A 119,168-nucleotide genomic window follows, 5' to 3' on the forward strand; every position below is an offset into this window, starting at 1 on the left:
CCCATTTTCTGCAGGGGGAGCTGCAATGATGCAATCCCCCGGCCCCGCGTCCCCGCCGCGCGCCCGCTCCCTGCCTTTTCTTCGCGGCCCTTTGAGGCGCGTCGACGTTTCGCGCCCAACACGCACCCATTTATTTTTGCATTTTGCGCCTTCCGATAACTGCCCCCTGTATGTCCCCACGCGAGACGGGCCTGGGACGCGGACGGCCGCACGGGGACTTGGGTGTCGGTGCAAACGCTGCACTTTCGCTTCTGCAGGGTCTGCCTGAGGCTCACCCCACCCCACCCCACCGCACCCCCACGCGAGCCGAGATCCGGGAGGCGCTCTCCCCTCACCCCCAGGGTGGGGGCGGCGGGGGTCTCGCAGGACCGTGGGCGCTCCTTCCCTGCCCCCTCCCCAGTGCGTGTGCAGGATTTTACCTTCCTGTTGGCGGGGAGGGAGGGAGGGGAGCGGGCGCAGGGTGTGGCTCAGGTGAAAGAACTGGCACATTTAAAAAAGAAATGCACGCTCTGGGAAACACTGACGATCCCAGATGTGCTTTTAGGACACCTTTTCGGTCCGAGGGAAGCTTGCGGACAGCAAGTGCGTACGCTCGCAAGGATGAAGATGAAATGGCGAAGGCAGCGTTGCGCGGCCGCGGAGGAAGGTCGCTCGGCGCGGCGGGGCGGTGGGCGCGCCCCTGTCCTGTGGATCCGCGGTCCCTTCCGTCCTCCAGTCACAGCCCCAGCCCCACGTTTGCCCATTTCTTCCCTGCCCCGGTGCCCCGCGCTCGACAGCGGGGATGCGATGGGGGGGGGGGGGGACTCCGCCGGGCGGCTCTAAGGTTGGAAGGGACCCCGCGGGCGGCGGTGGCGCTCGGCCCCTCCTGCGCGCCGCCGCGGTCCTCCCCGGCCGCCGGCGAGCCGGGCAGCCTTTCGAAATGCGCGGGGCTGCGGATCATTGGAGCCCAGGGTGGGGGTGGGAGCGGGAGCGGGCGGCTGCCCGGGAGGGCCCACGGACTCGGGAAGGTTCTCCCGTTCGCTCAGCTCCCCGGCCCGCCACCGCCCGAGAACTGGCAAGGTGCTGGTGTGCAGGGAATGCCTGTGGAAAGGAGCGGGGGCTTCCGCTTCTTCTGACCCCAGAGGAGAGGTGATGAGGGGGGACAGTTTGTGAGAAACCGCCCCGCGCCGCTGCGCGGGCCCGGGCGCAGCCGCCCTGCACGGCCTGCGGGCGCCCCGGGCGCGGGAACTGCGCGCACCGACCCCGCCGGCGCGGGCGCTGCCAGTGGCGGGCGGAGAGGCGAGACTCGAGGGGCTCCCGGTCCCGGGGGCGCCAGCCTGCCCGACCCCCGCAGCGGCCCGGGCGGGCGGGTGCGGGGCTTCGGGGCAGTTTGCGGAGCCGGCGGCGCACTGCCCCGGGCAGCGGGGTGGGGGCTGGGGCTGGGGCCGGGGCCGGGGCCGGCGGCCGCATCCCCGCCTAGGGACGCCCGCAGCCAGCCCCGCCGTCCGGGGCCGGGGAGAGGACGCTCGGGACTCGAGGACGCCCTTGGAGAGTTGACACCGACGTGTAAAGGATCGACCCGGTGACTCCGGGGGCTGCGTCCCTGTGAACGTGCCTGGCGCGGCGAGCATCCACTTCTTCGCCCAGCGCTCCTAACACGCAGTCTCTAAAAATTCACATCGAAGATGCCTCTTGAGGAAAGGAAAATGGGGTGCAGGCAGCAATTAAGAGGATTTTTTCCCCTCTGTTAGAAACACTTCTAGAAGTCCTCTTTGGTTCAGAGAAACTAATTTTATTTCATTATTTCCTGATCCTCATTCCTTCCCCCCCCCCCCATTTTGTTTTTCTTGCTTTTTCAGTATCTTCCTGAAAAACACCCCGTCTGCGTGTTTTGAATAGAATCACAAAAACACCTTTAGCCTTTAATTAAAATAATACCTACTTGGAAGATGTAGCCCCGTCACCAAATGATCTTCCTTTCCCTTCCCCGCAGCCGAAGAGTCACTTTTTTTTTTTTTTTTTTTGAAAGTAACTTCAGATCAAAATAAGCTGAAACTATCTTGTTTAGAGCCCCCTTTGGGGTGCAATAATGTAAATTCAGGTATTTGACGGAAACTGCTTAACCCAAATTCAGATTTTCGTGATTTAACCATCTGCAGATTCCTAGAAAAAAACAATTTACTTTTTACACCTCAGCTACATTTGTAAGAGTGTGAAGTAACTAATTGTTTTTTGGGGTTTTTTGTTTTTTTTTTTTTTAAGAAAATTTGACTTGAAAATGCCTTGTTTAAATTTTTCTTAAGTAAAAAATATCTCTGCCATGTGGATGTGGGGCCCCAAACACTCAGATTTGGTTATTGACATTAACCAGTTTTAGGTGGTGTAGATTATAACCAGGAAATTTCGGAATTGAGTGATTTGTCATGACCAGTTTAATTTGGAGAATACCTGTTCTATCTAAATTAGTGTGTAATGCATGCAAATTTCTAAAGGACCTGTATATAAATATTTTGGACAAAGGTGTAGATTAGATGGTCTGAACAATTGCTCTAATTTCTCACAACACTTGCAGTGTGTAAATACAGAATTTAGAGAAGTCACCATGTTACTTTCATTTTCAATCCTGCAAATGTGTGATCAGCCTACACTTATGTAAAAATTTTTGGTTCTGATATATACCCTATAAGACCTAAATATTTGAACTATTGGAGATTTGACAAACTTTTATGAAAATGTGGCTTTTCCACTTTACACGTCTAAAGTTTTGTCCACTCAAAAGTAGCACTTTCCTAAGTGGAAAACAGTGACTACTATATTCAGAGCCACATAAACATCATCTCAGACGTGGGCCTAAATTATCAAGATATTTGCTACTTTGTGTTATATTTGTGCAAGTATGACTAGTATGCCAGGTCAAATACCCCAAGCTTAATAAAGCACATTACAGTTCAACTCAATGAATAGCTATGGAAGTTTTCTTTATTGATTGCTTGATGTGTAACAATAATTGGCATCTTTTTCACACATTACAAAAAATTATACTTGGCTCAGTATGCAACCTTTTAAGCATAGCCATATTATTTAACAGAAGAAAGGAAAAAAACTATTCTACCCAATACAGCATTTACAAATGCACAAAACATGCCACTTTGGCTTGTATATGGTCTAGATTAAAAAAAAAAAAAAAAATCTCTTTTTAACATAAATAAGTTAGTATAATTTCTCAGTGTCTTTACAGAGTTATGTACACAGGTACACTTCAACCGGTTTTGTTTCATACATACACAGGCAATGTAAAAATACTGTTTAAAGATGTAGTATCCATTTCAGTAATTCCACGTGTGCTTTATACACACTTTCTTTTAAAAACATTTCCTTTGGGCAAATTAACCAACAGAACGAGAAGCTTTAAATTAAAAATTATTTCATTATTTTTTTATGTGAAGTTACAGATCTTTAAAATTTTTCCCAAGATTTAAAATTATTTTGACTGTGTCTACATAGCCCAAAGTCCAAAGAAAATTTCTCAATAAACCTGATAAAAATTTGATGGTTGATTCTGAGCATTCAGAATTACCATCACCCCCCCACACACACACACACACACACACACACACATATACCCCAGAATTTTGCCCAGAATTACCTGGAATGATTACCTAACTGCTGAGTAATTAACTGGTAAATTCCGATTTTATGAAAAACCGGGGGGGGGGGGGGGGGGGGGGGGGTACTGAAGATAGTTTTTGCTGTTAAAGAAAAAAAGCCATTTATTACTATATAACGGAATCTTTGAGCTCCCAATAAGAAAAAGCTTCATGTAAAAATAATTAAAAATAATTAGCAATTATTTGCAACCAGTGTTCAAATTCGGATGATTTTTTAAAATGAATTATCAGTTTTCACTGAAAGAGACATTACATCTTTAAAGAAAACAATTCAAACCCTTCCCCAAAACTGCTTCTCTCCATGCAAGTCATATACTTTTCTCCTTGCTCTAAATGGAAGCAAGCTCTTCATAGCCCCCCATGCCAATTCCTCAGCCCCACCCTCCCCTCCCTTCCCCCAAAGTTTATGTGCTACATAAAAGGTAAAAACTATATACACAGGTAGTACAATGAAGCAAATAAGGAAAAACCTAATTGCACAATGCTACATCCAATGCTTTTAGAGGCAGATCATTTAAGAGTGCCTAAAATTTTAGTGTTACTGTGTTGGTTGTTTTTCAGTGCTTATTTAGGATGTCCATTCCATGGAGTCAGCGATATGTATTTAAAATTTTTAATTTATATCTTCCTTGCTTCATCGAGCAGTGATGTATCTGATAAACAAGGAAACATGCTCTTAATTCTGCAGAAGAAAAAAGAAGAAGGAATTAGGAGAAAAGCACCAGAATAACATTATCAATAAAGTACAGGAATTCTTTTGTTACTCTCTTAGTTGTGAAATACCTGAGCAATGGAAAAGAAAGTGTGTACTAAAAGTTGATGACTACAGTCTTCTCCATCCAATGTTTCCTTCACTGGATTTTTACTCTCCTCTGTGTGTGTGTATTCTTGTTGAGAGCAGTGGGTCTCAATAGTGGGCAGTTTTGTCCCCCAGGGGACATTTGGCAATGTTTGGAGACATTTTTGGTTGTCACACTGGGGGTGAGGAGGGTGCTACTGGCATCTAGTGGGTAGAGGCCAGGGATGCTGCCAAACATTCTACTAATGCACAGGATGGCGTCCCACACAAAGAATTATTCAGCCCAAAATGTCAATAGTGCAGAGGTTGAGAAACCCTCGTCTAGAGAATCGGGGTCAAAGATACTAAGAAAGAGAGGAGAATTAAGAAACTGTAATACTCAAGAGCATCTGAGTCTTCTAAATCTGAAAACTAATCGGAACTCTAACTCATAAATGTTCTCTAAAGAAAATTCTATTAATACTTCTTCAAAACATTCTAGTTTCTTAGTCATATGCAAAATATACAAATGAATGCTTCTTAATAGGTTCTTAACTACTATTTCTAGAATTCTCTGAACTGGCCATATTTACTAACAAATGCCTCTCTATGTCAGAATGGGGTCAGATCAAAATCCAGTAGGTGTGATTCACAGTGGCTCATCTGATGAGCTAAGCTACAGGTCAAAAACCACAAGTCCCAAGCAGCAGGTTGCTTCAGAAATTTTTTTTCATACACTTTTCCCATTTCATATACAACTGTAATATAGACATTCTACAGAGTGATGTTTTGTATAAGCTTTGAAAACCGTCAGATGTGGGTGAAGAAGTTCATATATATGTTACTATGGTCTAAAAACACAGCAAACTGGAATCTCGCCTTAAACTCTATGTTCTTTATTCTTACCTTTTTATAAATGAGGATTTTGAAAATTAGTATCAACATCTACTAAAATCTCTACATGCGAAGCTGTGAGTGTGTTTTCTGGGGGAAAAAAGAGGTCATGGTCCTTGTTGGTAAGTTTTCAAACTATTAACATATGCACTTTGATCACTATGGCTAGCCAATCTATGAAAAGTTGAGTGCTGAATTATTCAAATTAGCTGTTCATACTGATCAGATTTTAGTAGATGGAAAAAAATCTCCACTTCTCCAGTGTGGGGTAGACCTACCCTCGCCAGCCCGTGTATCTATTATACATTTCCCTACTAATATACAAATGATCCTTTTGTAGCACAATTAGCATACACATGGTGACGTGTTCCTGGACTGCTTACTCCAGCAGAGTTAATTTAACTTCTGCTTTGCAACTTCAGTGTTACCAGAAATTCTGTAGGAACCTTAGTATTTTTCCATACTATAGCTTTCCTTTAAAAAAAAAAAAAAAATACACAGGGTTCCTTTCCTGTTCCCCAAATTTGTAAGCAAACAGGGAAAGTGACAATTTAAGAAAATGATAAAGATCATGTGACGTACCTCACTATTCACACTACTAACCATAGGATCAACCAAATATGAGCCATCTGCACCCTTTCCCTCAAATTTTAACTTTTATCATTTATTTGCCTTCTTCCCATGTATGGCTCAAAATCTGTTACTGACTCAACTTGAAACCTCTGGGAAAAGAATTCTTATGAAGTGGGACTGAAGCATATCCCAGTTCTTGCTCAGATGGGGGGAAAGAACCTATTGTTCCCAACGGTTTTGGTGGGATTCACAGGGAATTGACCTTCCCACTCATCATCCAGCCTCGGTCACAAGTACTTTGGCTAGGACACTTGCTCTGGTTATTCCGTGTTTTCAAGGAAAAATGACCTCAGGACGTAGACAGTGTGAAAAAAATTACAGGATCCCCACCAGCGATTCCCAGCCTTCCCCATTCCTACTTTTCCACCTCACAAAATAGAAACAAAAACCCACAAGCTCCATTCTGCCAGCAACCACCAAGATTGGGTATCTCGGGGTGTGAAAGCCCATTTCGGAGTGTCAGTTTCTTGCTCCTAGTCATCAACCCACCGAGCAGTTTACGTTTGACGTCTTCTGAGGCCCGGCTTCTTGGGCGTCTGCTCCACTGAACCCGCGTTCGGGGAACCGTCTGAGACGTTTTCTTCTGTTCTGTTGGCTCTTTTGTTTTGAGGAGAGGAATCTAAGGGCAGGAGGGAATTTTAAAAAGAACACACACAATCTTTATTAGAAAAACAATGGCTGACACAAGTTGGCACAATAGCCAGGGGATGAAAAACCCACACCTCCACCCACCATCCTGGATCCGTCATTCCCGGTGGCCTTTAAGGGCACAGAATGAGGTTGTTTTCACATAACAGAAAGTGTATTCTATGCCCCTAGAGCTGTCTCGCTGTCTCTCTCTCTCTCTCTCTCTCTCTCTCCCCACTGCAAAGAGGGAGGCCGTTGATAAACATCCCAACGTAGTCACAGACCCAGCGCTGGCCAGCCGGGAGGAACTGCGATGTTTTCGGTTGGAGCAATGATCAGATAACAGCATCTCACTGACTTAAAAACAGGCTCCTGACTTAAAAATCATAAGCAGCCAGGCAGCCAGGCGGACAAGCATTTAAAACCCAAGAGGAGGGCAGTTCGCTCCCCCCACCCACCTCCACTACATCGGAATACTCTGGAAAAGCAAGCTGCGGTTAGGGTCCTGGGCACCCAGACCTTCTCTGCTTGGGGAGGGGTCGTTACCGTCGGTCGCGGGTCGCTTCCTGATCCCAGTGCACTGCTCCGCTAGCCCCGTCTGGCTGTCGGGCGCATCAGTCTTTTGGTCCACCAAGTGTGTGTCCTCTGAGTTGGCCTGAGACCCCAGTAAAGGCCCCGCCTGGCGGGTCCCGCTGACGTCCTGGCTCTCCTGCGCCGGCACCTTGCAGGCGCCTTTGGGTGGCCGCGGGGGTCTGTAGTAGAACTCGGGCAAGCTGCCCTTCTCCACCTCCTGCCACTCGTATTTGCCCTCCAGGGGCTTGTGATTCTGGAAATCAAAATTCCACTTGCGCTGGCTCGCCTCTTCCATGTCTCTGCAGTGCTTCTCCAAGTCCCGGGTCAACTCTTCGTGGTTGACCGGGCCGAAGAGGTTCCTGCAGGCGGAGGGCTTGGGGTACTCGGCCTGTCTGGCGTCCATCCGCTCGAGGCTCGGGCTCCCGTTAGACACTCGCACGTTTGACATCCTCCTCCCCGGTCTTCACGACCGCCGCGAGCGCGCGCGCTCTCTCCCTCTCTCGGAAAACAAAACTGAACAAAACAAAACGCCCCGACCCAGCCCGAACCGCCCCCTAGAAAGCCCTGCGATCGCGCTCGGAGCCAAGAGAAACAAACACGCGCAAGTAACTGCCCGAGCGTCAGGGGCGCGCTGGCTCGGGGGAGGCGGGAGGCGGGAGGGGCAGGGGTGAGGGGTGAGGGGAAGCCCCGGCCCGGCAGCCGAGAGCCGCCGCCGCTCTAGCGGACCGGCGAGCGGGAGGGCGGGGCGGGGAGGGGAGAGGAGAGCAGAGCAGAGCAGAGGCGAGCAGAGGCGAGCAGAGGAGCGCAGGGGAGGGGAGGGGAGGGGCGGCAGAGCCAGTCCAAGCCCGGGCTGCCGCGAGCCCGCGGGTCCCGCCAACCGAGCGGCTCTCCAAACCTTGCGGACGTCGGCGTCGCGGAGCGGCGAGGCAGCGGGGACAGGGGAAGGGGAGAAAAACACCCCGAAAGGACGAGCCCCCTTTTTTTTAGTTGCCCAATATGGCGGTGGAAGGGAGGCTGACGAAGAAGAAAATGATTGACACCGCAAGTCTATTTAAACAGAGGAGGAGATCCATTGGTTGCGGCGCCGGGAGCCGCCCCGCCGAGGCTGGCGAGCGCGGCCTTAAGGTGGCCCCGGCGGCCGCGACGCCTCCCGCTCGCCCCGCCCCGCCCCGCCCCGCCCCGCCCCGCCCCGCCCCGCCTCCCCGGGCGCGCGCCCGCCTCCGACTGCGCCGCCCGGAGCCTGGCTGGTCGCGTGACTCCGGAGGTGCGCGGCTGCCAGCAAACCTGCTCCGGCTGGCCTCGGAGAAATTAAAAACGAGACAAACAAACTAGCCAACCGGCCGGGAAGCCGGGGAGGGCGGGGGCGGGGGCGGCGGGGCCGCGGGTTCAGGTCCCCGCGCTGCGCTGCCTGGCGCGCCCGCTCCGCGCGCGGGGAGACGGAGGGGGCAGGATCAGATGACCTCCTAGGTGGCCCGGTGGCGAGCTCGTCTTCCCCGCGCTCGCCGAGCCGGGGGTGCGGGCCGCGGGGGGCGGAGGCTGGCCGTGGGAGCTCTGCGCCCCCAGCTGCGCTCTCCCCGCCCCCCCCCCCCCCGGCTCCGGCGCTGCGGGGAGGCTGGGCGGCCTTTGGCGCTCGCGGAGGGGCCGGGAGCCGCGCCCCCGCCCCCGCCCCCGCCCCCACCCCGACCTGGGTGCCTCTGCTAGCGGGGAGCAGTGGTTAGCTCCCTCTGAACCTAGGAGGCTCTGCTGTTCTGGGGGAGGCGGGAGCTCTGGGAAGACGCCAAGGCGAACGTAGGCGCAGCACTTCTCATGTATTCTGAACCCAAGCTCTCCCCGCAATAAAAATAAGAATTTCAAGATCAAAAACTCCACTGGCCTCCCAAGTCCCTAATAAACTTTTGTAGCTGCCTCAGACACACTTGGGTTTCAAAAGCGAGGTTACACCCTGACCCGGGTTCTTGCTTCCCGAGCACAGCGAAAGCCATTGACCTGGGCTGCGTGTGGGAACCCGTCCCCTCTTTATAGTTTTCAATTCTTTCCCGGGTTGTAGCAGTTTCCTCTACCTGAGTCCTGCCGCCAAATACAACAGCTCCTTCCTTCCTCCACCTTTCTCTCCCACCAGATTCACTGCTCCAACCCTCCCACAACAAAATTTAGATGCAAGGGAATGCCTTTAGAGGGCTACAAGTCTCTGAAGGGTGAAAGTAATCGGAAAGTCCAGATTATGAAATGATTCATAAACCCACCACGACCGTGTCCTCACGTCTGATATTCTTACTTGGGCGTTTCTGTACTCCACTTTGCAACTTGAAAGGACCTACCGATTTGATCCTGAGCAGGATGATAGATAGGACTTAACACGGTAGGGGGAGGGGGGAGGGCTGTCCTATCCGAGACACAGCTCAAAGGGTCTTGTACTGTCTCCCCACACCACCCCATCCCACCCCCATTCATATAATCTTGGTCTGGGCCAAAGTTAATACATTTTACTGGAAACTGCTCTCCTTCTGTTCTAATAGTGCACAGCACAGCAATGTTTTCTTATGCATCTGTGCTACAGATGACTTTGATTCTTAACCTGTTTTCTTAACCGCGTATTGTGTGTTCCATTCTGTGTGCGTGCCTCACCTCAGCACTCCAGAATGTAAGAGCTGGCATGGCCCTTCTGAACCCTGTGGCTCAACCCTCTCTTTTTACCACTGAGGAAATTGAGAGCAGGAGAGGTTTCCTGTCCAGGGACACACATCCAGTGGATAGCAGAGCCAGGGCTAGAGGCGGGTCTCCTTAACTCTCAGGCAGGTTCTTTTTCTCTTTCTTTCTTTCCTAATGGTTCAGGTTTTGTCTGGATTGGCCTGTGCTGCAGTCTGGCTGGTCCTCCTCTCTTACAAGGGATTCAAAATGGCCCCTGCTCATTCCCTGGGCTGCCTGCAGATGTTTCCTTGATGTGGCCTGTGGTCACTGATATTTATATGCAGCTGTCACTGGCCTTTTGTATCACTATGCACTAGGTTCAACTAAAATGCAGATTCCAAACGGACAAGGGTGATACCCAGAGAGCAGAGAGAGAGAGAGGCAGTGTCCAAAACTTGTTTCTAAGTCAGGACTTCCTACGTAATTGACAAAGATATTTCACCTGTGATCCAAGTAACACCTCTCATCTTTTTCTAACAGGGAACATGCTATTTAACTTATTGGACTGGAGGAGGGGGGAGAAGGACAGGAAAATGAGGGTAGGCCTCCATACCATGATTTATACTCTATTTCTGAAATTAGATTCCTGTTGACATTTTTACACAACTGCTAGACTACACAGGAATTCTATGTTATATATAAGAATAAATTCAGATGTCTAAATGCAGAGACCATTTACATATTATGTAAATGGAGATATTCTAGAGTATCACAACATACAACAAACCTTTTATTCGTGGAATTAATATCTCAAGTAATAATAGGAAATTAATATTTCTGTCCCCTACACACCTTGAATCTTTCTGCAAGTAACATGTAGGAACACCATTTTGTTGCTTTGTTAATCTTGCAAAGTAAACGAGTCACAGTCACGCCACCTTAAGACGACTGGCTGCCAGCAGAAAGGCTGTGCTTACATCGACCTTGCTATGATCTAAAGTGTTTTGTTTACAGTCCGGGCACCGGAGATCGGAGATCGGTAGGGCAAATAATGAGAAGGCAGGCGTCTGCAGCGGTAGCGTCGAAGCGTGAAAAAAAAAAAAAAAAAAAATGCTATGGAGCCCCCAAGGGAAGAGGGAATGTGCAGATCGGAGCGCCATCCCCCTGCGGAAAGTGGGCCGCTGCCGAAGAGTAATAAGCCAGGGAGAACATTTTCAGAAAAACAGTGTGAAGGCGGAGCTTGGGTCGCAAAGGCAGAAAGTTCCACTCCCGCTGCTCTAAAATGGGCTCTGCTTCCCCAAACCCCAGTATCGAGTCCGGAGCGGTGTTTTTGTTGTCGTTTACACTCGGGCTAGTTTCCTACCTAGAACTGAGAGGTGTCACGAAAGCCAATCAAGGTTTCCGTGTCCTTCGCAAACCGAAAGAGGCAGACCCTAAAATAACTTCAAACACCTGTGTGATCGACTAGCGTCCAAATGGGGAGGTAGGGCGAGCTGGCCTCCCAGATGCAGTCCCCGGGGGGTGGGGGGAGGAGTTATGCACCCCCCAGCGTTTCTGCGAAGGTACTGGATTCCCGGCCCAGTTGCCGCTCCCACAAGTACCCAATTTTAATCCTTCCTGGAGGTTGTTTATAATGACAGCTTTCGCTCAATTTCACTGTTTTCCTCAACCCACATACTTTCAGAATTTGATGATTTCACAGTCAAGTGTTTGTGACGTTTTCATTCAATTTAAGAAATATTTATTGGGCACCTCTATTAACTTGCTTATTCCCCCCCCCTTCCCCCCCCCCCCCCCCCCCCCCCCCCCCCGCTTTCAACAAATGTTTACTGACAGCCTTCAGTATATCAGGCATTATCTCTCTGGAGCTAAGGAAGTAAACCAACAGATTTAAACTAGGATGACAGAAAATAAGCACAAAAATAGACGAATGAAAGATATACTGTGTAAGGAAGTGATAGCAGGGCCAAGGAAAAGAGAAGGCTGTGAGGTCCCAAGTGACCAGAGTGGCCCAGAAATGTCTCACTGAGGGGAACCCTGGGTGGCGCAGCAGTTTAGCGCCTGCCTTTGGCCCAGGGCGCGATCCTGGAGACCTGGGATCGAATCCCACGTCGGGCTCCCAGTGCATGGAGCCTGCTTCTCCCTCTGCCTATGTCTCTACCCCTCTCTCTCTCTCTCTCTCTCTCTCTCTCTCTGTGTGTGACTATCATAAATAAATAAAAATTAAAAAAAAAAAAAAAAAAAAGAAATGTCTCACTGAGAAAGTGGCCTTGGAGAGAAGCCCTGAGGACTGTAGAAAGCAAGTCATGCTAAGAGCTGGGGAAAAGGTATCCCAATAAAGGGAACAGTCAATGTAGTACCTTTGAAGTGAAATCTTGTGTGATGTGTTCCAGGAACAGTAAGGAGCAAAAAGAGTGGTAGCAAGAACTCCCATCATCAAAGACCAATTAGGCCTATGTGGAGTTTTTATCACGGACCCAGTGGTATGGGAAGCCACTGGGACATTAGGAGGTTTTAAGCAGCAGAATGATGTGATCTTACCACGTGTGAGATACTCCCCACAGCATTGTTCTCAGTGGCGTGGTGCTTAAAAGGATGACTTAAATCACAGTCCCTGCCTTTAGGGAGTATACATCAGGTGTGAGGGAAGCCACCATGTACATAAAAAACTACAGGGGTAAGGGACATCTGAGTGGCTGAGTGGTTGAGTGTCTGCCTTCAGCTCAGGTTGTGATCCTGGGGTCCTGGGATGGAGTCCTGCATTCAGGCTCCCCACAGGGAGCCTGCTTCTCCCTCTGCCTATGTCTCTGCCTCTCTCCCTGTGTCTCTCATGAATAAATAAATGAAATCTTAAAAAAAAAAAAACACTAGAGAGGTAGAAAGCAATACATGGAAGAACAGGGCATGAAGATGAACTACAAAAGAGGGAGAAAGAAGAAGCCTTCAAGGAAGTGATATATATGTCAGATCTTGAAGAATGAAAAAAATGGCAAGATTATCAGGCTGCATTGGTAGGGGTGGTAATTGGGGAATGGGATCTGACAGTTGGCAGGCCATGGATGGTAGGCTGAAAAAAAATTTTTTTTTCCTTCAGAAAACAGTGGGAACTGATAGAGCTTTTGATAAGTAAATAACATGATCACTGTCCAGGTTTGTCTCTTGAAGAAGAGCAAGCCTGGGCCCTGAGAGACAGTGGCAAATGGAAAGAACAAAATGGAAAGCTAGGTAGACAGTCCCATTACTGTGTTAATCCAAAGGAAGCTGGTTGTTAGATGAAGTATGGATGTGAGGCAAGAGAGTAGAAGCATGGGTCACGAGACCAGGATGAGAGGATTTGGAACAGAGGGTAAGAGGCGATCTGGCATGACCACCTGAGCTACAAAGTAGCTGCAGATGTTTTGTATGTGGTGATTGCGGCCTTGATGGTAGGTGGAGAGGTAACTGGTAAGGGGTCTAGATTGTCTTGGAAAACTGGATCTTTGTATTAGGAAGTGGCATCTGGGGATGCCTAAGTGGCTCAGCTGTTAAGCGTCTGCCTTCAGCTCAGGGCATGATCCCCTGCATGGGGCTCCCTTTGAAGAGTGCTTCTCCCTCCGTCTATGTCTCTGCCATTCTCTCTGTCTCTCATGAATAAATAAATAAATAAATAAATAAATCTTTTTTTTTTTTTTTTTTTTTTTAATGGAAGTAACATCTAACAACAGAGTAAAAGATGGGTGATAAGCCTAGAGAGGCTGACTCAGGGAGGTAATTTTGGTTATTTTGGAGGTTGGTTGCAGTTATTCAAGCAAGGGATACAACAGCATTAAGCAGTGCTGTGGAGGAGGGAATGAAAAGCACAGAACAAATGTAGGATTGCTTAGGTAGTTAGAAGAGCTAAGGAGGGGGTGCCTGGGTGTCTCAGTTGGTTAAGCATCCACCTTCCACTCAGGTCATGATCTCAGGGTCCCCGCTCAGCAGGGAATCTGCTTCTCCCTCTCCTTCTGCCCCTCTCCCTCACTTGTGTGCTCTCTCTCTCTCTCTCTCTCCCTCCCACCTCCCTCCCTCAAACAAAGTCTTTAACAACAATAACAACAAAAAGAGCTAACGGGATTGAGGAAAAATGGAGAAATGGAGGAGGACTTTAAGGACTCACACTTGGATATTTCAGAGAGTAATGCCGTTAAGGAAGAGCAGTAACACAGAGGCAGGATGTTACAGAGACTGCTAGCTGTCCCCCCAAATCCATTCTTGGTTTCTCCCTTAGGCTCATAATTATAACTGGGTTTACAGCTGCCCAGCCACACTAAATTTCCCAGCCCCTGCAGATAGATGTGACCTTGTGATTAGGTATTTTCCAACAGAATATAAGGAAAAGTGATATGTGTCTTCCAGGTCCAGTGCATATAACCTGTCACATCAGCCTCCTGCTTCTGCCTCTCTTTCCCCTTTCCCATGGGCTATAAGGGTGAATACTATTGCAACTTTGGAAGCCACATATTTTTCATTTTGTTTCTGTTTTAAGCTCTACACCCAACGTAGGGCTTGCAGTCATGACCCCAAGATCAAGAGTCCCATGCTCTACAAAACAGAGCCAGCCAGGTGCCCTTGGAAGCCACATGTTAAAGGTGATAGAACGACGTCAACCAGAGATCCCTGGGTGGCTCAGCGGTTTGGTGTCTGCCTTCGGCTCAGGTCATGATCCTGGAGTCCTGGGATCAGGTCCCGTGTCGGGCTCCCTGTGTGGAGCCTGCTTCTCCCTCTGCCTGTGTCTCTGCCTCTCTCTCTCTCTGTGTGCCTCTCATGAGTAAATAAATAAAATCTTTAAAAAGAAAAAGAAAGAAAGAAAGAAAGAAAGAAAGAAAGAAAGAAAGAAAGAAAGAAAGAAAGACGTCAACCTGGGTCCCTGACCTGACTTGAGAGAAAAAACACATTTCTATTTCATTGAACCATTATGTTTAGGTCTATTTGCTATAGCATTTTACAGTCAATTGTAATTAATATAGAGGGGGAAATTGAGGAGATAAAGAACAGGGAAGATCAAGAATTTGATACAGTCAGTATACACATTGAGACTGGATCCAAGAAAAGAAAGAGAGTCAATGTTCGTTAAGAGGGCAAAAGACATAGTATTAGAAACATGAATCTGAACCATTATGTGAAGGGACGTCACGGTTAGTGGGGCTCTGTGAGGCCTGTCCGTATTTATAAATGTGCCATTAATCATACAGCCACATCAGATACTTAGTAAAGTTTACAAAGGCATGGAAATAAGGATGTACATAGTGTTTTCAATCCTTTTATGTTTATGTTGTGTGCTCTAGGTATGCAAATTCATTGTTTCTTCACCATCCCATGCTCTCTTCTCAGAGAGTCTGTTCCCTTAACCTCTTTTGCTGAGGGACAGTAGAGTAGATGACACTGTTCCCATTCTGTTCCTGAAGTTGACCAGATTAGGGAAGAAGGGTATCCTCTCTGACCTAAATTTGGCCAACCAAATTCTCTCTCCTGAAAATTTGGAACCAGGTTTCAGAGTCCTTCAGTTCATAAATTGGAAGTTAAAGATTAATAAGGTAATGCAGATTTGGAATTGAAAGAGCTGTTTTAAGAAAGGTCTCTTTGGCCCATATGTGTTGGATTTGCAGATAAAGATTGCAAAACTTTATCTGTAGAGTGTCAGCAGAAAGAAATGGACATGCAAAGAAGGGCAGAGAAGAGAAACTATGGGTTTTAGAAAGACAGACAACACTTAGCAACCAAAGACTCCCCAGTTTCTGGATCCTGCACCTCAACTCCCTGGACTTAAGTTTTTTTGGGACAGCACTGTGTTTATAAAACAGTCTCCCCTGCTTTTTTCCCAGCTAGTTTCTTATGGGTTTCTGTTAGCTGAATCCAAGATGTTCCTGATGAACACAATAGTTTACATATTTGAAAGCAGCTTTTCTGATGTCATCACATTTGGCCCTCATAAGACCACAATTATGAGATGAATGCTATTATGTACTCCTGCAGATGAAGCCCTGAGACAGAAGGCTGAGTGTTCCAAAGCCACGGAGGAAAGCGGAAAAGGCATGAAGACTAGTGTGCCTGCGCTTGTGAAGCACAGTCCAGAGTCCATGGTGAGGACACTTGAAGAAGATGCAATGATGTAGTGGATTTGTAAATTTTATGATTGAGGCATCATTGCCTTAATTTATGTACAATGCACTCTTCATAAAAAGTTTCGTTGGTGGGATGGGGCAACGCCTGGGTGTCTAGGTCAGTTGAGCCTCTGACTCTTGGTTTGGGCTCAGGTCATGATCTCGTGGGTCTGGGATCCAGCCCAGAGCCGAGCTCGGTGCTCAGTGGGAAGTCTGCTTGAAATTTTTCCCTCTGCCCCTCCCCCCACACCCTCAAGTGCTAGCTCTCTCTCTCTCTCTCCTTCTCTTTCAAATTAATTAATTAATTAAAGAAGAAGAGGAAGAAGAAGAAGAAGAAGAAGAAGAAGAAGAAGAAGAAGAAGAAGGAGGAGGAGGAGGAGGAGGAGGAGGGGGGAGGAGGAGGAGGAGGAGACTTTTTGTGGGGGGGTATCGAGAAATGAGATTTAAATTCCTGGGAAGAAAATTAGTATCTTTGAAAGAAACTGAATTTAAGGGTTTCAAATTGATAAGTGGGGTCATGCTTTAAAGAAAAAAAAATCCCTCAAGCATTTCTACTAAGAGAAAAATCATCATTTTCAAGTAAATATAGTAAGCAAATGCAGATTTACTAGTATTGCTGGTTTCATAAGAATGGGAAATAAACAGAAAAACCTGGATTCATAACCACATGCTTGATTTATGTGATTTATTTACCCAATTTATTCAATTTCCAAGATTGAAATGTAAGTGGACAAACTTGGTGACTAGAATGTGGAATTTGGGACAATAAACATGTTCACTACCAATTCACTGTTTTCCACGACATTCTATTCTTTAAATTGAGAAAACATGAAGGAGAAAACCTCCCTTGATTAGGATCTCAGTCTTCAGTTTATGCAAACTTACACCTAAAAGACAGAGAGAGAGAGAGAGAGAGAGAGAGGGAAAGTGCTCATTTTCTACTCCTGACCACTCTCTGAATAACTGTTCACATGAATATTTGTTCATTCCTTTATTCATTAAATTTTTAATGAGCCCTTACCAGATGCCAGCCTTTCTGGGGACACAGTAGAAAACAAAGATAGCCAAAGTCCTGCTTTCATGGAATGGAGCTTACACTCAAGTGTGGAAGGCAGACAATACACAAACAAATAAGCATAGTATGTCATGTTGTTACAAGTACTAAAAAGAAAAATAAACTACTTCAGGGTACCGAGAGTAATGATGGCAGATGCTATATTAACAGGAAAGGATTCGTTGATAAAGTGACATTTGAATAGAGACCTCAATGAAATGAGGGCATTGACTATGTAATTTTGTATGTTCCAGGCAGAGGAAATAGCAAATCCCAGGGCCCTGAGGTAGGAATGTGCCTGGAATGGCTGAAGAATAGTAAGGGAACTAGAAAGCCAGAAATAAAGTAGGGGCTGGGAGGTAGGAAATGAAATCAGACAAGTAGGGGCCCAGATTATGTATCCTTTATAGGTCATGCTAAAGACTTTGGATTTTATTCCAGTTGAGATAAGCTGTCTTTGAGCAGAGAGTTTTGAATGAACTTTGGCTAACTTTGATCACTTTACTGAGTGGGAAGTACTTCAAAGAAGCAAGAGAGAAGCAGAAAGACCAGTTAGCAGGTCACTGAAGTAATCCAAAAGGAGATCATGTCGGCTCAGACCAGGATGGTAGCAAAGTAAGCAGAAAAAGGATAGAATTGATAGATGTGTTTTTAAAGACATAGCCAATGGGATTTGCTGAAGGATTGGAAATGTGTGCATGAGAGGGAGGAGTCCATAATGACTCCAAAGCTTTTTGGCCTAAGCAATTGAAGAAAAGTTTGGCCATTTACAGAGATGGGGTTGGCTGGGAGATGGACAAATTTTGCTTTGACTGTGTTAAGCTTGAGATATCCATAGACATCCAAATGGAGATGTTGAGAAAGCAGATGGATATATGAGTCTGGAATTCAGGGGAGAGAGATTTGCACTGCAGACACAAATTTGGAGATTGTCAGCATTTAGGTGATGGGACTAGAAGCTATGGGACCAGATAAGTTCACTAAGGAAGTAAGTTTAGACAGAGAAGAAAAGAGGCCTGCGAACCCTCTTGCACTGTTGGCCAGAATGCAAGCTGGTGCAGCCACTCTGGAAAACCGTATGGAGGTTGCTCAAGAAGTTAAAAATAGAGCTACCCAATGACCCAAAAATTCCACTACTGGGTATTTACCCCAAAGATACAGATGTAGTGAAACGATGGGACACCTGGATCCCAATGTTCATAGCAACAATGTCCACAATAGCCAAACTGTGAAAGGAGCCATAATGTCCTTTGACCGATGAACGGATAAAGAAGATGTGGTCTAGGGATCCCTGGGTGGCGCAGCGGTTTGGCGCCTGCCTTTGGCCCAGGGCGCAATCCTGGAGACCTGGGATCGAATCCCACGTCAGGCTCCCGGTGCATGGAGCCTGCTTCTCCCTCTGCCTATGTCTCTGCCTCTCTCTCTCTCTCTCTGTGTGACTATCGTAAATAAAAAAATAAAAAAAATAATAAAAAAAGAAGATGTGGTCTATATATACAATAGAATAATACTCAGCCATCAGAAAAGATGAATACCGGGGATCCCTGGGTGGCGCAGCGGTTTGGCGCCTGCCTTTGGCCCAGGGCGCGATCCTGGAGACCCGGGATCGAATCCCACGTCGGGCTCTCGGTGCATGGAGCCTGCTTCTCCCTCTGCCTGTGTCTCTGACTCTCTCTCTCTCTCTCTCTCTCTCTGTGACTATCATAAATAAATAAAAATTTAAAAAAAAGGAAAGGATGAATACCTACCATTTACATCTACGTGGATGAAACTGGATGGTATTACGTTGAGTGAAATAAGTCATTTGGAGAAAGACAATTATATGGTTTCACTCATATGTGGAACCTGAGGGAAACTGAGTGGGGAAAAATTAGAGAGGAAGACAAACCATGAGAGACTCCTAACTCTGAGAAACAAAGGGTTGCAGAAGGGGAGGAGGATGGGAGGATGGGATAACTGGGTGATGGGCACTAAGGAGGGCACATGATGAGATGAGCACTGGTGTTAAACTATATATTGGCAAATTGAATTTAAATAAAATTGATTAAATAAAATATTTTTTGAAAAAAAAAAAAGAAAAGAGGCCTATGCAGTAAGCCAACTTTTTTTTGCATTACAACTTTTAGAAATCAAGAACATGGGAAGGATCTAGGAAAAAGAGACTGGAAAGGAGCCATTGATTGGATTGGAATAGAGCCTAGAGAGAGATGACCAAGAGACCAAGCTAAAGAGTTTCAAGGAGAGAAAAATCAAATGGTTCAAGTGCTGCTGATAAGAAATATGAAGACTGAAGACCTACCATTGGATTCTATCACGGAGGTCACTGGTATCTTGATAAGAATAGTTTTGGTAGACTGGAAGATATGAAAACCTGACTGCTATGTACCCACATGAATAAAATATGCACACATGTACCTATTGTAAGCAGAGGGTGGGAAGGTTCTAATATCAGGCAACCAGTCTGGAAGCAGGCCAGGGTTAAGGTCTGAGCATTGGCAGATGGGGAGTAAACACATTAAAAAGGTGCCTCCCACTGATTACCTTCTCTACTTGTTTCTTTGTATGGTTTCACAATGCTTCTTTCAATATCTTTTCTGAACTTTCCTAAAAATTGTCATGTCAACAAACTTCCTTAAACCTCTTTGAAAGGAATCGCTTTTGGAGAATGTGCTAAGAGAATTAGCACAGAATTAGCTTTCCTTGTGAGTCTCATATTTCAACTAGCTAATGTTCTACTTAGAAATTCATTGTAGAACAGCATCTTCTGTTCCCACCATAACAGTCTGATTTACCAAATAAACAGTGTAAGGCTCTATTATAAATTCTTAGTGTATTAAAAGGGCAATTAGTTGCATTTTTATTTATTCTTGATAAAAAGCCTTTCCTTACTCTGTCAGGATGGTATTCTTCTACAAACCTCAAAAGTCTGTTTAGGATCTTCCTATGACAGTGGAACAGTTAGATCTCCAGCATCAAATGCAATTTGTAGCCTTTTTCCTTAACGCGGGATTAGATTTTCTGACCTAGAATGTTTCAGAGTAGTTTTCCATCTCTTCCTTTACTAAAGAAACAGGAACATCCAGAAAAGTTAGGCCCTCTGTGGCCACATGAGGACAGAAGAGGGTTAGTAATAAGATAGAATTCCCCGCCAGAGCATTCATCAGGCAGGAATGTATCTGACCTGCTGAGTTGTTTAAACAGCACAGGAGGGCAGCACGAGGCCAGAACAGTCCACCCTAATCCCGCAACTAAGTCAAACCACAACCATATTTGTAACCTACTTTTTAAAATGCATACATAAGAGTTTTAATCCCCTCCAAATGTATATGAACTCTAAATTTGCATAGATTCTACCTATTAAACATTTCCAGATTGTCTTATACATTAATGTACATTAGTACATTACTCATATACTAATCTGAATTTAAAATTCATTTGATCATAGCAGAGTGTTTTAATAACTGTGCATTCAAGGTATTATTATAACCCTTAACAAGTAAGGAAGTAGAAATACAGATAAAAAGTGATTTGTCCATAGTCACACACAATTAGGTGTAAAGTCAAGGTAACAACTTCAACCTGATTCTTTTCTTCTTTTGTTTTTTTTTAAAGATTTATTTATTTATTTATTCAGATAGACAGAGAGAGAGAGAGAGAGGCAGAGACACAGGCAGAGGGAGAAACAGGCTCCATGCTGGGAGCCCGACAAGGGACACGATCCAATCGATCGCGCCCTGGGCCAAAGTCAGGTGCTAAACCACTGAGCCACCCAGGGATCCCCAACCTGATTCTTTTCTACTAAACTTTTTTTCTACTATCTTTCAGAAAGATAACCCCTCACCCACACAAACACATATACTGCCTCCGTGACATATTCACCTTGACTTCAGATATAAATCTACTACAGTCTTTAGTGTTTTTTGTATCTCCAATGAGGCCAATTCCAACCCTCTAAACAAAATAAATGCAAAGTATGTAGCACCCAATAGATATTAGCGGCCAATATATATAGTTACGGAATAGCTAAGAGATAATTCCCATTGCATTCTATTATGGGGTCTTAGATATGGCAGTCAGAGAACCCATCAAGTCTACAGCCCCTTTCAAGACAAAGTGCTTTACCTACAGGCTATGGCATTGGCTCCTGTCCAAGAGCTGTGGTTTATGATGAGGTCTGATACAGAGGGCCCTGTACAAAAGCAAGATGGTTATTAGCTAATTCAATCTTATATACTGACTCAAGATTTAGAACAGGGAAGTATAGTAAGAATCAGAAGGTCATTGTGAAAAGAGAACAGACAGATACAGAGAGAAGACATGCAGGCACCCTACAGTCATTATGTGCTAGAATGACAGGCCATGGACTTCCATGGCAAAAGTGTCTGGAACTCCCAACATCCCAAATGAATGTTTGATTCCTGTTTACCTGGGACTCTTTCAAGGCTCTATCATTTGGCTTTCTATTTTATTTCTTTCTTTTTTTTTTTTTTAAGATATTATTTATTTATTCATGAGAGACACAGAAAGAGAGAGGCAGACATAGGCAGAGGGAGAAACAGGCTCCCACGCAGGGAGCCTGTTATAGAACTCGATCCTGGGACTCCAGGATCATGCCCTGGGCCGAAGGCAGGCACTCAACCGCTGAGCCACCCAGGCTTTCTATTTTCTAAGGACTTGGCAGTATGGCTAAGATTCCTATAACACATGTGAGCATACATGCACACATATTCCACACATTACTCAAAGTAACAAATGAGATTGTTCCTTACAATCATCACCCACAGATATGTTCCGTAACCAGAATAAACACACAATTCATCCCAACCAAACTCACATAGAGCCATATGCTTATATGATCAAAGCTGTACTTCATTTACTCAGTATCTATTAGTTACTCATCACGTCAGGCATTATATGAATGCTAGCTAGAGTCAGAGAAACAAATAAGCAACAGAGGCAAATAAGACAAGATCTCTGTACTTGGGGGGCTCTCTCAACTCAGTGGGAAAGGCATAGGAACATTATATAAGAAACAAATTATAGAAAATTTAGAAAAACTTTATACTGATTGCCTAAATGGTATTCTCTTTTGCTTGTACGTCATTCTGATAGAGCTTGTGTCTCCAAGTCCAGTTTATCAGTTGACATGAGATTTGTGTCAGCATACTGTATAACCAAGTGAAAAGATGAGAGCAGAATTAAATCATCATCCTTTAGTATCTTGATCACTCAGGTATAAAATGGTGTAATTAGATGAACAGGGTTAATAATTACTAATTTCATCATGACCATTATTTAATATGAATGCTAGCTTCTCAGGATTTTAAATATGGTAAAGATGTTTTAGATTTAAGAGTTAGAAAACCCTTGCTGATTTCTTATTTTGAGTGATTGTCAGATTAGAGAAGTAAAGAAAACATAAGGAGTTTAAAGACAAGGAAGGGTAAAGGGCATTGAGGAAAGGGAGATCAGAAAACTAGAATCTTCTAAAACATGAGTCATCACTATATGGATGAATTCAGATTTATCATATCATTTATATTTGCTGTGGTTTAATCACCTAAAATAATTTTTAAAAATTCATTAGTACATACTCTAATATGTTTCGTTTGATTTTCTTAAAAAAAAATAAAAGCTTAAAATAATGATGTAAGCAAAGTGTCATGGAATTTTTTTTTTTAAGATTTTATTTATTTATTCATGAAAGACAGAGAGAGAGACACAGGCAGAGGGAGAAGCAGGCTCCATGCAGGGAGCCCAGCAGGGAGCCCTCCAGGATCACTACCTGAGCCCAAGGTAGGCGCTAAACCACTGAGCCACCCAGGCTGCCCTGTAATGGAGTTTTTAGAGGGGAGTTTGAAGGCTTCAGAGGTTGATTTTGAAATGGGTCTTTTTTTTTTGGAAGATTTTGTTTGTTTATTTGAGAGAGAGAGTGGGCACAGGCTCCAGCGCTGGAGCATGGGGGCGGGGAGGAGGGGAGGAGGCGAAAGAGGAGAGGGAAGGGGAGGAGGAGTGGGAGAAGCAGACTCCTCAATGGGCAGGAAGCCCAATGTGGGGCTCCATCTGTGGACCCCAAGATCATGACCTCAGCCGAAAGCAGATGCTTAACCAACTGAGCCACCCAGGTGCCCCTTGAAATGGATCTTAAAAACTCAGTGGATTTTAACTGGGGGAGGGTGGTAATTCAGTTAATCAAATGGGACAACTTACTAAATTTTAACTTGGTAATCAGAAGTCATCGTATTCCCCTGTTATTGTTCACTAGCACTGTCCAAGAATAGCCCATAATCATAAATCAATCCTTTAAAAATATAGGATCAAAATTCTCTGTCCCTTTTGCCTACTGGCAGTTCCATCTCCTACCATAAAAGCTTTATGTGCCAGATATAGTCACTATTAGCACATACGCAGTTAGTAAATGGGGGAAATAATGTCAATATAATTCAGAAATTACATTGGTTCGTTCATTTTTTCTCCTGGTGTACTTATATTTTGAAATGAACGGGGCAAGACTTCTTTTTCATTAAGTAGAAAACCTTAGCAATATAAAGATTTTAAGAAAAAAAGCAGTTCCTCAGGAATGCCTCTTTGTGCAAATGGAGGCTTGTTTGATAGCTTCAAGAACCTTTAACCTTTCACAAAAATAACTTATATGGTGAAGTTGCACAGTGTAAATGAAAGTTTCTCCTATGTGTGTGTGTGTGGGGGGGAGGATACTGATTGAGAAGGGTAATTCTTGGGTCATGTTTTTTATTTTGATGAAACTGCTTTTAATTGGAGACAAATGCCCTCCAGGACCTATATGTACAAGAAGGAAGCATGTGTCCTACGGTTAAAGGTTCTAAAGCAGTACCATCCAATGGAAATATGAGACACGATTGCAATTTTATGTTTTCTAATAGCCACATTTGAAAAAAGTAGCATAAAAAGGAACAAGTGAAATATTTCAACACATGATTGATATAAAAACTATTAATGAGCTATTTTACATTTTTTCTAAGTTTTTGAAATTTGTTATTTTATGTTTAGAGCACACTCCAATTTGTTGTTTTTTTTTTTTTTTTTAAGATTTTATTTACTTATTCATAGAGACACAGAGAGAGAGAGAGAGGCAGAGACACAGGCAGAGGGAGAAGCAGGTTCCACGCAAGGAGCCGGATGTGGGAGTCGATCCCAGGTCCCCAGGATCACACCCCAGGCTGCAGGCGGCACCAAACTGCTGTGCCACTAGGGCTGCCCTAGCACACTCCAAATGGAATGAGCATATTTAAATGCCCCAGAGCTACACATGGTTAATGGATACCATCTTGGGCAGCATAGCTCTAAAGGATGACTGAAGTTGAACAAGAATACCAGTGGAGATTTAATTGGCATTATTTTTTATTAGCATAGTAAACTTTATTGTCCTCAAGTAACAAAGTTGCATAGGTTTTGATGGACTGCTCCTAAGCCTGTATTTTCTGTAAGTCCTGTTATTTTTAGTGCACCATTCTAAAGAACACTTGTTTTTCCTGTACATACTTTCTTAGCCTTCCTCTCAGCCATGGGTAGTCAGTCATATGATATAGTTCTGAGCAATGTAAAGGGAAGTCTGTGAAGTCATATGGGGAAATTTTTCACCCTGATAAGAAGGCCACAAGGAGTTAGCTTACCCCCACCCCACACTCCTGCCTTTCTGTTGATATAAGAACAAGATGTCTGAAGCTATTGCAGCCATCTCATGACTATGATAGAAGACTCTTTAATATGTTGAGGATGGCAGAACAGAAAGGCATCTTGGCTTATCAGAGATGAAAACGCAATGAAGCAGCTAGACATGCAAATATGGCTCAGTCCCCTGAGGGATGGGAGGGAGACTGGGGCAGAATTCGCTAGGAGAAGGAAGGGTGCTTCCGTGGAGATGTCCTCAATGGGTTTTGCTTAATAGTCAACTGAAGCTCACCCTTTTTTCTCCTCTCTTTCTCCCCCTTGCTAACTGAGGAGAATATTTTCTTTAGGTATGACAAGAGTGCTAGAATTACTCCCAACACATAAAAGAGTTCAGAGTTAGAAGCAGCAGTAAAATTTCCTTTAAGTCCCTTATCAGGTTTCATGCATAAACGCTGCACTTTGGCTGTATATATGTGTTTAATACATTTTTTAAAAAAGATTTTATTTATTCATGAGAGACACACAGACAGAGACAGAGACATAGGCATTGTGAGGCAGGGAGCCTGATGTGGGACTTGATCCCAGGACCCTGGGATCACAACCTAAGCCAAAGGCAGATGCTCAACCACTGAACCACCCAGGTGCCCCTGTGTTTAATACTTTTAAAAGATGTTTAAAGTTATCTATCTTGAAAAAAATTTCCATAACGCAGTTAATAAGATCACTGATTCAACCAATTTTGAGTAATTGGTAATGTGTATCAGATTCATTGCTCAATAGTTTCTTGTCTCAGGGTCACAATAATTCAAGAACCCAGATTCACATAAATATGTGGATTAAAATGGCAACCAGGGCAGCCTAAATGGCTCAGCGGTTTAGCGCCGCCTGCAGCCGGGGGGTGTGATCCTGGAGACTCAGGATCGAGTCCGCATCGGGCTCCCTGCAGGGAGCCTGCTTCTCCCTCTACCTGTGTCTTTGCCTCTCTCTATCTCATGAATAAATAAATAAAATCTTTAAAAATAAATAAATAAAATGGCAACAGTTTTTTTTTTTTCTCACTGCTTTATAGTGTCAGGGTAAATCAGAGGACAGTGTGCCCAGAATGCTGCTAAAAAAATGGTCTCGGTAATTTTTTCAGCTACTAATTGTGGAAACTTTGGAAGTATATTTCCTGCTGAGTCATATGACAGACTGAATGGGTAACCATTGCACTTGTGAATTTCTTTTACTCATCAAAGGATTTTTTTTTTTCAGTGAACAAAGATGAAGTTTTGTTTGACCACTTATCAGTCTTATACTAACATTTTTATCACATGTAAATGAACCAGGCGTCTCAAAGGATTCACAGTTCTTTATCAACTTTCATCCAATTCCCATACTTAATTTTCAGTAGAGTCATCTCATCCAGTGCAATAAAAGTACTGTTTGTTTTACAGTTGTTGATTGCCTTAACAAAGTAAGCCAGCCGTCTTTATGAGTCAGTCTTAATCATTAAGGTGAACAAAGAATCAATTCACCTTATCTACATTTCTTTTCCTTTATGAAGAAAATGTCAATTCAATCCTGGCTTAGAAAACAGGTTATCACTTTCCTCAACCAAATGAATGTACTTCTAGATAACAGAGCAGGATTTTAAAGTCGCTTCTGACTTTGGTGCAAATATGCCTTGAAAAGTAAGCATCCACACTACCAGATTTACTAAATTTTACTATCATATTGAACATAAGAAAATTCCAGAGGCTAATTTTTAAATTTATTTATTTGAGAGCAAGAGAGTGCAAGCACCCATGTGAGCAGGGGAGGGGGTTGGAACAGAGGGAGAAGGAGAGAGGGAATCCCTAGCAGACTCAGGTACCCAATATGGGATGCTACCTTGCCAAACCCCAAGATCACCACCCCTGCCAGGCTCAACTGGTTGAGCCACCCAGGCACCCCCAGAAGGTAATTTTTTAAGGTGAAGGCTCTATGTGAACCATGCTGGAAATGTCCAAAGCCTTCAAAATCTGGCCTCACCGGCACACATATACATGCATTTTTCTCTATGTAATTTCATGCTACCTAAAAATCTCACCTTATTTTGTAGAAGTTTTCTTCTACCCCAAATCCAAGTCTTCATCATTTAAAACTTTATAATAGAGTGCAAGAAAATTGCCAAATTGCTAACATCTATGCTTTTGTCCAATTCTAAGGTAAAGATTCAGATCCAGCTGAATTTACCCGTTATGTGTTTCCTTCTAAGCACATCAAAATGCATCACTAGAAAAATCTTCCGTAAAGATACTTATAAATCAGCTTGTCCGCCTTTTTTGGGTCTTCAGCTTGTCCTAAATCTGTAGCACTGGGTGCTACAAGATCTTCTCATTTTCTAAGTATCACAGACTTCTAACCCATGGGAAACGGATTCCTAAGGGAACTTACAACCACCTCTTAAAATCTGCTGGTTGGTTTGTGCTTTTAGCGGCTATTGCTTCTAGAGTCCCCTCGCTTTTTAGTTTCAAAATTTGCATGGCCGCCTCTTTGACTTTGTTCGAGTCTGTGTTAATCAAGCAGGTACTGCCTGCGGGTGGGAGGAGGGTGTCTGCTGGAGCAAGATGGCTTTTGAGCTAGGCTAATTTGCATCCTGTCCGTCACAGACTGCCTATGCTCAAAGGGTACCTAAATACTACCTGCGCTCCGGGGTTCGCCGCTGCCCGCTCACCGCTCCTTAGCCACGGCTGGGAGGCGCTCTCACCCCGGTCACGCTCACCATCCGGCTCATCCCACCGCAGCTCTGACACGGCGGCGATTTCTGGACGTTCAGGGTTTCCATTACCGTTCGTATTTTCACTAAACTAGTGACACTTCCAGCGTCCCGTTCTTGGCTTCCAGTCTGTGTTCCTGGCTGAGCGCGCGGCTTTCGTGACGAATCACACGCGAAGGCAGAGAACGCGGGCGCCCGGGAAGCGGGACCGAGCGCCGCGCAGGCGCAGTCCCAGGAGGAGGGCAAACCGGGTCGGGGGGGGGGGGGCGCGGGGGGAGGATTTTTTCGCCAAGTGGAAAAGTGGAAAAGCAAAAACAAAACACCGCTTCTGGAGGTGCTAAACTGCCTGGCTGTTTCTGTTTTTATTTCTGGCTTTTGTTCCTGAGGAACAGGCGCGGCCTTCGGGGCCTTGCGAAGGCTGCAGAATTCCTCCTCCCCGGGACCTGCCGCCAGCCAGCGCGGCGGCGAGTTCTATCGGCCTCGTTTGTTCTCGCCGCGGAGTTCGGATCTCCCGTATTTGTTGACAGCACGAATCCACCCCGATTGGGAGGGATGGAGCTTAGAGGGAGCGGGGGGAGGAAGGCACCACCACGCCAGAATTAAAAAAAAAAAAAAAAAAAAAAAAAACACTCCTCTCTTCTCGCGGCCGCCGCAAACATCGCGAGATCTGCCCGAGCGCCGAGCGGGACCTCCGAGGGCACGTCTGCGCATGCGCCTGACGAATTCCTTTTTAGCGCGAAAAAGTTTCGAAGCTTTCTGAGGCTTGGCCGTAAGCCGAATCTGCCCCTCCGCAGGGTCCGAGGGATTCAAACACACAACACTACCTTCTTCCGAGACTTTGCAGCCACGGCTCTGCATGATTGCATGGGCGTCCCTTCTCCCCGTTTAATAGCCATTGGCCGTGAATTCTGTGTGAGACGAATTTTCAGCGAATCCACTACTCAAGCAGTTGGGGTGGGAGAGCCCATCAGGGTTTCAAAATGAGGGTGATGACTTTTCTGTATTTGGGAAGATGACTCGGGGACTTAGAGGAGTAAATCTGAGAGGGCCAAGATTTTTAATTTTTTTTTTTTTTTAGAGGAGTCAATCTGAGAGGGCCAAGATTTAAATTTTTTACTTTATTTTTTTTTAGTGGAGACTAAGGGAGATTGTTGAACTAAGGTAATGCAGTGGGAAGATGGGAAAATTTGAGAATTTGAGAGGTAAATGAAGGCAGGAACTATACCCCCCACGAGGGAAAGGTGAGACTAGAAAGACCACTGTTGGCAGTGGAAAAAAGTTCCTTGAGATAGTGTGAACCTATGCTTGTTTGTAAAGGTAGAAATGATTAGGCCGTGATTTGTAATGTGAAAATTGGGAAGTCCCTCCCTGAGTGGGACAAGGAGGATTCGAAAAGCCGGAGTCCTGAACAAGGGCTGAGGTTAGGGTTAGAAGGAACCGTTTAAGGTAACAGGGGTCAGGTATTTGGGAACTGGCTTGAGAGAACTGACTAATCTTACCTCTTTTGCAGGATACATGGGACACTTGCACAAGCTTTGGATTTTGTCCTGCAGCATCTGACTGGTACCATCCAGACACCCGAAGCGCTGCCTGCCAGTAAGTCCCCTGGTTCCTCCCACCTCCCACCCACCCTGTCTATACCTCAGCCAGAATGAAGTGTGGATTTCATGGAGTGAAGCGGTGGAATTTAGTTACCAAGTCCGTTAGACATACCACTGGTGCATGACAAAAATACATACTTCTAGCTCTGGCTTCCCAGTTCTCTAGGTATTAGAGTCCCTCTTGATACTGGCAGCAATTTTATGCAGCTTAGCCACTATATTTTGAATGTATGTGTACTGCCCGGAGTACAAGGGACAGGAGGGATGGAGTACAAAATTTTACTAGACCACCAAAGCAGTGGTTTGTAGGTAGGTAATATAACTTCATCTGTAAGAAAATCTAAATATAGAAAGCCGCAGGATTTAAGTTAAGCAGTGATGGACAAAGGATCCAGGTATTATATAATTATATATAATGAAATTACTTCAATAAAGACCTAGATATGGCAGTCCCCTATCAAGAAGTTCTCCCTTGGAGCACTTCATACTGAATTTTAGCAGCCTAAAATGCAGCCTAGTAGCTGGGCTCCATGTGTGCCATTTATGGGAAAATGTTCCCCCCAAAATTCATGGATCCAATAGAATTGGATTTCTGGGAGAAAGCCTGGGTGTCTTGTTTTAGGGAGTGGGATCATCCAGCTGTACGAGGGATGACATCTCAATATGGTGTCACAGAAAGTGTGTGGAATTGGGAATCAGACCTGCGGTTTGCCTCAGTTGGTTATGACAGTTATTCTGTGTGACTTCCCTGAGCCTCAGTTTCCCTCTTTGTAGAATAAGGATGACAGTTCCTACCTCATAGGATGATTATAAAGATGAAATGAGGTAGTTTAGAAGGCTGCCTGAGTTACTACACAGAGCTTGATAATATAATTTATAATCAACAAATGAAAGTTTCTTCGTTGAGTATCCCACATTTATGCATGCCATCTGCCCCTCAAATATGGAAGCTCAATGTAGCATAGAGCCATCTCTATTTCAGAGAGGTTGTTTACCTTGCCTTCACATTAGAATAACCTGAGGAGGAACGTCTGCATGGCTCAGCGATTTAGCGTCTGCCTTCAGCCCAGGGTGTAATCCTGGAGTCCTGGGATCAAGTCCCACATTGGGCTCCCTGCATGGAGCCTGCTTCTCTTTCTCTGTGTCTCTCATGAATAAATAAATAAAATCTTAAAAAAAAAAAAAAAAAAAAAAGAATAACCTAGGGAGGTTTAAAAAAAGGCCCAGGCTTCACCTTACATCAATTAAACCAGAATCTCTGGAAGTGGAGCCTGGGCATCAATGTTTTTTAAAGCTCTTCATTTTGCTGCTGAAGCTAGAACTACTGCTTTAAGAATTCCCTCTAGAAGGAGAAAGAAATTAGACCTGTGGTTTGAGATGATCAATCTGTATACCTATGTATTCGAAAATTTTTTAGAGGAATAAAGGCTAGTGCTTGAGATGGGCAGATGAATAGGGCATAGTGAACTATATTCAGGAAAAGAGACCACTATAATAAGAATGTGGTAAGCATCCTGATTTGGGAAAGGCAAGTGATGAGGTTGTTAATACAGTCCCCCGGAGTATATGGGCCTTGCTGTAGAGATGGAGGACTTTGAGCCTCCCAAGGTCATCCTTTGAGCTAGCACAGGCAATACCAATGATGATGTCTTTATTGCTTTACCTTGTGTGAATCTCTCTCTTTTTTTTTTAAGATTTTATTTATTTATTCATGAGAGACATAGTCAGAGACACAGGCAGAGGGAGAAGCAGGCTCCCTGCACGGAGCCCAATGTGGGACTCCATCCTGAGACTCCAGGATCATGCCCTGAGCCGAAGGCAGATGCTTAAGCGCTGAGCCACCCAGGTGTCCCTATCATGTGGTGAATCTTGAGCTGAAGTCCATAGTGGGGTGGAGGAAACTTTTACAACTGGCTCTGCTCCATTGGTTGGGGAGGGGCATCATGGTATCACTGAAGCGTATGTATATGGGTGTTCTTCTCTGGTGAGAAGGTGCTTGTGGGAAAGCATGTGCAGCAGGACATTGACACCGAAACCTATGAGAGTTGTTGTGGCTGCTCTGACTACACAAGTGGTTTTGTTGGTGCTAACACATAAGAAAAGTGAGATGCAAGCTTGTTTTTGTAACCTTTCAGTGAATGTGGAGAGTGACTTGAACAGAAGCAATGGTATGTCTGGGTCAGGCATTTGAGCTTCTAAGAGACAAGTGCCTTTCTAGTAGGACAACTCTAGTTTTTAGGGATATAAGTGATTCAGATGTTGAAACCACCATACTACCTCAGTCTTTGGATGCCTAGATCCAAATGTAGCAGTAATGGCCAGGGCTATCTTCTGCCACATAGGATAGCCTGTCCTTAATTGGGTCCCTTTTCTTGAGAAGCACATTAGTTTGTCTAGTCCCTTGAAAGAACATTGGGGAAATGACTACAAATTACTGGGTAGGGGGAAGACAAGGGAGACTGCAAAGATTATGAAGTGGGATATAGTAGAACATACATAAGTGAGTAGTGGAATCTGGAGATAGGAGGATAGGAGACTTGGGGTAAGGAGGGAAGTGTGTTGAAAGTTAGAAAAATCCCGGGGCGCCTGCGTGGCTGTTGGTTAACTGTCTGCCTTCGGCTCAGGTCATGATAGCAGACTTCTGGGATCAAGCCCCACATAGGGCTCTCTGCTCAGCAGGGAGCCTCCTTTTCCCTCTCCCTACTGCTCCCTCTGCTTGTACTTCTCTCTCTGTCAAATAAATAAATAAAACATTTAAAGAAATAGAAAAATCCCAAGTAGTGACAGTTTAGTTCAGCTGTTATAAAAATATGTTAAAATAGAAGTGCTGCCTGAGATTCTATGACAAGAAGTACCACAGACAGACCACTCTGTAGGACTTACACAATTTATAGGAAGGTAAGGTAAGAACTGATTAGGCTACTCTTGAACTCTCATATCAAGGGCATAAAAAGTCAAAATGAAGACTAGTAAAGGAGTTTCAAAGATTTTTTTTTTTAAAGATTTTGTTAATTCATGAGAGACAGAGAGAGAGAGAGAGAGAGAGGCAGAGACACAAGCAGAGGGAAACCATCCTCCATCATGCAGGGAGCCTGACGTGGGTCTCGATTCCGGGTCTCCGGTATCTTCAGCCCTGGGCTGAAGGCGGTGCTAAACCGCTGAGTCACCTGGGCTGCCCCAAAGAAGATATTTGAATGGAGTTATTGGAGTGCTGTTAGACAAGTCAGGGAGAGAGAAGTGGCCACACTCTTTTCCTAAATGTAGGAGGCACAAACTGGAAGGAGGGGGAAAGCATTGACTTTAAGTCAGGTGGCAAATTGTGACTATTATGCAGGACTGGGTATTTTATTTTATTTTTAAAAGATTTTATTTATTTATTCATGAGAGAGATAGAGAGAGTCAGACACAGGCAGAGGGAGAGGCAGGCTCCCCACAGGGAGTCTGATACAGGACTCAGGACTCCATCCTGAACCCCGGGATCATACCCTGAGCCGAAGGCAGCCGCTCAACTACTGAGCCACCCAGGCGTCCCAAGACTGGGTAACTAACTAACTTACTTACTTTTAGTTACTAACTTTTCTTAACTAAAGGTGACCAGAAAAAGGAATGGGACTACCCAAGTTTATATTCAGGATGGGAAAAGAACCAACCCCTACAGAGTGTTTTCACTGTGACAGTGGAAAATAAAAATTAAATTGCCTTAAGTTAGTCCCCAAAGTCAAGTTTGTTCAATGTGCTGGAACATTATTATTGAGCATCTACTTTGTTTTTTTTAATCTTAGAGGTGTAAGGATGAACTGGATGACATTCTTCCCTATAAGAATTTGAGTACAATGCAACGTAATATATACAACAGAAGTTATATGTGTGAGAATTAAAGAAGTACTGTAGTAAAAAGGAAGATATAAGTAACTAATTTCAGAGAGGGTGGGAGTAAAAGGACATAGAACCGCATGCAAGATGAAATCCAGCAGGGTTTGAGAGAGGAATAGATGTTCCCCAGGTGGGCAGGGCAGAGGATACCATGTGTCCTGGAAACAGCATAGTGTATGTGTGGGAGAGCCGTGAGCAGAGTGAAGGGTGTGCATAACCAGGTGTGTGATTAAAATAGAGGTGCACTGGAGGCCACAGGTATTATGAGTTTAGAGTAGGAATGTTGATGGGTTCGCCCATGGAGAGTTAATGGAATTGTAAAAACACATGCATACATACTGAGATGCCAGTCATTTCCTCTAACAATCATTTCCTCCCTCTTCTCGCCCTGCCCTTTCATAAAATTTGCCAACTAGAGAGTGCTGAGAGGGCAGTATGGGAACGCCTCTCCATCCTACTACTTACAACTGATTGGATCCAGCTGTATACCTGACTTAGGCTGAGTCAGACTGCCTCCTAAGAATACAGACCACAACATTGAGAGACAGGGGTCATGTATTTGACCCCAACTTTACTGAAATATGATTGACCAATAAAAATTTTATATATTTAAGGAATACAGTGTGGTGTTTTGATACGCATATACATTGTGAGATTATTACCATCATTAAGCTAATTAGTATATCCATATCACATAGTTAATATTTGTGTGCATGTGTGGTAAGAACATCTGAAATCTATCTTAGCAAATTTCAAATATACAATACATTATTGTTAACTAAAGTCACCATGCTGTATATTAGGTCTTCAGAACTTTGTTACCTTGTAACTCAAAGTCTGTACCCTTTGACCAGAATCTCCCTATTTTCCCCAACCTCCAGCCCCAGTAACTACTGTTTTAGTCACTTACTATGAACGTGACTTGTCTAGATACCACATATAAGTGAGATCATGCAGTATTTGTCTGTCTGGCTTATTTCCCTTAGTATAATATCTTCCAGGTTCATCCATGTTGTCACAAACGGCAGGATTTCCTTCTTTTTAAAGGCTGAATAATATTTCTCTCTGTGTATCCTATTTCATTTATCGATTCATCTGTTGACGCTTAGACTCCGTATCTTGGCTACTGTGAATGATGCTTCAGTGGACATGGAATGCAGATATCTCTTCAAGATATGGTTTTATTTCCTTTAGAGATATTCTCAGAAATGGGATTGCTGCATCATACGGTAGTTCTGTTTTTAAGTGAGATTGACTTCTGGGACTCCTGGATGGCTCAGTGGTTGAGCACCTGCCTTTGGCTCAGGGTGTGATTTTGGATTGTAGGATCAAGTCCTACCTCGGGCTCCCCTTGTGGAGCCTGCTTCTCCCTCTGCCTATATCTCTGCCTCTCTCTCTATGTCTCTCATGAATACATAAATAAAATCTTAAAAAAAGAGAGATTGGCTTACTTTGATAGGAGCATTGAACTTGTAAGGTCAGGTATGTTTCAAAGCCAACTTGGCCTGTTGGGACCAGCTTTTGGGGGCCAGTAATGCAGTGTCAAGTTGGATGAGCTGATATCAAAAGAGAAGCAGGTGAATGTAGCTGATGAAGAGGGAATAGGCGACAATAGGCATTGTAGCCTTGTAGATAAAGAGGGAGAGTCAGTGGCTGCCTTGGCTCTGACAGCTTTCCGGTCCCTTATTTCAGTCCCATCTTAGGTCCGTATTCCTGTTCTTAAGTTTTGTACAGTTCTGAGTCTTTATAATCTTCTTCCACCTATTTACTGTCCCCAGCCTCCCAGACAGCACTGTAAGTGGCTAGTTGTGTTCTCCCCTTCCTTTTTTTTTTTTTTTGAAGATTTTATTTATTTATTCATGAGAATACACAGGGAGGAGAGAGAGATAGAGAGAGAGAGAGAGAGAGGCAGACACAGGCAGAGGGAGAAGCAGGCTCCATGCAGAGAGCCCGACGTGGGACTCAATCCCAGGACTCCAGGATCACGCCCTGGGCTGTAGGCAGCGCTAAACCGCTGAACCACCGGGGCTGCCCTGTTCTCCCCTTCCTAATGTCTTGGCCTCATGAAACCATTATGACATACCTTCCACATAAAGAACACACACACATAAGAGGGACATTTATTTAACTTATTATAACTCTGCTATGCCAAGAAAGAGTAAGTATCTTTTTTTTCCTGGAGTTTTCATCTATGTATTAGTTATCTACTGCTACATAACAAGGTTCTCTCATACTGGGACTCCTGGGTGGGGTGGCTCAGTCAGTTGAGTGTCTGCCTTCAGCTTGGGTCAGGATCCTGGGACCGAGCTCTGATCCCTGCATTGGGCTCTCTGCTCAGCAGGGAATCCGCTGCTCCCTCTCCCACTGCCCCTCCTCTCCCTCCTGTGTGTGAGCCCTCTCTCTCTCTCAAATAAAAAAGTAAAATCTTAAAAAAGCACACACAAAATACCCTAAAACTTACTAACTTAAAACAACAATAAACATTATTTCATAATTTCTGTGGATCAGGAATTTGGGAGGAGCTTAGCTGGACAATTCTGGCTTGGGGTCTGGCACATAGTTGCAGTCCCAATGTTAACAAGGACTGCAGTCACCTGACTAGGGCTAGAGGATCTGCTGCCATGGCGACTCAGCTGGTTGCTCCTTGGTGCTGGTTGGTAAGAGGCCTGTTTTCCATATGTGAGCCCCTTCATGAGATGGGTTGAATGTCCTTCTGACGTGGTGGCTGGCTTCCGCCAGAATGAGTAATCCAAGATGTTAGAGAGTCAGGCAGAAACTATCCTTATTATGATCTGGCTTCAGAAGTTACAATAGAATCCTTTCTGCCACATTCTCATCACTGGAAATAGGCTACTAAATGAGCCCCACCTACCAGGAGGGTGGTATTAGATATCACCCTTTGAAGGGAGGCATATCAAAGAATTTGTGGATATATTTTAAAACCACCACCACCACCACACACACGTACAACCTATCACAATTGTTAGGTTACAGGAAAAAAAAAAAAACCCAAAGTGTCTAATTCAGTTTCAAATATAGTTCAATTTCATTATTTAAACAATCCTTTAAAAAAATAATTCTTTTAAGTTGCATAAGTGTCCTTTGGATAAAAATGTTGCATGTTTCATAATACCTCCTAAGGAGGTCCTGCGTCTTCTCCAAAGATAACATCCATTTGTATGGAGGGTGGAGAGGGATAATGTACACATCCGTGCAGAATTGGTGAGAGAGATCGTATCACCTGGTTTCATTCTGGACCTAGAGTATATACTGGCAGTTTTCTGGCAAGATACCCTTTATGGGCCTGATCTCTGGGGAACTTGCTGGCCTGCAGTTGATGAATTCATGGCCCATTTTTGGCTTTAGGCAAATCTCCCAGGGAGTATTGGGTACTTCCTCTTGTGGACTCAGCTTCCCCTTGGCCACTGCTATGGAATCACCTCAGCCGGCCATGGCAGCCCCCCAGCCATGATGGTTAGTTCAGCATCCATGCTTCAAAGGAACAGAAACAGCTTAGGATAGTTGACTGCTCTCTCTCTGTCTGACTACACTGTTAGAGACTTGCCATTGGCCCAAACAGCCATGGAAAGTGCAGAGAGTGAGACATGAGGGGCCTGGGCTTTCTCTCTCTCTCTCTCTCCTCCCTGTGTATTCTCATTCCAAAAGAGTACCAAAGGTAGAGATCCTCCCAACATGGAAGTAGCTCATTGGTATGCAGAATAAGGGCCCCTTAGTGATGTCCATGTCCCAATCCCTGAAACCTGTGAATATGTTACCTTATAAAAATAAAAGGAACTTTGTATATATGATTAAGTTAAGGACCTCGAGAGGGGAGATAACCTGATTTTCTGGGTGGGCCCATTCTAATGACATGGGTCCTTGAAAGAATCTTTCCAGTCTGAGGCCAGAGTCCAAGGCAGATGTGACTGTGGAATAATGGTTAGAGAGATACAAAGTTGTTGGTTTTATTTTATTTTATTTTATTTTATTTTATTTTATTTTATTTTATTTTATTTTATTCATTCATTCATTCATGATAGAGGGAGAGACAGAGACACAGGAGGAGGGAGAAGCAGGCTCCATGCCAGGAGCCCAACGTGAGACTCGATCCCGGGACTCCAGGATCACGCCCTGGGCCAAAGGCAGGCGCCAAACCGCTGAGCCACCCAGGGATCCCCAAAGTTGTTGATTTTACAGATGGAGTAAGGGGGCTGCGAGCCAAGGAATGTGAGTGGCTGGAAAAGGCAAGGAAAGGTTCTCTCTGTAGCTTCCAGAAAGAAATGCAGCCCTACCATCACCATGATTTTAGCCCAGTCAGATTTTTAACCTACAGAACTGTAAGATGATACATCTGTTTGTTTTAAACCACTAAGCTTATGGTAATTTGTTACAGCCACAGTAGAAAATGAATACACTCCAATCCAACTTTAGCTTTGAAAGAGGTCGAGCCTACTTTCCTGACAGCTTTAGTCTCCTTTATCTTTCTTTCTCACTACACTGTGCTGGAAAGCGACAGACTCCATGTGGCGTGTCCCTTGTTCTACTGTAGAGCAGTATTTATTACTTTTTCATTCAGCTGACAAAATTTAAAGATGAGTACAATAAACAATCATATGCTCTTCACCTATATTCACCAATTGTTAATGTTTTGCCATATTTACTTGTCCTTTCTGTATATGTACATACATCAGTTTTCTTGTTTTGAACCGTTTGAGGGTAACTTGCATTTGTCTTGACACTTTATCCTGAATACATCAGCATTTCCTAACAATAAGAAAATTCTCCCATAAACCACAATTCCTTTCTCACACGTAATATAAATAACAATTCTGTGATATCATCTAATATCCATTTCACAATACACATTTCCCCAGTTGTCCCAACAATGTTTTATATCTGCATTATATCCATTCTTCCTCCCTCCCCAGTCAGCATCTCAGTAAATCCTATGTTGTGGTCTTTAGTCTCTTTGAATCTGTAACAGCATGCCCTGCAAATATCATACCTTTGTAATTTTTATTTCATGACATTGACTTATTATTTAATTATTATTATTTTTTTAGACAGAGTATGCAAGTGGTGGGGTGGGGGATAGAGGGGAGAGGGAGAGACAATATAAGCATGGAGCCTGACACAAGGCTTGATCTCACGACCCTGAGATCATCACCTAAGCCAAAATCAGGAGTCAGACACTTAACTGACTGAGCCACTCAGATGGCCCACGACATTGACTTTTTGATAAATCCACACAAGTCCCCTTGTAGAATATTCTATAGTCTCAGTTTGGCTGATTATTTCCTCATAATGTCTTATAACTTGTTTTCTAACTCCTGCCCTTTTTATAAAACTGGACATTATGAATAGAGGTTTAATTACACTCAGGTTAAACATTTTTAGGAAGAATACTTGATTATTAATGTTGGGTAGGTCACATTACTTCATGTTAGGCACATAATTTGAGGTTGTCTCACTTTTAGTGATGCTAAATTTGGTCACCTAATTAAGATGGTGACTCCTCCCTTCCAGTCTCACCTTGGAAAAGGATACATTTCCTTTTGCAGTTTGTAAATAATCTACAAACAACCTGTTTTCAACAGCTTTTCATTTGATAGTTTGAATATCCATTTTAGTCCTTGCCTAAGTAGGTTATTTCATTGGGGGCTGCAGAAATGGTGCTCTGGCTATTATACTCTGCATTCATTAGCTGACATTCTTCTGTAAAAAGAGCTTTCTTTTAAGAAAACTATTTTAATGAATCTCTTGGTAGATAATTGGATAGTGGTTTGCTTTCAATTCTGTTTAAAGCAATCAGAAAACTCATGATTTTAAAAGGATTTGTTGCTCAATTATTGGGGCTAGCCACTAATATCTCAAGAGCATCTCCAATAATTCCAGTTGTTCCTTCCATTCCCAGGAGCTTTTTAAATTCAGGTAGGTTACCACTGTAGGATTTGAGGTAAAGGTGGAAGAGAGTTCATCATTCTATGGTAAAATGGAAGGAAAACTAGTAGGTGGGAACCAAGAATCAGTATGACATCTTGACTGCACAGGTTTTCAGGAAGATCAGCTTTAGAAAGTGTACTTGTGGAAGTTGAGGATCCAGAAATTGTTCCAATAAAACTAACTGCATGCTCTGGGACCCCTTGAAAAGTTTTTTGTCTGCCCCAGCCTGAAGACCTCTCTAGAGTACCAAACACTCTAAGCAAATTCTCCTATGTTTGGTTGATGACAAGTAAAGGCATAAATAAAGGAATTTCAAGAATGACTTTCAAAAGAACAGCCTGGATTTCCAGGCTTTTGTCTTGCTGCACACTCCTGTTTTGAATTTCAGAAGCTGAATATATTAATTCCTTCTTTCTTTCCATTTCCATTGTAACTTGAAACAGTGCCACACTCCCTGTTTCCAAGGCAAATAGATTCCCAGGCAAAGGAGAAAAAAATCCTATAAATCATTTTCAAAATATTACCCCTAAAAAAAATATATTACCCCAATTACAAGTACTGTGGAGTTTTAGGAGTTCGGGTGGAAGACACTGTCCTTTTATTTTCTTCCAGATGACCAGGAATAAGTTTGGTGATTACAAATTTAAGATTTTTAGGCAGAATTATATTACACCACATGTTTTATAAACATCCTTAATAATATTCTGGATTATGATTCCTTGAAAAATTATGATTATTTTATCATTCAGCTATGATGTACACATACAGTCATCCTAAAAGGAATGAATAATTTGGTCTTTTTTTTTTTTTTATCTCAAGTAATTTGAAGCAACTTTTTTTATTTCTCCTGTCAGAGGCTCTTCATAGTGAATCACATTACATTACATCAACAAGTTATTTTAGTCCAATCCATTATTCACGAAGCAGAATAGCATAGTATAGTGTGCCCGCTCTGGAGTCAGATTAAATAGTTCCAAAGCCTTATTCCCACACTAAGTAGCTGTAGCTGTGTAGTTCGGAGCATATTCCTGTCCTCTGGAAGCCTCAGTCTCATCTATAAAACAGGAGAGTTCATACTAGTACCTCTGGTTTGATAGGAAGACTAAATGACATGTGCTGAACACCTAGGACATGTTACATACTGGCTGTTTGTGTTGTTGTTATTATTACTGGCTAAGAAAGGGGAGATGATATCGAAGTCACCATCCTGCTGGCTCTCTAAGGATTTCTTCAAACACCTATCCTGCTTTCCTGATAAATGAACTTTCTGAAAGGAGCAAGTGTCAGAATTAGCAGAGTTGAAATTCTCTGAATCTTAATAGAAAAACTGGAATTAACCTGACTCTTCTCCTAAAGTAAAAGAAATAAATATGTCCTCAGCTGTGAATGTTGAGACAGGAAGGAACTTCGATTTCTTGAAATCATACTCCAGCTCCCTTGTGCACCTCTTTTTTTTTTTTTAAAGATTTTATTTATTTATTCATGAGAGATACTGAGAGAGAGAGGCAGAGACACAGGCAGAGAGAGAAGCAGGCTCCATGCAGGAAGCCCGATGTGGGACTTAATCCTGGGACCCCAGGATCAAGCCCTGGGCCAAAGGCAGGCGCTAAACTGCCAAGTCACCCAAGGATCCCCCTCTTTTTTTTTTTTATAACAGAGTTTGCATTCCTGCACATTGAAAGTATATCTGCCCCCCCCCCCCCCCAAATAAATATTTAGAATTGCCATGGTAAGGACTCTGAATTAGAAACAATCAATTCCGGATGCCTGAGTGGCTCATTTGGTTAAGCATCTGCCTTGGGCTCAGGTAATGAGTGGCGGGATGGAACCTCACATCCCCCATATCGTCCTCCCTGCTCAGTGGAGAATCTGCTTCTCTCTCTGCCCCTCACCCCACCCCACTTGTGTTCTCTTCCTCAATCTCTGTCTCTCTCAAATAAATAAATAAAATCTTTTAAAAAATCAATTTTATGCCAGCCTAATTACACAAACATTACAAACATTACACATCCTCATTTGAGGCAGTCCAAATTTTATCCAAAGGACGGATCTTAAACTAATCAAATTTATTTTTATTTAAAATAATTGGGATCCCTGGGTGGCTCACCTGCCTTCAGCCTAGGGCGTGATCCTGGAGTTCTGGGATCTAGTCCCACTTCAGGCACCCTGCTTAGAACCTGGTTCTCCTTCTGCTGTGTCTCTGTCTCTGTCTCTCTCTCTCTCTGTCTCTCATGGATAAATAAAATCTTTAAAAAAATAAATAATTCAGCAACTCACGTTAAAAAATATTGGTCCTTTCTCCCATAACATTGTAAAGTATTCGCAAACTGTTCCTTGCATCAACAGCCAGGTGTGGTTCTGAAGTATCTCCCAATTAAGACTGTTGGGACTTGGATGAATGACTTCATAAAAATCAGAAGCCCCAACATAAGGAGAAGTAGATTCCTGTGTCCTTCCACTCTACTTTGGGATAGCACTCCACAGTCATTCTGTGAAGCTGGCATTTTCATTTAGTTGCGCCTAAATAGATTTTTAGGGAAAGGAGCAGTGGAATATGGAGGGAGTAACCATCACAGTGTCCATACTAATTGCCAGAATCCTTTTAAGATTTAGGGTCAGCAACAATTCAGTAAGGAAAGGGCCCATTAGGTAAATTTGGCTCTGAAAATGCTAATTGAAAGTCCTCCTCAGCAATTCAATCCTCTTCCCCTCTCCTTTTCTTTAGTAAGCAGGGTCCCATGGTGACCGTTTCTGAAAGAAATCATCCCCTTTTGCAGTTACCTAGCACCATGGCAACAGGGACGTCAGCAAAGCCGGATAGACCCTGCACAAAACAGCCTCTACCAGGCTCCCTCCCTGCCTCTCTAATTCAGCCCTGCCCGAGGCCTAGGAATGAGGCTAAGGACCTCTTGACATACACACTCAAAAAATCCTGTGTGTTTCTATATTTTGTTTTGATTTGTTTTGTCTATAAGCATAGATATATGGACATATAGTAAATTATCTTACAAGCATTTCTCCCCCCCCAAAAAAAACATGGAGCATATCTAAGGGGTGGGTGGGTAGTAGGATAAGCATAGGATGGTCTTTGGGTTTAATAAAATGTAAAAGTTATATTTAAAAGGAAGCAATAAGTTGATAGTAGGGGAAGTCCGAGCCCTAAATATGTGGACTGACTTATATTTAGACACAAGACATCAGAGAAATATTTTAAAAATATTTTTATTTACCTGAGAGTGAAATAGACAAAAGTCTTTAATGAAGACGGAAGGGGTTGTAATGCTGTCCTTGGTGCTGAACACTCTTGTCTCCGACGTGCTAAGGGGGCTCCAGAGGGAAGTAGGGGAACACCTTGTCATGTTAGGGTATTGATAAGAAAGAAAGAAAGAAAGGCTGGGCAGAAAGTATCATTTCCCTCCCTACCAAGCAACTCTGAATGTCCAGAATAAAATGTTCAGATGAAAAATAAAACAAAAAAGAAAGTGGAGAAGGCTGAAGGTTTGGGTTGAATTTTCTCCTTTTCATATGGAGATTTTTGGTCAGAGCCAATCAGGTCACAGATTTCTGCTGCTTTGCTCCTGAAAGGAAAAGTGGGGGAAGGGAGGTAGAAGATGGCCCCATTCTCCCCTTGAGCCACATGATCCATTTCCCATGTGACACATTCCAGAGCCTTGGAAAGGAGAAGGGAGGGGCACCAAGAGAGTGGGGCTGGGGGCGGGAAGATGGTTTAACAGTCAACCCAGCACAGCGTCATCTTGTCTTCCTACCAGGAAGCAGGCTATGAGCCAAGGGGAAGGCAGAGGACAGAAATGAACGTGCTCCCAAGCTTTCCTGGTGATGTTTGGTATTCTCCAAACTCCTATGCGAGGGCTATTCCTGACCGAGAAGACCCAAGGAGACCATCTCTGAAATCAAGTCCAGATGAAGGTATGTGCTAGGGATCCCGTGGTATCGCGGCTGAAATTTGGCTTATAGGACATAATACCTTCTTTTTTTTCCAGGCAGTTTGTGGAGATTTTGTCCTGGCTTAGATTTGGTTGGGGGGTTTTAGATTTGTTACAGGTCTAGAAAAGATGCCTAGATAGTTCTGTAAAATGAGATTCATCAAAGTAAGTGCCTGTTGAAGAAAATTTGATGGAAAATTGTGTATAGTGATAATTAATAAAATAAAGCACTAATTGATGAAAATGATTTTTTACTTTAAGTCCTGGAAAGAGGAAAAAATAATATTACTGAAATCAACTACGTTTTGTTGTTCACTGCAATAAAATCTTGTTTCTTCCCTTTCCAGTTGCTTATTCTCTGCCCATATTCCCAGAGGTTATTGGCAATGGTTTAGAGAGCCTGAGTGGGCAGGCGTGCTGTTTCTTTGTGCTGTGCAATTGTCTCCTTCTGATGTTCCTGATACCAGGAGAGCTTATCATTATTTCCAGCTCTGGTTTGGGATAGTAGAGTGCCATTGACTTCCAAATCTTTCAGAATAGCTATCAAGAAGTCTCCCAGGAAGTTCTCAAAGGAATCTTCCAAAGTTACAGGCTAAAATAATCTTCCCTGTACTCAGATCTTGGTACCTTTGACCATTTCTACTCAGCACAAAGAGGGGAGTTAGCAAATTTAAATATTATTTCATCTTTAACAAATGCTTACGAAGTTCTTGCTGTGTGCAAGAAGACATCATTATAAAGCACAAATAATCAGTCATTTAATCCTTATAATAGCCCAGTGGGGGAGACATTAGTGCCCACATTTTGGTAATGAAGAAACTAAAGGCCAGAGAAGTTAGGGAACATTCCCAGCATCACACAGCTAGCAAATAGTAGAAACAGGATTTGAACCAAGAAATTTGACCCCAGAGTCCATGATTTTAACTACTAACCTATGCTTCTTTTCTGCTTGTGTTATTTCAAATGATGTCAGCAGTTGATTTCGTTACACATTTTGTTCAGTCGACGTTACTAGAAGATCAAATCAGCTTGCCTGGCTAAAACAGATCTCCAAAAAAAAAAAAAAAAAAAAGATCTCCAGTGGAATCTATATTTAATCTTAAGTTATCTCAGTAATCACCTTCCCGATACCATTACCACCATCACCCCGTACCCCCCGCAAATAACCCAGTAAATAATTGCCTGTTCTTCTCTTCCCTTTGTGCTGTATAGATATCTGGTAGTAAAATACTGTGTTACTATGGTGACCAAATGATGTCCAAAGGCAAAAAAGAAATCTAGAATTACATCATGGTTGATTTTTTTAAATCAAACTTAACATTCTTTCATCTTCTGAATCTAGTAATAAGACTAGCCTAAACATTCTACCTTTAAAAAAATCCTTACTTGATTTTCAAAATACAATAGATTAAAAACTTCTAAAAATGATGAATATAAACTATGGTATCAGATGTACTAGATTTATTGCTTTAAAATAATGTTACCATACTTCAAGGGAATAGATTACTCTCTTTGCAAATTATTTTAGATTTTTAAGGGCAAAAGAGGAGGAAATTTTTTTTTCTTAACTTCTAGAGATTTCTGAAATATAAAGATTCCTTCTTTTTGGTCTGTGTAGTTTCCCTTCTGGTTCTTGACAAAATGATGACCGATCTCATTCTTATATGCTGTGGGAAAACTAAGGGGAGTTACTAGGTCAGAGATACAAGGAGGAAGAAAAGGGATAGAAATCTAAAATTTGTGAAATTCTTTATTAATATTTCCCTTCAGGGTTTCACTCAAGAATATTTTGAAAGTGATTGTGTCCCCTACAATACTGAACTTCATATTAAAACCTTGTCCCTGTTGAAATCTATGTTTCCCTGGGACAAGTACCACTTTTATGCTACTATAGTCATCTGAAGTGAGCTGCTTGAGCAAAGGGACCATATCTTCCATTGTTGGGTTTCTAGATTTATTTTTTTTTTAAGATTTTATTTATTTATTCATGAGAGACACACAGAGAGAGAGAGAGAGGCAAAGACACAGGCAGAGGGAGAAGAAGCAGGCTCCATGCAGGGAGCCTGACGTGGGACTTGATCCTGGGTCTCCAGGATCACGCCCTGGGCTGAAGGCAGTGCTAAACCGCTGAGCCACCCAGGCTGCCCATTGTTGGGTTTCTAGCACTTAGCACAAGGCCTGGTTTATGATAAGCTCACAATATCCATTTGTGAAAGCTCTGAAAGCGTTCTGCTGGAGCCAGTTTAGGGACCCATACCTAAATTGTTCTGCATGTGCTCATAGGGAAGACAGGGAGGACAGTGAAGAGGTAAATGTGTAATGGGAGAGACCTTGGCAACAGCCAAAATTATGTCTGAAATTTGTATATGCTAGTCAGACTGACCCTGGAGCAGAAGCACACTAGAGTTCAAGAAGTATCTATAAATTCTTTCCTGGGGATTACAGATCCATCCCCCTGACTTTTTATTTATCTTTAGAATGAAGTTCTTCTGGTATTTTTGTTTATATCTAGATATACAGGCACCTTCAGAGTCTCATTTTCCTCTGGTGTTTGCCTGGCAACATCTCCCAACACTGAAATAGTTCACCTTGGGTGAGACTGAATGTGATGAGAAGGTCAGTTCCTGCCCCTGGCAGGCCTCTCCTAATCAGCTGTGGTTCGCAGTCCTCAGAATACTGAACTGAGAGCTCACCAGACTATAGGACTCCTCCCCAGAAAACCCTGGGATCGTTAGTGTCAGAGTAGACTGGAACCAGGCTGCCTTTCCCAGACCATGGCAGTTAGGACTTGAGTGCAAAAGATTGTCTCAAGATATCTTGAAAGGTTACTTAGAATTTGAATTCAAGTTAGCAGGCTAATTAGGATAAAAATAGTCATCTTTATGGGAGCTCCTGATAGAAGGCATGGGGGTCATGAGTTCAAGCCCCATGTTGGGTGTAGAGTTTATGTTAAAAAATGATAATATTCACAAACATAGCCTATTTCTTTTGCTCACATCTAATTAGATCATTAAGGAGAGAAGGAATAGGGTTTGTAGATAAGGTGTAGGTCCTTGAGTCCTATTCACTCATCCTCCTTACCTTCACTTACCTGCTGAGTGAGTTGTGCAAAAGAAACAGCCCTTCGGGAAGCCCAGTACACCCAGGCATGTGCTGCCTGCCTACCACACTGCCTTTCAGTTATAGTAACTTGCCTGCTGTTGGTAAACACTGCTGAACGAGTTAGGCCCTGCCAGCCCAACGACTGGATCATTTCCTAGCATATATGTATGTAGGGAAGGGGAAGGAATAGACAGGAGAACCAGAGTGTGGACACAATTTCTGCTTTTTTTTTTTTTTTTTTTTTAAGATTTTATTTATTTATTCATGAGAGACACAGAGAAAGAGAGAGGCAGAGACACAGGCAGAGGGAGAAGCAGGCTCCATGCAGGGAGCCTGATGTGGGACTTGATACCAGATCTCCAGGATCACACCATGGACCAAAGGCAGGCGCTAAACCGCTGAGCCACCCAGGGATTCCCCAGAACTTCTGCTCTATGAACCAAGGCAAAAAATGGCATGAGCTGAGATGTGGTCTTTCCAAGAGGACAGTTTCAAAAGTAAAAGAGGGGTACCATAATGAATATATTTTTCTGTCTATGAAATCATTTTACCTTAGCTAAACTTTTAAAGCAATCATCTTATGGAGCCTCTCATTCAGCATACTTTCCTAGGCACTGGATTTCGTTGTGGGTAATCCTGATAGAGACTCTGTCATATAGGTTTCTTAGCCCCAGTTTTTGATCAGGAAACAAGCTCAGAGAAGTGAACAACCTGCCCAAAGTCCCCAGTAGCAGATAGAGCCAGGATCTGAATTCTTTGCTCTTTCAGCTATATCACAAGTAAAGTTCTTTCCTCTGCATTCTTTAAATATATGTTTTTAGATAGTAGGTTAATATAAATACAGCTCTAGAAAATTTGGGAAATACAGAAGGGTAATGATAATGAAAATCCATGTTAAAACTTTGTTATATTTCTTTCTCAGTCTTTCTCAGTACATACAGTGATAACGAAAGTAAACATTTGTTGGGCACTGGCATTGTTTCAGACATAGTTCTTAGCTCCTTTTTTTGTTATCTGTTTTATTCTCACAACAAATCAGTGGGGTGGGTAACATTATTATCCTGCTTTTATTGCCAAAGACAAAGGACAAAAATGTTCAGTAACTTGGTAGAGGCTACACAGATATTAGGTGAGCTGAAACCCAGGCAGGTTGCTTTACAGCAGGGTTTCTCCCCCTCAGCACTGTTGGTATTTGGGGCCAGCTAAATCTGTGTTTTCGGGGGGCTGGCGCATAGTACTGTAGAATGGTTAGCAGCATCCCTGGCCTCTACCGACCGGATGTCAGTAACACCCTCGTCCCCCAGTTGTGACATCAAAAATGTCTTCAGACATTGCCAAATGTCCCCTGGGAGGCAGAATTACCTGTGAACCATAGCTCTAAGAGCCCATGCTCCCAATCACTACATTATATAGCCTCTTCATATTTAAATATGCAAAGTGTTATTTTCTTCCACATATAAAGAGGGAAACACACTTTCAAGTTTGAGTGCAGTCTACGAAACCTGGAATATCAATGCCTTTATAGATCATAGGTAGGAGGTTAGTTACTTCCAGAAAAAGTGCTCATTAGTAGACTTTTAATAATAGTTTTGTAGTATCCCACTGTTATCCAGTTGGAAAAATAGCCATGTGTCCCTCTTTTACAGTTTTTTCCCCATTTCTCTGTGACAGGCATCCTTAGCCTTCAAGAATTCAGAATTTAGGGGTGCCTGGGTAGCTCAGTTGGTTAAGCATCTGACTCTTGATTTTGGCGCAGGTCATAATCTCAGGGTCGTGAGATCTGAGCTGGAGCCCACTTTGGGCTCTGTGTTCAACAGGAAGTCTGCTTGAGATTATCTCTCTCTCTGCCTCTCCCTACCACTCATGTGCACGCATGCGTGCGCACTCGTTCTCTCTCTCTCAAATCTTAAAAAAATAATTCAGATTTCAGGTGTATACTTACAGTATAGCAGGGCAATGCTTCTCAACTATGGTATCAAAATATGTCCCAAACAAAGGATGTCTGTTGCAAATAATTGCTTGCTAATAAATCAGATACCAAGATTTGCTAGTGATTTAATTTTTTAATTAATTAGAATCAATTTAAGGATATTTACATAATCTTCCCATATGATTTCTTAAGTTGAAGACTCAGTGTTGGAGTTACAGGTCAAGCTCCTAGAGCTGCACATAATTCTGGATATATCTGTAGGAGTGTGTCATATGACAAATGAGAACACATTTGTCACATCTGTGTCTGAGGAAGAAAGGCTAAAAATGGCTGGTGGAGGTGATTTGGGTCAACTGTGGCTGATGTGCAGAGGGGATTGAAGTAAGACGCTCTGGGGGATGATAGCAGTATCATTTTGACTTGCATCTAAGTTAATGTACAATACTAAAATGCATATTAACCATGGGAAACATGCAAATACACATTCAACATATTTTGCAATGACAGCTGACTATGTCCAATTGCATAATTTGTCCATGAAAAATGCACATGACTGCAAATTCAAATATAATTTCTCCATGAACCTAAAGGTTTGCTTTCTTGGAAAACCCTGATTGAGGAAGGTGGTGCAAATCAAAATTTACCGAGTGGTGCCGTGAATTTGATGTGAGACAGAACAGAAATGCTTCTGAAAACCAGAGTTCTTAGTAACTCTCTGCTCAGTGTTTGTGCTCCATGCTTCACAAAAACTTCACCTTCTTTTCAAATTGCTATAAAATTGCATCTGCTGTGTAGTTCTTTGCTTTGAGTGTGATGTATCTGGTTTTTGCCTCCTCACTTATTTCCTATGTAAATTATAGAACTAGAGATGTTGATACTGAAATCTGAGCTTGAAAATCAAACTTAGTGCTTACCTCCAAAACAATTGTTTGCTGCTACTTTAGACTCAACAAGTATAGTACACAGAAGCTATTAAAAAAATGTCTGTGGTAATGAATTAAGTTGAACTTGGGGAGGTGCAGATCCCTTGGCCAAATTGTTTTCTTCAGATTTTGAAAGATTATGTACTGGGAAGAGACTTGTGGGAAATTGGTAGAGGACAGCCAGGGGTTCTAGTAAGTGTTTCTCCCCTCTGAGAAGCTTGGTAGTAGATAGAAAGGAAGACAAACAGATGGCAAGTCCTCTTTGACCAGACCACTTCTTGCAGGGAATCTTCAGTAAGATTGTTGGTACTTCCGGGATAATTGGCGGGGGTGAAGGGTGGCGGGGTGGGGCGGGGGATGGTTTGCTTAGCTGATCTCTAGGGAACATTCATCTCTTCTTTGGAGACCCATACTGGTGATCTTGGATATCAGAAGCTCACAGAAGCCCTAGCACCTCTAACCAGCTTCCTTTTCCTCCCATCAAAGTGCACTCACTCTTAGAGTGAGTTCTCTTCCAGGTGAAGGTAGTGAATTATAAATTAAATGAATGTGTCGCTCATTACAATGTCTACCTATCAGTTTTAGTTCATAATGCTAAAAGGACCTCAGAAATCATCTAGACTAGCTCATTTATATTATAGACATGGAGATTCAGAGAAGTTGATTGACTTAAGGTCCTTACCATGATATAAAAATGAGACCTGTGTCTCTTGTCTTGCTCCTCAGTGCTTTTTTTTTTTTTAAGTTTTTTTTTTTGGGGGGATCCCTGGGTGGCGCAGCGGTTTAGCGCCTGCCTTTGGCCCAGGGCGCGATCCTGGAGACCCGGGATCGAATCCCACATCGGGCTCCCGGTGCATGGAGCCTGCTTCTCCCTCTGCCTGTGTCGCTGCCTCTCTCTCTCTCTCTCTGTGACTATCATGAATAAATAAATAAAATCTTAAAAAAAAAAAAAAAAGTTAATTTTTATTTATTTATGATAGTCACACAGAGAGAGAGAGAGAGGCAGAGACACAGGCAGAGGGAGAAGCAGGCTCCATGCACCGGGAGCCTGACGTGGGATTCGATCCTGGGTCTCCAGGATCACGCCCTGGGCCAAAGGCAGGCGCCAAACCGCTGCGCCACCCAGGGATCCCTCCTCAGTGCTTATTATATTCAGGATCAGATTTAAGGTAAACCAGAAAGCACTACACTGTTCAAACTTCTCAAGGTTTCTGATAGTCTAGATGCTGGTGGGGTAGTAGAAAGTGATAGAATGGCTGGTATGAATTTTAGTGTTCATACTGAATTATCTAAGAAATGTTTTATATTGAATTAGTTTCCATTACTGCAGAATAAAGTAGCAAAAATTCAGGGGCTTAAGATAACACCTATTTCTTAGGTCACAATTCTATAGGTCGGCAGTCTGGGTGGGTTAACTGGCTTCTCTGCTTAGAATCTCACAAGGCTGAAATCAAGGTGTTGGTAGGACTGTGTTCCTTTTTATTTATTTTTAAAGGTTTTATTTATTTATTCACGAGACACACACACACACACAAATGCAGAGACACAGGCTGAGGGAGAAGCAGACTCCCTGCAGGGAGCCCAATGTGGGACTCGATCCCGGGTCTCCAGGCTCACACCCTGGACCAAAGGCGGCGCTAAACTGCTGAGCCACCCTGGCTACCCTCTGTTCTTTTTAAAAGGATGATTTCCCTTCCAAGCTCTTTGCAATGGTTGGCAGAATCCAGTGCCTTGTGGTTGTAGGAACAAGGTCACATTTTCTTGATGACCGTCAGTTGTAGGCCATCCGTAACTCCTAGTGGCCTCTCCCTGGTTCTTACACGTGAGCCCCTGGTATCTCAGAGCCTGTCAGCTCCTTTTCATGTTTGGAATCATTCTCTGACTTCTTTTGCCTCCTCTCTCGTCTTTTAAACAAAACTCTGTGTTTTTAAGGGCTCATTAGTTTGTGCCCACCTAGGTAATCAAGCATAATCTTCCCATTTTAAGTTTCATAACCTTAATTATATATGCAGAATCCCTTTTGCTGTGTGGCATGGACATCTTGGGGGGGCGGCATTCTGCCTACTACACACATTATTTCCTTTAAATAACAGCAAGGCTCCATCTTACCAGGCTAATGGGAAAGTCAGTGATGAACATTGCTGGGACTCTCTTCCTGTTTCCTAGGTCCTGGGGATAGTAAAGACAGCAAAATGTATGGAGTGGTTCCTCTAGCCTTGGATCCCCTCTGATTTTTTAATTTTTAATTTTTTTTTTCATTTTAAAGATTTTATTTATTTATTCATGAGAGAGAGAGAGAGAGAGAGAGAGAGAGAGAGTCAGAGACACAGGCAGAGGGAGAAGCAGGCTCCATGCAGGGAGCCCGATGTGGGACTCGATCCCAGGTCTCCAGGATCACGCCCTGGGCTGAAGGCAGCGCTAAACCACTGAGCCACCCAGGGATCCCCCCTCTGATTTTTAAAATTAAATTAAATTAGCCAACATATAGTACATTATTAGTTTCAGATGTAGTTTTCAATAATTCATCAGTTGTGTATAACACCCAGTGTCCCCTCTGATTATAGCAGAGATGTAATTATGGTCTGAGCTGGTGTGTGCCCTTGAAGGCCAGTAGATCTTCTGCTTTGGTACCACCCCTGGGGCAGTGGACTCTACTCCCTGCTAGGAACTCTGTGCCTTGGATCCACCCTAGCTGTACTCTTCCATTACCTGGAGGGCAGTGAGGAAGTGAGGCAAGGGTCCCAGGCCTACTTTTTTTTTAACAGCTTTATTCATGTAGCATAACATTCACTCATATTAAGTGCACAAGACAGTGATTTTTTTTTTTTAATTTAAATTTGGTTTGCCAACATATAGTATAACACTGCTCATCACATCTCGTGCTCTCCTTAATGTCTATCACTCAGTTACCCCACTTCCCCTTCTACAACCCTTTGTTTCCCAGGGTCAAGAGTCTCATGGTTTGTCTTCCTCCAATTTTTCCCCACTCAGTTTCCCCTCCTTCCCTTATGATATCTTTCACTATTTCTTATACTCCACATATGAGTGAAACCAAATGATAATTGTCTTTCTCTGACTTATTTCACTCAGCATGATACCCTCCAGTTCCATCCACGTCAATATAAATGGTAAGTATGCTGCTTCTTTATCCATTCATCCATAAAAGGACATCTCAGCTCCTTCCACATTTTGGCAACTGGACATTGCTGCTATGAACATTGGGGTGCAGGTGTCCCATCATTTCACTACATCCATATCTTTGGGGTTTAAATACCCAGTCGTGCAATTGCTGAATTTTAGGGTAGCTAATTTTAATTTCTTGAGGAACCTCTACACTGTTTTCCACAGTGGCTGCACCAGCTTGCATTCTCACCAACAGTGTAAGAGGGTTTCCCTTTCCCACATCCTTGCCAACATTTGTAGTTTCCTGTCTTGTTAATTTAGCCATTCTCTCTGGTGTAAAGCGGTATCTCATTGTGATTTTGATTTGTATTTCCCTGATGACGAGTAATATGAAGCATTTTTTCATGTGCTTGTTGGCCATGTGTAGGTCTTCTTTGGAGAAATGTCTGCTCATGTCTTCTTCCCATTTCTTGACTGGATTGTTTTGTTTCTTGAGTATTGAATTTGATGAGTTCTTCATAGATCTTCAATACTAGCCCTTTATCAGATATGTCATTTGCAAATATCTTCTCCCATTGCTTTTTAATTTTTGCTGACTGTTTCCTTTGTTGTGCAAAAGCTTTTTATCTTGATGATGTCCCAATAGTTCATTATTGCTTTTGATTCCCTTGCCTTTAAAGATGTGTCTAGCAAGAAGTTACTGTGGCTGAGTTCAAAAAGGTTGTTGCCTGTGTTCTCCTCTAGGATTTTGATGGATTGTCTCACATTTAGATCTTTCAACCATTTTGAGTTTACCTTTGTGTATGGTGTAAGAGAATGGTAAGAGAATGGTTCAGTTTCATTCTTTTGTGTATGGCTGTCCAAGTTTCCCAACACCATTTATTGAAGAGACTGTTTTGTTTTGTTTTTTTCCATTGGATGTTCTTTCCTGTTTTGTTAAAGATCAGTTGACCATAGAGTTGAGGGTTCATTTCTGGCTCTGTTCCATTGATCTATGTGTCTATTTTTGTGCCAGTTCAATGCTGTCTTGATAATCACAGCTTTGTAATGTAGCTTGAAGTTAGGCATTATGATGCCCCCAGCTTTGATTTTCTTTTTCAACATTCCTCTGGCTATTTGGGGTCTTTTCTGGTCCCATATAAATTTTAGGATTCTTTGTTCCGACTCTGTGAAAAAAGTCCATGATATTTTGATGGGGATTGCATTGAATGTGTAAATTGCTTTGGGTAGCATAGACATTTTCATAATACTTATTCTTCCAATCCATGAGCATGGACTGTTTTCCCGTCTCTTTGTGTCTTCCTCAATTTCTTTCATGAGTGTTCTTTAGTTGTTAGAGTACAGATCCTTTACTTCTTTGGTTAGGTTTATTCTCACACCAGTGAGAATGGCTAAATTCCTAGGTATTTTATGGTTTTTGGTGCAATTGTAAATGGGATCGAATTCTTAATTTCTTTTCATTCTGTCTCGTTAGTGTAGAGAAATGCAACTGATTTCTGTGCATTCATTTTGTATCCTGCCACATTGCTGAATTGCTGTGAGTTCTAGCAATTTTGGGGTGGAGTCTTTTGGGTTCTCCATATACAGTATTATATCATCTGCAAAGAGTGAGAGTTTGATTTCTTCTTTGCCAATTTGAATGCCTTTTACTTCTTTTTGTTGTCTGATTGCTAGTGGCTAGGACTTCTAGTACTATGTTGAACAACAGTGGTGAGAGTGGGCATCCCTGTTGTGTTCCTGACCTTAGGAACACGAATGATATTCGTTGTGGGCTTTTGTAGATGCCTTTTATGATGTTGAGGTATGTTCCCTCTATCCCTACACTTTGAAGAGTTTTAATCAAGAAAGGATGCTGTATTTTGTCAAATGCTTTTTCTGCACCAATTGAGAGAATCATATGATTCTTGTCTTTTCTATTATTGATGTGACATATCACGTTGATTGATTTATGAATGTTGAACTACTCTTGCATCCCAGGAATAAATCCCATTTGGTCGTGGTGAATAATCCTTTTAATGTACTGTTGGATCCTATTGGCTGTATCTTGCTGAATATTTTGACGTCCATGTTCATAAGGGATATTGATCTGTAATTCCTCTTTTTGATGGGGTCTTTGGTTTTGGGATCAAGGTGATACTGGCCTCATAAAACGAGTTTGGAAGTTTTCTTCCCATTTCTATCTTTTGAAATAGCTTTAGTAGAATAGGTATTATTTCTTCTTTAAATGTTTGGTAGATTCCCCTGTGAAGCCATCTGGCCCTGGACTCTTGTTTCTTGGGAGGTTTTTAATGACTGCTTCCGTTTCCTTGCTGGTTATTGGTCTATTCAGGTTTTCTAGTTCTTCCTGTTTCAGTTTTGGTAATTTATAAGTTTCCAGGAATGCATACATTTCTTCCAGATCATGGCGGTAATTTTTGTTATATTTACAGAGTTGCGCAACCATCACCATAATCAAATTTAAGAGCCTTTTGTAATCCCAAAAAGATCTCTTGTGACTGTCTAGGCCTGCCTTTTGCATGGCTCCAGGGGCCACAGCCACACCTGGTTCAGACATCCTTGTTTCTCCCACCTAACCTTTGTAAAAATCCCCTCAGAGAACTCAGCCCCCAGAAAATAAAAGCCAAGGTAACAGTTATTTTGAGTCCAGTGATACAACTCTCCTCCAGACAAGGCAGCACTTAGGGTCTGAGTTCATTCTCAGAAGGTGATAGGAAAAAAAATCTCAGCAAGGAGCACAGCACAAATCAAAACCCCAGTGACTTTTCTTCCATCTGTTTGATGTGGTGGAGTCTTCCAATTGCAGTTATCAATGGACAGCACTGACTCCATGGAGCAGTGACCTGTAGGTGAGTGAGTCAGACCTCCTCTTCCCCTGCTTCCTTCCTCCTCTAAGCATAGGGCCCTTTGTGCCCTTTTTAAATGACCCAATGTGAACATAGTGTGGAGTGGGATGGGAGAATAGAGGAACCCATCTGGTACAAGAGTTCAAGGAAGTTCCCAGAGGCACTTTGTCCCTCCAGGCTCCGCCCACCCCCCTTTTTTCTCTTCCCTGCTCTTTCCCTCCCCATTAGGTGGGGATTGCAGAGAGTTGCCTCAAGGAAAACAGCCTATCACAAGTACTAAGGCCAGGCCCCAGGGAGCCTGAAACCTTGCTTAGGATCTGAAAGGTGGCTGGGGATGAGGCAGCTTCCTGACTCAGTTTCCTTGTCCTATCATCTGTCTGCAGCAGGAGTCCTAGAGAGTCTACTATAGGTGGCCCTGTTCTTCTTTGTCTTGGCTGCTTCCAGTGCTTCCTCGACCACCCTGCCCAAAAGAGGGTCTTCCTGCCATGCTCTGCTCTTTTCTTTCACAGAACTGATTACAATTTACTGTTTTTACTTCTGCTTATCTATTACTCTTCTCTGCATCCCTCCACAACATAATCATAATTAGACTGTGATCTTCATGAAAGTAGGGACACAGTTTTATTGGCTGTTGTATACCTGATTCTTAACACAGTACATTCTGGCACATGGTGTGATCTTAAAATAGTATTTATAGAATGATGAGTGAATTAATGAAAATGGGCAAAGAATCTGAATAGACATTTCTCCAAACTTTAATATTCATCTGCCAACGGGATATCTCTGCTTGGGTGTCTAATAAGAATGCTCACCCAAAATAAAATTATTGATTTCTAGCTCCCCAGACTTTCTCCCCTCATCTCAAACTCTCAAACCTAGGAGTTATCCCTATCTCCAAACTCCATCACACATCAGCAAATCATGTTGGCTGTCTCCAGAATATTTTCAGTATCCCATCTACTTTTCTCCATCAACATCACTCCTAGGGCTAAGCCATTATTATTACTACTTAGGTTATTGTTTTGTTTTGTTTTGTTTTACTTAGGTTATTGTAATAGCCCTCCTAATTGGTGCCCCCTACACCTCTCAGCCACCTACACAGCAATTAAAGTTGTATTTTTTTTTTAAGATTTTATTTATTTATTCATGAGAGACACAGAAAGAGAGGCAGAGACATAGGCAGAGGGAGAAGCAGGCTCTTCGAGGGAAGCCCAGCGCGGGATTCGATCCCAGGACCCCGGGACCATGCCCTGAGCCAAAGGCAGACGCTCAACCACTGAGCCATCCAGGTGTCCTTAAAGTTGTATTTTTAAAACATAAATCAGGTCATATTCCTATCATTCCTTTGCCTAAAACCTGCAGTGGATTTCACTGCAGTGGGACTAATATGTGTGCCCTACAATGCCATATGTGATCTGATCCCCCCTGCCTACCTTTCTGATTATGTCAGGTGCCATTTTCATCCACATTCATATGCTCCAGCTATATAACAAGCTTATTACTGCCCCAGGGTCTTTGCACACATTGCTTCTGCCCAGAATGCTCTTCTGATTTTCACATGGCTGGCCTCCCCCTCACTGGGGCTTTAGCTCTAGTATCACTTCTTCAGAGAACCCTTCTCTGCCGCTCAATCTGAAATATGACCCTAGGTCAGTCAGGATGATTTTATTTATTTATTTATTTATTTAAAAGAAAATTTATTTATTTATGATAGACATGGGGGGGGGGGGAGCAGAGACACAGGAGGAGGGTGAAGCAGGCTCCACGCCGGGATTGCACCCTGGGCCAAAGGCAGGCGCTAAACTGCTGAGCCACCCAGGGATCCCCAATCAGGATGATTTTAGAGGCAAATAACAGAAAACTCAGTCTTAAAGTCCTAGCATACTGCTTATTAATAAGACTAGCAGTGGCTGTTCTAGCAGCACCATGGTGTCAGGACACTGGGTAGTATCTTTTTGAGTCTCAGGACTTCCCTTGACCTTATAAGATATCACCCAGTGCCCTGACATCTTTACATGACAGTTTACAAAGATAAGAAGTAAGGGGCAGCCAGGCCCACGAAAGATAACACCTTCCACATGCCTGTTTCCTCTTACTAAGAAAGAAATATTTTCCCAAGAACTTCCCAACACCCTCCTAGAGATTTTCTCTTGTCTTATTGCCAGAAGCAGATGATGTTGATAGGATCATCCCTAGCAGCAAAGGATGGTGGAAAATGGTTATCTTGCCTTTTCAACCTCTTGAGATTGGAAGGCAAGGGAGAAGTTAGGAATGGCCATTGGGTGACCAACCATTCATCAATCAGTGGACACTTGGGTTGTTTCCATAATTTGGCTATTGTTGATAATACTGCTATCAGCATCAGGGTGCATGTTTCCCTTTGAATCGGTATTTTTTTATTCTTTGGGTAAATACCTAGCAGTAAAATTGCTGGATCATAGGGTAGTTCTATTTTTAACTTTTTTAAAGATTTTACTTATTAATGAGAGACACAGAGAAAGAGAGGCAGAGACACAGGCAGAGGGAGAAGCAGGCTTCCTGCAGGGAGCCCAATGCGGGACTCGATCCCAGGACCCCAGGATCATGCCCGGAGCCTAAGGCAGACACTCAACTGCTGAGCCCCCCAGGTGCCCCTATTTTTAACTTGAGGAACCTTCATAAGAATGCTAGGTTATTTTTTTGTTTTGTTTTTGTCTTTGTTTATTGTTGCTGTTTGTTTTTTTTTTTAAAGATTTTATTTGAGAGAGAGATCATGAACTGGAAGAGGGGAAGAGGGAGAAACAGACTCCCAGCTGAGCACAGAACCCAATTCAGGGCTCCATCCCAGGACCCTAAGGTCATGACCTGAACTGAAGTCAGATGCTTAACCAGCTGAACCACCCAGGTGCCCCGAGAGTGCTAAATTTTTGAGCCCTTGCTATGTGCCAGACAGCATATTAGATAATAAACAGAACTATACAAGAATAACTCTTCTTGAGTGTTTTCCTCAAACCAGGCAGATTGACTTGTACTAACTCATTTAATTCCTATGTATATATTATCTCATTTAATATTCCTAATAATCAAGTGAGATAGGGACTAATTATCCTCATTTTATAGATTATAAAACTGGAGCCCAAGAGGGTTAGATAATTTGTCCTGGGTGACAACTAATTAGTGTGTGAGAAGTGGGATTTACACTTCAGCTGTCTGACTTCAAAGCTTGCAAATGTATCCACTTTGCAATATTCCTATATTGTGAGATGAAAAATAGATGTATTTCAGCACAGGATTACGTTCTGGGTGTAGGTTTGCCAGATTTAGCTAATAAAAATATAGGATACCAGTTGGATGTTGTATGGGATATTGTATGGACCATATCTATGGTAAAAAAAATTGTCATTGATCTGAAATTCACCCTTACTTGGGCATCCTGTATTTCATCTGGCAGCTGTATCTGGATGGCACATTGTGAAAACACATCTTATTCTCTCTGATTTTCCTGATCCCTCTCACCAAAGTCATGCTTGTGGCTGCCTGGGTCTTCTATAGTTCCATAAAGCACTCAGCTCGGTGTGTACACCAAACCCATAGCTGAGGGCCAGATAGCAAGAGAGTCATTCAAGAAGCTTCTGAAATGCCTGTGTGGCCTCCTTAGACATTTGTAAATTGAAGGCTTCAGGATATGTCTCCCTGTAAACCTTGCCCTATTGGAAGTCGTAGGCTGGTAAATGTGTAACAACTGGCTGCACAGGGGGAAAAAAAAAGGGAAAAAAAAAAAAATGCTGATTTGTGTCATTTGTCACTTTCCATGGTGTGAACATTCCGACCGTGGCAGATTTATAGCAACATGATGTCATGGAAGTTGGAGTCGGGAAGAAATGTGCACATCTGGCTCTGGGGAGCTCACGCAAGCCAGTCACCCACCACTGTTCTGGGCATTTCTTATTTTCATATATACACAAATCAAGCCTACATCACCATGAAAGGTCTAGGAGAAAATATCTATGACCATGGTATTTTGTGAGTTACAACAATTAAAATTTAAAGGGGACTATTTGTTACTTGGAATAATTAATACCATTGATCAAACTTGTCTTCAGTTCAAACTGATTTAGAGGTCTGCTTTCATCCTGCATGTAAAGGCTACAACAGTTAATCATCTGTCGTAATGAATTTCCAGTAGTCTTATATTCTTTATTCTGAGTAAAGGCAGTATTTCCAGACCAACGTGTCTACTGCACTTTTGATGCCAAGCCTCTGTGCAGTATATGGTGGGAGTGATTTTTTCCCCCAAATGTTCACTATGTCACATATTTCTGAGCTAGCATATAGAACAGATGTATCTGTGGGTAGGCAAGAGGCTGTGGCAGAGTAATTTCACATTCCTGTGTTTGATTGAGGAGTTAAGAAAGACCTATCCATGTATAGCCAGTTTGACTCTGAATTCAGGACCCAGCCTTTTGTGGTCTCCTGAGGCATGAAGCCCCCAGGGTTGGTTAAGAGCATGGGCTTTGGAGCGAGGCAATACTGAGGCGACTCCTATATAACTGTATGATATTGGGGAGGAACTTCAGTTTTTCCCACTGTGAAATAGAGCTAATAATGTTACCAACCTCACAGGTACCTGACACATTATCACAAAATAACTATCAATTCTCCATACTATTGTTATAACTATTGTCCTCATTGTTATTAATCTTATTTCATTAGTAAATAGCCTTATCTTATGTATCTCCTTAGGACCAGCAGATGCTTACCATTCTACAGAAAATGTGAGTTTGTTTTTTTTTTTTAACCAAATCATGTAAAAATTCAACATTATAAAAATTCTAGTTTGACATTAAATTTCTGAACAAAAAGTCAAAAATAAAAATGGTCCTCCTATGCTATGAGAAGGTCTGTGAATCTTTGTAATTTCATGATGGAAAAGAATCAGTTGTTAGGGTTCTTTGAATCAAGAATAAGCCTAAACCACAGTTGATATGCTTGGCCAGGAATAGCCCCAGATAGAATTGTGAAGTACACAAAGTTTGTTAGCTATACTCTTCTGTGCCTCTTTGTGGTCCTTTTGTTTGTTTCTCATCATTCATATATTCATCCATCCGTCAGTGTGATTTGCAGAAAGCTAAGATTATGACCCTTGGGGCTCCTGGGTGGCTCAGTTGGTTAAGGGTCTGACTTGATTTTGGCTCAGGTCATGATCTCAGTGTCCTACTATCAACTCTGTGCTGGGCATGGAGACTGATTAATACTGTCTCTCTCCCTCTGCCCTCCTCTCCAACAAACAAATAAATAAAATCATGACTTATACAAATAGAAGGTGAATGTATGTCAGAGATTTATCAACTTACTACTGAAGGAACCAGTGAGATAATTAGGCTGGTTCCAAGAGCATTTAAGTAAATATGTATTTATAGGCTTTTGTTATTGTTATTGTCTTTTTTTTTTTTTTTTAAAGAAGGTGGACATAAGATTGCTAGATAGACAAAAAACTGGTTAATGTCCTACAGAGCAAAAAGTTCATCACCTTTCGGGTTATTTTTTCTGCTATACAGAAATCTCCATGTTAACATGTATCTTCACAATGTCTGGGCTCTAGTCATGTAGTAAATAGCAAAATCAAGCACAGATGCAAGCACAGATGCATTCTCCCAGAGAATTAAATAATTCTTAGGGGAAGCCTATATAACAATGTCTTAGCATGATATTAAAAAGATATTCTATACTCTCTTTGCCTTATTTTCAAGTATTGGATACTTTTTTTAAAAATCCTTTTTTTTTTTTTTTTTATTTGAGAGGGAGGCGAGAGGCAGAGAGGGAGAGAGAGAGAGAGAGAGAATCCTAAGTAGGCCTCACTCCCATGCAGAGTTTGCTGTGAGGCTCAGTCTCACAACCCTGAGATCACAACCTGAGCTGAAGCCAAGAGTTGGATGCTTAACTGACTGAGCCACCCTGGCATCCCTCAAGTATTGGATACTTTTTATTAACACACTTACCCATTTATTTTTAGTAAACTTTTATTAATATCTATATGCCCTAGGGATTTAGAGATAAAAACATAGCCACTGTCCTTAAGAGACTCATAACCTTATGGGGAAGACGAACATTCAAAATAAAAATTATTATACACAGTGATAGACATTTACCCCACCCTCCAGACCCCCTAGGCTCCCATTGTTACCTAGGTCCACCCAGTCCCTAGTTTGATACCATGTCAACCCATCCATCATTTCTCCACCTATGTATTAAAACACCAGTATTGGAGCATGATAGATGAATGAGTCCTCTCAGATCTTTTTTTAAAAAGATGTATTCATTTATTTGAGAGACTGCCAACAAGAAGAGAACATGGGCAGGGGGAGGGGCAGAGGGAGAAGCAGGCTCCCTGCTGAACAGGGAGCCTGACTTTGGGCTTGATCCCAGAACCCTGGGATCACGACCTGGACTGAAGGCAGACATTTAACTGACTGAGCCACCCAGGCACCCCAGATTTTCTTTCTTTTCTTTTCTTTTTTTTTTTTTGAAAGAGAGTGTGCAGGGGTGGGGAGGGGCAGAGGGAGAGAATCTTAAGCAGACTCCATGCTAGACGTGGGGCTCCATCTTACAACCCTAAGATCATGACCTGAGCTGAAATCAAGAGTTGGATGCTTAATCAACTGAGCCACCCAGATGCCCCTTTATAGAGATATATTTTAATAAGGACCTTCAATACTCAGCGTGGTGTGTCATATGACAGTCTCAGAACAGGATGGGAAAACACAGGTTGATCAGGAAAGAGGTGACGTCTTTTCTATTACTGTTAAGTTACTGCATGTGGAAGAGCCAAACATAATAATTAAGCAGCCCTTGTATTTCAGAAACATTCCCCTGAAGAAGGATTTATTTCCAAATTAATGGAGCAGAGGAGACCTTTCTGAAACTTTACTTTGGGATCCTCGAACTTAGTTATGATATGGCAGGCTATTTTTTTCCGGAGTGGGATTACAGAAGCCTGTCTGAGGACACCTCAGCTACCTTCACTCTCCCTTAAATGAGGACTCTACTGGGATGCCTGGGTGGCTCAGCAGTTGATCGTCTGCCCTTGGCTCAGGGCATGATCATGGGGTCCTGGGATCCAGTCCCGTGTTGGGCTCCCTACAGGGAGCCTGCTTCTCCCTCTGCCTGTATCTCTGCCATTCTCTCTCTGTCTCTCATGAATAAATAAATAAAATCTTTAAAAAAGAAAAAAATGAGAACTCTACTGCAGGTAGCAGTCGTCCAGGGTGACTTCAATTTTGCCTGCCTGGCTCTTCTCAGGAGTCTGTTTTCCCTTTCTCCATGTGGTCGCCAATGTTTCAGCTCTCAGAGAAGACACAAAGGCTATCTCTGGGTTTAATTCTCCTAGCAGAGCCCCACTTAGAGTAGGAGTCATGGTTTTAGTTCTCTGTCCTTATGGATTTGATCCAATAAATACTTAGTAACAATTATCAATGTAAAGAAAAAAGAATAACATTCTTCCTCTGGGAGCCCACAGCTTGCTGGGGGAAGACAGAAACATAGAAGCAATTCTAAAGCTGGGATTCCTGCACATTAGGATCACCTGGGGAACCCTGAAATTTCCCGCTGCCCAGGCTGCACTGCAGACCAATTAAATTAGAATCTCTGGGGTAGGACCAGGGCATGGGTATTTTTATAAATCTCCCTGGGAAAGTCCGATGCGTGGCTAAGCTAGAGAACCATTGCTGTAAAGCAGAACACACTTGGGAGATGCTGTAGTAAACTACTGACAAACTGCTGTGTGAACAAGGATACCACCGCCATTCTGGATATGTCAATATTCTCCTCCACCTTCTGACCACATTGCAGCCCATGAATACAGAAAATGTAACCTTGGAAAAAAGTTAGGTTAGTTTGATTGTAGGGCATTTAGAAACTATCGACTCTGGGAGGTGTGGTTTGCAGAAAACAATGTCTCTAAAGGGAAAATGACCCAAAAAAGATCAACCCGGAAGGATGATCCTCCAAACCATTCCATGTGCTCTCTCTCTCCCCGCCTTGGAATGTTTTTTTCAGTCACTTGCCTCCCTAAAGAAGTCCCAGTCCACGTCCCCAGCTCAAACATCCTCTCTATGGAATCTTCCCTTCTCCTATCCCATGCCAAATTGGATCCTTGTTTTTATCTGCCGCTTAGTTCCTTTTCTTTTTAGCATCAATTATAATTATTACAGAATTTAGTTACAATACAGTTAGGCAGCTTATTTATACATTTTCCCTCTTCTGGGCCTTGCTTATCTTTGTTCACCTAGGACCTAGCATAGTGTCTTGGTTTCTTGAATGAATGAACAGAGCTACTGCAGTTTTACATAGAGTCTGAAAAGCCTGCCATCATCAGGAGAGACCTGGACCCAGGAGCTCCTCAAGGCTCCCTGGTCCAGTTTCTGAGTGGGATCCTCTGCCTCCCTGTGGTGGGGTTGGAGGACCCAGCAGACAAGCTCACTGGTGTAAGGCAGCTGGAGGAAATGATGGAAGATGGGAGGCCTCACAGTGCTTGGTTGTGGTAGTGAACTCGAGTTTCATCTGCAGGGTTTTGGTATGAGAGGAAGGGAGAAACAAAAGTTAAGTTCACAGGTTTCAAAATCTGTGTATTGAGGACAGAATAGTGCCCATGCCACCAGTTACTGTTTTATTTAGGCTACAGGCATCCCTGAGAAGTTTAGAGCTGCTTTTTCTGCCTGGGATAATTGCTCATCTGTTTTAAACTTTTATTTTATTTATTTTAAAAGATTTTATGCATTTGACAGAGAGAGAGAGAGCACAAGCAGGAGGAAGAATGGCAGACAGAGGGAGAAGCAGACTCCCAGAGGAGCAGGGAACCTGACTCAGGGATCAATCCCAGGACCCAGGGACCACGACCTGAGCCAAAGGCAGGCGCTTAACCAACTGAGCCACCCAGGCACCCCTGTTTTAAACCTTAAATCTTTATTTTATTTCATTTTTCTTAAGATGTTGTTTGTAAGTGATCTCTATACCCAATGTGGGGCTCAAACTCCCAACCTTGAGACCAAGTTGCAAGCTCTACTGACTGAGCCAGCCAGGCACCCCTAAGGTTTAAATCTCCAAAAAAAAAAATTGGGGGTGGGCATTTTGTAGGTTTTACACATATGAAGCTGAAGAGATTATTTCAATTTTATAAGTATAAAGGTCATGCATTCCAGATTTTCTAGGACAGTGCTAATTTTATATCGTATGTATACTAATTTTTTTAAAAGATTTTATTCATTTATTTATTCATGAGAGACAGAGAGAGAGAGAGAGGCAGAGACACAGGCAGAGGGAGAAGCAGGCTCCAAGCAGGTTCCCAACGTGGGAATTGATCCTGGGGCTCCAAGATCAGTCCCTGGACTGAAGGTGGCGCTAAACCTCTGAGCCACCAGGGCTGCCCTGTATACTGATTTCTTGATATGGATAGTATGGTTGCTGTTCTTACAACTGACCATCAACCAGCCACGCTTAAAGGTCTTCTGGTAGTCCAATGTCTAATTACCTTATGTTTCTTTTGAGAAATCAAGTAGAGCTGCCTTACGGACAAAAAAGCCTACAGGTAATACAGGACTGGCATTTACTACCCTGAGCTTCAGATTTTTGTTGAATGTGGTTTCTTGGGGAGGACAATATATATTAACACTCCTCTCTCTGCCACAAATTAGTGCAAAAGTCCTTCAAGGAAAGTGGGCCATTAAGAACTGTTCTTTCATTAAGAACTATTCTTAGAGGCACCTGGCTGGCTCTGTCAGTGGAGTATACAACTCTTGATCTCAGGATTGTGAGTTCTAGCCCCGCATTGGATATAGAGATTACTTTTATATTTTTTTCTTTTATTTATTTATGATAGTCACACAGAGAAAAAGAGAGAGGCAGAGACATAGGCAGAGGGAGAAGCAGGCTCCATGCACCGGGAGCCGGACGTGGGATTCGATCCCAGGTCTCCAGGACCGCGCCCTGGGCCAAAGGCAGGCGCCAAACCCCTGCGCCACCCAGGGATCCCCTAGAGATTACTTTAAAAAAAAGATCTTTACATTTTTAAAAAAGATTTTGTTTGTTTATTTGAGAGAGAGAGCAAGAGCATGGTAGGGGCAGATGGAGGAGCAGACTCCTCAATGAGCATGGAGCCTGATATGTGGCTCGATCCCAGCACCCTGAGATCATGACCTGAGCCAAAGGCAAACTTCCTGAGCCACCCAGGCACACACCCCCAAAATGAAATCTTTTAAACAAACAAACAAACAAACCTATTTTTTAATCCCACCTCTAAAACTTTGGAAAGGTTTTTTTTGTGAGGCTAGTCACAGGAGCCCAGCAAGGGGGACACTGGGTCCTGTTGGAGCCTGCTACTGGAGCACCCTCCCATTGTGCCACAGCCTACATGGAGTTGCTCTGGTTATTTTGGATTTAGGTGCTGTGCTTTCTCCCTTCTGCTTAATAGGTTCAGACCAAATTATACCTTAATAATCTAACTGCAACCCAAATCACCCCAATTTTAACTGAATAGCCCACAATTATATAATTGTTTTATTTTTTATTTTTTAAGGTATATAATTGTTTTACCTATTAAAAAGTATAACTTCTTTTCTCACCCAATAGTACCCTCCCAGAGGTTAAAATAAGGGCTAAACTTTTAAATATTCTTCTATATATAAGGATCATAGCGAGAGCATAGTGAGCAAGAACACAAATTGGAGGGAAGGGCAGAGAGAGAAGGAGAAGCAGAGTCCCCTCTGAGCAGAGAGCTCATGTGGATGTGGGGCTCCACCCTAGAACCCGAGGATCATGACCTAAGCCGAAGGCAGATATGTAACTAACTGAGCCACCCAGGTGTCCTAGTTGGTTGCTTTTAATCATCCAGATGCCATAAGCTTTCCAGTAACCTGGTTAAATTCTTTAGAGAACATCTTGTATGTTTGCAGTCAATATGTCATTTTATGAAACAGTAACAGCAGAGGGACATGAAGATATGTCACTGATAAGTGGCAAACCTATTAGAACATGCACTACATCATCTTTTGGAGAAAGTGAGCTATTTTCAGATGTCATTAAACTAGGCACTACTTCTGGCTCATGTAAAAGTGTTACATACAATTGCTCCAGGTACTTCCATAATGCTTCTGTGCTGGAAATTCTGCATAAGTAAGAACAGGGCTGTTTCCAGGAGCCAGCCAGTCTGAACGCACAGATCCTTCTGAGCTATTTCCATAGCTCACATGTATGTTTCCATCTGCCCACATTTTCTGCTCGCAGCCTCATTGCTTTAGTGTCACGACATTTAGTGACTTCTCACCTACATGCCCTGCATCCCAGCAGCTCTTCATTTGGGGCGCAGTATCCTTACCATGAGCCAGATTTGAGCACCCTAACCCTTTGTGGTTCCCAGTGAGTGAAGGCAATACGGGTATGTATGTTCAGGCGTGGGGCTTGGCATGAGTTCTGCCTCACTCGACCACAGGTCGAGAGAGGGGAGGCCCAAGAGAGCCTAAGCTGGGATCAGCTAAAACTGCTCCTAAAACGAAAGCGAGATGGAGCTAGAGCCTTTTCTGATTGGTAGTCCAGTTTTCCTGCCAATGCACAAGTCCTCCTCGCTGGCAAATGACAACCAGTCTAAGTGTCAAATAAGATTGTTAGCCTTAGGAGCTGCTCTTTGTAACACCATTTTAACAGGAGGCCTCATTCTTCTTTCCTTATCCAGAACTAAGAGGGAAAAAGTGAGTATGGTTTTTGCTCACAGAATGGATAACAGCAAGCCGCCTCTGGTTATTCCCACACTTCTGGTGCCCCTCCAGAACCACAGCTGCACTGAAACAACCACACCCCTGCCAAGCCATGACCTGACAGAACTACAGGAGGAGCACAGTTGGATGAACAACAGAACTGGCCTGCAGCCTGGACTGAAACCTGGGGAAGTGGCCACTGCCAGCATTTTCTTTGGGACCCTGTGGTTGTTTTCTATATTTGGCAATTCCCTGGTTTGTTTGGTCATCCACAGGAGTAGGAGGACTCAGTCCACCACCAACTACTTTGTGGTCTCCATGGCCTGCGCGGATCTCCTCATCAGCGTGGCCAGCACGCCTTTTGTCCTGCTTCAGTTTGCCACTGGGAGGTGGACACTTGGCAGTGTGATGTGCAAGGTCGTGAGGTATTTTCAGTATCTCACGCCGGGTGTCCAGATCTACGTTCTCCTCTCCATCTGCATAGACCGGTTCTACACCATCGTCTATCCTCTGAGCTTCAAGGTATCCAGGGAAAAAGCCAAGAAAATGATCGCGGCATCGTGGATCTTTGATGCAGCCTTTGTGAGCCCCGTGTTCTTTTTCTTTGGCTCCAGCTGGGACAGTCACTGCAACTATTTCTTCCCTTCATCTTGGGAAGGAACCACCTATACCATCATCCATTTCTTGGTGAGCTTTGTGATTCCATCCATCCTCATCATCTTATTTTACCAGAAGGTTGTGAAGTATATTTGGAGAATAGGCACTGATGGCCGAACAGTGAGGAGGACGATGAACATTGTCCCAAGGACAAAAGTGAAAACTATCAAGATGTTCCTCATTTTGAATCTGTTGTTTTTGCTCTCTTGGCTGCCTTTCCATGTAGCTCAGCTGTGGCACCCCCACGAACGAGACTCCAAGAAAAGTTCCCTTGTTTTCACGGCTATCACATGGATATCCTTTAGTTCTTCAGCCTCTAAACCTACACTGTATTCCATCTATAATGCCAACTTTAGGAGAGGAATGAAAGAGACTTTTTGCATGTCCTCAATGAAGTGTTACCGAAGCAATGCCTATACTATCACAACCAGTTCAAGGATGGCCAAAAAAAACTACGTTGGCATTTCAGAAATTCCTCCCACGGCCAAAACTATAACCAAAGACTCGATCTATGATTCATTTGACAGAGAAGCCAAGGAAAAAAAGCTCGCTTGGCCCATTAATTCAAATCCACCAAATACTTTTGTGTAATTTCGCAGAATTCTTTCAATTATTGTTATGTGCCAGAGATTAAAAAGCTTTAACTCTAAAAACAGAAGCTATTTATGTTTTTTTTCCAACCAATTTGCTGAAGGAAATGTTTTATTATGTAAAGTGCATTTAATTATTGATTATAATTTCTGTGGTTTTATTTTGGTTGCTTTTTGTTTTAGAGGAAGCTTTATCTTGAGCTATGCTCAGTAGTCCTTTTACTATATTAGTTACATGCATAAAAAAACAGAATGCTTTCCTACATTATTAGGTCCAAAAAGCATAAACCATACACACAGTCTTTGATTCATGACTCAAGTTAGTTTTATTCTGTCTCTTTTTTCTTCTCCCTACTGAAATTTTGTAACTATGGGCTTCTGTTCCAAATGAAATCTTTTGTGTCACATGTCTCAGAGATGTGGATTTCTCTAAGTAACATTGAGGGAGTATTAATATTGTGTGTGTTTTTACATCACCTTCTTCCAAGTAACCACCATTGCCCAGATCTCCTGTGGATGGAATATACTAGAACTTGCTGGGAAGTCCTCTGTGATTGAATTTTAATTAGGATTATTAGGGAAAGAAAACGGATAAAGTTGCCTAATAGCCTCCCCCTGCCCCCTAACCTAAGCAATGATGATGCCCTGAAAATTCTAAAGTCAACATGGTGTTTTTCTCACATCTGTGTCCCATCTAGGCCGTGTCTGGGACGTTTACTTCCCATTTTTGAGTTAAACTCAAGCCAATGAGTAGGTGTCCTTGCTGGGCAAACCCAGAAAATGCCAACGGGAGAAACAACAGATAGCATTTCTCTAGACTCTGCAGTTCAGGCAGAGGTCTTTGGCTGCCCAGGCCTACCCTATACACAAAGATAGCAAGGACAAGGAGCATCTTCTTCATTCTCCTAGAGACTCAGACATGAGCCCATTTACCCAGCCAATGCCTCTTTGCCCTCTTCTCCCTCCAGGATACTTCACACCCTTCCCAAGCCTAAACTCTTTGCCTGTGATATCTCGAGGTTTTCTTCTCTGCTTGTCAGATTTCTTATATTTCAAATCTAGGGCCAACACATTTTAGAAACATTCTTAATTAAATAATCAAAGGCTTACTGGCAAGACTGGTATGCATTTTCACATCCCAGTTAAGAGCTGCAAATAATAATTACAATTCAGCGATTTTACCTGCATTATCTCATTTTATCCTCTCAAAAGAATTATTTTTTATTTAAAGACTTTATTTATTCATGAGAGACAGAGAGAAAGAGACACAGGCAGAGGGAGAAGCAGGCTCCACGGAGGGAGCCCGATGTGGGACTCAATCCTGGGACTCCAGGATCATGCCCTGGCCCAAAGGGAGGCATTCAACCACTGAGCCACCCAGGCGTCCCTCTCAAAAGAATTCTGCGATGTATTTGTCATCTCTGCTTCACCGATGAGGAAATGCTGTGGTGTGTGACTTGCCCACATTAGAGTGACGGGGCTGGAAATCACACTCAGGTCCTCCAGCTGCAAGTATGTCAGTCACTCTTTTCAGACATTACAGAAGTCTCTCGAACACGTGAGTGACCACCCCCAGGCAGGCCTCACTGGGCCTCCTGGCTGCTGCCTGGGTGGAAATCTAAGGTCTAAGAGAATCTGGCCATTCTCAAAAAGAGAGTCTAGGTGAAATTTAATGAGCTGACCCTCACCCTTTCTTTGGTTGTGGATAGGTTTTGGACTTGTGGTGCTGAGTATCAGAGACACAATCACAGGGATCCCTGGGTGGCGCAGCGGTTTGGCGCCTACCTTTGGCCCAGGGCGCGATCCTGGAGACCCGGGATCGAATCCCACGTCGGGCTCCCAGTGCATGGAGCCTGCTTCTCCCTCTGCCTGTGTCTCTGCCTCTCTCTCTCTCTCTCTCTGTGTGACTATCATAAATAAATAAATAAATAAATAAATAAATAAATAAATAAATAAATAAAAAGAGACACAATCACAGGGAAATGAGATAAGACTGGGTTTGATATTCAGGGCTAGGAACAACCACCATAAAATATCACATTTACAAAACATCTACAGAGCTGATGTTTTTAAGTGGAGGTGCTTCCTTCAATCCATAGATTCAAGAGATAGAACATCTCGTATTTTTCTTCCTTTTCTTTTTCCTCCTCAATTATCCCATCAGCAGATGGCAGTCTAAAATGACAAAATGAGCTAGACCACTCTCTTACTTGACCCTTGAATTCTGTGATTCAGACCTGTTAAAAAAGAGAGAAGACTGCATTCTTGTCCATTTTTGGGGGTCCGTTATAAAAAATACTCAATTTAAATGGACATTTTATTTATTTGATCCATTTAAATGGAAAAATTTTTTGGAATATTTTTTAAAAGATTTTATTTATTTGAGAGAGAGCACAAGCAGGGGGAGGGGCAGAGGGAGAAGCAGGTTCCCCACTGAGCAAGGAGCCCGATGTGGGGCTCAATCATGAGGCTCAATTGGGCTCGAGCAGGAAGCCTGATGTGGGGCTCCATCATGGGGCTGGGATCATGACCTGAGCTGAAGGCAGCCACTTAACCAACTGAGCCTACCCAGGTGTCCCTAAATGAAATATTTTTAAAAGAGTGCAAAAAGTTAAATTTGATTTACCTCAGTTTTATGCTATATATTTTTAGATTTCATTTTAAACTAAAAGACTAGATGAATATAAGCTCCATTCTATCTCTAACGTTCTGTGAATTTACCCCACTAGATGGAAATTGGAGACAATTTCATACAAACTCTTGTTATAGAAAGTAGGTTTTTTTTAAAGATTTTATTTATTTATTCATTAGAGGCAAAGAGAGAGGCAGAGACACAGACAGAGGGAGAAGCAGGCTCCATGCAGCGAGCCTGATGTGGGACTTGATCCCAGGACTCTAGGATCACGCCCCGAGCCAAAGGCAGATGCTCAACCGCTGAGCCACCCAGGCGTCCCGAAAGTAGTTTTTTTTTTTTTAAGAATCCCCCAAATAATGACAAAAGTGTCAACCAAATCATACTCTTGTGACATACGGTAATTCAGCTGTATTGTCTTAGCATGTTGATAATTCACTGTATTTTGGTTTAGGCTTGTTTGATACTCAGGGTTCCTGTTTTACTTGATCCTGAAATCAGAGGAAACTGGATATAATGCACAGATCCATGAAGATTCCCATAAGTCCCAGCAGGACAAGAACAGCATTCACCATAATTCATATTTGGCTGGCAAGAACCAGAGTTAAATCAACAGCAAGGCAGGTTATTGGAGAGAGTGAAAAGTTAGCCCGGTCTCCATACAGGAGTGTAATGAGGCACACCAGGAATCTGGATTTATGTAGCCTCCAAACAGGACTTGAAAAGTAATGTGAAGCTGGGTCCAGAGTAGAGACAATCCTTTAGCTGGCTTCCAGAGATTGTCAAGAGGAAGGGACAGGGATTCATCCTTTGAGGTGGAATTCAAATTCCTTTTTCTCTTCTATAGAAATCTTCAGTGAACCCATTAATCCAACCAGCCTGCTGCTGAAAGTCCACAAGTACATCCTGCTCAGATGTGCTTCCCTGTTGACCTTACCTCACAGATTCTTACCCAAGACACCTGGAGCTGATTTCGTGGGCCAGAATTCCTTGCTTGGGAAGGACAGTTTTACCCAGGGGGACTCCACCAAATATGTAGGAGCAGAGGCATTTGCCACATAAGGTTGGCAATTTTGCCTCTCGTGGTAGGCACAGGTTTTTCCCTTTACCCCTGCAGCTTTGCTGTCACCTGCTCAAAGTCACTGTGTAGCAACATAACCAAAGTCTGTTGAAGCTACTTGACCAAGATCAGCTTCGAGGATAAGCTCTTCTGGAAGAACTGCGTGTAAAAGCAGCAAAGAATTAGAGATTTGGGGATAGAAGGGACTTTGAGAGACCCAGCCCATACCCCTTGTTTAGAAGAAATTACAACCAAGAGAGGTCAAATTAGGGGCGACCTAAAATGCCTTCCACCAACCAGTCCAGCATTCTTCTAATTTCATCCATCCTGCTTGCCGTGGCATGATTCATCTATTGGAGAAAATAACCCTCACTGTGTGCAGAAGAGTACAGGAGAATAAACAATTCCTCACTGTTCACTAACCTGCTAATTCATCTGGAACAGAGACAATCTCAGAGCTCTCTAATGAGAGAACAGAGGACACAAAACAACCTTGTCTCACTGTTCTGCAGAGTGACCGCTTGATGGCACTGTGGCTAGTCGGCGGAGCCCACCACCGCCTCATGATGCTTGTCACAGGGCCCACTTCTGAGAAGTCCTGGTCTCCTAGCAACAGGACCAGGAAACTTGCTGAGCGACGAGAGCAGCTGTAGATGAACTAGTCAATCAGCGGGTTCAAAGGACGGAGCCTCTAAACATTGGAGGAAATCCCAAAATAATCAATACTCTTTACAGACATGAAATCACTAGTCAAATCCTATTTTAAACTCATTTTACAAATGGTATCATTTTCGAAAAATGCCATCAGACACCAGACTAGCAATGGTGCCGCCCACACTTAACGGGGGCCTCTTTCTCTCTTTGCTGCTCCCTTTACCATTTCACTCTGAGGATTCATGGTCCTTTTCATAGCAGTGCAATCAAGACTTGCCCCCATTTACTTAGGAAAGTAAATGTTCCTATGCTCCTGGTAAGCAGGCAGTTAAATTTATTTTAGGCCTCTCTCATTTCCCTCAGACTGTCTTTAATTTTTTTGATCCCCTACAATCTGGGCCATTCTGGACTTTTTGCTCAGCTGAACGCTTCTGTTCAAAAGTTCTGTATTCTGTTTCAGAAGAAGCCTCTTTCAAATATTGCATTTAAAAATTTCCCATCAACCCTGAGTTGCAGAGTTAGGGGCTCTACAATTAGGATTCCCTTAAATTTGAAGAACCTGAGATTTTAGTTCCGCAGGAAAATGACTCCCAACTAGTACTGGGCTCTGCAGTGAAGGTGTGCATGTGTACCTGGTTTCAGGATTATGATGTAGGTCTGGGAGCTCAAAGAACAACATCTGGTTTTCAGTAGGCAGACAGTCAATAAAGTGGTTCCAGCTATTTGCCCACAACAGCTAGATATAGATTAAAACTTTTCTAACGGAATTTTGAATGAATCCTCTCTATTCTGCTTCCTTGTTATATCTTCCAAAGAATAGTCTCTTTAAGAAGACTATATTCTGCTAGTAGGACCCTGGGTGTGCTAAGATAAGGACATGGCAAAGATACTTGGACAGCAGAGAAATAGATGGGAGGAGTTGTATGATAGAGACATCGGGCAGCAGAATAACTGAGAAGAACAGATGTATACTGTCCATCTGTCTAGATTCATTTACACTTCTGGGCTGATTCTCCAGGAAGATGCATTCTACTTGAATCACTCTTTTAAACAGTAGTGAAAATTATGGGGTATCTGGGTGGCTCAGTCAGTTGGGCATCCAACTCTTGATTTTGGCTCAGGTCGTGATCTCAGGGTCCTGGGATCGGCCCTGCCTCAGCTCCACAGTCAGCAGGGAGTCTGCTTGAGATTCTCTATTCCTCTCCCTCTGCTTTTTCCCTACCACCGCTTTTCTCTCTCCTTTTGTAACATAAATAAACCTTTAAAAAATAAGATGAAAATTAGGCACAACATCCCAGTGATACATCCAGCCAGCAAAGGTTTCCTTAGTCATAGTATGATGATTGCTTTCAAGGGTTCCAAAGTCAACTTCCGTGTTTAAAGTTCAGGTTCTGCTGACTGCCTGTTTAACCCAGCAAATTTTCTCAAACCACAGCTTCTCCATTTTAAAGATGGGAAACATGACAGTGCCCACCTGTATCAGGGTTCTCTAGAACTCTAATAAGAGAACCAGTAGGACATAGATGATAATATTTGAAGGAAGTGGCTCAGGCCATTGAGGGGACTGACAAGCTTGAAATGTGTAGGACAGGCAGGCAGGCTGAAAACTTACTTGGTTAGTATTGTAGTTTATGAAATCTATAGGATGGACCAGCAGGTAGGATTTGAAGCTGTAGTCTTGAGGTAGAATTTCTTCTCTGGGAAACCTCATTTTTGTTCTTAAGGCCTTTAACTGATTGAATAAAGTCCACCCATATTATCAAGGATAATCCTTATTTAAAGTCGAGTGATTGTAGATGTTAACCACATCAACAAAATACCCTCACAAAAAACGTCTAGATTAGTGTTTGACAAATAACTAGGTATTACAGCTAGCTAAGCTGACATGTAAGACTAACCATCACACCACCTTACAGAATTGTAGTAATAAAATGAGCTCAAATCCATGTAAATCATTCAGTGCATTACTGATTACATAGGAAGCCCCTAATAAAGGTTTTCTATTGTTATTTTAATAACCACTAACCTAATGAATTTTTCTGTCTTTCAAGTTACTTGGCACCTATTGCCATGTGTTAACATTAGTAGAAACAGGTTTTTAATGCTACTCTCGAATTGAATTGTGGCATTGTTTCTTTCTTTAGCTTTTTTTTTTTTTTTTTTTTTTAAGTTCTGCTAAGATTTTACAGACTCAAAGCAGAAGGGACAATTGGAAGCAGCAATTTGAATGGAAGGGATGTGGGTGGTAGAGCTACTTCTCTATTCACCTCAAAGAAAAATTTTCCCCCTTCAAATATTTCCTAAGAAGGAATGGTCTAAAAATAGGATATACAAAAAATACTTGAGAATGTAGATTTTTATCATCAATCTTCTGTTGGGGTTTCCACTAACACAGAAGAGAAAACTGAGGGGTGGAAATCAGTTTGACTGTTAATTTAACCATTCTAGCAGAATATGAGAAACCAATGAAATGGGACCTACGTCACTATTGACCGTGGTTAATCAGAGGCAACGATGTAGCTAAAACATGTAACAACTCTATATTTTCAGTTAAACTGTAAATGAATTATACTATTAACTAGAAACAAATTTCAGTGAAATAAAGTGAAACGGAAGTGAAGGTATATATAAAAAAAGCCACTTGGTAATTGGAGTTGGAGGGGAAAGAAACATGTCTTTGGTTAAAGTCTCAAACTTAGGCACACAAACAATTTAAGGAACATTTAAGTTTACTTTGAAGAAAAATTTAAACTAACAAAATGCTTTATGGCTTTTTTTTTTTTTTTTTTAAGAAAAGACATGAGTTTACTTTTACTGTTTGGGATGTTTATGAGAGGATAAGCCAAGGGCAAAAGCCAACCACTGAGGATGGTAGAGCGGAAGGAAGGGAATATTCTGTGTCTTTAATAACTTTAAATGTCTTTAATGATATTGTCAAGCCACTGTAGCTTTCACTCTCATTATTGTTTATACCAGTTTCAGTTGGGTATTTACTCTCACCTGAAAGACCCCTAACAGATTTCCTATTCTCATTCTATATAGATTATCCAGTGGTGCAAAGGTGGTTCATACATGTTGCAAGAGCCAGTTTTTTTTTTGTTTGTTTGTTTAAAGATTTTATTTATTTATTTGAGGGAGTCAGGGTGAGAGAGCACAAGCAGGGGGAGAGGTAGAGGGAGAGAGAGCAGCAGACTCCCCACTGAGCAGGGACCCTGATGAGGGGCTTGATCCTAGGACCCTGGGATCATGACCTGAGCTGAAGACAGACGTTTAACCTGCTGAGCCTCCCAGGTGCCCTGCAAAGAGCAATTTTTAAATTTTCAAAAATGTTGGTTGCCGGTTGACAACACCATAGCATGACCATAGTGGGAATCTTTCTACCGTAGAAATTGGTAAATACTACACATCAGACCTACCCCAACCAAGAGTCAGTTGTTAAATATCTACCAGCTCACAACTAGCTGCTTCTTTTTCCTCAGCAAAAATGTTCCTAAAAAGCCATCTTACTCAAAATGCCATTGGTACCTATTATGCTTGTAGAGATACTCTGTTTTCACTTTATCTGATAACCAACGAAGGAGCATTTTAGCTTGATGGTTTTTTGTCACCCCCGGGTTTGGAATGATGTGGTTAATGATCTATAAAACATTACATTTCACTAAAGGAGTGCTAAGGAAAGGGGCTCCATGGGGAGTCCTTTGTAAAATTTGAAAAAGGATCTTCTCCTATTTCATACTTCCAGTATCTCTGGCTGGGGATACCCTTTGTCCTCTAAACGAGTCAGCATCTCCTGAGCCCAGTCATGTACTGTGGTGTGTGTGCTTCTGACTTGTACTCCAGACTCCTGCTCTGCACCACTTGTGGCTCTCTTCACTCTGCCCCATTCCAGGAGGAGTGCTGCTAGCTTTAAAGACACTGCACTGGCTACTGCTAGGTAGAGTTCTTCCTCTGCCTCCCTATAAAGTCTCAAGGGCATACAGATTTTCCTTTTTCTCTCTAGAGTGGTAAAATCTTGGGGCTACTCTCACAAGGGAAAGGGTGCTGCCAGCTTTCATTTTGTATTTGATGCCTGCGTGAATGCCTCCTTCTGGGAGTAGTCTTGGCCTTTTTTTTTTTTTTTTTTTTTGGCTTCCTTCCTTTTTCAATGCTTTTTCTTCTCTATATATGGCAGCTGGGGCCTTGGGACAATCCTGGCTTGACATTTGAGGGGAATTTTACATACATAAAAAAATTTATTTATTTATTTATTTATTTATTTAAGAATTTTTTTTGCCATAAATCCTATGCCTTCTTTTCTTGTGGTGCTGGCAGGCATGGTCTTCTTTCCATTGAAGAGGTTGATCCAAAACTCTGTTTGGCTTTTTGGCCTGTTTGGTTGTGGACTAGCCAAGTCTACCCAGGTTGGGTTTGGGGCTATAAAGTGCTTAACAGGCACTGCTTTCTTTCTCAGCAAAGGGACACTGAGGCATGGCAGGTTTGGAATCGGTTGTTGTGAACCACAGGACATTTTTCCTGCTCAAATATGTATCTTACCACAGAGTCAAATGGCTTGCAAGCTAAATCTCACTGTCCAACTCCAGCCCAACCCCCAACCCATGAGTGTTTGGGGGACCTGTCACAGCCTAATAGGTGAATGAGTCTGTCTACTGACCCCAGGGCTTGCTTTTAAGAATTCAGCTGATTTACCTCTTAGTCATTTCTAGAGTAGGGTTGAGTATCTCTCTGCAATCCTTAACAGTTTCGAAGTCACAACTATTATCTGTCTTGTGAACAATGCAGGGGATAGGGGCATCAACACCCCACAAAGTCAAAAATCCACATGTAACTTTTGACTCCCCCAAAACTTAACTACTAATAGCCTACTGTTGACTGGAAACCTTAGCGATAACATAAACAGTCCACACACATTTTGTTTATGTATTATATTCTCTATTCTTGCTATATAGTAAGGTATAAAAGAGAAAATGTTATTAAGAAAATCCTAAGAAAAATACAGTGTTGGGGTGCCTGGGTGACACAGTCGGTTAGGCATCCAACTCTTGGTTTCAACTCAGGTCCTGATCTCAGGGTCATGGGATCATACACTGTGCCCTCAGCATGGAGTTGGCTTGTAACACTCCCTTCCTCTTCCTCTGCCCCTCTCCACCCAATATCTTTTTTTAAAAAAAGCATTAAAAAAGACAACATTGTGCTCTGTGTATTGAAGGTGTGTATAAGTGGACTTGCACAGTTCAAACCTGTGTTGTTCAAGGGTCAACTGCAATCGGATTTTTATATGGACATCTCCTGACTATATACTTAGAAAAAGAGCCCTTCAAGCTTCATAGGTCTTCCAATCATACATTTTTGAGGCCTCTAACATGCCTGGTTTTTTTTTTAATTTAAAAAAATTTTTTTTTTTATTTATGATAGTCACACAGGGAGAGAGAGAGAGGCAGAGACACAGGCAGAGGGAGAAGCAGGCTCCATGCACCGGGAGCCCAATGTGAGATTCGATCCCTGGTCTCCAGGATCGCGCCCTGGGCCAAAGGCAGGCACCAAACCACTGTGCCACCCAGGGATCCCTAACATGCCTGCTCTTGTCAGGTCCATCCTAGCCCACACTAGGCCTTTTTCAGTGGTGCGCTGGAAACCAAGTCTGGTGGGGTGGGGGAAATCCCTGCTTTGTAGCATTTACTGATTTCTATGGTGTCAATACCCCATCAATCTCTTTGCCAGTTGAAAGCTACCAACCAGATGTCACTCAAAGTGGAGCTGAGAAGAGATGCACACAATTGGCTTTCCTCTAGGGAGCCAGCCATAAGTTAGCTGAAGCACAGCACTGTTTTGCATTTTAAAAGAGGAACCCTCTAGGTAGGGGAATTAAAAAAAGGTATTTCCTTAGGGCAAATCAGAAAAAGGCATCTCTCTCTGGGCAGACCTGCACCACAGGTGCCAGGTGAGGAGATAGCAGGTGTCCTTTCCTCTGCACAAGGGCTTTTGCAGGGAGTGTGAGCTACATTTTAGGTCTATTCACCTCCTCAACTGGGTGCCTTTATGTTGTGCACAACCTCACATGGCAGTCTTGGCTCTGATTCATGACTACTCTATAGTTAAGTAAAATGGATGAAATAAGGAAAAGAGAACCAAGTTATCTAGCAGCCTGAAAACCTGCTTTATGCAGATTATAGGATTATTACCAGTTGGAACACTTACTGTTCTCAAAATTAGTTTAATTAACAGAAGGCTGTTATTGCTAAAAATGGCTTCCAACTATACCATTCCCGGGTCATAATGATAAAGCTAAAAAGACTTCAGAAATGTGATACCTACAACCCTACATGTTTAAATTCCAGCTCATTAAATAAATATATTTATCTTCAGTGGTTTAAATCCTAACAATAGTCCAAGAACTACATTATAGTTCTTTACTAATTAAGAAGCAATTGCTCATAACTCCTATTTAGCCTGCCAATTACCTGTGAAAGTTATCCTCCCTCTTTTTTATAGATGAGGAAATGGGCTGAAAGATTAAAGAATTCAGGGTGACTCAGAAAATGGATTCAAGATCAATTCTTCTGCCTAAATCTCACTCTTTTTACTACTCTATGCTATTACTACACAGACATATTTCAGTATTGTGAAACAGACCATTTGAGATATCTCTGGTGAAGATATTTTATTTTTCATAAAAATATAATTGTACAATGCTCTTCAGAGAAAGAAAAATTCCCTCAATGCCCCCAAATACCATGTGGATTAATAATCTTCCTTTCTTTCAAAACTAAAAATGTAATTGATAATATGCAACTGATTTCTTGTGAAATATAGTATTTATGTTTTTAAATTTTCTTTCCCTTTATTTTAACTAAAGCTAAGTCCAGTTTAAACCTATGCTTTTTGTAATGAGCCAAATCAAGTCTATCATAATTCAAAGATGATGAAATAAAATGCTAAATGGTGATGCTGATAAATATTGTCAATTAGCTGGTACACAGTGATATGAATTTGCTGCAGTAAGACAGAGTCTGATTTAGATACAACAGACAGGTTTTAGATAAAATAGAAAAAAAATTTAAGAACATCAACTATATCCTAAAACTTGACCTGGTCAAACTTACTCCATTTTATATTCAGTTGTTCTAATATCTGGCAGGTCTATGCTAAGTTAATGACAGAATATGACTGGTCTAAACACACAAATATATATTTTCCCCTTATCTTCCTTTCTTTGGGGGGAAAAAAAAGAAAACTAAAACATTACTCTCTTCACTTAGGGAACAAAGAGAATAGCGCTGACCCAGAGGGATAGAGCTCACTGATTCTCTCACTCTCTTCTGTTTTCTCTCAGCCTGGATGTTGTCATTACAGAAAGTGAGAGATGCTGAGATTTCAGTGTGCTGCTTCTTAACTGGAATGGGAAAAGAAATGCTCCAGCTGTTTTAATCAGTGACATTTATTAACATGCTTCAAGTGGCCAAAACGTGCAGCCAGCACAATACCCAAAGCAATCAAAACATTCCTTTTTAAGACCAAGGAACTTTCTCTTAGTATTATCAACTTTAAAATACCAAAAAAAAATATGGGTTTAGGAATAAACTCAATACGTTGTAATTTACTTTCATCCAAAATTACACATCCTCTACCTGAGGATAAAGTCACTGCACTTGTAAAGATACTGAGGTGGGGGTGGAGGGTAGCTCAAATGACCCTGTAATTTAAAATTACAACCCGAGAAGAAATACTTCAGGCACAATGGAGACATTCCATTGAAGAGCCACATTCATCTTGGAATGTTTGCTTTGAAAACAACTCTTCTGGGGAATTCAAAAGGTACTGAACAAAAGCAACACAGAGTAAATCTTGGGTTGTTTTGCAAAATAAAAATATACATTTGAGTAGACCAGATGGCAAAAACATACCCATTACAATCTGAACACTATATTTAAAACACTTAAATTCTGAAGGTCTGAATATTTAACAATTTCTTATCTATCTATATTTGTGATCCTAAAAAGACATTAAATACTCTTAAACCCCCAGTTCTCCAAAACACAGAGACCCAACAGGCTGGGCTAGTGGTATATCAGTAGTCACACAGGACTAGACTAGATCTGAGTTTGCAACCTACACACGAAGAGATTTTCAGGAACTCTGGGCTAAGGGGAAGCACTTTATTCAAACGCATAGCCTAAGAGAAAGGGGGAGAGTACCTTGTAATCTGAAACTATGTGGTCCATCTCTTGTTCCGCCTCACAATCTAGACTATGATGCCTCCTCTTACACTGCCATTTCATAACAAAACATACTGTTTAGAAGCCAAGTATTTGCTTCATTAGAGCTAAGAACAATTATAATTTAGCAGCAACAGAGAACACAGTTCCTGATTTAACTATGGGAAAGAGAAGAGAGAGTGATCAAGTGTCCCAGTGAGGAAATTGAAAGATCCCTAGTCTATTTGCATGTATGATATGATGAGCTTGATTCCTCAACCATCACTCTGTCTGGTAGTCAGGAAGAAAGTAAATATAGCTGTGATGGGAACCGAAAAAAACCTCTCTGGCTTCTGCACCTCCTGCCAGGCCTGCCAGCTGCGGTGCTGTGCACACCTCCAGTTTAGTGCTTCACTCCGGAGTGGAGGTGCTGTTAGGGCCAAACCAGATGCACACCCACAGTGTTTCTTTCTGGCTCAGAACACATTCTTAACGAAACTCTTGTCAGGGAAGAAACTAAGTGTTCTGGTTATGCCTACAGCCATTAGATCTACTAGCAATTTCTCCCTCATTTTGTTCCAGATCTCTTGAGGCAGAAACTCGATCTCAGCAGCTAATTTCATCCTATTTTCTTTAGAAAAATTCTCCGAGTTAGTTGACTACACAAGGCAATGTGTGTGAACATTCACTCCTACCCTCCCCACATACATATACAGACATACAATAGAAACACATACATACATTCATACATATTCTAGGTTGTCAAGAGGATGTATGCTGCTGAAATGCCTAAAAGGTTATTTCTTGCTTAAAAATGAAATTTGACTAATTATTCTCCAAGTGTGGAGTAAGCCCTAGCAAACTTTTATAAATATAGTTTGAGAAGACAGCAACAAAGAGGCTGTCTTGAGGGCTTTCCTGATGGATTTTGTTAACACGTACATTATTTAAAACAGGCATATCAGTATGGATTATAAAAATAGAAATGTATATATTTGTTAATACATATTCACAGCTTATGCTGGAATGGCTCACAGGAGAAATCATGGTTCATGCAGAAAATAAACATTACTCAAGTAAATATAAACAAATAAGATTAGGTCCATTAAGGCTGAGAACTTAGTCAGTAGTCAGCCCATTTGGTTTCTCTTTGTAGGGCAATCAAAAACATAAAAGAAGGTGACACCTAAACACACATACACATACAATGACATGAAATACATGGAAAGAATATAAATTAACCAATAAAGCAATGTGGAGTTAAGGTGCAAAAATACAATCTTCACCCACTTTTCTCTACCCCTGTGTTTTCAAGCATTGCAACATGTTAAATGCCATGGGTGGCAATACCAACCAGAACAGGTCTGAATGTTTATAAATTTTCTAAGTGTTTAAAGTTAAAGCAAAATCCTTTGGGATTTATAATCACACATTTTGGTAGAAACTGCAGATTTACAGAGATGACTACTGAGCAGTAGGTAGTAAATGGAGCCAAGAAGTACAATCTTGCCCATTCATCCTCCATAGGAATCAGAATATTGGCTTCTATCAGTGACTCGTCATTTTGAATAATCTTCACCCTGAAAAATAAATCAAAGTTACCAATGTAAGAATGTTTGGAAGTGAATGAAATTTGGTTAATCTTTTTTAAAATACATTTTATTTGTTTAATATCTACGGAGAAGGGCTTTTTAAAAATACAGACTGAAAGAAAACTGAGCTGATTCAGCCTTTTTTCTTTAATTCAATTTAGAGCAAGGCAAATGTTACCTGACCTAAGAAAAGCTAACAAAAAGCAAACCCTTCAATTTTATAAAAATATTTTAAAAGAGGGGCACCTGAGTGGCTCAGTCAATTGGGCGTCTAACTCTTGATTTGGCTCAGGTCACAATCTCGGCTGTGAGACAGAGCCCTGGCATCAGGCTCTGGCTGGGCAGAGTCTGCTTGTCCCTCTTCCTCCCCTTCTGCCCCTCCCTTTGTTCTCTGTCTCTCTAAGAAATAAAATCTTTAAAAAAATTTTGAAAGATAAAAATTTTATAACTTTTTAGAAAAGATTTTATTAATTCATTTGACACAGGGAGAGAGAGCGTAAGCAAAGGGAGCCGCAGGCAGAGTGAGAAGGAGAAGCAGGCTCCCTGCTGAGCAAGAAGCCAAACTCTGAGCTCAGGGCTTGATCCCAGAACTCTGTGGTCATGACTTAAGCCAAAGGCAGACACGTAATGCCATTCAGGCACCCTGTAACATTTTCTTATAACTGCTCCAAGTGCTCCCAAAGCAGTCACGATGATAAAGAAACCAGTCCATGACATCTTCATCACAAAATCTTTGCAGTCTCTTCAACAAATGGCACTGGAACATTGTTACTCACATGCAAAAAAATTAAATTGGAACTCTATCTCATACCACATAGAAAATTAACTCAAAATGGATCAATGACCTAAAATATAATAGCTAAAACCATAAAACTCTTAGAAGAAAACATAGGAGTAATTCTTCATGACCTTGGATTTGGCAGTGGATTGTTACATATGACAAAGCATGAACAACAAAAGAAAAAAACCAGATAAACTGGACTTCATCAAAATTTAAATGTTTTGTGCAATAAAGGACACTATCAAGAATGTGAAAAGACCATCTACAGAATGGGAGAAATATCTGCGAATCATATATCTGATCAAGGTCTAGAACCCAGAATTTATAAAGAACTCTTACAACTCAACAACAACAACAACAACAAAAAAAATGAAAAACAACCCAAATAAAACAGGGGCAAGGGACTTAGACATTTCTTCAAAGAAGATATACAAATGGCCAACAAGCGCAAGAAGATGCTCAACACCATTAGTCTTTAGGGAAATACAAATCAAAGCCACAGTCAGATACTACTTCACATCTTAGGAAGGCTATAGTTTTTAAAAATGGAAAATAAAAAGCATTGGCAAGATGTGACAATTTGAAAGCTTCATATATTGCTTGTGGGAATGTAGAGTATTTCAGCCACTGTGGAAAACAGTTAGTGGTTCTTCTAAAAGTTAAATATGTAATTACGTATGAGCCAGCAATTCTACTTCTAGGTATATACACCAAAGAATTGAAAACAAGTGCTAAAACACATACTTGCTAAAACACATGCTCATGTTTCAAAGCATACTGTTCACAATAGCCACAAGGGGTAAACAAATGTCAACAGATGAATGGATAAACAAATTGTGGTATACATACACAATGGAGTATTATATACCCATAAAGTAGCCTAAAGTACTAATATATGCTACAATGTGGATGAGCCTTGAAAACATGCTAGGCAAAAGAAGCCAGACACAGAAAGTCCCATTCTATATGTTTCCATTTATATGAAATATCCAGAGAGACAGAAAACAAATTCGTAGTTGCTAAGAGCAAGAGGGATAAGAACAGGTAACTGCTTAATGAATCCAGGGTTTTCTTTAGGGTGATAAAATGTTTTTTAACTAGGGATGCCTGGGTGGCTCAGTGGTTGAGTGTCTGCCTTTGGCTTGGATGGTGATCCTGGGGTCCTGGGATCAAGTCCCACATCGGGCTCCCTTCGAGAAGACTGCTTCTCCCTCTGCCTGTGTCCCTCTGCCTCTTTCTGTGTGTGTCTCTCATGAATAAATAAAATCTTTAACAAAAAATTTAAAAAAAAAGTTTTGTAACTATATAGAAGTGGTGGTTGTACAACACTGTGAATATACTAAATGCCTCTGAATTATTACTTTAAAATGGTTAATTTTTTATGTGAAATTCACCATAATAAAAAAAAAATCCTACACTGATGGGTTACTGTACTAGAGCCTGGACTAGGTGAAGACAGGTTTTCCCATTAGAACTGTGTGACCTTGGGTACCTTAGCCAATTCCTTTGCTATTTCTTCATCTGTAAAATAAAAGGTGTAATTCCTTAACATAATCATTGGAGGAAATACATATGATAAATATATGTGAAAGTGTTTTATAAGTTGTAAATCAAAATACAAATAAAAGGTATTATTAACAATTATTAACATTATTAACAAAAATGGTATATCCCCATTCATGGGCTAAGTCTATTTTTAAAAATTTCCAAAAATGTATCAGTTGCTCTTCATAGATCCCATGTAAAATTCATTTCAATATTTACAATCTAACATCATTTCACTTGCTTATTAGTGTATTACAAATGACATCACTTTATTTAATGACAGACCAAGGGAAGAAGTCAATAGAAACCCTACCCTAAGATACTCCTCTAAATATAAACCCTCCCATTCACTGTACTCACAGGAATTGCTATTAGCATCTGTCTTCCCAGCTTTTGTGTGCCTGCTTGAGTTCTGCTGAGATTTGCTCTGCTCTTCTCCAGTGAGTAGGGCCTTTATTTCAGAAGGGATTTTTCCTTGGTCCATTGCCATGCACCACTGCTTGTACTGAAATAGGTAAATATATTTAAGTACAATTTTATTAGTCATATTTCAGGAACCACTGGTAGAAATCCTAGACACAACTCCGATAACTAGAGGTCAAATTGGCTGTTGGGAATCCTACCCTCCACCGTATTTCCTGTTTACCACCTAGGACACGTATGAGGCTTGCCATCTTTCAGAAGAGGGTGGGCAATTGCTGATGGATCTTCTCATGATATACTGGAGTAGTGTTCATACTCAAAAGGCCCCTCTGGTGGAAAGAACATTTGCCCAGTGTGCCACTAGTTAGAATCCTTCTGTTTTTGCTGTCACACTATATTTCTACTCCTAAAATAAATAATTGTCGTACATTTGGGTTATCTTCCATTTTTTTTCTTTCATAAACAATCTCTCAGTAAAATTATCATGTACATTCTGCTTCCACCAGCACTATACTAAAATGCTTATTTGCCTACATCCTGGCTAAAGGTTAATATTCTTTCCCATATTTGTCAAATGGATATGCGAAGCTTGGTATCTTCATACTTTAATGTAAATTCATTTTGACTCCTAAGCGTAGGTTTCTTCATTTGTTTACTTATAGACTTTCTTACCATTTCCAGTTCCTCTCTGAGGGCACATATGGCTCTTTCCCGGCTGGATACCAACTCTTCCAAATACTGATATCTTAGTTTTTTCCTAGCTCGGCATTCTCTTGCACTCTGACGGCTTCTCTCAAGCTTTGCCTTCAGGTCAATTTTGGCCGGCTTGCGACCACGTTTGCCAGGCTTCTTTACTTTGCCTCCAACCACCTTCAGCAAGAGAGAAAAGAATTTTTTTTTCCGGTTCTACTTTTAGGAAAATGACTAGGGGTGCATATTCGCAAGGAAAACACTGACAAATAATAAACAAAGGAAACCTATGAAACTAAGAAGGCATAATCCCACGAAATGTGTGATGTGTCTTTGCTTCCTGATTTTTTTTTTTCTGATGCTTTTGATACCACGAGTGTGAGAGAAGAAATACTGAAGTTTTCCTTATTTCTTCAGTAGTAAACTTTAAGTAGTTTAACAGTAAACTTTATGAACCATATGTAGCTGGATACTAAAATCTAAAAGATGCCATTAAATGTTTTGCTCACAGGAATTTTTATTGACTTGAGAAAATAGTAAGTAAAAAATATTAACATTTAAGATTCAGTGTGATCTCAACATACATATAAACAACAAAGTAAACAAATAAACAAAATAACACATAAAAGAAAGGATGTTTGGGGCTCCTGAGTGGCTCAGTTGGTTAAGTGTCTGCTTTCAGCTCAGGTCATGACTTCAGGGTCCTGGGATCGAGCCTCCTTCTGCTCAGCGGAGAGCTTATTTTTCCTGCTCTCCTTCTTCTCCCTGCTCATGCTCTCTCCCACTATTTGTGTCTCTCTCTCAAATAAATAAAAAAAATTAACAACAGAAAAGAATGTTAAAAGGAAAATGAAGATTTCTGACAGGTGTCATTATCAATAGCTTTTTTCTCATTTGTATTTTTTATGATTTTTAAATGTTTACAATTAGAAAAAACAAAATTTGTATGAAAATCGTATGTTTGTATGTATGTATAAATATATATATTATGTGTATATATATATATATATGTGTGTGTGTCCTGAATGATTTGGCTGTGAATTCTCTCTTTAAATTTGTTGAGCCCAAAGAAACACACCAGAAGTCCCGGACATCTTCAGGATAATCCTCTCCTGCCTTTCAAGAAGTCTATAATTATGACCCTAGACTGTCTCAGGAGATTTCTAACTGCTCCCACTGGTCATAAGACATCTTTTCAATATCTTTGTTATTCATTTACCTGCATTGGCACAGTTTTTTGGTGACTGACAAAGTAATTTAATCCTTTTCACTGTTTAGCTTTGGAACCTCCCCAAGTTTTTATGTAAGACATAACTATGAACTAAATTTGATGAATTTTTAAATACATGAACCTGAACTTGTGTATCAAATAAATTTTCTTGAAAGCAATTACCTTGAAAGAGGTTACATTTATTCCAATGAACAAGCTTTTTGAGAAAGTGCTTTTAGAGCTAGTTTCTTACAAGCTACAACACAGTCTGCCTCAGATTTTCTACTTTATCTGATGAGGTTCTGAATGATGTCTAGTTCTGAAAAGTACCCTCAGGAGATAAAAATGTCACAACTTCAGTATTTTGAAACGAATACTGCTGAGGCTTTCAAGGCAACTGTTAAAGATGCAAAACTCGAACACTGACAAGCCACTGAAATAAAGTAGCAGCTTTATCAGGTAATAAAACTCAAACTCTATATTCATGTGGATATAAAAATTCATTTGTTTGTTTGAAAATCACTCTCAATTATCACATACCAACAATGCCGAGTACTCTCTAAAAATCAAATCATTACTCAGTATAATGGTCAGGTGGAAAACCAAACTGTAAATATGAATCAGCCACGTTTACCAGACCCTGGGTAATACCATGATGGTCAACCACTGCATCCCGCATTTAATAGCATGGCTCTGAAACAAGACTGAATACTCCGAGGCTCTGGGAAAAAACTTTCTTTTCCACCACTATTGTAAAGCTAGCTGCTTCAGTACTACTCCCAAATTAGTTTCAACTTTTCGAAAACAGGTCTTTTAGGGGCACCTGGGTGGGTCGGTGGGTTAAGTGTTCGACTCTTGATTTCAGCTAAGGTTATGATCTCAGGGTCCTGAGATTGAGTTGCATGGGGCTCTGCGCTCAGCGGGGAATCTGCTTGTCTCCCTCTCCCTCTGTTCCTTCCCCCTCATCCCCCCCAACCGAGCACTCTCGCTCTTAAAAAACAAACAGGTGGGCAGCCCCAGTGGCGCAGTGGTTTAGCACTGCCTGCAGCCCAGGGTGTGATCCTGGAGACCCGGGATTGAGTCCCACGTCAGGCTCCTTGCATGGAGCCTGCTTCTCCCTCTGCCTGTGTCTCTGCCTCTGTGTGTGTGTGTGTGTGTGTGTTTCTCATGAATGAATAAATAAATAAATCTTTAAAAAACAAAAAAAACCCAGGTGTTTTAAAGCTTTTTATACTATGCATCATGTTTTTATTCCAATATAATATATACCTCAGGAAACTGCACAATTTTAATAAAATGTTTTTAAATAATCCTACATTGAAATAAAGTATATCTGCTATTGCTACAGTTTTTTTTTTTATTTTTTAGTTTTTAGTCTCAACTTCAAACTATACAGTTTTTAAAAAGTAACATATTTACAGTATAAACTCAGGTCTATAGTAAAATAAATGGTAATCACATCTATTTTCTATGTAGTGAAATGAATCATCAATCACAACACTATTATCTAGTACCTCATATATTGCTGTTTATTTTGTTTTGTTTTTTATATTGCTGTTTTTAATTAATTCAGGAGAGGCTGTCTTTGAGAAACCAGCAAGAGGACATAGTGTACTTCAGAGACTGGACTGATTTTTGAAACAAACCTTACACAGTCATAAAAATAAAACAACAGTTATAACTCTTTGTTTAGTTTTTATGGTAGTAATATTATTTTACTCTTTTTTTTTCCCACTAGAAAGGCATAATAAATAAATACAGGGTTCCTGTGTTTTATGTCCTCTCCTGTAAAATTACATTAAAACCACATAACCACCATTTCTCTAGTTTAATTTTTCCTCAATGGTAGACTGAATTCTTGGCTTTGGGTGCCAGCTAAAATCTGATTAGTGTACTAGTTTTCAAGAGAGCCAGGTACATCGCAGGGTTACTGGAAATCTAAGTATAAAAACACTTTGTAAAGAAAAGGTATTGGGACACCTGGGGTGGCTCAGTGGCTGGGCATCTGCCTTTGAATCAGGTTGTGATCTCAGAGACCCGGGATCAGGATCAAGTCCCATGTCAGGATCAAGTCCCATGTCGGGCTCCCTGCATGGAGCCTGCTTCTCTCTCTGCCTGTGTCTCTGCCTCTCTCTCTCTCTCTCTCTCTCTGTGTCTCATGAATAAATAAATAAATAAATAAATAAATAAATAAATAAATCTTAAAAAAATAAAAATAAAACTTAAAAAAAAAAAAGAGAAAAAAGGTATTACACAAGGGGCGGCTCCTGGGTGGCTCATTTAGTTAAGCATCTGACTCTTGATTTCAGCTCAGGTCATGATCTCAGAGCTGTGGGATTGAGCCCCACATTGGGCTCCATGCTCAGCCTGGAGTCAGCTTGAGATTCTCTCTCTTCCTCTGCCCCTCCCTCCCTCGCATGCTCTCTTGCTCAAAATAAATAAAACCTTATATAAAAAAAAGATATACAAATGTGGGTCAGTATACTAGCTGCTTTAACAAATGAACTTCATATATTTCATATGCCATAATGATTAGGGGAGGGTTAGGAAAAATTAATAGAAGGAACCAGAAACCAAAACTGAAATCGACCTCACAAATTCCTCCCAAATGTCTCTGGGCCAAAAATCATCCTTACCAATGTTTCATAATGTTTTCACAACTCAGTGATAACCACCCTGTTCCCTTGCCCTCTCCTATTTCTTCTGTGAGGAAGCATATTAATATGGCTAAGTGAAAGTACTGATGTTTATGCACAACACAAATAAAAAAAACTATGAAAATAATATAAAATTTAGTTTTTTTCTATTCTAGTTTTATTTCTATTCACATAGAGCCACATGGAATTTTAAATAGCTATCTTTAAAACTAGTGGTATCTCTTTATCCACTACCCATTTTACTTTTCTTTTTGTCCTCCCCCAAATATATTTGTTAACTGGAAATAGAAAGCCCCAAGGGAAACCCTCAGAAAGCTTGTCTCCCTAGCCCTCGTGAAGAAATTTGCTAGCCATTGATTTTTTTTCTTACTCTCCACAGAGAATTCATTACACAAAGGGAGGATAATAAAGATGTTAGATTTCAGTAGGGCTTTTGCAATACCAACTTTGTCTTCATTATATGTTTAAAATGTTCAAGTCTATTATAGGCAAGTAAGAATGAAAAGCCTACTTTTCTGTTAACTACTTTTTTTAATAAAACACTTTCTCCATTGAAACAAGCTAAAACTAGATGTTATGATTTTTAGAAAGTAAGCACCAAGGACTGTCATATAATTCTTAGTTCACAGCAATTACTATTTAATAAACACAGCAGATAAAAAACAAAAGATGTTCCTAAATAACGAATGGGTCAAAGAAGAGATCATAAGGGAAATTAGAAAACTACTTTGAGACAAATGTAAAGGAAAACCCAACATACCAAAACTTTGAGAGACGCAGCTAAAGCAGTGCTCAGAAGGGGGCTGTAAATGCCTAAACTAAAAAAGATTTGAAATCAGTAATCTAACTTTCTACCTTAAGAAACTAGAAAAAGAAGAGCAAATTAAATCCAAAGCAAACTGATGGAAGGAAATAACAAATATCGAGCAAATAAAACAGAAGATGACAAAACAATAGAGAAAATCAATGAAACCAAAAGTTGGTTCTTCAAAAAGATCAACAAAAGCAACAAAGCTCTGGCTAGACTAGTCAAGAGAAAACATCCAAAATACTAAATTCAAGACCTAAATAAATAAATAAATAAATAAATAAATAAATAAATAAATAAATTCAAGACCAAAAGAAACATCATCCCTATCAACTTTACAGAAATAAAAATGGTTACATGGGATACTATGAAAGATTATATGCTAGTAACCTAGGAGAAATTGTCCTAGAAAGACACAGAATAGCAAAACTGACTTGAGAAGAAAGAAAATCTGAACAGACTTGTAACAAAGAGATTAAATTAGTAATAGAAAAATTTCCAGGGCAGCCCCGGTGGCGCAGCGGTTTGGCGCTGCCTGCAGCCGGGGGCATGATCCTGGAGACCCAGGATCGAATCCCACGTCGGGCTCCCTGCATGGAGCCTGCTTCTCCCTCTGCCTGTGTCTCTGCCTCTCTCTCTGTGTTGCTCATGAATAAATAAATAAAATATTAAAAAAAAAGAAAAATTTCCAACAAAGACCAAGTCCAAGTGACTTCACTGATGAATTCTACTAAACATTTAAAGAATAGGGGATCCCTGGGTGGCGCAGTGGTTTAGCGCCTGCCTTTGGCCCAGGGCGCGATCCTGGGGACCCGGGATCGAGTCCCACGTCGGGCTCCCGGTGCATGGAGCCTGCTTCTCCCTCTGCCTATGTCTCTGCCTCTCTCTCTCTCTGTGTGACTATCATAAATAAATAAAAAATTAAAAAAAAAATAAAGAATTAACACTAACTCTTTATAAACTCTTCCAAAAAACAGAAAAGAACATTTCACAATTCATTCTATCATGCCATACCAAAACTAGCCTGATACCAAAACTAAACAAAGATATCATAAGAAAACCACAGATCAATATGTTTTGTGAATGGAGATGTAACTATCCTCAATAAAATGCTAGCAAATTGAATCTACAACACAGAAAGAGGATTATACACCATGGCTATGTGTGACTTATCCCAGGAATAAAGGTAGGTGTCACAACCAAAAATCAATTACTATAATACATCATATCAATAGAAAAAAAGCGTCAAAGTTATATTTTCTTCTCAAGAGACTCAGAAAACACTTGACAAAACCCAACACCCTCATATTATAAAAAACACTCAACAAACTATGAGTAAAGGGAACTCCCTCAACTTGATAAAGGTTGAAAAACCCACAGCTAACATCACACTTAAGGGTGAAAAATTGAAAGCTTTCCTCCCAAAGATCAGGAAAAGACAAAGATCTGGTCTTCTCTCATCACTTCCACTCAACATTGTATTGAAAAATCTAGCCACAGCAATTAGGCAAAAAAAAAAGAGAGACTTCATTCAGATTGGAATGGAAAGAGTAAAACTATTCCTATTTGGGATGATATGATCTTATATACAGGAAACTCTTGGGGTACCTGTGGCTCAGTTGGTTAAGCATCCGACTCTTGATCTCAGTTTAGGTCTTGATCTCAGGGTCAGGAGTTCAAGTCCTATGTTGGACTCAATGCTGGGCATGGGGCTTATTTTTTTAAAAAAAAAAGGAAAAAAAGAAAAAGAAAATCCTAAGGAATACACAAAAACTATGAGTGAACAAGGTTGCAAAGGACACGATCAATAAACAAAAATTAGCTCCATTTCTATATACAATGAGCAATCTGAAATGAAATTGTAAAAACATTCACTGAGAATAGCATAAAAATATATCATTTAGAATAGCATTTTATTGAGGGTATTTGCATCCTTTCTCATAAAACATATTGGTCTATAGTTTTCTTATGACTTCTCTGGTTTTGGTATTGGGCTAATATTGACCTCATAGAATGAACTAGGAATAGATTTAACAAAAGAAGTACAAGATTTGTACACTGAAAACCATAAAACAGCATTATAAGAAGCTAAAGATCTAATAAAAGTAGAAAAAAAAAGTAGAAACATTCCATGTGAATAAATTGAAAGACTAAATATTGTTAAGATAACAATACTCCCCAAATGGATCTATGTACAAATTCAACACAATCCCTATCAAAATTCCAGCTCAGTTGGTGGGCATCCAACTTTTGATCTCACAGTCATGAGTTTGAGCCCCATGCCGAGTGTAGAGATTACTTATAATACACTCTGCCTTTTTGCAGAAATTGAAAAGATAATAATAATAATAATAATAATAATAATAATAATAATAATAAAAATCAGGGGATCCCTGGGTGGCTCAGCGGTTTGGTGCCTGCCTTTGGCCCAGGGCGCGATCCTGGAGTCCCGGGATCAAGTCCCACGTCGGGCTCCTGGCATGGAGCCTGCTTCTCCCTCCTCCTGTGTCTCTGCCTCTCTCTCTCTCTGTGTCTATCACGAATAAATAAATAAATCTTTAAAAAAATAATAATAATAAAAAACACAGGGACCCAAAATAGCCAATCCGAAAAACAACAAAAGTGGATGGCGTATAATTTCTGATTTAAAATTTTATTAGAAAGCTACAGTAATCAAGATAGAGTGGCAATGGCACAGGGGTACACACACATATCAATGAAAAAGAAATGAGAATCCAGAAATAAACCCTTACATTTATGGTCAATTGATTTTTAGTAAGGTGCCAAAACAATAGAGAAATAGGAATAAAACAGTCTTTTTCAATAAATGGTGCTGGGACAACTGGTTATCTGCAAGCAAAAGAATTAAGCTAGACTCCTATAACATGCCATATACAAAAATTAACTCAAAATAGAACAAAAACCTAAATGTAAGAACTATATTTATAAAACTCTTAGAAAAAAACAGCGATAAACTTGTGACCATGGATTAGGCCAGGGTTTCTTAGATGTGACACCACAAGCATACGCAACAAAAGAAATAAATTGGACTTCAAAATTAAAATTTTTGTACTTCAAAGAACACCATCAAGGTCAACCCACAGAATGGGGAAAATATATGTAAATCATACAATGATAAGGGACTTGTATCCAGAATATATAAAGAAATTTGACAATTCAACAAAAAAGACAACCCAATTAAAGTGTGAGCAAAGTGTATGAATAGACATTTCTCCAAAGAAGATATATAAATGCCCAATATACATATGAAAAAACATTCAACATCATTAGTCATTTTGGAAATTTGAATCAAAACTAAGAGATAACACTTTATACCCACTACGATGGCTATATAATAAAAAGCAGCAAATAATGTGGAGCTGTGGAGAAATGGAACTCACATACATTGCTAGTGGGGATATAAAATGGTGGCCACTTTGGAAAACCATCTGCATGTTTCCCAAAATAATAAACCAGAATTAACATATGACCCAGGAATTCTACTCCTAGGTCTATCTCCCTAAGAAATGAAAACCTATATCCACATAAGAACTTGTACAATTCATGTTCATAGCACCGTATTTCACGATAGTTAAAAAGTGGAAATCAACCCAAACGTCCATCAGCTGATGAGTAGATAACAAAATGTAGTGTGTCCATAAAATGGAACATTATTCAGACATAAAAAGGAATGACATACTGATACATGGTTCAACATAGATGAACACTGGAGGGGGGGGTGGAGCAAAAAAAAGAAAAAAAGATGAACACTGTAAACATTATGCCATGTGAAAGTAGCCAAACACAAATGGGCACACACTGTATGATTCCATTCATACAAAATGTCCAGAAAAGGCAAATTTAAAGAAATTAAAATTATAGATTGCTTAGGGTAGGGGGAAGGGAAGGAGAGGATAGGGAGTGGCTGCTAAAGGGTTTCATTTTTTTTTCTTTTTAAAATTAATATACTTTGCTTTTTAGAGCTGTTTTAGGTTTATAAAAAAAATGAAGCAGACAGTACAGAGAGTTCCCATATATCCCCTTTTTCTCCACCCTTCCAGTGTCCCCTGTTATTAACATCTTGCATTAGTGTAGTACATTCATTACAGGTGATAAACCAATGTTATTAATAAATCCAAAGTCTACATTAGGGTTCACTCTTTGTGTTGTACAGTTTTTTGGGTTTGACAAATGCATATATCATGTATCTCCCATTATAGTATCATACAGAATATTTTCACTGCCCTAAAAACCCCACATTCCACCTATTCTTCCCTCCCTTACCCCCAGAGTCCTGGCAATCACTGACCTTCTTACTACCTCTATAGTTTTATGTTTTTCAGAATGTCATATAGTTGGGATCACATGGTAGGTACTTTCCAAACTGGTTTCTTTCAGCTAGTAATATGCATGTAAGTTCCTCTCTATCTTTGTTGTGGCTTAATAGTTCATTTCTTTTTATTGCTTAATAATATTATATTATATGGATATACCACATTTTGTTTATAAGAGTTTCTTTTTAAGGTAATGAAAACGTTCTGGAAAGACAGTGGTGACCATAGCACAACTCTGTAATATACAGTTGACCTCTGAACAATGAGAGGGTTACGAGCTGACCTCCAAGCAGTCAAAAAAATCCATGTATAACTTTTGATTTCCCACAAAACCTAACTACTAATTGACTACTGTTACCTGGAAGCTTAACTGATAACATAAACAGTCAACTAGTACATATTTTGTGTATTATATGTGTTAGATACTATATTCTTATAATAAAGTAAGCTAGATAAAAGAAAATGTTCTTTTTTTTTTATAAGATTTCTTTGGAGTTCTTTTTTTTTTTTTTTTTAAGATTTACTTATTTATTCATTCAGAGAGAGAGGCAGAGACACAGGCAGAGGGAGAAGCAGGCTCCATATAGGGAGCCCGACATGGGACTCGATCCTGGGTCTCCAGGATCACACCCTGGGCTGCAGGCGGTGCTAAACCGCTGCGCCACCGGGGCTGCCCGATAAAAAAAAAATGTTAAGAAAATCATAAGGAAAATACATTTACAGTACTGTGCTGTATTTATTGAAAAAAAATCCATGTATAAGTGGGCCCACATGTTGTTCAAGAGTCAATTGTACTAAAAATCACAGAATTGTATAGTTTTAAAGGATGAATTTATAGTATGTGAATTATGTTTTGTGAATTATTTTTCAGTAAAGCTGTTATCTTAAAAAGATAGCTGTTAAAAAAATATATGAATCTTAAGCAGAAAGAATAGAAGAAAGAGAAGAATCAAGGTGGCATGGAGACACAAGCTTATGAAGAGAAAGAATCACAGAGGGGAGGGGATAAGCATAAGGGTTTTTTAATCTGTGAGTTTAAAAAGGCCGAGAATTAACATACAACTATGGATTTAGCCAAGAGGGAGTTCCTGATAATTCTAAATGTAACCATTACAGAGAAAGAACAGAACCTAGTCTGCAAAGGTCTGAGTATTTATGGCACAGGCTTCCCAGTCAACAAGTTTAACTTCATAGAAAGAGGAGTTGTGCGCTATCTAGGAGCTTCTTAAAATAAGGAAGACCCTGGGGTCCAGATTAAATACTATTCCAGATTCTTGGCTCATTCTACTTCTAGCTTTTTAGGAGCTAACAACAAACACTTAAATTCAAGGCGAAATCAGGGTGTGCAGGGATAGAGCTATGGACAAAGTCTTGAATTAAACACTTTACATATTATGTTATTTCACACCATTTCAGGTGAGGAATTAGCATCATGCTCATCTTTTTCAGGTAAAGATGGGAAAATTAATTCCTTTATTCAACAGCCATATATTGAACATACACCATGCCCCAAACACTGTGAAACTCCAGGAATGTTAGTGTAAGAAGATGAGGTCCGAAACTGTAAGGTTTATAGACTCATGAAACACAGCAGACATGAAATAAACAGTAACATCATAAAGGGCAGGACATGGGTGTACACAAGAGTGCTGGTGATGGAGGGATGCATACACACACACACACACACACACACACACAGATGCACAGTGATCTCTTTATAGATGACAAAATTTTAGTCCAGAGAATTTCAGTATCAGAGCAGAGTCTAGAACCTAAGACCCCTTGTTTGCATCACAGCAACTTGTCACAAAGTAACTCACTATCATCAAGTATGACAATTCCCCCAACTTCATGGTGGGACTGACTTGATCATATCATGCCCTGAAGAGGCCCTAAAACTGACAATGCTTTATATGCACTGCTATATTAATACTATACAGTCACTCACTTACTCCATCCAGCTCACTGGGACATTAGGCACTTGCTGGCACTTTTCATTTTATGCTTCCTTGAAACTTCCCTCTACTGTTGCGGCCCTCCATGCCCACCAACTGAAGTCAAGCCAATCTGTTCCTTTATAAAATCTGACTTAGCTCTTCCTCTTTACTCCTACTATCTGTATTAGTCTGATCCCCCCTCACAGATTGCTACAACAGGTTCTCAGTGGGTCTTCCTACCATCTCTCCTTTTCCATTCCCACTTCTAGCTAATCCATCTTGCAAAGAGCTGCCAAAGAGTTAACCTTTCTTCTCAGCTTATTAAAATAACTTCGCTGTATTTTCCTTCACTGTAAAACAAAACAAAACAAAACAAAACAAAACAAACACAAAAGGTAGTATCTGATCATTACAGAAAGAATAAACTGTAACGGCCCTTTGGCCATGTTACAGCTGAAGAGAAGACCTCTGACTCAGCACTGCTTACTAGGTCACCATATCCAGTATATCAGTTTGCTGTGGCTGCTGTGACAATTACTACAAACTTAGTGGTGATTAAAACAACAGAAATGTATTCTTTCTGTTCTGGAAGCCAGAAGTTTGGCAGGATTGCACTCCCTCTGGAGACCGAAAGGGAGAATCCATCCTTTGTCTCTTCCAACCTCTAGTAGCTATCAGTGTGTCTTGATTGGTGGCCATAGCAATCCAGTCTCTACCTCTGTGGTCACACTGCCACCACATCTGTCTGCCAAATCTCCCTCCGCCTCACTCTTATGAGGACACTTGTCATTCAATTTAGGGTCCACCCAAATAATCCATGATAAATTTTTCCTCAAAATCACTAACTTAATCACTTTTTTTCCCCAATAAGGTAATATTCACTTTTACCACATAAGGTGATATTCACAGGTTCCAGGGATTAGGACACATATATCTTTCTAGAGACCACCATTCAGCCCACTACATCCAGCCTCCCACTCACCAACCCAATCCTCTCTTTCATTACTTCCAATGCGGGAATCATATCAAGTCATGCCCCTCTAGGACTTTACCTCATCCCCTGCATTCCCATCTATCCTCACCATTTCTCTGTGACCACCATCCAGGATGGGAAATGTTATGCTTTCTTTGGTTAGAGTCAGCTCTAGCCCTCTTTCTTTGATAATCACCTTCCTATCCCTGACGATCACCCTCTCTCCATATGCTATTTTCTTCTCCAAATGTCTGGAACATATAATATAGTGAACACACTGAATTTATATGTTTTATTGGAGTTTTTTGGTGGCCTCACAGATTTAAGTTCTATCACCTCTAAGCAACGTGAGCTCCTCGGGCACAAAAGCTGTGTTTTCTACTTCCAATAAATTAGGAATATTCTGAAACTGACTTGTTGGTATCACGACCAACTTACAGAAGTTGTAAAAAAAAAAAAAAAAAAAGAAAGAAAGAAAGAAAGAAAAAAGGTCCCTCGTACAGGATATAAAATCTGAAAAACCAGTTAAGAACTCTTTAACTATTTTATTACCCTCTTTGCACTTATTTATATCCTAATGCTCTGATTCTTAAGGCAACTCATAAAAGTTTCAAACTATTAATTCTAAGAGAATTACTGCATTTACACGAAGTGGTAGGTAGCAACAGCCAAACCTAGAAAAAAAAAAGAGCAGGAGGGCTTGTTTCACTCTTTTTAAAAACATGAAAAGTTATCTCCAACTGATTAAAGAAAAATAAGATAGAGATGAATGTGCCCAGCTAGTGCTCTTTACCACTTTAAAGAAAAAACAAGTAGCTACATTTTCATTTGGTGTTATGACTCCTAAAACTTCCTTCACAGCTGTGGGTTAGGCCTTTTATTTACCAGATCTTCAGAAAGAAAGTCTAATCACATCTTCCTGCTGCTAACCTTTCTGCCAGTTTTTCTAGTCAACGGAAGGAGGAAGAAGATAAAGTAGGCCTCTCTGAACTTAGAGTTAACTCCTGCCTCTCCTCTCCCAACACCTATGCCTGTCCCCAGTCCCCAGCTATGATTGTTCGCAGCTAAATATAATACTGTATATATTTTAGCTATGCCTTAAAACTGTTACAAACTGACTCCGTAAGAGTGGTGTATACCTGCCTTTACTTCTTTCCTGTCCAGCTCTTTCTCAACTGCTACATTTTGGCTTCTATCCTATCACTCTAGGGAAAATTCTCTTGCTAGGTTCATAAACAATCTCCTATTTTCCAAGTGCAATGGATACTTTTTCACTGTTGATCTCTTTTGTAGCATCTCATATTGTTGACTAAATTCCCTCTTTAAAAATTCTCTGGTCGGACAGCCCCGGTGGCGCAGTGGTTTAGCGCCGCCTGCAGCCCAGGGCGTGATCCTGGACACTCTGGAGACCCTGGATGGAGTCCCACATCAGGCTCTCTGCATGGAGCCTGCTTCTCCCTCTGCCTGGGTCTCTGTCATTCTCTCTCTGCGTCTCTATGAATAAATAAAATCTTAAAAAAAAAAAAAAATCTCGGGCAGCCCCAGTGGCGCAGTGGTTTAGCGCCGCCTGCAGCCCAGGGCGTGATCCTGGAGACCCTGGATCGAGTCCCACGTCAGGCTCTCTGTATGGTGCCTGCTTCTCCCTCTGCCTGTGTCTCTGCCTCTCTCTCTCTGTCTCTATGAATAAATAAATAAAATCTTTTTAAAAAAATTCTCTGGTCCCTTAGACAGCATAATAGCCCCTTTTTTCCCCCTTGTACTTTTTTTTTTTTTTTATCACTAATCTCTCCTTTCCCATTTACGTTGCTAAGTCCTATTCCTCGGCCTCTTCTGATCATTTTACTGTCTTCCAGGGTTCTGTCTTTCTAGCTCTTTCTTCTGTCCACACTCTTCTCCTTGAAGGATTTTATTCATGCTCTATCAACCACAACCCAAACTCTCAATCTGGTCTTCAGCTCAGGTCTTTTTTATGAGCAATCTAACAAAGCTGGGGAGGAGTCAGAAAGGACTAGCATTTACTGAGAACCCATGAGATATATACTAAGTTCTTGTGATTTGGGCTCACATATATACAACTGACTATTGAATAACATGGGAGTGATGGGTGTCAGCCCCCGAGTAGTCAAAAAACCACCTGTAACTTTTCATTCCCCCAAAAATTGACTACTAGTAGTCTAACGTTGACTGGAAGCCTAACTAATAACATTAACAGTCAATTAACACATATTTTGTATGCTATATGTATTACAGAATTTTACAATAAAGCTAGAGAAAAGAAAATATTAAAATCATAAGGATGAAAAATATATTTACAGTACTGTACTATATATATGTACTTTAAAAATCCACCTGTAAGTGGATTTGTGCAGTTCAAACCTGTGGTGCTCAAGAGTCAACTGATTTTTTTTTAAAATAAGTTCTACGCTCAATGTAGAGCTTGAACATATGACCCAAGATCAAGAGTCACATGGTCTACCGACTGAGCCGGCCAGATACCTCAAGGGTCAACTGTTCTTATATTTAATTCTAATTTGTCCAAAATCATAACAGCTTGAAAAGTGGTAGAAAGAAGACTTGAACTCTGGTTTTATGCCAAAATCCACGTTCTTACCTAACTGGACCATCTGCCTCTTATCTTATTGCAGTTCCTACATCTTTACCCCAAATCATTCTCCAGATAGCCATTAGCATTTTTTCTGTCAAAAACCCAAATTCGATAGTTACCTCTGCATTATTTTTTTAAAGACCTTATTTATTCATGAGAGACACAGAGAGAGAAGTAGAGACACAGGCAGAGGGAGAAGCAGGCTCCATGCAGGGAGCCCGATGTGGGACTCAATCCCAAATCCCAGGATCATGCCCTGAGTCAAAGGCAGACGCTTAACCACTGAGCCACCCAGGGATCCCTACCTCTGCTTTAAAATCATTCAATGGCTCCCCAACATCTATGGCCTTGGTTTTCAACCTTCGGTAAGCATATGAGCCACTCAAGTGGGGAGCCTAATTAAAATTCAATTTCCCAAGCCCCAGTCTCAAGATTCTGGGTCAGCAGGTGTTTTCTTTATTCCACACTTTAAAAATACTGACCAAAATTTGTTAGCTTAACTTGCCAAGCATATCGTGATCTGGCCTCTGCTTACTTTTCCATCTTTGTCTCTGCCCACACCTCTACTTGTGTTTTATGTTTTAGCTCAGGGGTCAGCAATCCATAGCCCTGATGGCATGCAAAGCCCAGCCCCTTCCCTGTTTTGGTAAATAAAGTTTTATTAGAACACAGCCACACCTCATCATTAAGTTCTGCCTATAGTTACTTTTGTGCTAAATTGGCAGAATTGAATAATTGCAACAGAGATCATATGGCCAGCAAATAATTACTATCTGGCCCTTTACCAAAAATATGCCAATTCCTGCACTAACTTATAGCATAATACTTATTATCCAGTGCAATATGCTTTAGTACAAGATTTTCCTTCTTTCCCATTTTCTAGGGAACTCCTATTCTTCCTCACAGATTCACTCCTACTGTGTGAACCCATGTGCGACATGCCTAGACAGGCATCCATTCATACCACTCCAAAAGCACTTTGCCTCTAGTGCCCTAATTTTTTTTAACCTCACTATATTGTAATGATTTTTCTATAGGTCTACTTAGCCCACTGAAATGTAAGCTCCCAAGAATAGTTATAAACTTTTTACCTTTGTATCTCTCTTGCACAATGCATGTACATATTAGGTGTTCAACAAGTATTTAATGAATTAATGAATGAATAAACTTTTCTGAAAACCTTAAAAGAGTTAATTAATCATTCTGAATAAGGATAAGTAAACTTAGATTTCAACTGGTTTCTGTAGTATTAAAATTACTCTTTAGGGTTAAACTATCTTTTGAGGTGCCCTATGTAAAATGTGCATGTAACCTAAACAGCAAAGGAAGGTACATTAAATCTGTCAGAGATTTGTTTGGTAGACTGGCTCTTCTGTGTTAGTCCTGTGGTTAGCACTGATGAAGAGGAGGACAGGAAAGGCAGAAAATGTCTGAGTTTTGTGGCACTGCTCAAGGTGGCAGCCCCAACTATGGCAAAGGATGGATAAAGGATCAATAGGAGGGATTTCAAGGGCCAAAGGCAGGTCTGGGAATGTCAAAGACATTTTTTGGCCAAGTTAAAATTTTTGTGAGAATCAATGCTACCCCGAACAGTTGAATGCAACAGAAGACCCTATCTTCTTACATAAGAGGTAAGGAAGGTGTAAGAAACCTTATTTTCAGATAATCGTGTGTCCTACAGGTAAATTGAAGTCTGTGAAGTCTATTAAGGAAACAGCATCCATATTAGTATACTATCCATATAGTATAGTATATTAGTATGATTAGACAGTGTCTGGCCCACTTTCTTGTCAGTCGCTGAACTGAAACTTGATGCCCTACACTGTCAGGCAATACAGTATGGTAGTCTACTGTCAGCTTATCCTGTGGCAGGAATGCATCTGGTCTAGGATATTTCCATTTATATCAGTCATTGATTCAATAAACATAAAAGTCATATATAAAATTAAAAAAATAAGAATCTTCTGCCTATGATCAAAGCCTCTGAAAATAACACACTTTTATTTTCTTTGTAATTGAATGCAGCAAGTCAGGAAGAAGCAGCTTTTGTAAAAACAAGCACTTTTTCCTAGTGGTAGACATGCAGGTAGGCTCAGGAGACTACCTTTCTCACACAATCTGACAGTTCAATGCACAGCTTAAGTTCATTTCATGCCCCATCCCATTGCCCCTTCCCATCTCGGGGCATGGTTAGGAGCAAAGGGTAGTGTAGGATAAATAAGCATTGCTGCAAATGTTGCGAATAGCATGCAATTAAGAATTAATAAAAAAAAAGAATAAAATGAGCATCTCAAGTACCTACTGCATTGTGCTAAGACCAAAGAAGTCACTCTTAAGTAACAATAATATTTTTTGTGTTTACTATGTGTTAGACTCTGTACTCAGTGCTTTATAATAATGCATTATCTCTAATCCTCAACAAAGCCTATGAAAATGGTATTGACAATTTAATAGATAAAATGGAAACTCAGAAACGTTAATTAACTCAGCCAAGGTTGTTCCTTCCCATCTAGCCTAGTAGAGATCTACTCAGTGTTTGAGCTCTGCTACTTAGCACTTTCTCAAGCCCCTACTTTCAGATGCCCATCTAGCTCTTGCTTTATTTTTGCCATTTGCCATTGTCTATATACTCTGCCTGGGGGGCTCAATGGAGCACACTGATTAATAAAGCCTGGGTACATCAGGGCAATCTCCTTAATATTACTCTGCTCCAACTTAATTCAATCACTATTAAAGAGTACTCTATGCTGTATCAGGCACATTGCTAGATGGTAGAAAGGCAAAGCTTCATTTTCATTCAAATCTGTGTGACTCTGACTCCAGAAAGCTAGATGACAGAATGTGGAGAGCTCCTGGCAAACTCATTCATCACTACTGATGAAAACAACTCAGAAGGGATACCTGGATGGCTCAGTGGTTGAGTGTCTGCTTTTAGCTAGGGACCTGGTCCCGAATCCCACATCAGGCTCCTCACAGGGAGCCTGCTTCTCCCTCTGCCTATCTCTCTCTCTCTCTTTCTCTCTCTCATGAATAAATAAAATCTTAAAAAAAAAATCAGGATATTGAATCCTTATAAAGGGAGGTCCTCATATCATCATCTGTTTCCCAACCTGCTCATTCAAATACTGTCTCTCTATAACTGCCACTCCTGACCACTGCATCCTCTTTCTATTCCCCTGGCCTTGCTGTCAACTAATTTGGCACCCTTTTTTCTCTCCCACCATACTTTATTCATTTATTTTTAAAAAATATGTATATATTTTTTATTCATGAGAGGCACAGAGAGAGTGAGAGAGGCAGAGACACAGGCAGAGGGAGAAACCCTCTGCAGAGAGCCCTCTGCAGCCTCCCTGCAGGGGGCCCAATGCGGGACTGGATCCTGGATCACGCCCTGAGCCAAAGGCAGACGCTCAGCCACTGAGCCACTCAGGTGTCCCCCCACCATACTTTATGCTCAGCCACCAGAATCCCAAACTCCAACTCTCACCTCCTCTTACTCAGGAGAAAATGGAACCTGAGACTCCATTACCTATACATAATGTGAAGAGAAAATGTGGGGGATCCCTTGGTGGCTCAGCGGTTTAGCGCCTGCCTTCGGCCCAGGGCATAATCCTGGAGGCCAGGGATCGAGTCCCACATTGGGCTCCCTGCATGGAGCCTGGTTCTCCCTCTGCCTGTGTCTCTGCCTCTCTCTCTCTCTCTCTGTGTCTCTCTCTCATGAATAAATAAATATCTTAAAAAAAAAAAAAAAGAAAATGTGTTTTGTGTGTGAGTATGTATGTGTATGCTAGCAGGACAATGTAATTCTGCAGGACTCCAACAACTAGAGCACAGAGAAAGGCAGGATTGGGAGCTGCCAAAGACTTAAGGGCTGTTTCATAATGCCCGGTGCCGGAAGAGTAGTTCCGATTTTGCTGTACATGGCATTTAAGTATTACTCATTCACAACTATGACATGTATTCAAAGTGAAAGTAGTGTATTCACAGAAGCACTGTCCATCCAGAGACATGTGGAGTGGATTTTCTTTCCCATAATCATTAAAGATTTAAGTAACTGCTGGTTTCTAAAAATAATCAATTAAAAAGAATGAGAACTGAGTTCATTTTGCATTACTTGTGAACCCTATAGGAAGTAAGTTATGGATCGTCTACACCCCAAGATTTACCTTCATTCTTTTAGGGAAAACAATAAAATTTTATACTCTCCACTACAGTTTGCTAGCTTTAGAAATGACTCCTATGTGATTTGACAGGTAAGAAAAATAGCTCAAAATCGTATGTATTTTTCTTGGAGTTGAGACTACTGAAGATTTTGAGAGTTATTAAATGTTTCAAAAGTCTGAACTAAAGATTTTGTAGAATTTATTGCCTCAAATTAAGGAAATTAAAGAACAATGTTATTTTAGCATCCTTAAGGAGCCATAACATTATTTTCTGCAAAACGATAATGGATACAGTATTCAGATTTGCTTTCAAAATTAATAATACTGAACAATCAAGCTAACAAGGCATTCATGGAAAAATTATTTTCTGATGTCTGGAAAACTTTCAGAACTTCCCCTTTCTGTCTTGGAAACACAACTTCCTGTTGGGGTTTGCTACTTCACAAACAATCTGTTTCTCCAGGTGAGTCTCAATTCCAGACTATTGCATTGGGCTTTCCCTTCCGTCTAATCATTTTTCTTAGAGCCTTCTGTAAGAGCAGGAAGAGGGAGTTAATGTAGAATAAAGCAGGCAGCACAGAAAAGCTAGAAAATTTTTTTCATTCTAAGGGTGGGTGAAACAAAAACGTGACAGCTGCAAAGTGTTAATGGTAAGGTGGGAGGGGGAAAGGGCACCCAAAGAAAGAAAAAAAGCTAGCACAAGCAGTATGCCAGAGACTGAAAAGGAAGACCTCTGAAAGGCATAAAGGAGTGACTTTCTACTTCAAAAATTGGTAAAGTCTAGAAGTCAGACTCCTTTAAAAAAAAAAAAGTCCAATTTTCTAAACATTCTAAAACATCAATAAGCTGATCATCCCTATCTTCATGAAATAAAACTAGATAACACTAACGTAGATAGACATAGGGCAGAGATACGTTATATACACAAACTACATGAATCAGCCAAGAATGAACAACGCCTGTTAGAATCACAGGGACAAGTGATTTGGATTGCGATAGGGGAATGGTGGTAGGATATTAAGACAGATTAACAAGAAGGAATTCACTACTTTTCTTAGGGAAGGCTTTCTAGAGGAGGTTAGATTCTGGACGAATAGCAACAGGAGCTTAGCAGAGTGTTCCAACCAACCAACCACAGGAAAATAGCTCAGAGGGGGAGTGAACTGATTATATGAATGGGGCATTGAGTAAGGGAGGCTGCGAGAAGAAAGGGGAACCTTCAAGGGGAATAGGGCTGGTTCAGGGTGCCCTAATTAAGGTCTCCAAACTGGGGAAAGTCTGGAAGGGGGTCAGGGGAAGGCAAAAAGAAAGGCACGGTAAGTTTCTTCACTCGTTTTGCTGGGCAAGTCAAGGACGAGGGTTGGCACTACCTGGAAAAGCTGACAAACAGGCTTGCCCTGGGAGGGAGAAATTTCCAGAGAGGGCCCCTTCTGGAAAGACGCAGCGCCCCGTCCCCTGAATTCCTGGCTGGGTACCACGGGGGTAATAGCCGGAGGCTCCGGGATGTCTAAGGCAGGTGTTTGCTGGGTGTTGGCGTGGCTACCAGGCTGAGGTTCAGCGGCGGGTCTAGCCCTTAGCGACAAGCAGGAGGCGGCGGCGGCGGCGGCAGCTGCGCGTGCAAACCACAGGACTTACCTTACTGTCATCCATCTCCGCGGACAGGCCGGCCTGGCCAGGCGCTCCCTCCCCCTGCCCTCCCCCGGCTCAGCCGGCCTGGCCCGGCCCGGCCCCCGCCCCGGGGGAAGAAGGGGATATGGTTCTGACTGTCTCCTCCTCTCGCCTAACAGTTCGCTTCCCTGATGCCACAGTCACGGGGACGAGGGACCAGTTCAGGAATGACAGAGCGGACCCTGGAGGCGGCCCAAAACGCCTCCTTTCGCCGCCGCCGCCTCCTCCTCCCCCTCCATGACAGTCTCTGGGTGTGTTTACAGACGCCCTGGAGAGCGGCCAGGACCGGAGAGTGGGCGGGAACACTGCACGCGGAATGGCCTCTTCGGGTGCCGTAGTCGACGGCATTCTGGGGATTGTAGTTTTCTCTAACGCACTCTCTGCGGGGCTGACTACGAAGAAAACTACAATGTCCACACACCCTCAGCCAGGCGTCTGTTTTCCTCGGGCCTGCGAGCGGTGCGGGGGAGGGGCCAGCCGGGAGGCCAGACTACGTCTCCAACGGGGCGCTGGGTTGGACCAGCCGCGCTCTGGGCACCGGTGGGACGAGCTTGGGGCCCCGTGGAAGCCCTCGGGAGGGAGGAACCCTGGGAGCAGGCCCTCCTCCGGGAGGCCGAGGAGACCCTGAAGCTTCTTCATAAAAAGAGGAAAGGAAACTAATAGCGTGCAGGGCTGCAGCTGCTTTAGGGAACAATTTGGCAGTGCCTCACCGTATTAGACGTAAAGTTACGACATAGCCGGCAATTCCAAAGAAATGAAAACTTGCACACCAGTGTTCTCTCTTAGAGGCCTTATCCATAATAGTCCAAAAGTGGAGACAACCCCAATGTCCATCAGCGGATGAATGGATCCGACGAATGTGGTATGTATGTGCAAAGGAATGTTATTAGACCATAAAAATGAAGTGGAAAAACAAACAAACAAACGAAGTGCTGATACGTGCTACCGTGTGGATGAGCCTTGACAACGTGCAAAATGAAGAGCCTCATATTGTAGATTCCATTTATAATGGAAGGTCCAGAATAGGTAATTTAAAGAGACCAACGGTTAGCTAGGGGTTGACAGGGGCTAGGGTTGGGAACCGCAAGGAGGTGGGGCAGGTGTGGGGAGGCATCGTTAGTGGGCGCCGGTGTGTTTGGTTTTTAAGGTGATGAGAATGTTCAAAAATTAAGGGCATCTAGCTGGCTTAGTGGGTGGGGCATGGGACTCCATCTCGAGTTGTGAGTTTGAGCCCCACATTTGGGTTTAGCAATTACTTAAAAATAAAATCTTTTAAAGAAAGAAAATGTTCTAAAATTGATTGGGCAGCGGCTGCACAACTCTGTGAATATTCTTAAAACCACTGAATTGTGCGGCGCCTGGCCTGGCCGGCTCAGTCAGTGGATTGTGGGACTCCTGATCGTGGGGTCTTGAGTTCAAACCCTAAGTTGGGGATAGAGCTGACTTTAACAAGACAAAACAAGAAAAACCCCTACACTGAATTATACATCTTATTTTATTATTTGTTTTTAGAGAGAGAGCAAGAGGGGCAGAGGCGGAGAGAGAATCCAAAGCAGACCCTGTGCTGAACACAGAGTCTGACGTTGGGCTGGATCCCACAACCCTGAGATCCTGACCTGACCCAAAACCAGAGTCAGGCATTTGACCAACTGGGCCATCCAGGCATCCCCTGAATAGTACATTTTAAGTGAGTGAATTTTATAGTATGTGACTTATATCTCAATAAAATCATTAAAAAATAACTAAGAGTGTCTTTGCATCCTCCTGATTTAATAAAGTCGGTGGCTCTTTGTTAGTTTAGCCTAATTAAACCATGGAAAATTTGATAAAAATTCATTAATGTTCCTTAATGTTATTCTGAAGAACTCACTGACCCAGTCCTTTTCAAAGACTCCTAAAACCCTTCCAAAATTCCATTGGAGTTCCCTGATTTAGCAATAAATATACAGAACACTCACATTTGATTTTAGGATAAACAAGTAACTTTTTAGTATAAGTATGTCCCATACAATATTTAAGACACACTTACTAAACAAAGCATTTGTTGTTTATCTGAAAATCAAATTTAACTGGGTACCTTCTATTTTATCTTTCAATTCCAAGTTGAGGAAGGGCAATAGAGAGAGGTATGCCTTGTTTTACTGTACTTCACTTTATTGTGCTTTTTACAAATGGAAGGTTTGTGGCAACCCTGCCTTGAGCAAGTCTATTAATGCCCTTTTCCCAAATAGCATTTTCTCACTTTGTGTCTCTGTGTCACAGTTTAGTAATTCTTACAATATTTCTTTTTTTTTTTTTTTAAGATTTATTTATTTATTTGAGAGAGAGAAAGAAGCAGACCCCCACTGAGCACGGAGCCCAATGCCGCTGCCATGGGCTTGATCTCACAACTGTGAGATCATGACCTGAGCGGAAACCAAGAGTTGGGCGCTTAATCAACTGAGCTCCCCGAGTGTCCCAATTCTCACAACATTTGAAAATTTTTCGTTATTATTATGTTTGTTATGGTGATCTGTGATTAGTGATTATGGCTTGCTGAAAGCTCAAATGATGGTTAGCATTTTTTAGCAATAAAGATTTTTACGTTAAGGTAGGTACACTTTTTCTTTTTAAGGAATAATGCTATTCCACACTTAATAGACTGCAGAACAGTGAAAAAATAACTTTAACATGCACTTGGAAACAAAAAAATTCATTCAGCTTGCTTTATTGTAGTGGTCTGAGAACTGAACCCATGATATCTCCGAGTTATGCCCGTAACAGGAAAGTTGAGTCATCTCTGATCTATATAATGCTTCAGAGGAACTAAAGGAGGTCACTTCCTCCAAATAAAAACCATGTAGCCAGTTCTTGAGGCTGGTAATGGGTCTGGCATGCTGGGGTTTCAGCAGCTTGGCCCACCCTTAACCCCCAAACTGCATTCTTGGAGGTCTCAGAGACAGCTAGCCACATCCTCTCTGATGATCAGGGGAGCAAAAGTCTGTGCTCACTGGAGCTCTCTGCCTCACCTACTACCCCTTTTGTTCTCCATCTCCAGGGGCTGCTTTCCACCCCTAAAGCTTTCTATTGTGCCGCTGGCCTCAGTTTTGCTTCCCTGGCTATGCCCTTGTCACTAAGTCCTCTTTTTTGAGGTGAAACAGCTTTTCCCCTGGGTTAATCCTCTACCACTGTCTCTTCCTGCATCCCAGCTGACAAAAGTGTACCCAGTCCTCTGCAATGGCACTTATCCACTCCCATCCTTCTACAGAGGCTTTGTGTGATCTGTTTGCAGACTCAATCACCAGCCCTTCAAGGAGAGATAAGGCCTTTAAAAAAAAAAAAAGATTTTATTTAGAGCTAAGACCTTTTGAACCATGTAGTACAAATCTAAAAACATGCAGGGAAGTGTGTATACCAGTTTCAGGAGAATGGTTTTCTCTAGGGAGGGAGGGAGGGACTTGGGATGGGGAGTGGCTAGTTGTATATTTAACTTTTAAAGAGATGAAGCAAATATGTTAACTCTGGAAGTGGAGTTGTATTGTTGTCTTTGTATTTCTGTGCATTTGGAACATCACAATTAAAATAGAAATTTTATTTTTTTAAAAAATTTTATTTGAGAGAAAATGAGCAGGAGGAGCAGAGGGAAAAGCAGACTCCCCACTGAGCAGGGAACCAGAGGAGGAGCTCAATCCTAGGACCCTAGGATCATGACCTGAGTCTAAGGCAGATGTTTAACCGACTGAGCTACCCAGGCACCCCTTAATAGAAATTTAAATTTAAGAATTATAAGCATGCTCACTTTAGAAAGTGTGGAACTGGGCATCCCCGGTGGCTCAGTGGTTTGGCGCCGCCTTCAGTCCAGGGCATGATCCTGGAGACCCGGGATCAAGTCCCACATCAGGCTCCCTGCATGGAGCCTGCTTCTTCCTCTGCCTGTGTCTCTGCCTCTCTCTCTCTGTGTGCCTCTCATGAATAAATAAATAAAATCTTAAAAAAAAAAAGTGTGGAACTACTTTAAATATTTTTAAAATCTAATTTATAAAAGTAAACCTTAATCACATCATAAAAGAAGACTTTGTAAAGCATGGAAAGTCTTACGAAGAAGTATTGTGTAGTCATGTGTTAAACATTTTCTGAGAAGTACTCAGAATTGGTAACAAAGAGGGAAGAACAAGAGAGAGTATTAGTTTTTTTTTCTTTTTTTTTTTTTTAAGATTTTATTTATTTATTCACAAGAGACAGAGAGAGGCAGAGACACAGGCCGAGGGAGAAGTAGGCTCCCTGTAGGGAGCCCAATGTGGGACTCTGATCCCAGGAGGAAACCCAGGATCACTCCCTGAGCTGAAGGCAGATGCTCAACCACTGAACCACCCAGGCATCCTGAGAGTATTAGTTTCTATAAGTATAAATCCTCGAGGATTTTATAATCCAAGTAGAAATTCACACGTACAGGAGACTGAACAATCACTAAAGGCATCGGTGAAAATAATAACAGACCAAACTTAATATCCATGTGTTAAATTGTTCAGAGTGGGTATGGAGTGCCAAGAATGAGACTGATCTCGGTAAAGTAAACACAGCAAATGTATTTTTTTATTTTTAAAGGAGTGGGAGGAAGTTTAGAAGGAGAATATTTTCTCAGGGTGCTGGGCCTGCTTTATATTCATGATTTTCAATCTTTTCTTCCTCCTCAAAAGGAACCTCCAAGGCATGCAATTCCTTCTAAAAATGCATATAATTTTTCCCTCCCTCCCCTCCCCACTCCTCCTTCCCCAACACACACACACACAAACACGTTTCATATACTCCCAGACATCCCGCATAGAGGCACTGTTGGCCTACGATGCATCAAGCCTCTGCTGCTGCTGTGGAGTTTCTTGTAGTGAATTCCTAAGCAGCATGGCACACACCCACTCCCACTAGGTCTGCATGCCTTCAGTGCCCTCATCTCTCTTCCTCTCTCCTATTCCCATTACCACTAGGCTGAAAGAGCACAGGTGTCTAAACAGAGCCAAGATGATCATGTTACTCCTGGGCTACATGGGTCTGCTTGGCACACATGCCCTGGGGAAGGAACATCAGAGAGAAAAGAAGCTCATTAAAATAACTTGTTAGGCTCCAGCTGGCTTCCCACTAAGTTTGACACATGAGTCTAAGAATTTAAAAATTATCCAGCCCTTTCCAAACTTTCATTGGAAATGAAAATTGTTTCATTCAATTTTGGCATGGAAATTTTTGTTAGACTCATCTCCCATCTAGAAATAGCAATAGCAATAATTGAAAACAAAGCCTACCAAGAAAGGAACAAAGGTGGCCATGAAATCTACTGTGGTGACTTCCGACCCACCTTCACACACACCATTCATTTGGGGAAGAAGGTACCCCAGTCAGCCCAGAAGTGACTCATTGTAGCTTCTCTGTCCCTGCCCTGTCTTTTCAGAGAGCTGATCATCTGTGGCTGGGTGATAAAGATTTTAAAATGCAGCATGGTTGGACAGTAAGCTTGTGGGTAGTTCAAATTATGACACAGAGGCTTGAGAGCGGACAGGAGGATAACTATTCAGAGGGAAAAACAAACTACTGATTGAAGAGAGGTAGGGGGTGGCATGAGATTAAATGAAGAAGGCAAAGGAACAAAAATTAACCTTATCATAGAAACCACAAACAAGGGGAACAGTATAATATTCTACATTCAGGAATGCCATGGCTACGTTGATATGTAAATCTGGCACTCGAACAACAGAGTATTATTGCTGCTGATATGGTAATCTTCAGAGGTACAGAGAAAAAGTGGGTGGGTCATGTGAAATTCATGAAATGCTTGAGGTGAACTCACTGCTCAAGTATTAGTCATGTTTTGTTTTGTGTGTGGTTTTTTTCCAGCTTATTATATAGAGAAGTATTCCTCTGTACTTTTTGTTTCTGAAAAGTTTAGCTTATTTTCATGAGGTTATAAAATATTCCAGTTCAGAAGTTCGTTTCTGCTCTTTTTTTTTTTTTTTCCTTTCTGCTCTTAAGGCATTTTGCAAACTGCCTCCCCTCCTTTGGCCTACACGGACAAATATGCCTGCATTTGCATATAGCACAGTACCTATTTACTCTCTGCATTGGCTGGAAAGCTCAGAGGCAAGAGCCTAAGGGAACATTTTAAGAGCGAGCACATAATTCAGCCTCCAGCTTGTCAGCAGGGGCAAAATAAATAAATAAGGTCAAGAAGTACTAAAACAGTTTGTCAAAAAGGAAGGGAAAAAAGCCCTAATCAGCATAAAAATAAGGAAGAGAAAATGAAGCTCACAGAACCAAAACTTTCCATGTTCAAACTTTCCCATGCCTCTTCCCCTTCACCAACGTAGACAACTTCTCTCAAAGTCAATGACGGCTTTGCTTCATATTGTCCTGACTTCTATTTCTACTTCAAGTGCTGTGGCTTTTCCTAAGCCAAATGTATACATTTCCTTCTTTCTAGTAGGAAAGAATCAAGTGTGCCGTTATCTGAGGAAATAAATAATAGATTAATTATTTGGCCAGTAAGCAACCGTTTAAAACTGAACCACTCTTTAAGAGATGGCTTGCAAAGCATCACTATTAGTCATTTACACTTTAGTATGAATGTATTTCTTTCTTTTCTCTCTTACATGCTACCTAAAGGTTAGTTTAACATGGGGTTGAGGTGTGGGAGAAAAGAGAAATATATGATTTTGGAGGATAGGAGTTCTAAAAGGGGGAGAGACCTGGGTAGATCTGATTCCTGAGGCGTGGGTTTGAGCATTTAAAAAGCAGCAAATAAACTCAGGTCAAAAAAATAAAAAATAAAAATAAATAAAAAGCAGCAAATGGCTAATGAGGGTTAGGGCGGGGGAGATAGGAGAGTGATAAAGAACTGACCAGGTACCTTCTTTCACAACTCTCCTTAGGGCTTACCCACCAGACACACAGAAGACAGGTACATTGTATTCTATTGACTCAGACCTGTAGAAATTTAAACTTAGTATGGCAATGTTATGGAGTAAGTAAAAAAAAAAACAAAAAAACAAACAAACAAACAAAAACCTCAGACTGCATTTAAAGCTTAGAAACCATTTTTTAAAAAGCAGCTTTCTTCCATCAAAGTTCACTTTTAAAGTTATTGTTTCCAGTGTAAGCTCTGGTAAACCTGGAGTTGTTTGCTGAATGGAAATTTGACAGGGCTCTTCTTCTGGAATTTGCATTTTTAAGGAACAAAAGATGATTCCTGGGTTATCCAGGAAGAAGTGTGGTTTTGGTACTTGACTATTTCATGAGAACAGCAGAGGAATTACCTCTTTTTTTTTAAATTTTTTAAAAATTTTTATTTATTTATGATAGTCACAGAGAGAGAGAGAGAGGCAGAGACACAGGCAGAGGGAGAAGCAGGCTCCATGCACCGGGAGCCTGATGTGGGATTCAATCCCGGGTCTCCAGGATCGCGCCCTAGGCCAAAGGCAGGCGCCAAACCGCTGCTCCACCCAGGGATCCCCCTCTTTTTTTTTTTTTTTTTTAAAGATTTTATATTTGAGAGAGAGTGCGTGCGAAGGGGGGGAGGGGCAGAAGAAGAAGCAGATTCCCCAGTGAGCAGGGAGCCCAGTGTGGGCTCCAGGCTCAATCCCAGGACCCCAGAGATCAGGCCATGAGCCAAAGGCAGACACTCAAGCGACTGAGCCATCCAGACACCCCACCTCTTGTTTTAAAAATAGCCTAAACTCCTCCAAATTTTGCTTCAATTTTCTCCATTTGTAAGGGGGGAAAAGAAAAACCCCAATCTACCTACTTTTGGGACTTTTTCCGACCTACTTATGCCCCTAAAGATATTTTCAAAAAGACACAAATAATATTTCTGAGAATGTAAGTGTTAGCAATATTTTGGGCATCTGCTATCTATTGCTAATGTAAATACCTTCGATTTTTTTCTTTCTGGTATTATCTTTTAATATTATAGATGTTCTGATTTTTTTGTTTGGTATCACATATCTTCATTTATCTTTTAATTCATTTACATATTTAAGAATTTTTGTAAAGCATATTTTCAGTTCCTTTGACTTGAAAGGCTTCTCTCATCTACAGAAGAAGACTTCTATTCCAGGATATAGCTTTAAACCTTTTGGCTTATATATAGAATTGTTTTCTTTTCTTTTTTTTTTTTTTTTTATAGAATTGTTTTCAAAGACACTGAAACCTGAAGATGGTTAATGTCAATCTACTTGGGTCAATACACAATGTTACCTGAATGGTATAGCACCTGATAGTTTGTGTAATAGCATATACCAGTATAGTATTATCACTTGATAGTTTCCAAAAATGTTTGTGTGAAAATTATCTCATAGGAATGAAAGTATTACCATATGGAATCCAACCAATCGTGCTAACAGTATTTCTGTCACCAAGAGCTGTCTTTGGTAGAATGGTGTGGTTGTTCTAGCTAAGGTTAGCCTTACAAGTTAGGTAGCATAGGTCTGCTGAGTAGCCATTTCTGTCTCTGTCATTCATCAATGTGTCCAAATCATTTAAAGATATTTTTTCCTGTGCTATATGAAATGGCACTTTTAAAATATGTATTCTAGGGGCACCAGACTCGCTCAGTCAAAAGAGCATGTGACTCTTGATTTCAGAGTAGTGAGTGTGAGCCCTGCACTGGATGTAGAGATTAGTTACATAAATAAATAAATAAAATTTAAAATATGTATTCTAAGTTTATCTCAACCAAGTTTCAAAGGATACCCTTTGATCCCTGTATTGTAAACAAGTCTATTTTGACTCTATGAGTTTTACAGATTTACACCATGCTATTATCTCAGTCTTTACCTATCCAAGATGAAAAGTCTTTTACCATGCCTGACTCTGTAAAGTTTGGCCTTTTCTGAGCAGTTTCTGATGCCACCACCTCTCCTTCCAGGGGCAAGACATTAGTAACATCCCATGTGTGTGGAGGAACCATAGTTTTGGCTGCTTGCTTGTTTATTTGTGCTTTAATCTGATTGAAATAATTATTCTGTTTTCATTTCTGTTCTGGACTTGGTGCTGCCTGACATTTTCTGGGGCCTTCTGCTAGAACTTTTGGGGCATGTAACCACATAACCGCAGTGATCTATGGGAACTTTGCATCGGTATATATATATTTTCCATGCAAATACTAATATTTTGACAAAATAGTATAATCAGAACTAAGAGTTTATGCAGCTAGCTATTCTCATTTTATAATTCTCATTCCTCATTTCAGGAATGTAAAAGTCTTAAGAGTTTGATGCTACAGCCTCTCCTGACTCTCCTGGCGCCCTGTGATGAGACTCAAAACACAAAACACAAAACTCCCTCCTTCCACTTTTTACCGGGAGTACATACATGTCATTGCAAATTTCACAGATCTCCTTAACATTTAAGCTGTGGCCTCTAGATGGTTTTCTAAACTAGAATAGAAAGTCATATTGTCTTGTCAGTAAAGCTGCCTTCCTCAAATAAGCTTCTTAAGTCCTACTCCTGCCAGTTCAAGATGACCTTGTGCTGGCTGATGCCCATGCAGCCCGGGATTGGGCAAGAAATGTCAATCTTTTGTACCTTGGTTGTCAGCCTGGACTCTTAACCCTCTTCTCTGTGCCTCACCCTTTCCTTTTTTGTTCACATGGCTCTTGTGCTCTGTTGTTTTTGCCCTTCTGTGTTTGCAGACAGCAGGTCCTGGAAGGGGGTTATCCTTTCCCTAATCCTGTAAGATTTTCTCCCATTTGTTTTGTCTGGAAAACTTCAGGCTGTTTCCCTTAGATAGCCTCCTTTCCCAGCCTGCATGGAATTTGTCTGTGGATCTGCTCAGTTCTGGCTGCTGCAGGTGAGGCCCGGAATCCAGGCTTGCTCCCTCCATGCCTGATCATAGCTTATGGGGTAAGATGGTACCTCCTCCACCTGGGAACCCTCATCCTCCTGACCCCTTCCCTACCCCACTGTAGGATGCCTAAAGGAAGGTGGAGCAGTACTAGATACACTTACCCAGTTTTCTGCCCTTGTGTTCCCTCCCCCTTTCTTTTTTTTTTCTTAATTCTAAAGATTTTATTTATTCATGAGAGACACAGAGAGGCAGAGACATAGGCAGAGGGAGAGGCAGGCCCCCCCGCAGGGAGCCCAATGGGGGACTCCATCCCAGAACCCCAGGATTGCACCCTGAGCCAAAGGCAAACGTTCAACCACTGAGCTATCCAGGCGTCTCTCCCTCCCCCTGTCCAGTGCCTCCTTTGATTCCCACTTTCTCCCTTGTTTCTACTTCGAAATCAAGGTCAACTTCTCTCCTGGCCACTGACACAGGGCTTGACAGCTCCCCAAGCTTTGCCATCCTTCAGGCTTGGGAAGAGCTACTTTGGCAGTCTCTCCAGGTGCCTTGCAGGGCAGCTCAGTTCCCAGCCAGTGCTAAGGTACCCAATATGGCTCTTCTATTTCCACAGGTGCTACTGCTAAGCTTGCAGGAGGCAGTTTGTTGTGGGGGATGCTGGTGATGAAACGAGACCCCCTTCGGCATTCTTCAAGGGGGCTGCATCCCCAGAGCTCCCTCTTTAACATTTCTGGCAAACAGGTGGTCACTCCACGAATTCCTGGATATTTTTACCCCACACCCCATAAACAAAATGACAATGTTATTGGACACGTTGTACAACCAGGCATATGAGTAATGACCCCATTAATCAATTTGCCAAAGAAAACATGTTGCTATCTAAGCTTGTTTGGAGAGATGCTAGTAATAATGTGAGGGAAAAAAACAGGGCAGTCGCTTAAGAGTACACTGTCAAGATTAAAATGATATATACTCGGGGACTTGTGTGCTGAAGTCAACCTTTCCCTATGCAAGATTGCACCAACAGTACAGTTGACATTCAAGCAATTGTTACAAGAACCTCACTATAATGCCTTGGGTGGCGCCAGTTCCACTGGATTGAGGTAGAGATAAGATGGAATCCAAGAGAGATGCAACTTTACTAGATTTGTTAATATATTGTTAAGAAGCGTCAACTACAAAGAATTCCTTCAGTTGTAGTATGAGTAATTAATTAATTAATTTTTAAAGATTTTATTTATTTATTTATTAATGAGAGACACAGGCAGGGGGGAGAAGCAGGCTCCTGGCAGGGAGCCCGACATGGGACTTGATCCCAGGTCTCCAGGATCATGCCCTGGGCTGAAAGCAGGCACCAAACCGCTGAGCCACCCAGGGATCCCTGATTAATTTATTTTTTTAAAATTCATCCATTTATAGATATACTGGACCGCTCCTTCTCTCACCAGGCATTGTGGCATATGCTAGACACATGAAGATTAATGAGACAGGGTCTCTGCCCTCTAGAAGCTTACCCTCCAAAGAGGGATTCATCTGCATACTTCTCTAAGCATGTATGACAGGGTGGTAAGTGTGATAATAAAGGTATACATAAAATGTAGAGAGAGGATCAAGGGGAAGACTTTCCTGATGGGGTGATTCCTGAGCCTGGTCTCGAAGGATGAATATGAGCTTTTTAAGCAGGCAAGAAAAGAAACATTTGCAAAGACATATTAGGGTGAAATAACAATGGAGGACTGCAAACAATTCGTTTTCCTCATAATGTAGATATCTCAGGTATCTCAGGAGTTGGGAAGAGCAGTGTCAAGAGGTAGGGCCAGCCAAAGAAGTAGATGGGAGACAGACAATGAAGCATGTTGAATGTCAAGATCCAGAGTTCATTTGAGGGCACCTGGGAATCACTGAGAGTTTAAGTAGGAGAGTAATAATTAAATCAGGGGACACTTGGCTCTTTCACATGCAGTTGACACCTCCTCAATACCTTTTATATTGTTTTAAAACATTTTATTAAAAAAGAAACATTTTATTAAACTATATCATGCTGCACTTATAGTCTATGCTTTATGATGGTATGGTATATGGCATAAAGAATTTAATACTAGAGTATAAGGGCCCAGCCTATATTAAGCTCTTATTGAAGATCTGATGGCAGAATGAAGACTTGAACATAAATCTCTCACCCTTGGTCAGATGGTGGTGGTACTGGCAGAACCATAGGCTAAACCTCCTGACTTGATAGGCTTTTTTTTTTTTTTTAAGATTTTATTTATTTATTCATGAGAGACAGAGAGAGAGAGAGAGGCAGAGACACAGGCAGAGGAAGAAGCAGGCTCCATGCAGGAAGCCCGATGTGGGACTTGATCCCGGGTCTCCAGGATCAGGCCCTGGGCCAAAGGCAGGCGCTAAACCACTGAGCCACCTGGGCTGTGATAGGCTTTTTCTATCACGCACAGGCAACAAGTTGGATCATCTCCATATGTATAGCATTTTAGCTACATATCAATGCCTAATATATGTTCTAGAGATTATTTTAACCACTCCATCACCCAGAATTTTAATTTAGCTTGTTGTAATATCTTTGGGAAAGGACAGTAAATTTTAAAATGTTAGTAAGTCACGGAATCCACTCCAGGGAAACCTTTTATTTCCAACTTTGCTGAACCATGTCCATCTTGCAAGGTGAGTGATACCTATAATAGATATATAGAAGACAGTTTAAAAATTCTCAGTGCCCTTCAGTTCCCCATGCCACGCCTATCACAAGTATTAATAAGTATTAAGAACTGATGGATGGGCAGATAGAAGGAATGATAGATAAGAGAGACTGAATTTAGAATCTTCCATTTATTCAATAGATTTGAAAATATATTAAGAAAGGTGACAAAATAAAAGAACACTCAATATTCTTTACAGGAATTTTCTTTAGCAAGATGGAAGTTCTCTTTTTCATTTGTAAAAGTAAAAAAAAAAAAAAAGGATAGCTTTTTATTTCAAAAGGAATATGTGTCTCTGATAAAACATTTAAGCAGTAAAGAAGGTTATAAAGTCAAAGGTGAGAACCTCTACCCCATCTCTCTGACTCACTCTCCAGAGTCAACCAGTGTATATCCTTCCACAAAATTTCTACGCATTATAAAAAGTATAGGTATCTCCCTTTTGTATTTATACAAATGGACTTATTATATAAAACATGCTATTGTGCGTATTTCAATGGACAACATACATTGGATATTATTCCATATCAGTGTATATGAGACACGATCTTCTTTCTTCAGTGGTTTTTTTCTTTCCCTTCAGAATTTATTTCTTGTTCTGGTTTCTATTTTTACTAGTTAGACCATGCAGAAACACACAACTTTGATTATAGATCTTGTTGTTGTCATGTGAATTTATCTGAAGGGCAGCTTTCTAGACGAAGGGCCTCTAGGTCAAGTATATGTGCACTTGAATTTTGGCAGAAATTGCCAAATTTTCTTCCAAAAGGGTGATGAAATATATTCTTCTACTAGTAGTGCACATTTCCCCACTTGCCAGACATGTTTTGTTATCCAACTTTTAAAACTTTGCTAACTTGATATGTCAAAAAATGGTATCTCAGTGCTATTTTAATTTGCATGTATTGAATTGGCAGTGAGGTTGGGTATTCTTTGTGTGTGTGTGTGTGCGTGTGTGTGTGTGTGCGCGCGTGCTGAGGCATTTGCAGTTCTTTTTCTGGGGACTACCAGTTCATGTTTTTGCTCACTCTTTTGTGAGTAGTAGCTCTTTTTCTTCTAGATTTCTAAAAGCTCTCTCTATGTTACAGGAATTAGTACTGATATCATATGTGTTAACCATTTTTTTTTTT

At 41.6% G+C, this 119,168-nt stretch overlaps 3 protein-coding genes and 2 long non-coding RNA genes across 6 annotated transcripts; 3 read left to right on the plus strand and 2 right to left on the minus strand.

The window, feature by feature from the left end:
* Positions 1–2,940: 2,940 nt before the first annotated feature.
* Positions 2,941–8,238, minus strand: CDKN1B (cyclin dependent kinase inhibitor 1B). Its single transcript, XM_077871018.1, has 3 exons — positions 7,126–8,238; positions 6,442–6,571; positions 2,941–4,329 (listed from the first exon to the last, which is right to left on the minus strand). The coding sequence occupies exons 1-2, from the start codon at positions 7,598–7,600 to the stop codon at positions 6,450–6,452; spliced, it is 597 nt and encodes a 198-aa protein (XP_077727144.1). The 5' UTR covers positions 7,601–8,238; the 3' UTR covers positions 2,941–4,329; positions 6,442–6,449.
* Positions 7,180–19,490, plus strand: LOC144297206 (uncharacterized). Its single transcript, XR_013364289.1, has 3 exons — positions 7,180–7,757; positions 15,772–15,878; positions 19,080–19,490. It is a non-coding gene; the product is annotated as an uncharacterized LOC144297206 (long non-coding RNA).
* An 8,158-nt stretch (positions 19,491–27,648) lies between these two features.
* GPR19 (G protein-coupled receptor 19) lies at positions 27,649–68,002 on the plus strand. Of its 2 annotated transcripts, XM_077871022.1 has the most exons (5): positions 27,649–28,255; positions 28,854–28,939; positions 42,531–42,687; positions 59,348–59,379; positions 66,327–68,002. In XM_077871022.1, the coding sequence occupies exons 3-5, from the start codon at positions 42,682–42,684 to the stop codon at positions 67,594–67,596; spliced, it is 1,308 nt and encodes a 435-aa protein (XP_077727148.1). In that variant the 5' UTR covers positions 27,649–28,255; positions 28,854–28,939; positions 42,531–42,681; the 3' UTR covers positions 67,597–68,002. The 2 variants fall into 2 exon arrangements, with proteins under 2 accessions (XP_077727148.1, XP_077727149.1); XM_077871023.1 differs by lacking the exon at positions 59,348–59,379 and having other exon boundaries at positions 27,651–28,255.
* Positions 68,003–78,584: 10,582 nt separating this feature from the next.
* CREBL2 (cAMP responsive element binding protein like 2) lies at positions 78,585–105,826 on the minus strand. Its single transcript, XM_077871019.1, has 4 exons — positions 105,487–105,826; positions 85,147–85,344; positions 84,412–84,556; positions 78,585–81,713 (listed from the first exon to the last, which is right to left on the minus strand). The coding sequence occupies exons 1-4, from the start codon at positions 105,499–105,501 to the stop codon at positions 81,709–81,711; spliced, it is 363 nt and encodes a 120-aa protein (XP_077727145.1). The 5' UTR covers positions 105,502–105,826; the 3' UTR covers positions 78,585–81,708.
* On the plus strand, positions 104,726–107,261 carry LOC144297208 (uncharacterized). Its single transcript, XR_013364290.1, has 2 exons — positions 104,726–106,385; positions 107,032–107,261. It is a non-coding gene; the product is annotated as an uncharacterized LOC144297208 (long non-coding RNA).
* Positions 107,262–119,168: the final 11,907 nt, after the last annotated feature.

The sequence above is a fragment of the Canis aureus genome, chromosome 25 (assembly GCF_053574225.1).
Source record: "Canis aureus isolate CA01 chromosome 25, VMU_Caureus_v.1.0, whole genome shotgun sequence".
Classification (NCBI taxonomy): Eukaryota; Metazoa; Chordata; class Mammalia; order Carnivora; family Canidae; genus Canis; species Canis aureus.

Excerpts from the sequence above, each read along its gene's own strand:
- CDKN1B (XM_077871018.1), bottom strand. The coding sequence starts at position 7,600 with ATGTCAAACGTGCGAGTGTCTAACGGGAGCCCGAGCCTCGAGCGGATG. Across the intron at positions 6,572-7,125 it reads GAAGCGACCCGCGACCGACG|ATTCCTCTCCTCAAAACAAA; the intron begins GTAACGACCCCT and ends TCCTGCCCTTAG.
- GPR19 (XM_077871022.1), top strand. Across the intron at positions 59,380-66,326 it reads CTTACCATTCTACAGAAAAT|AACTAAGAGGGAAAAAGTGA; the intron begins GTGAGTTTGTTT and ends TTCCTTATCCAG.
- CREBL2 (XM_077871019.1), bottom strand. Across the intron at positions 84,557-85,146 it reads TCAGAGAGGAACTGGAAATG|TACAAGCAGTGGTGCATGGC; the intron begins GTAAGAAAGTCT and ends TACCTATTTCAG.